Source organism: Anastrepha obliqua, chromosome 4 (assembly GCF_027943255.1).
Source record: "Anastrepha obliqua isolate idAnaObli1 chromosome 4, idAnaObli1_1.0, whole genome shotgun sequence".
NCBI classification, from domain to species: Eukaryota; Metazoa; Arthropoda; class Insecta; order Diptera; family Tephritidae; genus Anastrepha; species Anastrepha obliqua.
In genome coordinates this window covers 113,539,806-113,661,067 of record NC_072895.1, presented here as the reverse complement: position 1 = coordinate 113,661,067, position 121,262 = coordinate 113,539,806, and the positions used below count along the sequence as shown (strand labels likewise).

At 36.2% G+C, this 121,262-nt stretch overlaps 3 protein-coding genes across 7 annotated transcripts; 2 read left to right on the top strand and 1 right to left on the bottom strand.

Moving 5' to 3' along the window:
* Positions 1–715: 715 nt before the first annotated feature.
* On the bottom strand, positions 716–5,439 carry LOC129245663 (NADH dehydrogenase [ubiquinone] 1 alpha subcomplex subunit 6). The gene is made up of 3 exons (XM_054883979.1): positions 5,218–5,439; positions 4,894–5,009; positions 716–899 (listed from the first exon to the last, which is right to left on the bottom strand). Exons 1-3 carry the CDS (start codon positions 5,345–5,347, stop codon positions 771–773), a joined length of 375 nt encoding a protein of 124 aa, XP_054739954.1. The 5' UTR covers positions 5,348–5,439; the 3' UTR covers positions 716–770.
* Positions 5,440–13,319: 7,880 nt separating this feature from the next.
* LOC129245661 (general transcriptional corepressor trfA) lies at positions 13,320–86,524 on the top strand. Of its 4 annotated transcripts, XM_054883975.1 has the most exons (4): positions 31,146–31,478; positions 34,722–34,846; positions 46,589–46,695; positions 84,813–86,524. In XM_054883975.1, exon 4 carries the CDS (start codon positions 84,830–84,832, stop codon positions 86,498–86,500), a length of 1,671 nt encoding a protein of 556 aa, XP_054739950.1. In that variant the 5' UTR covers positions 31,146–31,478; positions 34,722–34,846; positions 46,589–46,695; positions 84,813–84,829; the 3' UTR covers positions 86,501–86,524. The 4 variants fall into 4 exon arrangements, with proteins under 4 accessions (XP_054739949.1, XP_054739950.1, XP_054739948.1 ...); XM_054883974.1 differs by lacking the exons at positions 31,146–31,478; positions 46,589–46,695 and adding an exon at positions 13,320–13,449; XM_054883973.1 differs by lacking the exon at positions 46,589–46,695.
* A 19,002-nt stretch (positions 86,525–105,526) lies between these two features.
* Positions 105,527–115,567, top strand: LOC129245660 (centrosomal protein of 131 kDa). 2 transcript variants are annotated; one of them, XR_008582422.1, is made up of 15 exons: positions 105,527–105,647; positions 105,714–106,028; positions 106,108–106,367; positions 106,604–108,153; positions 108,210–108,336; positions 108,448–108,585; positions 108,675–108,912; positions 108,975–109,157; positions 109,221–109,438; positions 109,498–109,723; positions 109,788–109,999; positions 110,052–110,223; positions 114,195–114,316; positions 114,377–114,984; positions 115,062–115,567. XR_008582422.1 is itself a non-coding variant. In XM_054883972.1 (14 exons), the coding sequence occupies exons 1-14, from the start codon at positions 105,621–105,623 to the stop codon at positions 114,507–114,509; spliced, it is 3,921 nt and encodes a 1,306-aa protein (XP_054739947.1). In that variant the 5' UTR covers positions 105,527–105,620; the 3' UTR covers positions 114,510–115,567. The 2 variants fall into 2 exon arrangements, 1 of the variants encoding a protein (XP_054739947.1); XM_054883972.1 differs by having other exon boundaries at positions 114,377–115,567.
* Positions 115,568–121,262: the final 5,695 nt, after the last annotated feature.

Here is a 121,262-nt window from a genome sequence, read left to right as displayed (position 1 = left end):
TCAGTAAGGTATACTGGTGATAAACAGAGTGCTAGTTATGTTCCTTGAAAGTATTAGCAAAAATTCAAATGTGGAATATTTTTTAACCCGTCGGATGAGTGCTTGGAGCTATCCGTAGCAAAGGAGATCTGAACGATCACAAGACTCCATAAGAATTTAAGCACAGACTGCGAAAGTACATCGTAGGTAGAATAGTTATTGTACAGTGACATGTATTAATATAGAATATTAAATATAATTTCTTCAATAACTTTTATATAGCTTAAAATACTGAGCTTTTGCAAAGTACTGGGAATATTGGAGGCGACACCAAGTAGATTACTCAGACGAGATTGATGCATATGAGGAAATGGCTATTGAGGAGATGAGTCCGGCTATTGAAATACTTGACACATCACATCCGTATAATTGTGTATTTCGCCACGAGGATGCCCTGTAATATATTTGGATGCATCCACGCACGGTACTACGGTATTTGCACGATTCTATGGTGACGGTACAATCTGTTGCAAAATATCGCTTCTAAAACGTGATGATCTTTAATTCAAAATGAAGGTTACTTCAAGATTTTTCATTTTTTTTCATTAAGTTTTCTATTGATTCATAAAAATAAATTAATTCCAAATATAACACAAACGTGATAAAATGTTTTAAGAGTTTTGTTTTCATTTGAAGCTATCACCATTTTCTTCGTACTTCTGCAACTCCATTAGCATTTGATAGCACAATGTACTCGAGATTTATTCTATACATTTATTTTTACAATTTTTCTAATTAACACCTTGCAAGAATTTGGATAAGAAGTCTGTTGGCTTAGGATCTTGGCTCTCCTTCCAATAACGCATTATGTGACCCTTCTGCTTCCATATTTCGACTGTCTCCTTCAGCTCCATTTGACCCTGTAAAAGTAGTTTTTAATAAATCAAAATTATTAGAATAATCATACTTTTTATATGTATTTTATAAACAACTACGTTAAACTATGTTGTTGGCAATAATGAGTATACGACGGCCGCCGTAGGTGCATGATTACCATTCGGAAGTGCGCAGTTTCGAATCTCCGTGCCCAAACATCAAATAAAAGAATAAGTTTTTTCTAATAGCGTTGACCCCTCGGCACGCAATGGCAAACCTTCGGGTCAATTTCTGCTATGAAAAATCCCATAAAAAACCATCTGCCGTTCGGAGTCGCCTTAAAACTGTAGATCCCTTCATTTGTGGGACAACATCAAGACGCACGCTATATATAGGAGAAGGAGCTCGTTCAAACACCCAAAAAAGGTTGTAAGCACCAATTATATATACAGGGTGCATACGGGGTTTGAGCACCTGCATTGATATGAATATAACTTCCCGAAACCATTTTTTTTCTTTTTGCTCTTTTTCAGATAGGACATGGAGGACTTCAATTTAACTCAAGAAATGAAGATATATGCAGTTATCGTCTTTAAATGTGCAAAACATATCGATTTAAAAATCTCCAATTTTTTTAAGTGCGTCGTTCATGCATTCAGAAGGTTCTCTGAGAGGTGGAAGTATAAGGCTGCCACCGTTCGATCTGCAGAATTTAATCGACAAGTGCGAGCGATCATTGTCAAGGACCCTTCAAAATCAGAGGGAGCTTAATGTTTCTGAGCGTCTTACCCGTTGAGTTGTCGCAGAAGACAGTTTATGTCGAAGCGCCTGAGAGCACCGAACTTATGGCCACCTAACTTCGCAGACCTCAATCCCCTGGATTACTACGTATGGGGTGTATTTGAACGTGAAACCAATAAGCGTCCTCATAACAAAATTTCTTCTCTGATGGCTGTAATTAATACCGTTATGGTTTATTGAATAAAGAGCATTTGATTAGCATGCAATCGTTTCCGGACTCGGTTCGAGAAGGTTATTACAGCTAATGGAAATTTTATTGAATGACTTTATAGATGTATAATAATTTAATGTCGTATACAAAATTACAGAAGTTTCATTAAATATTGTTCAAAATAATATCTAATTAGTTTTACTCTCAAACTATCAAGTTGCCCTCAAATCGTATGCAACCTGTATATATGTATTTTTACAAAAAAATAGTTCTTTATAAAAGTTCAGCTCGTTGGGGACAGAATTTAAACCTGTAGGGGTCCACCTTCCATGGTGGATTCATACAAGGTGGACTTAATACAGCAGCCGATTTTTTATTTTTTTTTTCGCGCCATCTGATGGTTTGAATCAGTGATGCGCTTTTTTGCTTCCCCTTCTGAATCGGCTGTTTTGAGTGACCTCAACAACTAAATAATCTTTTGTGTCTAAGTTATTTTCTTTCTGTGTTGACTTCACGGCCTACTGATAGCGCAATCGTGTATTCTGTTATTTTCGATTTTGAAGTTTTGACATACAAATCACTAAATTGCAAAAACAAAATACATGCAAATGCCGGTTTCGCTGTAGTGAATTCACCATATATGAATTTGCCTTGGCGCCTTCTCACCAAAAGCAGAGAATGTGAGCAACATGGCATTGCCAACGAAAAATAATTCATTTATATTTTGGTCTTAGGACTGTAATACTTTAGTTTATCGATAGGCCTTTTCCACGTCTTTGATCGACTAACTTAATAAAAAATTAATATGTGGAAGCACCAACAAAAGGCCTCTTCTATTCGCCACTTCTCTAATCGACTAACTTAACGAAAAATTTGCATGTGAAAGCAACAACAAAGTTTTCGTGCAAGATTCGCCGCAAACGAGTATTGTCATTACCTCATTAGACTGTTATAACTCACTGTCGTACAAACACATGCAATTTAAGGCAGCTCTATTGCCGCGTTACCAATATATGTTCATTTACACCAATTGCTTTATCTATTCGCCACTTGCTAACGCTGTGCAGAGAACGTTAATGACCACCATTGTGTACATACGCACATACAAATATGTACATGAGTATTCAAAAGAAATTTGTTTTAGCATTTGAGGCAGGAATTTGATCATTAGGTTATTTACATGAAATATAAGGCGATGCTCGTGAGGTAGGTCATGTTGCTTCAGTGCACACATATGCGTGCAACATATACCTATTTAATAAAGATGCAATTGAATTTAGTTGTCCCATATATGCAAATACGTTTCTTTGTTTCCTTTATTTATTTTAAAGTTTTATACTATCTAGAAAATGCATACATACAAATGTATGTATATTATTATTCCCTGTAATAAAATGTAAATTGAAAAAGATTTGGTTTGCCAAAGGAACAAATAAATGCATGTTCAAATGTAAATACATACATATGTCGATATACCAAAACACTTGTATGCTATGAATTAATTTCGACTCAAAAAATTAGTAAAAATTTTCATCAAATTTGTTTAGTTTTAAATTTACTAAAACGCACATACCAAAGTGTGAGAGGTCGTTTTATAATGTATTTTTTTAAATTAAATCAAAATATTAAAGTTACTTTGATTTGATTTGGCGCATATAATAAATTCAATCATTTTTTCTTCATCACCTTTGTTTGAAAATACAAATTGAATAAATTTTCGTTTACCAAGGGAACATAAAAATGCACAAGCAAATGCCTTGCAAAATGCCGTCGGCATTTGTCAATTTGATTTCATACAGAAACCAAAAACTGAGCAGAGCCAATGTACTTGTACATAATTCACTGTAATCAGGTCTGTTAAGAACTTCCCCGCCTTCGAGTTGAGCGAGGTGAAATAGTGTTCGCGGTTTCACTTCATTTTTGACAATTCACACTATTCGTAGCTCGTGAGAATTCTCTATATTTAACGTTCTCTGCGCTGTGCGAAAAAAGAAGAAGTCTGATGTTTAAAATAACATCGAAATTTTTACGAATTCAAAAAGTGTGGGGAAAATTACAGACTTAAAAATTCAACAAAGTAAAACTGTGGTAAGTATGTGAAATAAGAAGTATGGGATTCAAAAATGTGCATGCCACTAATGTTTCGCTTATTATGTCGGAATGGGTTGTCTAAAAGAGCATATTTTTGTTTAAAAGAATTTACCATTTGGTATTAACTAATTTTATAAAAAAAAGTTATGTTTAAATGCCATACATTGCTGGTATGAATGTGTGATGTATCGCTTAAAAAAGGGTAAAAGCAGAAATATAATCATTCATAGCCACCAAGGCGTTACTATTTTGTTTCCCTAGATCCCAGGAACCCATAGCGGCTATAGGTGGCTAGGGATTCCATTTTTTGGAAGCAGTGCATGCCCCATTCAAAGATCGGAGTGGGAGGTACCTTGGTCGTCGTCTCTTTCATCTAATGACAGACTCAGGAAACGGGGCGAGTCCTGAGAGAAAGGGGTGTTAGACGAGTGAGATTGAGGGAGCATGTGAATAGGCGGTTGGTGTCGTTTGGTGTGCGTGGTACCTTCACAATTCTGGACAAATAAGAGTTTAACCCACTACAATATCCGGAACATGGAAATGAACCCAATTCCTGGGTACTAGTTTAATTTGATATAATATACGGAAAATAATGGCTATATTAGTAGTAACTATTTTATAAAAGTTGACAATAAACCATTAAATTACTTGTCTGTTTTAACAACTAATTTTGTCAATTTGCGTTATCTGAATTTGCTGTATTTTGTCCGTCCAAATACGGACATTCCAGCATGCATTTGTGGGAACTTCTTTGATCTGATAAGAAAACGTACCCAAATTCCCCCACCATTCACCATAACTATGCTCAGATAGGTTAAACCGTAAAACAAGTAGGCGTAACTCTTAATAAATTAGAGCATTGCTGTAAACAATAAATGCTGTAACGTAGCAGAGCAGAACTTTATGAAAATGATCGTGAATAATATCAATGAATATTCTTAGCCTTGACTGAAGAAATTGCTTATGTCAACAAACAACGGCTCTTGGATGCTTACCTTTATGACCAGCATGTCAATTACACGCACATCCGTCACATTACGATGCTTTTCAAATTCTTCACGTAATTTAGTGCGGCACTGCTCCACCGTTTTGGGGATGTCGTAGTCCATTACTGCATATAAGAAAGTTTATGTTAGTTGTAAGAAAAGTGTCTACTGCGATGATGTATGCTTGTGTGGCAATCGTTGCGTTAGAGATCAACTGTGGTACAAGATCTGTATTTATGCTTCTTTATGCCTTTAGCAACAACTCTGTCGCTTCCAATTTACTTGCGGCGGTCGATGACATAACAAACATTGTGACAGCCTTCATGCACTTACCAATATACGGGATTTGCCGATACCAAGCTTTATAAAGATTCAACGCACGTTTACGCGCTTCTTCGCGATCCACTGACAAGATGGGACGCACCTGCTGCACAGCTTTCCTTACGGCTTCACGTCCGGCCATTGCTTCGATTTTGGCAAACAAGGAAAATTTCGTTCAACTATGCAAGAAACACAGCAAAAATTCAGATATATGAAGTTGACAGTGAATTTCGCAAACAGCTGATTTTCAGAGGGTGTCGATGGTGCTGCCAATTAAAAAAAAGTTAAATTAAGTTTAATTCACTGAATGTTACGATATTACTAATTTCATATATCGATAACATCTGTCGATTGAAATGGATAAATTTACCGAAAATAGGAGGAATAGTAATACGGTTAAAGGGTTATATACCTTGTGTTTTTCAAAAAAATCAAAATAAATTTTATTTCTTTATCGTAAAGTACAATCCCTTGAGAACATTTTCCAAAAATTTCATAGAGATCTGAGCAATAGATCGAAAGTTACAGCGTTTTAAATTGTCCTGAGCGTACGGCCTCATGCGGCGCTTGAAACTTTAAACGCGATTATCTCAAAAACGTGTTTTTCCAAAAATGCTTTTGCGGTGGACGCGATTGCAAAAAAAGTATTCAACCGATTTTTATAATTTTTTTTTTAAATTGTTCGTAATTGATGTCGCCTCTTAGTGAACGATCAACTTTTTATGTATAAATTTTTATTTTGCAGATATGAATTTTTTAATGCCAATTTTAGGACTGTAGAAGTGGAGTTTTTTAAAAACATGTTCCTATTTTCACAAAAATCAAAATATTTAATATATTGATCGTTCACTAAGAAGATATAACCCTATACTAATGAAATCTTTTCGATTTTTTGATTTCAGTTGACTTGGTGGACTTGAATCGCGTCCACCGCAAGCCTCTTCCAAAAAAAGGGTCTTGGGGGAAAACGCCATAACTCCGCCATTTTTAAATATTTTTACACAAACAAAGCCTTTTTTTTTCTTTAAACATTGTAATATCCAATAATAAAAACTTTTATACAATAAAATTATTGCTACATATCTTTAAAAAAAACCCAACTTTCGCTAATTTCACCGGACCACAAGGTATATAACCCCTTAAGCGTTAGAAGCCAGATAGGTGAAAAATACAATTGCTTTGTTTTTAAAATATTATATACAATAATATACATCTATATATATAAAAGAAAGTCATGTTAGTTACTGTTGGATCGAGTGACGATGTGCTTTGTTACACGTCAAATATAAAAAGGAAAGTACAATAGGTATTAATCTTGGAGATGAAAATTGGTTGTGTGAAAATCGATAAACGTTAGTGATGTTACAACACTCCTCCTCACAACTATATTTTTAATCCCAGATCGTCCCTTAGTTCTTGGTGTCGAGGTCCGTTTAATCCCTTTGTCAAGATATCCGCGGGCATTCTAGACATGTCTTGATATTTGACCACGATACTTCCATTTTGTATGTGTTCTCTCAAAAAATGTATTCGCAAATCGATGTGCTTGGTTTTGCTGCTTATTATAGTATTTTGGCATAGCTTTAGTGCCGCTTGGTTGTCGTTAAAAATGGTAATAACCTGTTGCTTACGTTCAGCTATGTTTTCAAGAAGAAGTTTAAGGTGCAGCGCCTAATGCCATTGACATCATGAAATAGTATCCGGTGTAAGATTTTCGGTCTATGGTACAAGCTGCCCAGTCAGCATCTGCATATCCGATCAACTCTTTGTTTACATTTTTATCAAAAGTTAAACCTATTTCCTTTGTGCCTTTAAGGTATCTTAAAATTCGTTTCGCAGATTTAAAATGCTCAGTGCCATAACAGTTATTAAATTGTGAAAGATAACTTACGGCAAACATTATGTCTGGTCTGGTTGCTACAGCCAAAAACATCAGGGATCCAATCAGGTTTTGGTTAGGCAAGCTTTCATCGCATTTTGCTAGTTTTTCCAGCTTTAGGTGCGGTTCTATTGGTGTAACACAACTCTTGCATTCTTCCATTTTAAATTTCGCAAGTAGTTTTTCAATGTATTTTTCTTGTTTCAATGTTATCGTACTATGTGTTTGGTTTATTTCAATGCCAACAAAATTTTGTACAGGCCCAATATCTTTCATTTCAAAAGTGGCCATCAGTTTTTTCTTGATTTGTTCAAAGGCTTGCTCGCAGGAGTACGCCAATAATATATCATCGACATATAGCCCGAGTAGTATCTTGGCTCCTCCTTTCCGCAGTACGTAAATGCAGGGGTCTGCTATTGAAGGATTGAAACCAAGTTTCTTTAATTCGGAGTCCAACCTTTTATACCATTGTCGTCCGGATTGTTTTAACCCGTATAATGCCTTTTTCAAGACACACACCTTTTCCTTTGAAGAATTGTTGATTTGTTTTAGCATTTCCTTTGCTTTGTAGTACACACTCAAGTCTTCATTTTCGCTCTCATCAACTAAAATTTCTGCGATATATTTTTCTAGGTATTCGGGTTTCTTCATTATTATTCGCTCATCTAAGTCTCCATTTAGGTATGCCGTAGTAACGTCTAATTGATGTAGCGTTAGGTTCTCTTGAGCAGCAATTGATGTCAATAGCCTAATAGAGCTCAGTTTTGCAACTGGAGCCCACGTTTCAACGTAGTCTACACCTGGTCTCTGTGAGAATCCCCGTGCGACAAGGCGGGTCTTTTTGGTATCCCCTTTTTCTTTGAGTATCATTTTGAAATCAACCACATTACTTTCTTTATCTTTATCTTTTATTTCCCATGTACAATTTTTTATGTGAGCTCTGAGTTCCGATTTGATGGCATTATGCCATTCTTTTTCTTCGGTTTGACACATAAACGTTGACTCATCAATGCCTCTTTCGCAATAATTTGATAGGTACTCATCAGATGTTTCTTCGTCATAGGCTGCATAGTCATCTAACCAATTTGGACGTTTTCGATCTCGGAGAGGTCTCTGAATTTTTCTGCCGGTATTCGATTCTTTCGTGCTTTGAGCATTTTCCTCACTTTCGGATTCTTCAACGTTTTCTAGCTCGTTTATGGTTCTAGTATTACTCTCGATTTCAGATTGTGTACCTTGGCAGGATATGGTTTTAGGGATATGGGAATTTTCAGAAATTATCTCTTCACGTTTTATCTCTTCTGTTTCTTTTGATGTGAACTCAATACCCACCATAGGTCTACTTTTAGACAGGTCTTCTTTTTGCAGTTCAACCTCATCTGTATTTGATTGATTTCTTATTTCTGTGTCATAAAAGAGATTATCATAGCTATTCGTTTTATTTGTGCTTATCTGATAATACATTTTATCAATTACTTTGACATCTCTACTAATTATGATAGAATTTTTTTTCGGTAAGTATATGCGAAAACCTTTTGCGTTTTGTGCATAACCGACAAAAATACCTTCTGTAGCCTTTGGTGTAAACTTACCCTTTCTAAGTTTGTCTAACACGAATGCCTTGCTACCAAAAACGTGTAAGTGATTTCCAGATGGCGTACGTCCTATCCATTTTTCGTGTGGTGTACAGCCATTAAGTGTCTTTGCGGGATTTCTGCTTAGTAGATAGTTAGCAGTATATACCGCTTCCGCCCATAACTTCTGGGGTATTTTTCCCTCTATCATCATGCATCGGGCTTTATCCAGCAACGATCGATTTTTTCTTTCGCTTTGCCCATTTTGCTGTGGTGTGTAGGGTGTACTTAGTCTTCTTTTTATTCCGTTTGCTTTTAGGTAGTGATCAAATTCGCGATTGCAATATTCTGTGCCATTGTCAGATTGCAAACTTTTTATTTTTCTGTTGTGAAAGTTTTCAACTTCATTTTTGTATTCCTTAAATCTTTGGAAAACTTCGTTCTTATGAGCCATGAAATATATGTAGCAGTATTTTGTAAAGTCATCCAAAAATGTTACGAAATATACGGCTCCGCCTAAAGATTCGGTTTGTATGGGGCCACACACGTCACTATGGATTGTTTCTAATGGCTGGCTAGACTTAACACCTTCTATGGAGGTAAATGGTAATCGAGTCATCTTACCTTTTATGCAGACTTCGCACTTAGATAAGGTCTCATTTCCTAGATCCATGCCTTTTATGAGGTTTTTTCTTGCCGCCAACTTTAGGTCGTTTTCATTTAGGTGTCCTAATTTTCGATGCCACATTTCAATTTTGTTTTCGGTGGTGTGGACAATTTTTGCTTTTTCGCTCGTTGTATAATAAAGACCATTTTCTTTTTCAGCGATTAATGTCATATTACCAGATTTATCTTTTATGAAAGCTTTTTCATTTGTGAAAATTACGCTATTTCCTTTTTCAGTGATTTTTGATACTGACAATAGGTTTGTTGATAGGTTGGGTACATACAGGGTGTTGAGTAAATTGTATTTCTCGTTGTTAATGTTGACTTGTACTTTCCCTTTTCCTTCGACATTTACTGTGTGACTATTTGATGCTAACTTTAATGATCCGTTTTCAGCGCACATTGTTTCGAAATAGCTTTTCTGAGTACACATGTGGGAGGTGCTTCCACTGTCTAAGCACCATATATTGGGAGAGGTAATATTCATACATGTGGGTGTGATGTTGTAGCTTTTTGCATTGTTTTTGCCTGTTTTCTTTTTACTCCAGCATGTATCTGTCGTATGACCTTTCTTTTTGCATGATTGACAGTAGATGTTCGCGTTTTTCTTTTTTGTGTAAAATGCTCCTTCGCCACTTTTTGTGCTATTTCTCGCGTCATTTTCTTCGATTATTTTAACTTTAAGTTCTTCGGGGCTAGGAAGTGTATCTCTGGATTCAATAGCTATTCTAAAATTTTCGAAACTTGGCGGAAGGCTATAGAGCATCATGATGCTTAGCAATTCCGTATTGATTTTTATATCCATGTCGGCCAGTTTGTCAACTATATCGAGGAAGTTATTAAGATGGTCTCTTGTATCATCTGCCGTAGATGCTTTTTGCAATATAAGTTGTTTTAGAAGAGTTGCCTTTCTTGCAGGGCCAGTGCTTTGATAGGTTGCTTTTAGTTTATCCCACACTTGCTTTGCTGTTGAACAGCCTTTTACTTGTTTAAGCTCGTGCGGTGAAATTAAGAGGAGAATTTCGGCTTTTGCCATCATGTCCTTTTTATTGAATTGAGCTTGTTGCTCAGCAGTCGCTGTGGATGCTAAAATCGTCCCACCGCTAACGTAATCCCATAATTCGGCTTTTATTAACACTGCTTGTGCCTGAAGACACCACGTGTCGTAATTGCTTTTTGTAAGTGCCTCAATACGATTCGTGGAAGTAGCCATTTTGAATGTTTAAGATGATTACTGAAAACCTTGCTCTTCTACCAATTGTTGGATCGAGTGACGATGTGCTTTGTTACACGTCAAATATAAAAAGGAAAGTACAATAGGTATTAATCTTGGAGATGAAAATTGGTTGTGTGAAAATCGATAAACGTTAGTGATGTTACAACAGTTACATTATTTATAACTCGAGAACGGCTGAACCGATTTAGCTGAAAATTGGTGGAGAGGTAGCTTAGCACCAGGAGACGGACATAGGATACTTTTTATCCCATTCGAACGCGTTTCCGTGAAGTCACTATAAAATGTGGTATAACAAAAACGCATCTGATATGGAATAACAACACGCAAATGCCAGCTAAACGTAATTTTGTCTATGGTTAAGTAGAAAATTTGATAATATAAATTTTGTCAGAAATATTGTATTCTCTTTGAATCATCATTATCAATGCCGTGCCCAAGACAATCGAATCTCTCCCGACAAAGCCGTAATGCAAGAAGGATACGAAACATTGCGAATGAAACGACTGAAGAAGCACAAGGAATTGCCCGTGAAGAGCGTCGCGTTAGTATGGCTCGACTTCGTGCTTCTCAATCACAAGAGCAAAGCGAGGCATCCCGTGAAATAGCTCGGTTGGCAATGCGAAATCGTCGAGCGAATAACAGAGATCAACAAGTAGATCATTTTTGTGCACAAGAAGAGAATTATCAAATGCTGATTTGAATCGAGCAGCGTTTCGATATGATTGCAACACTGATTACTGCTTGCATCCTAGCGTTTGCATTGGGCCAATGATTGTACTGCCTTAGTGGAAGAGTGAAACATGAGCCCACCAAAACTTTGCAACGGTATGCGTTTGGTGGTAAATAAATTGATGCACAATGTGATTTACGCGACGATACTCACAGGAAAATTCGAAGGTGAAGAAGTTCTCATTCCGAGGATCCCGAGGATCCCGATGATCCCAACCGATCTTCCGTTTGAGTTTAAAAGCCTTCAATTTCCGACCCGTCTTGCATTCGCCATGACCATTAACAAATTACAAGGCCAATCCTTGAAAGTTTGTGGTCTGAATCTAGAAAATGAATGTTTCTCACATGGTCAATTATATGTGGCATGTTCATGGGTCGGAGAACCATCTGCGTTGTTTGTTCTTGCACCTGATAATAAAACAAAAAATGTCGTGTATCACAAGGTGCTTAACTGAAGAGAGCAATCTATTAAAGCTTTATTGAAATACTTGATTAATAAAAAAAATAACTTAATAAAATCAAAAATCTGCTTTTTTATTGCCTCTAGGGCGGAACAAAGTTCGCCGGTCAGCTAGTATATTACAAAATATGTTTAAATTGCATATGACAGATCATAAAATCAAAAATAAATATCCTAAATATGTTTTTATAAATATAACCTGTTTTTTGTTTTTGTGGGTAGGGAGAAATTCCTTCAGATCACTAACGGCCAGTACTGCCGTTAAAAAACCACCTCATTATTACGGATATTCTTCATTTATTTTCTATTCACTGCGCATTATTGGTTGTTGCACTAATTGAATTGTATAGATATTAACAAGTAAAATTAATCTCGCTTTTTCATATATAAGTTTTCATCAAACCGCATACTTACACACATCTTGAATTGACCATCTAATGATATTAAAAGCGTTTCTCATATCTAAGAACTCTTCGGTTAGATTACTTAGTAGTTGCCTTACGACTTTATGCTGTATTGCCTAATCTTATGCTCATTGTGCCCTTAGCAATCCCTCATAGAGTTTTTCCAGGATGTCAAGATGGGAAGTAGTCAAATAGATATAAAGTGGGGTCGGCACTGACATAGCCAAATTAGCCTTTCCCATATTTACGGCCTTCAATGGCCTTATGTAAAAATAAAAATCTTCCACTTAGAGCTACACTAATTCACAGGATTTTATTAACTACCTGTACCACAAAATGGTCAATAGTGGAATTATACCTCTCCAAAAAATAATAAAATCTGCTTATGTAGTATTTGCGCATTAACTTCAAATGCTTCAAAAAGAGGTTGAAAATTATTGTTGACTTAGGCCTATTTCATAATATGCCCGAAATTATTTTCCATCTGAATGTATGGCTCCAAAAAATCTTTGTTCCCTCACACTTTCAAACTAAATACATTTTCTGCCGCTTCTTTCAATTTAAATTTCCTAAAATCATAGCTAAATCGATATTATTTTACAGTGTTGTTGCACTATTACATTTTTCCCTATATTAACGTTTAAATTATTGTTATCGATCTCTTACGATATCTCCTTGCATTCACAGGTAAATCGGAAGCGGAACTTCTGAATTTTACAATTGTCAGTTTTTGACTGTAAGTTTAACTGGCCCATAAAATCTAAACATTAAATATAATTCAAAAACAAAAAGTTGACGACCAAAGTGAAATCATTCGATATTCGATAATTAATTTTAAATGCAACGCTTAAAATTTCCTACCGACACTCAATACAAAGTAAAAGCTCAATGGTGAACGAGTGTGCAAAACGCCGCTTATACGCTTTCCTCCTCAGCTTGTTTTTATTATATTTTTTTTATACGCTTTTTCACAACAGCATTTTTTGTGGGTGCTTCATGCATTGTGCTGCCGTTGGAGCTTGGATTTTGCTCGGATGTGCGGTCGGCCGGTAGGGCGAGCTGGTTGACTGGCTGGTTTGTGGGGGGCTTTTTGCTTGCCCTGGCCTGGCTGATTGCCTGGCTGCCTGGCTGCTTGGCTTTGGCGAGTGCGCCCGGCCGGAGTTCAATTTGTAACGTTGAAGTAGTCGGTCTAAACGGTACGAACGCGGCTGCGCAAACGCAAATTACGAGTAAAATACCAAACATTCACGGATACAAACAAACATACCTACATAGCTGTAACGCAACGCAATCAGGTAGTTTTGCTTTCGCGATTGTAATCGCGTGTAGATTGTTTTTCTTTTTTGATTTTTTCTTCTTTTTTTATTTATTGTTATGGTGTTTTGTGCTCCGCGCCTAAAATAGTGAAATGTAATAAAATCAAACAAATGTAGAGTGACCAAATATAAGAAAGCTTCTGAGACGAAAAAAAAAATATAAAAAAAAAGAAAAAATTTAGCAAATACAATTATTTAAATACATACAAACATAAGTATGAACAAAATATTCAAATTCCACCGTTAATAAAATCAAAGCAAAATTTGCGGCTCGCCGCTAGTAACGCCAACGCTAGCGCCGGAGGTTTGTCGTCATATGTTCATGTAGACGCGTGCATCGTCGCTCTCGCCTCTATTTGTATACATACAGACCCACTATCACTTGGAAGTCGTTATAAAACTGAATTCATTATGCAAATGAAGTTCAGAGAATCGGAAAGTCGGTATCGAAATGTCAAATGGGGAATTTATTTGTAAAAATTGTTCGGTTTTTAATTAAAATACACCAGCAAAAACAAGTTACCACAACAACAAGAACAATACGCAGAAATTATAAAAAGAAAAATAAGTAAACCCGCGACAGCGACAGCAACAAAAGCCTAAAAAAATTCACCTTTTTATAATTTTGTCCGAAGAAAGTTCGATAATGCGTTTTTTGATGTACCGGATGACCGGAGGTGCTGAAGACTTCCACACATACACATGCATATATTAGAGCATATGCGAATGTATCGTGAGCAGGTAGACGTGAGGAGCAGCAGCGAAGAAGCTTGTTAAATTTTGTTATAACAGTTGATTTTCGTTCGTTTGGTGTATATTTGTAAAACATACATATACATATACATACATACATACATACATATGTGCTTATACATCCATCCACATACTAGACTTTGTAATGGCAGAATTTCGCTTTCATTGCGTATTTTATATATACATACATATGTATGTACATATCGCACACATTTTGCCTTTCTGTCAGACTGGGATACGGCTTAAGAAACTGATAACTCGAAATTTATTGTAAGCGTTTGAACAAGCGTATCCTTTTTTGAAATTTATGAAATTATTTTGAAATTTCAAGAATTATTATATTATTTATAATAATTACATTTTTGTTAATTATTTTTATTATTTAACATTCATCAGCTGAGTAAGAATATAGAGGATGATAGATCACAAGATTGCAACATTCGTGAAATTATGCTAACTATTTCTGGTTCAGACGTAATATAATAATTAGATAAAAAAGAAAGAAAACGGCGTAGTAAGATAAATTCGCACGTGAACAGCAATAAAAATGAAAAATAATACAATAAAATGAAAATTTTCTTTCTTTGTTCACTCCTCTCGGGAGCATAGGCCCTCGACAAGACTCAGTTTTGCGTTGGTTTTGTTAAAAAAAAATGAAAGTAAATATCCAATTATTGCGGCAGCAAATCAAAAAGCTGATACTCTCAACTTCACTGAGAGCGAGATATCAGTTCGCTGACGTCGCCACCTTCCATATTTTCCTCACCTATACCAGCGTCGGCCGTCGTAGCCGAATGGGTTGGTGCGTGACTACCATTCGGAATTCACAGAGAGAACGTTGGTTCGAATCTCGGTGAAACACCAAAATTAAGAAAAACATTTTTCTAACAGCCGTCGCCCCTCGGCAGGCAATGGCAAACCTCCGAGTGTATTTCTGCCATGAAAAAGCTCCTCATAAAAATATCTGCCGTTCGGAGTCGGCTTAAAACTGTAGGTCCTCCATTTGTGGAACAACATCAAGACGCACACCACAAATAGGAGGAGGAGCTCGGCCAAACACCCAAAAAGGGTGTATGCGCCAATTATATATATATACATATATATACCAGCGTCAATTATTTATTGAGAGTGGATAGCATCATTTTCATCGCAACATTTCGTCCAGTTAAACAGAACTGAAACGAAATTCGCATCAGAAACGAAAAAAATAGTCCTCAATGTTTTCAATTAACTCAAATTATCAAAGTTTTAAATATTATGTTTATAATATTCAAGGCATTTCAGCAAATGAGGCAACGTTTGTGAAGAAAACTTGTTTATTTTTTTCACTAAGCGGTGATTTTGTCACCAGCGGTTGCGGAAAAATAAAAAATAAATCTATTCAGGATGAACTTCGACAGACGTACTTCGCACTGTCGCTTTGGTTGTGTGCAAGTGCTTTGTCATATACTGCAATGCTTTTTAAGTTTTAGAGCGGAATTCGCTCAGCGATTTGATTCTGTTTATACTAAAGGGTTTTTCAATAAGGGCGGGTAGATGTTGAAATGGAATAAAATGGCGTTTGCTGTGTGACACGTAGCGCCGTCCTGCTGGAACCACATGTCGTCTAGGTCCATATGGTTCAGTATGGGCCATAAGAAATTGGAAGGGCCACCACGTCTACCGAAAAATGGGCGCAACGTTTGCGTTAATGAACACTCATTTTGATAATAAAGTTTTATCATTTGAACGTGCTGTTCAATCGTGTAACTTGCCATGATGATTTGGCATAAACAACTGAATAATAAACAAAAGATTTGACAGATGTCACCAAAGCAAAATGGCTGCCACAGGCCGCCAAAATCGACCCGCGCCAATTAAAAAACCCTTTATTAAAGATTGCAATGGTTTATTAAGTTCGTAAATTGTTTCATCTGGTTAAAAAAAACGGCTAAAGTACCATAACATCCGAGAGGGCACAGTAAGGTTGACTTCCATTAGCACAGGCTAGAATACGATCCTGCGAGCAGAACTATAAATGAGCTTTAGTGCGAAGATAAATGAGCTTTAGCTTTACTTTCAGACCCTCTTTTTACTCTTAGTAGCAAAAACCTTTTTTATCACCAAATGTGAATTTGCTTCGTTGGATTTGACAGGTACCTTACGTTGGACCAGAGCGTACTCACACTAGAGGAGAAGTTGCAGGTCTCTAATCATTTAGTCCGCTTGTGCTAATTTGCCACTCGCCGAATCTACAAATTGAATTCCGTTATCCGAAAATCCCCGGGATCGGATTGGTTTAGGTCGTCACGCTCGTTCGTTAAAACGGTTGGGTTCTGCTGGGAAATTAGAACGAAGGTCTTTAAACCTTTCAGCGGGTATGAAGCGAGCCGCAGCAGCAGTGATCATCTTGCGGAAAGCGCGTTCGCATATACGCACACAGGTGGGATGTGGTAGAGCGGCGAAGGTGTCCTCAGTGAATTCTGTGAAGCCGACCCAATTAGTTTTACTAAAGTTAATATAGGAGCGGTGACTTGTGGATAAAAAGTGGGCTGTTATCGAGACGATAGGTCGCCATGTTATACTACTTACCAGACAAGCGCTAGCAATTAGGCTAGGCGAGCTGCTGCAGTTACCAACTGTCCTGGTAGGGGCGTCATCGTTTACTCTGCCGAATGTCTAATCGTCTATCTGCTCTGCCAAAAGTTATCTCCTACGACAGCTTAGAGTTCCAAAGGCCGTGATGTGCATTAAAGTCACCAATAACCAATCGGTTTTCACCTCTGACAAGTCCACCAATCTCAGGGTGATAATCTGCCGGGCAGCAGGGGATAGGGGGAATATAAACATTGAATATTTCGAGCTTGATATCGCTAGATTGGACAGTTAGATCTTCACATTCTAAGGTGATATCCCAATGGTCGAGTGTGGGAATTATAAACACTAGGTCACGACCACCGTCCCGCTTGTGTTTCTTGCGGTGCACCTTGTAGCCATCGTTGGTAACAGGTGAGGAGGGCCGCCAGTGTAGTTGTTGTCGTTGGTCCTGATGAGTATGCCGCTGGTGTTGTTATTGTCTGAGGGTGGGAGATGGCACCGCTAAACGTGGCGATCACATATGTAGAGCTCTAGCGGTGCGCAGGCCAGAGCATCTCCGAAGATAGTACCTGCCACTATGAGAATAGCATCCCAAGTACCCTGGTCGGACCCACGGAACAGACAGTGTGGCACCAATGAGCTGTTGGTTGGCCTTCTCACGGGAATTGTAGCGGGATGGTGGTAGGGGTGCCGGTAGCATGAAAGAAGGGGGAGTGGTGGCACTCTGGTGAGGACCGAGCAGTCGTAGAGGTTTCTATTGTGGTACTTAACGGAAGCTCCGGCGCTTTGTGCGATGCAGAGATCGTAAAGGCTGGAGAGCAGCATGTGGCCACCAACCGTGTGGGCAATGGAGGGTCGATAGCGTGTAAAAGCCATAATTTTTTTTTGTTTTCCGGTGAGGTTGGGTTAAAAGGTCTTCGCACCGTCGTTACTACGTGTATGGTGATTCTACTAAAAATAAAACCATCTTCTTCTCTTGGATTTTTCCTCCTCCCCGGGACTGCTCGCGCATTGCTTCGAGGTAGACGGCGTACTAAGAAGGACACTTAGTTATTACTCACCCTGCGTCCAGGGTCGCCTGTTTTGAGAAACCTATGCTCAATGGTCTTCAGCATAAGTTTCTATTTCATGTTTGTGAGATAATAGTTAACCTCACCGTGCCTTCTTTCTACCCACATTTTTAGATCGGGTATTAGTCTCGCTGACCATCTACCGTACCATTTAGAGCTCCATCTTGCCTCGGGAGCCCCGAGATTTTTGCCTCCCATCTCCGTTTGCGTTCTTGTGCTAGAATATCTAAAGGGATGGTACCGCTGATAACCTATTATAGAATAAATGACGATGATGAATGCAGTCCTCAAATTTCTTAGCAACTTTATTGCGACTTCAATCTTCTTCATTTTTCCTTACTTGGCTTTTATTTAGTTCCGTTTCAGTTGCCATCTTCTTTATCATCTAACTGTGCATTGAGTTCGGGTTGAGGTCCAGCGACAATTGGCATTCAAATCAAATTAGTTCCAATCAAATTAGTGTACTCGTATACTAATTTTTCGATCAGCATTTAATTGTATATTTATGTACTCGTACTCATATGTGTATGTATGTATGTACTCATATGCGCTCCAATCAGAACTGCGATAGGAAGGTAGTACATTCATGCATACGGCCCCTGCCAATGTAATAGTTGGAAATGTAAATAGAAAATATAAGTAAAGAATATTTTTGGATTTTATTTTATATTTTTTATAGCAATTTTTACCTTTTATTTCATTTTATTGTAAAGGGTGGTTAAATTTCAAGTGCCGATGTTGAATGTGAACCACACCTAAACGTCAACGACACCGTTGGACTTCTTTCTTTGGGGTTATTTGAAAGAAAAGGTGTACGTCGATAAGCCAGCAACAATTCAAGAGCTAAAGGATGAGATAATTCGGCACATTAACGGCAAAGCACCTCAATTATGCCTCAGCGTCATCGAAAATTTGGAGTTTTTTTTCTCAAAATGCAAAAATGCGTTATTTTAAAATAGTTTCTTTGACACATTTAAGTTTCAAACTTTTTTTTTCGTGGGTGAGGTAGGGTTCAAAATGCCTTCGCACTTACAGCGTCCGTCTTCTACTGCGTCGTGTGGTGTGACCACTAAAACGATCTCTCCTCGCCTTCTGGGGGGAGACACCCTTCCCGGAACTGCTTTCTATATTACTTCGGGAAGGCCTAGAACGGCATCCATAAAGGACCAATTCTATTAACCCACGTTTGGGTCCACCATATTTGTAGCCAGCTTTCATGCTATAGGCTCGTCTTCTTGTGTCTCTATCTGTTCGGCTTCACTTTGTTGCACTGTGTTGAGGTCATTCTTTTTTTTGTAGTACGTTCTCGATGTATTTCTTTACCGCGCCTCAGTTGTCTCCACGTTCAGAGCATTTCTTTCCGCGAGCCATCTGTCACAACTAAAAAACGTGTGTTCAGCGTCATCGCTCGGTGCTTCGCAGTATATGCACTTGGAATCGGTTACCTTGCCCATACGGTATAGGTAACTCCGTATCCGTGGCCCGAGAGGAACTGAGTTAAGAAGTAGTTCACTTTACCGCAGTTCCTTTGGACCCATTTGTCAATTGATGGAATAAGTTTCGCCGTCCATTGGACACTCGGTTCAGAGTCCCATCGGCTATGCCACCGCAGCATGGTTTGGCGTCTCCGTTCTGGGAAGCTAGAGATGACGTGTTTCTTCTTGCAGCGCCTGAGACAGTGCGGTAGGCTGAGGCAACTCTGAGTGCCGCTGTTCATTGCACAGCCTCCAGTGCATTGCGCTTGGCTTTGCAGCTTAGCACAATTCCCCATACTTCGCTGCCGTACAGGAGAATTGAGCTTGTGGCCGCCATACTTAGCTTTCTTTTGCTCTGTGTTGGCCCACCGATGTTTGCCATTATGTTTTGCCGCATGCCGTATCTGGGCCCAGAAAGTAAGCCTGCAGTCAAGTTGAATACCTAAGTATTTTACTACTTTTTGGGTCACTAAGGACGTGTCGCCTATTTGCATGCTGACTTCGAGTGGCATGTGACCCCGTGCCCTAAGGATGACTTCGGTTTTATGTTTGGCGTGTTCCAGACCGTGGTCCTCAAGCCATATTTGCATCCCTATCATGACTTGGTTCAGCTTCCTTCTAGCGTCCTCAGTCTCCCGAGCTGGTATGACCACAATATCGTCCGCGTATCCCACTAAATATGTATTTGCTGGCATTTCTATGCTCAATATCTCATCCTAGCTCAGGTTCCAGAGATCAGGGCCGAGAATAGATCCTTGAGCTGCGTCAGTAAGTTTCATACATTGCTTACCACTACTTCCTTCCATCTTTCGGGTAGCGCATGAATTCCGCAACGGACGAACTCCTCGCTTTTTGAGGCGATCCATGAAACAACCAATTTTTGACTTCTCCATAAGAGTTGAAACGTCAATCAGCCAGAACAAGTGCCGTCGATCGAAATAAACGATATTCGCAAGGAGCGTAGGGCAGGTGAGGGAAGGCCTCAGTGTTGCTAAGAATGCCTTCACCTTTTTTGCGACATGACGCCGAAGTTGATCATTTTCGCATTTTATTCTTGATACTTTGGCTGCTTTTTACAGATGGTTCCAAGCTAGACGATAAGGTTGGCTATGGAGTATTTTCGAAGGGACTAGCACTGAAACTATCCGTTCCACTACCAGACTACTGCAGCGTCTATCAGGCAGAGGTTCTAGCTATAAAAGAACTGGCTACATATCTAAATACGCAACGACTATAAATATATTTTGGGACAGCCGGGTGGCCTTTAAATCAATGAATGCGACTATACTAAGATCGAAGGTTGTACAGGAATACCGGGCAGTCATAAACGATATTAGTGTCGTATTCAAGGTTAGCCTTATTTGGGTTACGGAGCGCAGAGATATTGAGGGAAATTATAAAGCTGATGAGCTGGGCCAGAAAAGGTACTGCTCTTCATCTTCTCAGTGATAGAAGTACTATTGGAATACCTTTGGCCATGAGCAAATAAATAATAAAAAACAGCATTATCCAAGAGGTCAATAGGTCACGGAGAGATGAAGACACATGCGTAACAGCTAGGTTACTATGGCCGCAAATACAATAAATAAGAAAAATATAAAGCAACTGCTTAGCCTTTCAAGGGAGGATATCTAGAAGGTCGTGGCTTGTATAACCGGTCATTGGCTATTTGGCAGACATTTCTTGAGACTAGGAGTTTTCTCCCATGAATATTGTAGAAGTTGTACAGATGAGGAAGAGGAAGAAACAGTTAACTCTTCCTTTGCAATTTTCCAGCCCTAGCTAAAATCAGAGCAGGTGTCTAGGTAAATACTATCTTAATTCTCTTACAGAGCTGTCTGGCTTCTGATTGGGATCAATTCTACGTTTCATAAGAGCCACAAAACGGTTCCACGAAGGAAAGTAATGGTGGTTCTCGTACAGCACAGTGATATCACAACGGACCTGTAAGGTCTAAGTGAGATGGTCGTGCAGACCGACTACCAGCATAACCTAACCTAACTTTGGCTGCTTTTTCTTCAGTGTTTTAATTGCGTTCGATACCTAGTGTTAGTTTTACCGGGTGTTAAAAGATCATACTGACGGGTGATCAGATTGGGGGTACATTTTCCAATAGGGATTTTTTGACAGATCACGCATCACTACTGTCAAACTAAATACATATTTTTATTCAGTGTTCATTAAAATTTCATCATGAAAAGACTTACGCCTCAACAACGTTTACAAAACGTAAGATTGTATTAAGAAAATCGTCGCTCTGTAAAAAGTGTTCATCGCGCGCTCAGGCCAACTTATAGTTACATAATCGTCCTACCGAACGCACTATTCGGCAAACCATCGGAAAAATTGGGAATAATTTTACATTATTGGATAACACTCGACCGATTAGACCACGTACAGCCCGAAGTGAAGAGAATATACTGGCTGTAAATGAGAGTTTTGTCGAAGACCCGAAATAATCGATTCGGCGCCGACCTAACAACTTGGACTACTTTATGGCACTACTTGGGCGATTTTGCACAAAGATCTTGGTCTGAAAGCATATAAAATAAAGCTAGTCTAAGATTTGAAGCTGGCCGACCTTCCAAAACGTCACGACTTCAGTCGTGGGGCTCTTGAACAACTCGGGATGCGAATTTTGTTCAGCGATGAGGTCCATTTTTAATTTAATGGCTACGTCAATAAGCAAAATTGCCGCACTTGGGCTGAAGAGCAACGCGAAGCCATTTAAGTACAGCCATTACATCCATTGAAAACAACTGTTTGATGCGGCCTTTGGGCTAGACGAATAAACGGCCCATCGGTTCCGAGGCTGGCGCCAATGGAACAAGTGAATGGCGAATACTAGCGCGCTATGATAAACGACTTTTTGATACCGGAAATTGAAGCACGTGATCTCCACTACATTTGGCTGATAAAAGACGGCGCTACTTGCCATACCGCCCGTGAAACAATTTTTGTGAGCAATTTATCGCTCATCTCGGATCAATGCATTGGCGACCAAGATCATGTGATATCACACTTTTGGACTTTTATTTGTGGGGGTATATGTATAAAGTCTAAAGGGCGGTTACCGTAGCCGAATAGGCTGGTGCGTGACTAACATTCGGTGAAGTACTAAAAATGAAGAACAAGTTTTTTTCTAATAGCGGTCGCCACTCGGCAGGCAATGGCAAACCTCCGAGCGTATTTCTGCCATGAAAAAGCTCCTCATAAAAAATACCTACTGTTCGGAGTCGGCTTAAAACTATAGGTCACTCCATTTGAGGAACAACAACAAGACGTACGCCACCAATAGGAAGAGGAGCTCGGCCAAACACCCAAAAAGGGTGTACGCGCCAATTATATATTATATATATATATAATATATTAGAGAGGGTCGATTTAAAAATCGCTCATTGCTCTATGAAAATCGTATTCTAGGGATCAAAATAAGAAACTTTGCCGAAGGAACCATACCTCTAAAACGAATTCTGGCCTTTACATGAAAAAATCAGCTAAATGGCTATGTTTTTTCTTTATTTTTTATTTATTTATTATAATAATATTTATTATTTATTTATAATAATATCTATTTTTTCTCTTAAAAAATTTATTTAGTCAGAGCATATGTAAATGAAAAAATTAATTTAAGTGAGTTATAGTAAAGAAACTAAAAAGTTCGACCCAAATTGGGGGACATCAGAATTCGTTTTAGAGGTACCTATGGTTCCTTCGGTAAAGTTTCTTATTTTGATCCCTAGAATATGATTTTCACAGAGCAATGGGCGATTTTTTTGCCTCCCCACAAATCGACCCGGCCTAATATAGTATATACATATGTAAAATCTAATGCTTTGTGGATAAACCAGCTTCGATTGAGGCATTGGAAGCCTGCCAACATTACTAAAGTTATTCACGAGATACCGGCCGAAGTCCTCTACCGAGTCATTCGAAATTAGTGTTTACGTATGGCCGAATTACGGTGGAGTTGCGGCCAATATTTGAAAAGGATTATCTTTGAAAAATATTTGTCGCGAATGGTTCTACACAAAAGTAATAAAGATTGCCCCTACAGTTTGAATTTTCGTTGTTTTATTTCAATTTAAAATACGATATCTCCAAATTGATCACCCTTTACATCTTAAGGCGTTAGAATGAAACGCTCCACCTCAGTGGAGCAAAGCAGCGCATACCGGGCATTTTATAGTAATTAAAGAACATGAACTAGAAAAGCCTACACGGTTTGCTTGCTTATTAATTTAAATATTTTTGATCACAACTCTACAGGTGACCTTTCACTTTCAACGTAGGTAAATCAGAAAAACAAAAATATATTTTGTGCTCTTTCACAAATACGAGTAAAGTCGAAGATTACGTAATTTTTTAGTTGATGCTTCTAAAACTGCAGTTTATTGTGATATTTACATTTTGTAACACCTTTCCTTTTCTTGTTATTACGAGTATTGCACTTGACTTGCTGTTTTCTGTAGTTCAAGTGTGTTTGCTTTGCATATTTTGCCTCCACCAGTTTTATCGGCATTTTGAAGTTCAAGTACTCGTTTATTTTTTATAGCTGAATTAAATGTGTTTTTTTTTGTAAAATTTTTATTGCTTTTTTTTAAGTCGAGCCGTCGTTTTTATTTGTGTTTTTTTATTTTATTTTTTATTAGCTTTTATCGCTTGTACTCGTACATCATAAAAGTGTCTGTATTTGTATGCATACTGATTTTTATTGCTAAGATTGACTTATGTATGCTATTTCGTAAATCACATTTGACAGGTTTCATTCACACTGCGGCAAGTGAACAGCGCAGCGAATAATGACTACTTTATTTTAAGCCAAATTATCGGGTTTAAATTGATGCCGTACGTACGAAACCTGATTTTATAAGCTTGTAGCATTTATTAACACTTTTTTAATTATTTGGGTCCTGTAATCAACATTTTTTTTTTAATTTTAAAAGTCTTATTGTATTATTTAATTAAAACGCAAATTGGAAGAACGCTGAAAATTTTCATTTACGTTCGGGTTTAATAACCGAAACTATTTTTTTTTGAATGCTAATTAATTAAGTAGGAAGTTATTTGTTTGCAAATAAACAGAGTATAAATTTCATTATAATTTGTTAAAACTTTTTTTTCATGTAAATAAGAAAAGAACTTAATTTGATTTAAATAATTCCAGTTTAAACAGCACTGACCTCAAGGCAGTTTCAGGCTGAGTTTCTTTTGCCATTATTTTACATGCGCTTTCGATAAAGAATGTATGTCTAAAAAATTACCTTCAATTAATTTCGTTTTATAAATGATTTATTTTTAAAATTTTTTAAATATGTTTTTTTACATTTTTTTGCTTTTGATAAAGCACGCCAATTGCCTTCAATTACGTTTAATTATTTTTTTTTATCAAATACATTTTTGTTTACTTTCACAATAATTTTTTTTCATTAACTAAAACATTTCTTAAAAATTACCTTCAACCAATTTATTTATTTTAAAAATTTTTTAAATATGTTATTTTACATTTTAATTTTGTTGCTTTTGATATAGTCCGGGAGCCAGTCGTCATTTTGAACTCATCATTTCATTCCGAATGATTTTAATAGGGAAGGTAGACGCCATCCAATGCATGACGAAACCAACCGTCAGCGGGTCCACTAGCGATGGGTACATGCGTGGGGTGCTGCGAAAAGTGTCAAAAAATTTTTTTAATAACTCATTTAATACCGGATGAATTTTTTTTTGTGTATTGTTGACATTTAGTAGAATAAAAAAAAAATAGTCAGCTACGCCGTAGAGGGTGGGAAATACGTCAGCTGAACAGGCGAACTTGTAAAATAAATTAAAAAGTAAAACTACTTTATGCCGATTGAAATGTTTTAACATAATTTTGGACACATATGAGAATATAATAATGATGGTCAGCTGCGTTTATAGCGGTGGGAAGACCGTCAGCCGAAGCAAGAATGCATGATTGCGTTCAGCTGACGTATTTTCCCCCCTCTACGGCGCAGCTGAATATTTTTTTTTTATTTTACTAAATGTCAACAATACATGAAAAAAATTTCAACCGGTATAAAATGAGTTGGTAGAAATTTATTTTTGACACGTTTCGTACCCACCCACAATCACACCCACCGCGGGTGCGCCAGCTGTCGTCCACTTTCGTTATTCATGAAAGCTAAATCACAAGTATAGTCAAGAATTTAACGGTATAAAAACGCAGTTCAAAATCGACCCCTGGCTCCCGGACTAATAAAGCATGCCAATTGCGTTTGATTAATTAAATAATTTTTTTTTATTTAATTAAATTTTTTTATTAAATTAATTTTTTTCTTTACTTTTACAATAATTTTTTTTCATTAGCTAAACCATTTCTTAAAAATTACTTTACTTTCCGTTTTCTTTTGTTTTTACATTTACATTGGACATTTTTCGAACTCCTTATAATTGCAGACATTGAATTGTTATTTATTTTGCGTTTTTTTTTAATACTGAAATAAAAGGATAGATTTTTTCTAAAATAACTGTTTTTCTACGCCATCCAGTAGAAATAATCATCTTTATATATTATTCTGGAGAAGTGCGCTATTTCTCTGTCCATTGCTGTATATACAAGGTGGCGCAAAATTAATCATCCAATTTTGTTTGTGAATAACTGTTTTTTTTTTTAATAAATGAACAAAAAATTATTTAGAATGATGGAAATCATTTCGCGCACCATTGCTTTAAGTGTCAAATATAATTGACGTACGATGTCATTTGCAAAAATTATGCCGAAAGGTAAAACGATTTAACCGCTGCTTAATTTATTACAAAAAATAGAGGTTGTCTGTAAAGTCGGTTTACTGAAGATAGTTTAACGTGACAACGTCATAAGAACATATTGATGGAATGGTTGCAATTTTCAAAACAAAATTTTAATTTTATTTGTTTGATAGATATTTTGTATGGATATAGAGGAGGAGGTAAATGGAATTGCAATGGAATAGGTCAAGTTACATTTACACAAACGTGAAAAATGACGAAACATTTATCAAATTCATGAAAGATATCTTCAATTTCGATTGTGCATCAGACGTTAATAAGTCAACAACACTAAGAGGCACCATCATCGATTTGCCTTTTTCAAGACACTTTACACTCGAAACACTCCCTTTCATTTCCTACTTTTTCTATCATCGTCCTACTCTCAACAGAGAAATGGTTCATTACCATGCACACAGGAAGAAGGCATATGCAAATACAAGTACAGTATAATTCCTCTTAACCGGCTTCGCATTAACCGGTCGACGGATTAACCGGCCTGTTTACAACAGCCGAGCGCAATACAATATTTTCCAAGAAATTCACCGGCGAGGCGATGCGGCTGGGATTCCCCCGATATTACGGGGAGATCCCGGTGAAGTAAACTATAAACGATGTTAGATATGATTTTGTCGTTTTGATCAATTTGGTTTGTTTTTGCTGTGGGTACGGACATAACATAGTTCTTTCCTTAACAATGAGTGCAAAGCGCAAACGAATTGTGGTTTCGATGGATACACGTTTAAAAGTGCTAAGGCGAATTGATAATGGCGAATCCGTAGCGAAAATATGTGCAGAATTTAATGTTGGAAAAAGCACTGTAAATGACTGGCGAAGAGATAGGCGTTCCATTGAGGAGTTTTGCTCGAAAATGGAATCTGATAGAAATCTGGGTAGCCGTTGTACGAGAAAAAAACCGATTTGCGAGGTCGTCGATGAAGCCTTGTGGATCTGGTTTCTTCAGGAACGTCGGTACACCGATTGGCTGCCCAATTTTCAAAGAAAAAGCTTTGGCTATCCACCAGAAGATTAATATTGGAGGTGACTTTGTGGCAAGTGATGGTTGGCTTAATCGATGGAAGAAGCGAACGGAATTCGTTTCGCACATGTAAGTGGAGAAAAAAATGTCTGCTGATACTTTTAGTGCGACAGAATTCAAGACTAAGTTTGGTGAAATGCTTAAAACAGAGGAATTATCTCCAGAACAAGTCTATAATATGGACGAGACCGGTCTTCTCCATTTTTGTATATATATTGTATGTATACAATATATTAACAAGTACACTTCGGATTAACCGGCCAAAACGGCAACCGGCCACGTTTGCAGTCCCGAGGTGAACGGTTAAGAGGAATTGTACTGTATGTGAATTTGTTTACAAATGCGCATATACATACATATACATATATGCTCACTCAAGTAGGAGAGAGCCAGATGTCGAACGTTGCCGAATGCGGGGCCGATTGTGCTCTTTGTCGTTCATTCCGCGCTTTCGCTTGCAATTCAAGCAAGGTAACGACGATTGAGCGAGATAACGACACATTTTTTCGTGCGTGCAGCCGGCTAAATCGAATTATAAGACGTTATCACGTCAAAAAAAGTTTGTTCAGTGTGCCATATAACCATTTCGCTTAGTGTACATATGTATATAAAAAAATTTTAAATGGTCAATACAAATGTACGAGTAAACATGAATTTTTATATTTATTTTTCACATATCACCACTAACACATACACAGAATTTCTAGAAAAAGAATTCAGGTGACAAGTGTCGCGAGAAATGCGCCTTGAAATCATCTATTAACTGTTCCTTTATTCTCCTTCGGTGGTTGACATTCTTCAGCGTACTCTGCTATGCAATATTCTACTGTTACTGAGTAGAACGGATTCGATTTATCGAATGCCAAGTGATGCTGATGAATTGCAAGAAAATTCGTCAACTCACTGTGAGCATCAACATTTTCTTTGCTCCCATAGTTAAGATGGCAGTTATGAATACATACACACACATATATATATATATATATATATGTACATAAATAATAATTCGTAAATATATCAGTGACAAGCGGTACCAGCCGGAGGGTGTTGAGTTGGGAGTTTGTTGTTATAAGAAAGATAAGAAGAACAAGAAATAGCCAACGGCTAAAAAAATAGTCAAATATCAGCATAACAAGCAAAAAAAGGACAAAAAAAGAAGCAACAGCAAAATATATGTACTTATATGAAGGGGAGTGAAGGGCATTGGGTATAAACTGGTGCGGCAAAAATATTAGCATCAAGGTGTAAATGAAGCAGGGAAGAAATAAATAAAATAATTAAAATTAGGAGATATGAGAAAAATGTTGGCAGTTAGCGGCGAAATTGCAAGAGAGTGTGGAAGAGAGTGAATAGTGCACGCATACCACTCTACACAGAATGCAACAAAATAACAATTACTTATATGTTTGTATATATGTATGGATGTACATATATGCATAAATAGTGATCAAGTGAAATTAGTACCCTTGAATGTAGGAAATTTCGTGAGCTCATCATAACTTCCTAAATATTGAGGTGGTTGCTCACACATAGAGTCGAGTGGGGTCCTTTGTAATTCTACTTGAATCTAAAATCCATACTATCCCCTAAGATAGTTTAAGGTTAAATCGGTGAAAAAAGGCATTTAAAATTTTTTTTTTGGCGAAAATACAGATAGTAATAGATAGTTGATTCAGTCCATTCCCATAAAATAATGCAATATAATTTTTAAAAATTTTCATTGAAATAAAAATAACAAAAATTTGCCTTAAATAAAGTATTGCTTTTGTCAAAGAAGATATTACGCCATGTATCCCTGGGAGATGTTTTTTTAATTTTGAAATTTGCACTTGAAAACCAAAAAAGCAATTTTTGCAAAAAAATCCACTAATTTATTATTGTAGGATTAATAGCTACTAAAAAATGGGAAAAAGTACTATGTGAAATTTCGATTGGTACGGCGCATACGTACTTCAAAAACAACAAGTTTTAGAAAATCGTTTTCAAGTTTTGCATCTAAAGAAACTCGGCCTGGAACAACAAATGCTCGAATACTCATAGATTCTTCAATTTTGCCTCGATCGACTTGAAATTCCGCCACAATATTCTCGAAATGTTACGCCTTCATTTAAAAAAATAAAATAAAAGCGTAAAAAAAATGTTTTAAGACCTTCTGAATTTCGTGCAAAGTTAGAAACTTTGATTTATATGGCATTTGTTAAAAGATTGACTATATATTATACATATATTTTTATTGAAAACTAGTTCAAATTAAATTTCAAATTAAATATCAAAATTTATAATCACAAAGTGTGCGTAGGTTTTTTTTATCGACGAGTGTATTTAAACTGATTTGGTTCAGGTGATTTGGTGGATATATAATGCAAACTGTTATAGAAAAATTTACCAACTAGTCATCTTTTGACATACTCTCTGAAACCAACTCCCCTAACACCCCTCTCTCTCTCTGGACCCAACCTGTCAAAACTGCACGTTTTCCAGGCCTACTCTCAGCTGAGTTAGACGATCCCGATCGGTGACTACAGAGCACTGCAACAACAACAAGAACAAATTTAATTTTTTAATGAAGTTTTTCGAAATACTTTTTCGCAGTTGGCAGGCTCTGAAGTGATCTTCCGTGCTATTTATTCCTGAGGTGCTTAGCTTTTGAGCTTATTAGAGCATCTGCACCTTTTGCTCGGCGGTTCGTTCATAGATAAGCAGCGTATCTTACTCCTTTCGTGTTCAAATATGTACTTAAGAGAGCGTTGAGGGAAACAAAGCTGACTTTTTCAGTAATAAAATCCGCTGTATATACATTTCTGAAATACTCATAGAAGTACAAAGTTCTGAGCGTTTTCGACTTCATGTCTTTGGCGAGCCATAATTGAGATGTATGACATTGGATGAGGTCACACTATACGGCGACTTAAAGATGATATTTCAACTCAAAAAACGTTCTTTAACCGTTTTGTATTTGGTTTAGCCAGTGTGCCAAGACAAAGGCACATTCTGGTAGATCTTTCTTAGAAAACTTTGATAAAATCTTGCAAATCGAGTCGAGCCGGACGAGCGTGTGGGCACCACTTGTAATTGCATTCATCAGTGCACAGTAGTGAAACCTTTATATACATATGTAATTTTTTTTTCATCGAAAATATGAAATTTTTTTTGTCTAGCACAACACATTGTGTGCCTGCATTTATTTGTGTGTCTGCTGCGTCTTGGCCATTTCTTAAGGTGGTAGAGTGAACCTATCGTATATAAATTAAACACATATGCATGTATGTATGTAGGTACGTATGCCTGTATTTGTATTTATATTTGGCATTATTGGTATCGTTATCGTTCAGCGCCGTATCGTTCCAGAGCCGTTACCTATGTTAGCCTGCCAACCAGTTGAAATTATAGTCGTTAACTTTGTTGGTGCTTTTCATGCTTATTGTTATTGCTACTTTTGTATTATGTACTTATTTTTGTTGTTGTGGTTTTCGTCTCTTTTATCATATTATTTACAACAGAGGCGCTTTTGTTGTTGCTGAGCGACACACTGTTGTTATCGCACACTGTTTATTGCTTTTGTTGTATTTGTCATACACATACATACATACATACAAATAAATATATTACCAATATTTGCTTCACACATACAATTAACCATTGGCAAAACCACTACCAACGCGTCGTCTGCTACAACAATACACAACCATACACACACACACACACATACATACACAAATACGCAAGAGCGACAATTCACCTTTTCCTTTGATAAGTTTCTGCCTCTTGCCTTGTGTGTGCGAAATTTTTCAATAGACGCGCTTGTGTTGTTTTTTTTTGTTTTTACAATTTCGTCTGTGTGTTAATTTCGATGTGTGCGAGTTACTTCAATTCATTCTGCATTTTGTTGCGCATTTGCCAGCTAACCGCGTTATAGCCTAACAATTTTTCGTCTAACAAAATTTCAGTTACCTCTCAGCTGTGCGCCGCGAAGCTCGTCTAAATTTTGTTAGCTGTGACGTTCAGTGAAAGAGCGTTAAAGTACATACAAACAAAAACAAAAATAAAAGCATTAAAAACAATAAAAAGCTTTACGGAAAAACACTAACTAATTTACAAATTTTCCACAAAAAGCATACAAATAAAAGTGCTTGTGAAAATTGTGTTGCCCGAAACAAAACAAAAAAAAACCAAAAGTGATTTTCTCACAAGTTCACATATTAATTTTATATATACGCAAATTGTTTTGTATTTACGACTACTTGAGTGCCATTGAGAGAAGTGCCAGACGCGTTTGTCGAGACAAGAGTCCACTTAAGAAAAAATGTTAGTGAAAATCAATTTATATTTAATTGATAAATGAAAATCATAATTTGCACGCCTGTCATGTGTCAGTCAATGAGCACAAATAGCTATAAAAAATTGATTATAAATAGTAATATTATTATATAAAAAAAATTGCCAGTACTCAAGTGGCCAAGCAAAATGAAAATATGAAAAAAATGTCTTGTAATAATTATATTTTTTTCCATCGCTTTCACATATGACAGCTTGTCAAATTAAACAAAGCACTAAGCAACCAAACGCCCACCCACGTTTAGGCTTCACAATCACCATAATTCATGTCCACCCCAATCAGCCACCCAGGCTGCTTGGGTGTGGATAGCAGACGGTGTTCATAAATTTGCTGTGTTTCAGTTTCGCGTCACTCATACGTCCTGTGGCACGCGAGCGCCGCCCAACTACTTATACTGTTGTCTATTTTCATTTCCTTTCATTACCTCTGTATTGTCATTATTTCTGTTTCGCACGCAATTGAGTTTTTGTTTTTTATGCCAAATTTTGATTTGGTTGCAATTTTCGCACTTCATTTGGTTTTTATGGACATTTTGACAATTTATTGTACACCTTTGCTTATTTGGTTGTTTTGTACTGCGTATAACCTGTTTTTGGTAGCCGTTATTGTTGTTATGGCAGCATAAAAATTTCCCATACATGCACGGGAAATGGTGCTGGAGTGACAAGTCCTTAGGCGAATATAAATCCGGGCCATTCCGGTAGCGTAGAACCGACTGCCGTGGGAATGCCATACTTCTATTATTTTTTCTTCCCTTCTATCTTCTAGAATTTGATTTTAGCGGTCAAAAGGCATAAAGGGATCCAATGATATTTCGGTAAATAGTTGGCAAAAGTGAAATTCGAATTATAGTGACTTTAAAGTGATATTTTATTTTTTATTCTTTTATTTGACAAGTTAAAGACGAATTATCTGGACTTTAAATTGATGCTTTTGTTTTCTATATATTTTTTTTATTTATTTTTTTTTATTCACTTATTTTTTTTTTATTTAACAAGTTAAATTCAAATTCCAGTGACTTAATATTCCTTTCATTTTTTTATTTATTTGTTTTTTTTTGTTGACAGAAATTAAATTCGAATTATACTGCCCTTAAATTCCTGTTACTTTTAAATTATATATTTATATATATTTTTTAAATTTTTTTCTTATTTTCACTTATTTTCCTCACTCTTCTTATTATTATAATTTTTTTTAAATAAAAACTACTCAGCGCGACAAACGGCTACAACTACTGGATCAGACAGTTTACAGTTAGTCGTTAAACGACTTCCATCGGGAGTCTTTTACAACCTTTTTAAACTCCCGGCGTCCAAATGCCGTCATCGGAGTCCTACCAGCATTCATAGCAGACGAAGAGCTTCAGTTGCCTTGTGAGAGCCGCGTAACTTTGGCTCAATTACGATCTGGATATTATAGTGGGTTAAACTCCTGCCTATCCGGAAACGACCCCGACATACTCAATATCTGTCCGGAATGCGAAGGTACTCCGCATCTCGATACTAACCACCTATTCATATACCAACTATGGGCGGTGGTTTTTAAGAAAACTGATTAACTTTAATTAAAATATATCTCATAATTTAAATCGAATTGAGCCTTAAGTACGATTTTTTGTAATATCTTGACCATAGCGCCATTTAGCGGGTCTCTTCGTTATCAAAGCATTTCTTTTTAAGTATTTAAGATATATCTCAAATATGAAACAAATCAGATCTTAATTAGATTTTTTTGTTGTAGTACGTCAACCACAGCGCCACCTATCGGCTGTACTTTTTAAAAAACGTTTATTTTTAGAGATATAAAATATATCCCAAATATAAATCAAATTGGGCTTTAAATACTATTTCCTGTAATATATGAACCACAGCGCCACCCAGTGGTCTAAAGAAAGTCGTAAGCTTACTAAGCTGTAGCTTACGTACTAAAAACCATTCACTAAAATCTAATCGTAATTGGTTGAACGTTTTAGTAGTCTATAAATTACACGCAAACAAACAAATCAACAAACTGGAAAACAAAAAAACTTTCAAGTTTTGAAGATTGAAATCAGCTTTTAGTTATGCACTTCCCGGTTTACCGGCCACGGATTTACTCTGATACACTTCAAAGGGTCGTACTTACAGAGTCATAGACTTATCAAAATGTTTACAATTTCTTTATTTTATTTCACATTAACTAATAACTATTTGTGGACTAATAAATTATTGAATAAATAATTACTGAGCAGCGCTAGCTACAAAGGCCTTCGACCCTATCAAAATACGCATTGTTGCTCTCTTCAATACAAGTTGGAAAAATTGAGAGTGAAGTGTGCGCTGAGTCAGGTGACCAATCAAAAGCGGAATTCTGTAAAAAAGTTTACTCACAGTGAGATATGCTTTAATTGTCTACTGTAAAGGAAGTGTTGCTTATTTTCAATGCTTTTTGAGGTCCACTTAAAAGCCCTTTTTTAAGGATTTGCGTGAAAAAATATAAACTACTAAATACATATTTATATAGGTGAAATGGTTGAAATGCCAGTCTGGCACTCGTCAAGTAGGAGTTTTAATACATTTTTAAAATTATTTTCTGCCTTACAATTTTTAGTTATGTAACAAAAAAAGCAGCACTCGGTATTGTTATAAAGATAATATTCCCTTAATTTAACTTTGAACTATTCTTTCCATATCTTTCTAATACTTATTTTCTGCCAGTAATTTGCGGTTCTGTTAATAATGCGCGTGTGTTGTTCACTTCATAATTTTCACTCATGTTTCCCATTAAATTCTTAATTTTTAGCTCACACGTTTTTCATTAATTTGGCGTTTACTAATTTCTTTTATAGCTGTTTTGAACATTTTTATTTTTTCTCATCTATTTCGTTTCACTAATTCCCTTCGCAGTCATCTAAACTTCCTTTTACAGTTAAATTCTTTGAGATATTCGCTTCTCCGTAATTTTATTTTATGTTTTTTTTTGTTGCTTGATGTGCTCATTTCTGTATTGCCGCTGTTGTTGCCTAGAGCTTTACTTGTGCTGATGATTTTGTTTCTTATGACTGATATGGTTTGTTTTTGTAGCTATTTGTGTTATGTTGTTAAGAGACAACAACAACAAAAAACACCGAAAGTAATATCCCGTTGACGTTCTCGTGTGATCGCTTTGTTTAGTTAAGAAATTCCTCTCTCAGAAAAAAGCAAACGTTTAATTGTCTAAAATTTCAATTACAGCGAAAACTTCGCGCGTGGAACGACTTACAACAAACGCAAGCAGCGAAAAAGAGGAAGAAGATAAGAGAGATTTGGAAACAAACGGATATAATTGGATAATATAGATTTCGTTTGTGTTAGAAGCGGTGAGTTTGAAAAATATTAATTAAAATTGGTACATATTGAATTATCTGTTATTTGTTATTGTTATTTGCTAATTGAAAATTGTAATAGTGGGTTCTAAGAAATATTTACACATCTGTGTAGGCATTTGTATGTTTAAATATTTTTGGCTAATTTTCGTATAATTATTTTATGAGCCTAAGGCCAGTTTACCATGTCCACACGTCAGGCACTATATAGACTGCAAAGAAGTGTATGTTTATGCTTTACGGGTGCCATGAGTACAATCTCCGGTGATCCATAAATATGGTTTCTGGCATGAAGACGGAACTTCGCAACACAGAGAAATCTTTAAGATGCTATCGAGCAGTTTACCGCTGGTTTTGGCACCTAAGGACGATCTTCTGCCCATAGTTTTATTTGGAAGGAAATTTGATGTCGAATTTCTATTACGTGGAGTAATGGAGTAATGCAGAGTGTATTCAAGGAAATTTGGCGGGTATTTTCTTTAGCGATGGGTCTGAGAATAGGTTCTGGAGCCGGATGTCAGTTAAACGATAGTAGTAAGTATCATTACGCTATGGGAGAGAATGGCAACTGTTTTCCAAATGAAAATGTTTACCATCCAGAGAGTAGCAGAATCGATAGTTGAGAGGAGATGGAGCGGGAAACAGATTGGTGTCTTTAGTGATAGTCAGGCTGCACTGAAGGCCCTGGAGAACGCAAAGCAAAATTCAAAGATCGTTCAAGAATGTAAGAAGAAGCTTAATTGTGTTGCAGGCGGAGGGGGGCACTGTGGTGTTCAAGGAATTGAAATTGCCGATGAACTGGCCAACAGCGGATCAACCGTTACCCCAAAGGGATCAGAGCCAATAATCGAAATCAATTCTACAGGAATCTTATATGTATGCAATTTACATAAAGATGGTCCGGTCTAGAACGCTACAGAGCTTTAAAGTGTTTTGTGACAAGCGCGAACAGAAAACTGTCGAGCTTTCTTCTAAAACTTGGTAGAAAAGACGTTCGGTTGATGGGCCGTATTATTACAGAACACAACCCATAGGGTCAGCATATGACCACCGTTAGAATCAGTGCGGATCCGATTTGCCGATCCTGCTAAGAGGTGTAGGATACCACTGAGTATTTCCTCTGTAAGTGTTTTGTATATTATTTGCTAGAGCAAGGCTGCGAATTTTGGGTTCCGATCTCATGAGAATGAGTAAAATTCGTTCTCTCAAACTGTAGGATAATTTTAGAATTGCCAAAGAATCTGGAAAATTGGAGCAGGTCTATCCCTGCCTCTATTTCTATTCTATCCTTCTGTTGATTCTCTTTGTCTTTCCCTGCCGTCCTTGACTATCTACCCTTTTACTTTCCAGAGCTTTGAATACAATGGGCTTTTTAGTCTGAGTGTTGTAGGTGTTACTATTCTCTCGATGCTCCGTGGTTCGCCTTTTTCAAATTTAAATTTTCACAACCCGCAAACCCCCATATAAGACCTTCCTCAAGGAAATATCTTGCGTCTCTTTTCCAATACACTTTTACACATTTTTTATAGAAAATAGGGAATAAGAAAATTTGATTTCAAAAGAAATAAATGCACACTTCATTTTCTACTACTACTCTCCGAAACATTTTTATAGAAAATAGTGAACAAAGAAATTTTGATTTGACAAGGAATAAATGCACGCTTCATTTTCTTCATTTCTAATAAAAACACGGTATATTATTTCGGTAAGGAACTTTAACAGTAATGAAAAGTTTCTCTTGATTATTTTCTCGAGAGGTGTGAACCAAGCTTAAGAGTCAATAGCTTCTGTTTTTCGTCTATAATTTACTTCCAAATAAAGTGGGAGCCATTTTAATTAGTGATTGTATAAATATTTAGTAAAATAATGCAAGCCTGATTGAAGCCACACCCTTAATTGTGATCTTAACTATCCAGCGATAAGGTCACTCATTTGAAAATGCTTCAACCCTATCCTTTAACCAGTTTGAACAGGTTCGAAGGCGTTTAATGGCCTATTGAAATTTCAACTTTGCATTTCATTTGCTTTGTGTTTTTTTTTGTTTTTGCTATTTTACAACAAACTCATTGCACAATTTCAACTCATTAGCGCCCAAACAATTGTTAAATAAATTTCAATAAGTAGAGCAAATAGGAAAGGAAAAAAATATTGAAAGGATAAAAAACCGTATGACCAAAAAAAAAAAACCAACGAATTGGCAACAACAACTCATTTACAGTCCCATTAATGCTGTTAAATGAGCTAACAATTGAAAACCAAATATAAATAATAATAAGTTGTGGTGTGGCACTTGAAATTTGCTTAGCTGATAATGCGAGACTCTTAGAAGAAGATATCTAAAGAGGAATACAATGTGCACAAAAGTGAATGGGACGAGGGTAAGTGATAGGTCATAGGGATGTATATACATTTTCCATCTTTAACATCACGGAATTTTCGGGATCTCGTTACTAAAATATCGGGATTCCGGGACTAGTCTTGGGGATTTAGATGTTCTCTATTTGGGATCCAAAGATCGCGAGATAGACATCTCTGGAAGGCACACAAATATGCGGTTTATGGATTTATGGGACTGGTGGATTAGTAACGTTAACCTTTTGGGCTAAAGCTGAGTGGAATTCAAATGCACTGAGCAGGTTCGTTAAGTGATTCGAAATCACACTGGTACAGGGCAGCAATTGCAAAAAGTTCATTTTCGTCTCCTTTTTTAACTACTGGCATCTTCTAATTTTTCTAAGAGTATACCATAATATTTTTCGGAACTATTGATACTTTTTACTTTATATTCGACCGAATTAGTCTTATGAATAACAAAAAAAAAACACTAAATTAATCATAATAATAATAAACAGTAGACATTATTTGTCAGCCATTTTTGATACCTTGACCATTTTAAGCGGTGCAGCACCTCTTTTGTGGCACCGTGTAAAGTCCTATTTCCCCTTACCCTCCTAGTGATGAACCAAAATTGCGTCTTAATAATCGAGTTCATATTAAATTTTTTGGCAAAATTCGACGCTCAATTCGATCTTCCCAATGAACGTCGAGCAAATGTCATTAATATCTGTTTGTATGCACTATTATTCCAAGGTACAGCATGATAAAATATGTCTGATCAGTGCCATTATAATCTTCCCTGGTAATCAAGATTTCGAGCCTGATAAGCTGCAGGCGTCAAAGGAATATTTTATTGAAAACGAAGCTCTTATTTAATTAAAATGATACAGGGTGATTCATTTTTTAATTATTTTTATTTAACCTTATCCATTGATATTTGGATTTCGGACGGGAAAAAACTACTGGTGTCAGAATAATATATCATCCTAAACGAAGTTTAAATTTGGACCACCCTGTATAGTTTATGAACTATTTTTTTTTTTGGCTTTGTCCACTGATACTTTTATTTCGAGATTTAAAAGCCGCTGGTGTCAAAATAATATTTTATTGAAAACGAAGCTTATATTTGGATCACCCTATATCATTTTTTAACTATTTCCTTTGACTTTATCCATTGATATTTGGATTTTGGACGGGAAGAAACTGTTGGTGTCAAAATAATGTATCATTCTAAATGAAGTATAACTTTGGACCACCCTGTATAATTTTTTACCTATTTTCTTTTAATTTTATTCACTGGTATTTGGATTTTGAGCCGGAAAAGCTGTTGGTGTAAGAATTATATATAATTCAAAATAAAATATCATTCTAAACAAAGTTTAAATTGGAACACCTTGTATAGTTCATGAACTATTTCCTTTTGGCTTTGTCCACTGGTACTTGTATTTCGAGCTTTGAAAGCCGCTGGTGTCAAAATAATATTTTATTAAAAACGAAGCTTATTTTGGATCACCCTGTATAATTTTTCAACTATTTTCTTTTGACTTTATCCAATGATATTTGGATTTTGGACGGGAAGAAACTGTTGGTGTCAAAATAATATATCACTCTAAGCGAAGTATAAATTTGGACCACCCTGTATAATTTTTTACCTATTTTCTTTTAATTTTATTCACTAATATTTGGATTTTGAGCCGGGAAAGCTGTTGGTGTAAAAATAATATATTACTCAATATAATATATATTATCATTTTAAACGAAGTTTAAATTGGAACACCCTCTATAGTTTATGAACTATTTTCTTTTGGTTTTGCCCACTGGTACTTGTATTTCGAGCCTTAAAAGATGTTGGGGTCAAAATATTGTAATATTTTATTGAAAATTAAGTTTAAATTGGGAACACCCTGTATAGCTTTTTTATTTTCTTTCTTTTTACCTTGTTTTTTGATAATTGGATTTCGAGTCGGAAAAACTGCTGGTGTCAAAAAAATGTACTACTCAAAATAAAGCTTATAATTGGACCACCCTATATAGATGTTTTTATTTTATTTATTTTCACCTTGTTGACTGGTGTTTGGATTTCGAACCGGAAAAGCTGCTGGTTTCAAAAAAATATACTACTCAAAATTAGAATTATGTTTGTACTACCCTGTATATTTTTTTTATTTTCTTTCTTTTTTACTTTGTTCACTGATACTTCTTCTTTTACCCTTAAAAAGCTGATGATGTCAAAATAATATATCACTCAAAATAATCTGTATAATTTTTTAACTATTTTCTATTTTTACGAAAAGTAAAAGTTCAATAAGCTGATATGAAAAAAAACCAAATGAAATGCATAAGAAATGCAATAAATTTTTTAATATAACTTTATATATATATATATATATAATTGGCGCGTACACCCTTTTTGGGTGTTTGGCCGAGCTCCTCCTCCTATTGGTGGCGTGCGTTTTGTTGTTGTTCCTCAAATGGAGTGGCCTACAGTTTTAAGCCGACTCCGAACGGTAGGTATTTTTTATTGCAGAAATACGCTCGGAGCCTTGCCATTGCCTGCCGAGTGGCGACCGCTATTAGAAAAAAACTTTTTCTTCATTTTTAGTATTTCACCGAGATTCAAACCTACGTTCTCCGAGTTTCGAATGTTAGTCACGCACCAACCCATTCGGCTACGGCGGCCGCCTTCTATTAATTTTTACTAATATAAGTTTTTTTTTATGTGACTGCGACATATTTACCACTCAAAACAATGCTTACTACATTCAGACCACCCTATATAGCATTTTTCGAGTGCTAAGCCTCGAATTACAAAATTAGTTCGGTTAAAGTGTTTAGATATGAATGAAAATTTTATTTTAAAAATTTCAGTCTTACTCGTAGTAAAAGTAAAAGTTCGATAATCAGATGCAAAAAAATAAAATTACATGCAAATTAAATGCAATAAATTGTTTAATATGATTTTACTTTTACTAATTTGTTTACTGCATATTTGCATTTTTTTACTCCAGCGATTGGTCGAAGGGAAATGCGTGTAAATACTTTCGATTTGATTTGATTTGATCTTCTTACACATTCAGCCGGTAAAGTTGCGGTTTTTAATTAATCACACGCACACGATCGCTCACACATTCGTGCCTACAACGGCAAGGTAGCGGTTAAACGTCGTTGAACTTCTTTCTTTCTTTCAACACCTTATACGCTGTTGTTGTTGTTGTTGTGCTTCAAGTGTGTGTGTTTGATCTCATAATCACTTTGCACTTAAACGATGAAAGGTCTGAAGGTGCTTCGTTGGTGTGTTAAATACAGATATACGTACATATATGATATATACATGTGTGTGTGTGTGTGTATGTGCGCACATTTTAATTAATATCCGCTTAATACCAATATCAATATTATATTATAATATCTACTATGCTTGCCTAGCGGCTCAAATTTCCATTTCCATTTCTATTTCTATTCCCCTTACCATTTGTAAGTTTGTGTTTTTCGCATCTTTGGCTGTCGCTGCGCTGTTGTTGCTGCTACCGGCGCGCTAACAGCTATTCAAGCTGAAACTGCGTTTCTATTACTACTATTTTATTGCTGGTTTTATTTGAATTTTTCGTCTATATCGGTTTATGATTTTCTCTCACACATTAACACACCACTTGGGAGTTTCTTCCTCTGCGCTGCGTACTTTGAACTGTGCTGCCACATTTACTTGTTGGCGCCAAGCAGTTTCAGCTCTGGTCTTGGTTCATTTTTATTATGCCACATGTGCCAGAGTGCATGAATAAAGGAAGAAAAATCGAAATATGAAAAATAATGATAAATGTACGAATTGAGATTTGAATGAAAAAAATTACCACTCACTCCGTGTCTATAGCGTTGATAGGCCATAACGAGTGTTGTGCCATTTTTTATTACTATTTCATAATTTTCTAAGCCGTTGCAGCCTATGTGGTGTTGTGTTTTACTATTCGTAGATATCATTGGTTTCAACAGAGAAATATACTTTGCTTAGTAATTGATTTCAGAAGTTCTTTGGCCAAATAAATGTATTGTATACATACCTACGCATATTATATTTTTAATATACAGGGTGAACGATATGAAGTGTTACCAACTTCATACTGTTTCTATCTGTAAAACAGCTCATCACATCAACGTCAAAATTTTTCTAATGACCGTTGAATATATTATTTATAAGCCATCAAAAGCATTTGCGTCTTAGTTTTGTTGAATTTTTTTTCTGTGATGGAATTCAAACGTAATAGTGTGATGGCGTTATATTTGGCTGGAAAACCACAACCAGCCATTGCTCGTGAGCTCAGTCACCTCAAAGTGAATAAAATGTTTGTATATCGCACTATAAAACGTTACAACGATACTGGTAGCATTGCAAAACGCTATGGAGGTGGACCAAAAAAGCCGCAACAACGCCAAAAATGGTTCGGAAATTGAAGGAACGAAGGACTTGAACGAAATCCACGTCGAAGTGGAAGAAAAATGGCCAAAGAACTGAAAATATCGCAAGACAGCATTCGATGCATATTGAAAAATGAGCTTAAGGTCAAGGCTTACAATTTCCAAAAAGCACACGATCTTTCACCCCAGCAAAAACAAGTTCGGTGCGAAAGAGCAAAGGAGTTGTTGCGCTTGCACGAACGTGGCGAATCTCCTAACATTGTGTTTTCTGAAGAAAAAAATTTCCCAATTGAGCAGCTCTTAAAGACTCAAAACGATCACGTTTACTTGACCGAACGCTCATACGAGAATTTGAGCCTACGTATGGGCACTCTAAGCAATTTCCACCGCAAGTAATGGTTTGGGCCGCAGTGACCGCTAATGGACGCTCTCCAATCGTTTTTATCGAGCCTGGTGTCAAAGTGAATGCGACTTATTATCGGGAAAAGCTGCTTAGAAGCTGCTTTAGAGCCGTGGACACGCAAACATTTCGATCGTAGACCATGGACGTTCCAACAGGACTCGGCACCGTCTCATAAAGTTCGTGTGTACCAAGAATGGTCCACACTTCATATCGTTCACACAACGGCTTTCAAATTTGACAGACGCAAATCCGATGGACTATCCCATCTGGTCTATTTTGAAAAGCAAGGTGAGGACTAAAAAATATGCCAGTATGGATGCGCTGAAAAAGCGATTATACGAGAATGGGCCAAAATACCTCAAGATCATATTCGTGCAGCATGCAACTCAATTTTTGACCGTTTCAAGGCTATAGTCAAGGCAAAAGGTGGTAATGTCGACCTAAGTGAAAATTGTAATCATTTTTGACCAATTTTGTCTTTGAAATCAATAAAAACTAATTTCACACAAAAAGTTATGGTGTTTTGAATAGGTAACACTTCATATCGTTCACCCTGTATAAAGGATCTTTCAAAAGTGACGCCTAGATGTGAGTAGTGAATAATTCCTAGACGCTAACTTTTCTTATCCATCTTTGCCATTTGTCAAAACAACTGGTGTACAATTTTACACTTATTGAAGCTTATTTTTAAAATGGTCGATTTTTAAGAGCAACGTAGCGTGACTTTTTTGGTGAAAATAATCGTCCGAATAAGTCGACCATGCAAAGATTGGTGAACAGATTTCCAGAAACTGGGTCTGTCGTGGATAAAAAAGAGTCTAGAATGTTGCTGCTGTAGCGCAAAGTGTTTCTGAACAACATTCATGAATCGACTGTTTGGCGAATTCCACCTTTAGACGTTCCAATGGTGGATATTTAAATGGTGAAATTTTTCACATATAATTTTTAAAAGCCGTATTTTGAATAGAAATAGTGAAGCCTGAAAGAATCTAAATTCTTAGCAGTTTTTTTGCTTTAAACAACATCTAAGCGCGCCTTTTGAAATACCCTTTATTATGTTGTAAGTTATTGCATTATATTTTCTTGTTTGTTTCTGTTGCATTGCTTATCAATACAAGAAAAAACTTCAATAGTTTTTCCCAGTGAAACAGTTTTTATTAGAGATGGTAGTCCTGAAATTACGCGATCCCAGTTGTTGTTGTTGTTGAAGTGGTTGAGTATTTCTACTGAAATAATCTTAATTAGCGTCAGGCTAATGCCCTACCCTGCCAGAAATCAAATGGATTAACGAAACCAACGCAAGGCAAGTCTTGTCGAGACCCTATACTCCCGAGAGGAGTGAACAAGGAAAAAAATCTTAATTACCGACTAGCGCCGTTTTACTACCACTGTTATCGTGTGATGACTTTTTGTTTTATTTTTTTTAAGTCCGATCTATTTCGTGAGATCCAAATATAATAGTCATTTCTTTCTCTCTGTGTCTGAGATTTCATTAATTTGGAAAGGAAAGGCTTACCGCAAGTGCGAAGTCTTGTTCTGGCTAAATCTGGAAAAGACTTTCTTTCACCCCGTCCGTTTGATAGCTTCGCAGATGGGATTGAATGGAAGGTTAAGTCTGGCTGCATGAGCCTCTACCTTCCAGTGACCTGTAAAGGTTGCAGTGATACGTTTGTCACGGAATTTCGTAATTTCGGGATTTAAATATTTTTTAAGTTTGCAAAAATGTGGTATTAGTTGATTTGAGTACATGGATAATTTATCAATTTTTGCAGCTTAAAGTGTAGGAAAAATGTGGAATAAAATCTTAATGAAACAAAAAACTGACTCTGACTCGGGCTTCAGGGGTTTACCTTTTTGTCATGAAAAAAAAAAAATAGCTGGATATAATTCCAGGTCTTTTCACTATAGTATACCCGCATGACGTCACTACTTCTCAATGGGGCTAATTATGAGAACCTGTGTGGGATATGCATGTAGATCATTGGCTGTTTTTGCAGTGAACGCCCATACGCAGATATGAAGTAACTCAAAGACTCCATTAAAAAATGCTTAAGAAATGCTCAAGAAAAATTGTTTGCATCAAAAAAACTTCTTCTTAGGCAGTACGCAGTTCTTGAGAGCTTTGCTATGCTTATTTTGTATTATATTTTTAAAAAGAGCACAAAACCGCCCAGGTTGTGAACAAAAATATGTCTGTGCTGCGTTATTTCTTAAAGGAAATGTGACAACGTTGTAATCTTCTACTATGAAACTGCCAAATATCAAATATGAATATTTCTTGCAAGAAAAATAGTAAAACTTTCTTTTTCTTCTGCATTTTCTTCAGAGGTTCTACTAGCATTGAGTCATCATCATAGGCTTCAGTAAAACGCCTCCATATGGTTCTGTTTTTTGCAAGAAGTTTGATTTCTTTGCAAGTTTTTCCCGACGCTTCAACTTCCTTCTGGACCGTTTTCCTGCAAGATATTTTTGTACGGCCAACCTTGCGAACACCTTGTGGATTCCAATCTAGTGCTTGACGACGACTGAATTTTGCACCTCTCGTATAGATCGTCGTTACTTATGATGTGGAGCACCCAGATCTTCAATATTGATTACTTAAACTGAAAGTAATTCCAGGAAAAGTGACAAAATTGTAATCTTCTACGGGACTGCCAAAATGAAATGTCAAAATCAAAAATTTCTTCAAAGAAAAATAGCAACATTTCTTTTTCTTCAGCATTTTCTTGAGAGGTTGCAGTAGTCTTGATTACTTAAACTGAAATTAATACGAGCGTAGCTGTTTGAGTGAACTAATGCTGCAATAAACCTCGATTTCATAGTGATGAGTTAAGCGGCAAATGAAAATAATAGTAGGTAAGTAGGTAGGTGAAATGGTTGAAGTGCCAGCCTGACAGTCCTCAAGTAGCACTAAAGCGCCGTTTTGATACCATTATTAGACCTCCAACGGGCACATATCTACAGCCAGCCAGAGCTGTTGATATAATGGATAAGATTGGTGGGATTTAGGTTGGCGCACTGCCCCAGGTTGTTGAAGAAGGGAGCAGCCAGTGACCTTAATCGTCTAGCCGCCAAGCCCGGACATTTACAGAGAAAGTGCTCAACAGTCTCCTTCTCTGAAAGGTCACACACAGCTTCTGAAATGGGGGTTAAATTGTAACCCTAGCTTTTTCGCGTGTGCGCCGATCGTCCAGTGACCGGTAAACACAGCTACGAGTTTGGAAATTTAATGGCGAAGAGTCCAAAGGAGATTCTGAGCCCCTCGTATATACTACTGGGGTCAAAGGGTTTTCGAAATATCACATGAAGAAATGGAGTTTATAAGGGGGTCAGTGAATTAAAAAATTATGAGTACAAAAATGAAACCTCTCGAGTGGACGTATTTTGCAAAGTGAATGACGATCACACGAGAGCGCTGTTTTATGCCTTCAGGCATAAGGCTTTTGCTTACAGAACTCAAGCTTTTGTGGATTAAATAACATTGTGTAGAATGTAGTGCTAATCTCTATTTACAGTGTTGCCATTGCTACAAAAGTAATACATACTTAATGCTAAATTATACGTATGCTACAAACTCAATTTTTTCTGCGCTTTCTTGAGAAATAATTTGTGCAGTTTCCCTTTAACAACTGTCAGGGGGATGCCGTTGACCGGGTAGGAGGTCTCTGAGGCCAACTAAGTCGGCACTTTCCTGGCAAGGTCATCAGCAATTTCATTTCCCTCTATGTTCGTATGCCCGGGAATCCAGATCTGAGAAATAATACCTGCACACCCAAGAGATTTGATCTCCTCCTTACATTCTTACAGGAGGAGCCTTGATTGCCGCCCGAATATCGAAGAAAATGTTAATATCTCCCCGCTTCCGCGTTCCCTAAGCATTTTGCAAGCCTGCAGGATCGCAAAAACTTCTGCTTGAAAAACACTAGCAGTATTCGGCAGTAAAATGGCTGATTTAGAGAAATCCCTTGCTCCGACTCCCGATTCCATCTTGGAACCGTCAGTGAAGACAGAGGTGCAAGTTTCGGTGCAAATATCAATAGTAAACAGCTGAGTTTTCTTATAATAATTGCCAGTTTTGGTTTCGAATTCGACGCAGTCGGCAAAAAACGTAAATAAAGCAAAATAATTAAAACAAAAAAGCGAAGACACTTTCCGGTAAAAGAGGCAACCAATTAGGAATCGTAATTACTTTTTTTTTTAATTTCTGAGTATTTTGCTATTATAAATTTGTTTAAAATGTCTTATCGCATTTTTATTGAAGAAAACATTAGAAAAGTTTATCAGTGCCATCTTTGATCTCAAACATTGATTTCCTCAATTTATAAATTATCGTCATATACATACATATGTACCCGTATATTTGCTAGGAAATGACACAAGGAGGTGCATACATACATACATACAAGAGTACGTATTCCTTAGAAAAGTTGCGCAGCTTTGATGGTTTATTATATTATTAGTGCCATAAAAATATTTATACTTTTATTCCATGTGTGCATGTGTGTGTATGTGTGTATGTGTGTACACATTCTGGTAAATAATGAAAAGACTTGTTAAAAAGTCAAATTTTATTTCTTAAATTTTAGTTGAAAACTGTGATTTAACGGCCCCAGACGTCTAATAACAATTTAAACTGATTATTTGCAATTATTTGTGAATTTTATTCTTGTGGAATCGCTAAAGCTTTTAGCAGGTATGTTTTATTTATTTTTGTAATTAATTTTTTTTTTTCAAATAGTTTTGCTAGTTTTTCCATATTTAATTTTCATTTTTTTTTTATATTTAATTATCAAATGCAGGTATCACAATGCGCCTTAGGGCCACCGAGTGTCTTAGACAGGCAACCTGGCTAACCTAACCTAAGTTAATTAGCTAAAGTTAATGAAAAATTAGCTGTTTAAGTGCTGATTTTGGAATTTTTTAGCTGCAGTGGCGAGCATAACTTAGCTGTTTTTATTATAATTAGTTGCCATCGTGCCGGCATTGGGCGCATAGTGCCGAAAGCATAATTTAGTGCATGATAAGGTTTTTTTTTAATATTTTTAAAGTGTTTCGAGTTAGAATTTTTCTGTGTTTTGGTTTTTGTTTTTTAAATTTTACTCACTTTTAGCAAAAACCATGAGAATCAAATTTTCAAATGTTGTGGTTGGTTGGTTAGAGTGGTGATTCATCCAGAATCCAACTAGCGCTTCTGCACCATTTTGTTGCCACATCCTCGTTACGAAATTGTTTAACAGTCATTTACGGCAAGACTATATGCAGTCTGTGCGGTTTAGGAACCTTATTAGGTTGTTGACGTCTAAACTAGGACATGATCTGATTGCATCGACGGTTATTGCACAGGCTGATCTTTGTATTCTGCCGAGTAATTTGGAATTGTACTCTCTCTCTAGAGATTTCCACCAAACTACCGAACCATACGATAAAATAGGTCGTATAACCGCCGTATACAGCCATAATGTATGTTTAGGTTGAAGACCCCATCTTCTTCCAAGCATACGTTTGCAGGCATATAAAGCAATTTCTGCTTTCCTTACCCGTTCTACGACGTTTAACTTCCAGCTAAGTTTGGAGTCCAGAATTACCCTAAGTTCTTTGCACTGGGTGATAGTGAAAGAGTTTGTCCGTTCATATTTGGTAGGGTAAAAGTTGGTACCTTGTATCTGGTGGTAAAAAGCATAAGTTCTGTTTTACGCGAGTTTAAACTTAGGCCAAATCCACAGCCCTGACACCATTAGCACCACCCCCTCCATTAAGTTTTATTAAGATTTTGCTGATCACACATAGTCAAAGAAGTGGAGATAAAACTGCCCCCTGTGGAGTGCCCCCGTGGACCTTCTTGGTTATGTTGATATTACCCATAGTAGCTTTGATGATCCTGGTTTCTAGCATAGAGATGACCCAATTACTGATGCAATTGTCCACCTCTAGGTCTGTCAACACCCGTTGGATGGCATCTGTACTAACATTGTTAAAGGCGCCTTCTATATCCAAGAATGCCGCCATGGTATAATGTTTGCTCTCTAGAGATCCCTCTTTTGTTCGGATTACCTCGTGAAGCGCTGTCTCCGTAGATTTGCCTGTAAGGTACGCATGTTGTGCAGTTGATATACCAGAGCCCTCTAAAGCGCTTCTGAGGTGTATATCCAAAAGTCTTTCAAAAGTTTTTAACAGGAAAGACGAAAGACTTATTAGCCTGAAGTCCTTCGCTGATTCATGTCCCCTCCTACCAACTTTTGGTATGAAGACGACCTTGACTAGTTTCCAACTATCTGGAATATGGCCAAGGTTTAAACACGCTTTAAAAAATTTCCCCTAGCCATGGTAGGACACAGTCCAAGGCTTCCTGTAACATCTTGGGAATGATCACACCTGGCCCGGAGATTTTAAGGGTGAGAAAGATTTGATTGCCCACGCAACTTTCGCCTTGGTAATAATTTCATTTGCAAGATGCTGTGGATTATATTGGCTCCGCCTAATATTTCCCCTCCCACTTTCGAAAGCATTGCATCCCGGAAAATGCGTGTTTACCAGAAGCTCTAGCGATTCTTCTGCCGTAGCAGTCCAAGTTCCATCAGGTTTCTTAACCCAGGAAGCCATTGAGTGGTCTTTGGAAAGAACACGGTTGAGCCTAGCAGAATCCCTGGTGGATTCGATTGACGAACAACGTTCCCTCCAGCTCTCTTTTTTGGCGGCCCTGATTATCTTCTTGTACTGTCTCCGACTTTCGCTGTACAATTCCCAATTTCCCGTCGAGTAGCTGAGGTTAAACGTTGATCTAGATTTTTCCCTTAGTTTTAAGAGCTCACTGCTCCACCAAGGAGGGTGAGTTTTTTTACTAAATTTTTGTGGGGCGGGACGATTTGTAGGTCCTACTAAATGCCTTTTCCAGTGTTATGACCCTACTCTCAAGGTTTTCCGGGAGAGTGATTTGAGGGATAGGAATCTCTCCTATCCTCTTGTTTACTGCATTTTTGAACCTCTTCCAGTTGGTTCTTAAAGGATTTCGATACGGTAAGGGTGGATCTACCTTAAGATCCAAATCGTAGAGGATCCAACTATGATCCGAAAAGGACGATTTATTGGATACCCTCAAATGTTGTACAAAGCTTAGAAAAATTTCCAAAAAATTGCATATAAATTCATTAGGTGCGCAACTAAGTTTAATAGATGTCGCCAGCGGTGTGTGCTAGTCGATTCTAATACAACCTAAACGTCATAAATCAAGCTTAGACATATGGCAAACAAACTGCTTCGACACATTAGTGATTTTGTTTTGGAGCATCGTTGATGTTGGAGAGCATCGTACGAGCCGCAGAACTTAATCGCTCAGGCACAATTTTTTATAAGAGCGTACAATTGCTGGCGTATGCCGATGATATTGACATCGTCGGCCTTAATAACCGCGCTGTTAGTTCTTCCTTCTCCAAACTGGATAAAGAGGCAAAGCGAATGGGTCTGGTGGTGAACGAGGACAAAACGAAGTACCTCCTGTCTTCAAACAAACAGTCGGCGCACTCGCGTATCGGCACCCACGTCACTGTAGACAGTTATAATTTCGAGGTTGTAAAAGACTTCGTCTATTTAGGAACCAGCATTAACACCGATAACAATGTCAGCCTTGAAATCCAACGTATATTAGAATCTCTCTTGCCAACAAGTGCTACTTTGGACTAAGTAGGCAACTGAGCAGTAAAGTCCTCTCTCGACGGGCAAAACTAACACTCTACAAGACTCTCATCATGCCCGTCCTAACGTATGGCGCAGAAGCTTGGACGATGACAACATCCGATGAAGCGACGCTTGGAGTGTTCGAGAGAAAGATTTTGCGTAAGATTTTAGGACCTTTGCACGTTGGCAACAGCGAATATCGCAGACGATGGAACGATGAGCTGTATGAGCTTTACGACGACATAGACATAGCGCAGCGAATAAAGATCCAGCGGCTACGTTGGCTGGGTCATGTCGTCCGAATGGATACAAACGCTCCGGCTTTGAAAGTATTCGATGCGGTACCAGCTGGTGGTAGCAGAAGAAGAGGTCGGCCTCCTATGCGTTGGAAAGATCAGGTGGAGAAGGACTTGGCTTCACTTGGTGTGTCCAACTGGCGCCGGTTAGCACGAGAAAGAAACGACTGGCGCGCTTTGTTAAACTCGGCCAAAATCGCTTAAGCGGTTATCGCGCCAATTAAGAAGAAGAAGAATCGTCGGGAAATGTTGATTTTTCTCTGGTGGCTGAAGCGCATCCGGAGCTACAAAAACTTTATGGAGATGCTGCTTTAAGTGAAACAACGTGCCGAGATTGGTTTTGTCGCTCCGAACACGGGGATTTTAATGTTGACGACCGTCCACGTGAAGGAAGGCCAAAAACCTTCGAAGACGCTGAATTGGGGGCATTGCTCGATGGGCAATGAGGATCCGTGTCGAACGCAAGAAGAGCTTGCTCCAGTACTAGGAGTTACGGGTGATGAAAAATGGATTAATTATAGCAATTCAAAGAAAAGAAAGTCATGGGGACTGCCCGGTCATGCTTCTACGTCGTCCCCTCAACCGATTATTTACGCTGCGAAGGTTATGCTATGCATTTGGTGGGACCAAGTTGGTGTTATTTATTATGAACTATTAAAACCAAGCGAAACCATCACTGGGGATCGGTATCGACTTCAACTGATGCGATTGAGTCGACCACTGCGCGAGAAGCGGCCGCTATACGCGGAGTGGCATGAAAAAGTAATTCTACAGCATGCCAAGGCTCGGCCTCGCGTTGCCAAACCCATTAACACCTACCTGAAATTTCTGGAGTGGGAAATCCTACCCCACCCGCCATATTCTCCAGATATTCCGCCATCCGCTTATCACCTGTTCCGATCGATGGCACATGGCCTAGCTGACCAGCAGTTCAATTCATATGAATACATAAAAAAATGGCTTGATCCGTGGATAGCCTCAAACGGTGAACAGTTTTACCGCGACGGTATACGAGATCTACCAGAAAGATGGGGAAAAGTAGTAGCCAGCTATGGGCAACACTTTCAATGATTCACTTGTAGCCAGTTTTTCAGAATAAATTTGTATTTTCATCAAAAAAACAGCGAGAACTTAGTTGCGCACCTATAAATTTTGAATTTGAATTTTTAGAAAAAAATTCTATTATGCAGTTTTTTAGTCCATTTTGGTTTTGGCATAAAAGAGTGCAAATTCTAGTTAGCGGCTAAAGAATCGCACTAATTTTATTTTTTGTGTTTTTTTTGCAAGTTATAAAATTTGGTGCTGATTCTTTTTAAATTTTTCCAAACGAGCTTGCACATTTGCTTTAAAAATAAATCCAATTGTATATGGAATAAAATACGCAACGTTGTTAGAAAATTTTTTAAAAAATTGGACCGATTTTTCAGCCGCTTAAAACTTGTACCAGTTTGATTAGAATTATACGCGCCATGCTGCTGCGTATCAGAAATTTTTCTAAAAACTCAAATTAAAAAGTTCAAAATTTATTTCTTTATTTAACTCAGCAATCTTAGTGATTAGATTTAAAAAGTAGAATAACCAAAATTTAAGATCTAAAATAAAATATATATTGTAGTTTATTTGACAATTAATGAGACACAATAAGTGACTTAAGCAGAGGCCTTGGCTTCCCAAAATCAAGTTCAAGATTTCTAGAAAGCCGAGTAAGTTCTTAAAGTCCTGTTGTAAGAGGGACGAAATTAAGGTAATTAACTCCATTTCAGCATGCCTATCAAAGTGGAAAATCCTGCGAGTCGGCACTGCAAAACCTTGTTGTTAGGGTAGAGCAGGCCATCGACAGGCGGAAGTACGCTATGAACATCTTTTTAGACATAGAGGGAGCGTTTGATAATGCCAGTTTTGACAGTATGTGCAGAGGAAGATTGCTGGTGTTATCCGGGGTTAATAGAGGTTGGCCCCAAGGTGGTGTGCCGCCTCCATTGCTCTGGTGCATGGTGATCGATCCTCTGCTCACCACCTTAAATGACTCGGGAGTCTACGCCCAAGCATATGCGGACGACGTTGCCTGTTTGTTAACGGGCCCTTCGCTTATGAACATCTGCAAGAAAGTGCAGAAAACTCTGGATATGATTGACACTTGGTGCTGTACAAATAGGCTATCCGCAAATCCCACCAAGACTGGCATTGTCTTTTTCACCAGAAGGAGGAAGCTTGATGGACTCGTTCTGCCTAAGCTAATTAAAAGAAGTCACAACCCAGCTATCCAAGAAAATTAAATATCTTGGAGTAATCCTCAATAGTAAACTGCTCTGGAAATCATACGTTGAAACAAAGACATCCAAAGCACTGACAGCTTTCTGGCAGTGCAACGGTGTTTTTGAAAAAACGTGGGGTCTTTCTCCTAACAAGGTCCTATGGATCTACACGGCTATGATAAGACCTATTATCACCTATGCATCAGTGGTCTGAATGAGTAGACTCCCGCTCGTGGGAGTCAGGAGGACCTTATCGAGACTACAACGCGCTGTGGCCATCTGTAGCGTCGGAGCTTTTCCGACTGCTTGATGTTTTCTACCACCACTTGATGTTTTCATCCAAACACAATGGGAATTGGTACGGCCCCTGTCCGGCATTGGACCACAGAGTAGGCATGGACTTCGATCTAACGATCCCCGCCATCCCCCTTGACACCTTGGCTCCTTGGCATCACAAGATCTACTCAGATTTATTCGGAGACTGAGTAGATTTAAGAAAAAAAGGTAATTAGATCTGAAAACTTCAACATTAGATGGATTATATGAGTAGATCTGAACAGTGAATTAAAAATTTGGATGAAAATATTCAGAATTTTTCTAAATTTCGCATAAAATTTGAAACATTATTTTATATGATTTTGGTTAGAGGCGGAACAGTATTAAAAAAGAAATAACAAAAAATTCTAGCTCCCGAAACATTGTAAATATTAAAAAATCATGATATGCTCAGTTACGCTCGCCACTGTACAAAAACATTTATTTTTCCTTTTTTGTGTCTAAATTTTATTTGTTTTATGAAAATGAGCGTCTAACTTCTCCCTCTGGCTCCCGTATGTGTTCTTGAATTGCTACTAAATTTTCTATCACTGGAGTTCTAGCGCAAATGCTGTGTTAGTTATGCTGCAATTGGTGACTAGTTTTATCAATTGCAGCTTGGCTTTGAGGATGGTTTAGATTTTGACTTCCGTAATTTGGATTTATGCGTTTGTAATAAGTTCGCTCTCAAGCCTCCTTGATGAGGGGTCGGCAGGTATGTAGGATAGATAGAGGTATACTGGAGTGAGGTTCGGCGCATTAGACCGGGCTAGTTTACGCTCTCAGGACCCAACCTGTCGAAACAGGTTAGATGGGCTAGGTGATGATGATGGGTAATTACATCGCACTGGCAGGGTTTGATGAGCTGCTACAACAACAACAACAACAATAGAGGTATACTGTTATATTCTTGGGATTGGTAGTGACTTTTAATCAGAAAAACTTTCCGTCTTCTTCCCTCTCCCTCTCCCTCCCCCTCTCCCTCCCCCTCTCCCTCTCCCTCTCCCTCTCCCTCTCCCTCTCCCTCTCCCTCTCCCTCTCCCTCTCCCTCTCCCTCTCCCTCTCCCTCTCCCTCTCCCTCTCCCTCCCACTCTAAATCAAAGCTTTGCTTATCTGATGTCCACCTGGAATCTTTCAGTTTAATATGACAACAATAAAAGTAGTTATTTAACAGTTACATTTTTTAAAATTCATATGAATATTTACAGTGGAAATTTAATGTCTGTAAATCACTGAATGCGCCAATTAAGAGTTCAATTAAGAGGTCAATTAAGAGGCCATTGCAGCAGTGGAAAAAATTAGCATATTTTGATAACTTTTTCCGGCCGTGTAATGAAATTAATTAAAACTGAAAAAGGTTCATCATATGTATGTATGTCATAAACTGTATAAATTATTATTTTTTTATCAAAGAAATACGAAAGGAAATGGCGGCTGTACAAATTTTGTTCCGCAAGCTGCGCGAATTGCGCCTGCAATACCATATTTAAATTAGGGTGAACGAAACAAACTTTTTCGATTATAAAAGTGCGTACATATGGATGAGATATAGGATATATTGAGCAAATATGGAAAATAATGAAAATGTTAAGTGCGTAGGTTCGTTTTAAAATATCGATTTTTACAAACAATTTTTTTTATATAATCTATTTTCACAATAATAGTAACGCAATATTTTTGTATTTTTTTTTTATAAGAGCGTACAATTGCTGGCGTATGCCGATGATATTGACATCATCGGCCTTAACAACCGCGCTGTTAGTTCTGCCTTCTCCAAACTGGATAAAGAGGCAAAGTGAATGGGTCTGGTGGTGAACGAGGACAAAACGAAGTACCTCCTGTCTTCAAACAAACAGTCGAGGCACTCGCGTATCGGCACCCACGTCACTGTAGACAGTTATAATTTCGACGTTGTAAAAGACTTCGTCTATTTAGGAACCAGCATTAACACCGATAACAATGTCAGCCTTGAAATCCAACGCAGAATCTCTCTTGCCAACAAGTGCTACTTTGGACTAAGTAGGCAACTGAGCAGTAAAGTCCTCTCTCGACGGGCAAAACTAACACTCTACAAGACTCTCATCATGCCCGTCCTAACGTATGGCGCAGAAGCTTGGACGATGACAACATCCGATGAAGCGACGCTTGGAGTGTTCGAGAGAAACATTTTGCGTAAGATTTTAGGACCTTTGCACGTTGGCAACAGCGAATATCGCAGACGATGGAACGATGAGCTGTATGAGCCATACGACGACATAGACATAGCGCAGCGAATAAAGATCCAGCGGCTACGTTGGCTGGGTCATGTCGTCCGAATGGATACAAACGCTCCGGCTTTGAAAGTATTCGATGCGGTACCAGCTGGTGGTAGCAGAGGAAGAGGTCGGCCTCCTATGCGTTGGAAAGATCAGGTGGAGAAGGACTTGGCTTCACTTGGTGTGTCCAATTGGCGCCGGTTAGCACGAGAAAGAAACGACTGGCGCGCTTTGTTAATCTCGGCTAAAATCGCGTAAGCGGTTATCGCGCCAATTAAGAAGCAGAAGAAGTAACGCAATATATTTAAAAATTTTGATTATTTTTTTTATATTTAATTTAAATTTAAGTTTAATTTAAATTTTTTACTTTTTTTCTAAAAATTCAGATTATGCTACAAATAAAACCGTATAGCTAAAAATAGACTTGGTAAGAAATGAATAGTTAGATCTTTTAGAAAAATTCTAGGTATGCAGCTTTGTATTTTTAATATGGAGAAAATGCACAACACTGCTAGAAAAAAAATGTCAAAAATTAATGTGAGTTTTGAAGTGGGAACAGTTTTAAAGAGGGAACAATTTTAAAGTGGGACCAGTTTTAAATTGGGGATAGTTTTAAAATGGAAACAGTTTTAAATTGGGGACAGTTATAAAGTGGGAACAGTTTGAAAGTGGGAACAGTTTTAAAGTGGGGGACGGTTTTAAAGTGGGGACGGTTTTAAATCGGGAACAGTTTTAGATTGGGAACAGCTTTATAGTGGAAACAATTGTAAAATGGGGACAGTATGCAGCTTCGTATTTTTTTATATGGAGAAAATGCACAACACTACCAGAAAATAAATTGTTAAACATTAATGTGATCAATGAAAATCGAAGAATCAAAGGTGAATTTACGAAAATGTTTTAAAGTGGGAATAGTTTTAAAGAGGGACCAGTTTTAAAGTGGTACCAGTTTTAAATTGGGGATAGTTTTAAAATGGAAACAGTTTTAAAATGGGAACAGTTTTAAAGTGGGAACAGTTTTAGATTGGGAACAGCTTCAAAGTGAAAACAATTTTAAAATGGGGAAAGTATGCAGATCCTTTTTTTTAATATGGAGAAAATGCACAACACCGCCAGAAAATAAATTGTCAAAAACTAATGTGATCAATGAATCAATGGTAAACTTACGAAAAAAGTACAACTGAGCTATACAATTTTTTCCCCACTGCGGTTGTTGTTTTCTTCAGCATACTGTACTAAAAAGGGTACACATTCTTATGCACCGTTATTTTAAATACATTTTCGAATGCCTTAAATTTGCTCTGCGTTGATATGTACGTATGTGTGTGTGTATTTTCACACATTTTTATATGAATTTCTGTTGAAATTGTTTACGATTTATTTGTTTTGAGATCTGAAAGATGTTTACATGTAAATGTAGTGGCTGAAAAGGTAAACAGTTGTGCTTAAAAATAAACCGAGAAGTTAAACAAAATATTAAAAGAAGGTTAATAAACTGCAAAAGTTATGAAAGCGCCGGCAAACGCTTGTCTGCAGTAAATCCATATTTATTTCGTTAATTTTGCTATTCACACAAAAATTGATTGTTTAAATAAGTGTTTTGTTTTGTTTTTATTTTTTTAATTTTTATATTATTTTTTTATTTTTTATTTTATTGTTTCTAAGAAAGTGAATAAAATATCCGCTTACCGGTTTTGTAAATAAATGACAATTTAAGAACTGGGTTGCGAAAACATCTCAACTGAATAGAAATTATTTTAAGAAACGAAAGTATTTTTTGATAAAAGTAGACAGTATTAAAAAAAGAAAACTTATTCCCCACCTATTTATATAAAAACGAATTTAAATAATTTACTCCCATTCGGTTTCGCTAAGCAAAGTGATTTTCATTTTTTTCGCCTTGACGTGACTTGACATGCATTAACTTAGCTAAAAAACGAGCTTTTAATTGTCCTACACTAAGGCATGATAAATGGCATGAAAAATAGCTAAAAATAATTATTATAAAAATAAAGTATTGCAAGACAAAAGCCACACTTAAAGGTACAGTTACTTAAGCGCATTTGTTTTAACTGACTTTCTCACTGACTTTCACACCCACAAATCGCGTTCATAAATAGTTGAATTGAATTTCACTTTATAGACCCAGCAGTGGTGTGGAAGAATGGCAAAACGCAAGCAAATTATGGCCATTAAAAAAGGTATGTAATATCGGTCATAACTGTGGGTTGGTGCGTACATATGGAGGGAATATGCGCGTATAGAAAGATAGTGCACATTTTTTATTTATTTTTTTTTTCCTTGCATTGTAAATACCGAGGATCTTCAGTTGATAGTTTACGTGCTGCTCAAGAAGAATTTCTGAAGTGCTGGCACAAGCTTGGCGCGTGTTTGCGTTAATGCCATATTTCCTCAATATTTGCTTTTATACTACATACACTTACCACACATATATGCGTGTGTGCGTGTTTGTAGCATTAGTTTATGATACTCATATTGTATTTGAATAACTTTTATTTCTTAACGTGGTTCTAAATTTCACTTGCAAGCAAATTCGCTTATCAATGGCAGTTGGCGCGGTATGAAAATAACCTTTGACGTCGGTATGTAAGTTGAAGTGCAATCATTGGTAATATAATTTTTGGATTTTTTTTTAATTACAAAAAAAAAATTTGTTTTTACAATAAATATTTTCACCTTTTTTCTGCTTCGCTTTAAATTCCCAAGTTGTTGCGATTTTCACTCATTATCATAAACATTTTTCTGCAGACAGACTTATTACGCGCTGAAGTGAGGTATGTACGTATAAGTAATAATAGTTTCACATACATATGTATGTGTGTATGTCTGAAAAGTTGTATATAACTGTGCATAGTGTCTACTTATTTCTAGTTGGTTTGGAAAGAGCACAAAACCAGCGTCATTGCCGTTCTCAGGAGATATGCACATACATATGCATACATACATACATACATATGTATATGTATCGCTCTGTGAATGTAAATATGTGCAAAGCAGTTAAATAGATAATTGCTGACGTGCGGCAACATACCAATCAAGCGAACGACTTTAGACTCTTTCATAACTGGAGCGGAGTGATCGAAAGGGGTTGAAGAGGTATTCGGAAGTTATATTATTGCGCATGCATGTATGTGTCGGTGTGTGTGTGTTGCTGTGGTGTGGCTTAACCTTGAAAATTTTGAATTGTTGCTAATGATTTGAATTTGTTTGCTATTTTTTTTGTTATTTTTGTATTTCTTAGGTTTAGTTATTGTAGCAATGTTGTTATTTCTTTATATTTATTTCGTGCAATTTCATTTAAATTTTCCCTTTTTCGCTTTTTTTTCTATACCCTTTTATTTTATTACATTTCAATCGACTTACCTTTACTTGAAAAATATTTAGTTATTTTATATAATTTCGAATATTAAGGCCATAGCATTAACAGGGAAGTTGTTATGATAATTATGATAGACAGTTTGTAAGAATTTTGTGTAGGAATAGGTTTTCATTAGTACTGATATAACATATACATAAGTACTTATAGTTTAAGTAACAGTTTTTAAATAACATTAATACAATGCAACATAAATAAGTTTGAGCATATATTTTCAGCTGAGAACAGTTTCTGATGAACCCTTTTTAAGGATATTTAACACAAATCAACCTCCTATAATACACAACTTCAGTAAAATTAAAATTGCGCAAAATTGAGAACAGTTTCTGCTGGCCTAAGAACAATTTATGTTAGACTGAGAACAATAGATTTTAGGTCGCTTTGTAGTATTTAAATTTAATTATGAATAATTTGTAGTAGGGGTCATTTTTGAAGTGGGAACAGTTTTAAAGTTGAGACAGTTTGAAAGTGCGAAAAATGGGAACAGTTTTAGAGTGGGGACAGTTTTAAAATGGAACAGTTTTAAAATGGGAACAGTTTTAAAGTGGAAACAGTTTTAAAGTGGGAATAGTTTTAAAATGGAAACAGTTTTAATGTGGGTACAGTTTTAAAATGAGAACAGGTTTAAAGTGGGAAAAGTTTTAAAGTGGGGACAGTTTTAAAGTGGGGACAGTTTTAAAGTGGGAACAATTTTAAAGTGGGAACAATTTTAAAGTGGGAAAAATTTTAAAGTGGAAGCTGTTTTAAAATGGAAACAGTTTTCGAGTGGGAATAGTTTCTTGTGAGTAAATCTAAATTCTAAATATTAACGTTTTGCAAAAAAGAAAAAAAATATGTTTTATGTGAAAATTTTTATTTTGTTAACATTTGTTTAATACCTAAAATGCATTTACATACATACATATGTATTTGAGCTCGACGATTCTACACCAGGCAACAATTCATGTGGGAAATTATTCGGATTATTGAGCTGTGCTACTCGCACTGCAGAGTTGGTAGATACACATCAAGTTATATATTTGGCCTTTACACCCTTTATGGGGTGTTTGGCTGAGCTCCTACTTCGAACTTTGTATACAGTTTTGTAAAAATTCGGCAAATTTTCATCGAAATTTCGAAACTCATAGAAAAATTTCAGGCATACAGTTTTATAGATCATTGAATTTTGATACAGTAAAGTAGAATGCAAAAATAGTGCAATTGAGCAAGTTTCAAGTGGTTGAAAAATTGCGTTGATTTTTGACAATTTTTCCTGCCGGCGTGGTGAGATGTTTTCTTCCATGAAAAGAATTGTGGAGTAGGCGTTAAATAGAGAAAACGCACAAAATAGCGAACGAAAAAAATTCTCAGAAATCGGTGTGAGTTTTAATCCACTGGAAACTGTATCAAAATCTAATAAACAATAAAATTGCATACTTGAAATTGTTTCAGTAATTCTGTATAAAAATTGATAGAGTAGCTGAGAAGTTAATCCAGTGATGACCCCACCTTATTACACTCCATGCAACTGCTGTAGCAGGTACTGGAAGTTATGTTGAGTTCCTCCGCATGCACTTGCAAATTGTGTGGTGCAGTTAAGAACCCAATTTTGACTTTGTTAGACCCAGTAGTGCTATTGCCTGTCCCTGATCCACTTGCGGCCGGAAGAACTACAGGGTAGGCCATTTAAAGCGGGCCCATCGGGCAACCCTATAACTTTTGACAGGAACGTCAGATCGACTAATGACATAGCGCGTTGGAAGCGTCAGTCCAAGACAATTTTTACCATGGAGCAGTACACTCCAAAAGAACGCGCTGAAATAATTCAGCTTTACATCCAAAATAACTTCTCAATTGTGAAAACTCAACGTGCGTTTAAAAAAAAAATAAAGTTAAAAGTGCGCCATCCAAAAGCACTTTACAGCGTTTATACGCAAAATTTATTAACCACGGTAGTCTCAGCAATACCAGCCACGCATCCAGACAACGTACACGACGTTCTGCTGAAAATATCGAGGCTGTACGAGCCAGTGTTGAGGAGCCTCTGTCACCATCAATGGAGAGAGTTATCGTGCCATGATACGCGATTTTGTTATGCCAATCATCGAAGAAAATGACATGGAAGGCTACTGGTTCCAACAGGACGGGGCTACATGCCACACTTCACGCGCTACAATCGATTTTTTGAAGCCATTGTTCCCTGGAAGGTTGATTTCGAAAAATGGTGATTTTCCGTGGCCACCGAGATCACCAGATTTGACGCCACCGGACTTTTATTTGTGGGGTTATCTGAAATCCAAGGTATACATCAACAAGCCAAGGACTCTAACTCAACTTAAAAACAATATCCGACGCGAAATCGCCGCCATACCGGCCGAAATATTGGCCAAAACGATGGAAAACGCCGAAAAAAGGACACATTTGGCCATCAAGGCCAGAGGCAAACATTTGAAGGATATCATTTTCAAAAACTAGCTGGAACAAATCTCCTTGAATCAAAATAAATGATTTTTCATATCAACACAAAAAAAAATGTTTTTTTCAATGTTTTTTTTCAGAAACAAATGGGCCCGCTTTAAATGGCCTACCCTGTATGTAACGCTGCAGGTGAATATTGTTGTACCTTTTTTTGTTTTTGACTACAAATTTTGTATTGTTCAAGTTGGGGGCATGAGGTGGTTGCAAGTGAAGAAGTGAGGAATTATTTAAAAGTTATGCGTAAGTCTGAGTTGTTTATTTGCTCTTTGGGTCTCAGTTGAGCTGTTAGTTTGTATTAAAAATTAATTTTTTACGGTATAATTTACATTATTAGTATACATTATTAGTATAAACACATTTCTGAAATTCAGTTATTTTAGTTGTGCCTTTATATAAAATTAATTTTCGATGATTTCCCTTTTATTTATTTTACTTGAAATTTATTCCTACTCACTTTTTTTCTTGACTGGTACTTTACTTCTCCAATTATACCAAAAGTATTTGGCGCAAAAAACAAAAACAAACGTAATCGTGCAAGGATAAATACTGATTTGCGCTTTTTCGAATGACAAACCCCGAAAAAAATCACACAATAGGCAGTTAAATCACATTCGTACAAACACCTCGCAGTGGCGCGTAGTTAGCACAGTAGCTACAGGGCGTATGATAAACTTCCATTGCATGGAAAGCCATTTGTTTGCCGCTGAGCGCATACAAGAGCATGCACATACATGGTTATTTGAAAGCCGCACGTACAATAAAACGCATTTAATGAGCTATTTAATCAATTCCCAATGATACCGTAACACGCTGAGTATTAAATAGGCTCCATAAAATTATCTACTGACTTAAATTCATAAAAATCTACCAAAGAATAGCATTTTTTTTACTTGTGTCGAATTGAGCAATCACCATACATACATATGTATATACATTTGTGTTTGACTAACTTGAAAATTGAACAAAGTAGCAAAGTTACAAAAAAAAACAGCAACTTAAAGTAAACAAATGATAAGTCAATAAATTTTTAAGTATTTGCTAGCTGCCGCAAAATACTGCAATAATAATGTGCTAAATGTTGCGGGGTGTGGGTGGAACTGGAGGTGCGCCAAATCGACAGACTTGACTCAACACAATTGCGAGTTTATTGTTCTCCCGTGGTTGCATTGTTTTTATTTTCATTACCAGAGCCAAACCCACAGCAGGCTGTCTGCCTAGCTGCCTGGTTGCCTGGCTGTCAGTTGGCCTACCTGTCTGGCAGCGTGCCTGCCCACCTATTCCATGCTACGCTACTCTACTTGCCTCTCATGAATTACATACACTTATTTGCCGCTTTTATGCGCCTCTCAAGGAACCAGCTCTACATACAAACCCTACCTACACTCACACACCAGCCGTTACATATTTGTGCCAACTCACAGCTTAGGTACAGTTGCTTAGAGTCAGCGCGGCATAAGTACTGTAAGTAGTTAGTTCACATTAAATATGTCAGTAAGGCAGTGAGTTAGTATGTCGTTGACGCTGTTCGCGAGTGAGTCATTTGATTCTGAACGGAATGTGCGCGAAACATAAATAAATAAAAATAAAAATTTCAAATTAAAAAATAGAGCAAAAATTGAAAATTTGATATATTGGAAAACAAAAATAAGCTGATAAAAAATATTTTCTTCGCAAACGTGAAAGGCAGTGAGTAATAAAAAAATAAGTGGATAACAGAAAAAAAGACGCAAAAAATTAGTAAACAAAAAAATTTGGTGTAATGAATAACGGCACTCCATGGGGGTTATTTAAGTTACGCAAAAACAAACAAGGGAAATGTCAGCTTTTGAAAATAGGCAGGCGAACTTAAAATGGGTACAAGGCTGTTCACAAACATACAAAGTTGCTGTTATTTTTTTGTGTAGCCAATGAGTTGATGAAGTTAAAAGTACTTTTTAAGGCAAGAATTACATATCTTAATTAAAGAAAAGCGAACAAAAAACTAACCGCAATAAATCAGTTTACAATAAAATATCTACAAAGTGAGCTCATTGCAGTTTTATTTTTCAGTAAGGCGAGACGACCTTTACGAATTATTTCTAGTTCCCAAACTCTAATTATCAACGAAAGTAACTTATTTTGTTTTTTCAAGAAATTCAAAAAAGTTTGCAGTATAGAGTACTAGCTTTAACCCGCGGCCCCACTCGCGTAGGAGTAGTTTTGGGGGATTTAGGATATGTATATAAAAGAACTACAAGCAATCTTTTCATAGAAAATAATTTTTTATTATTAACCATAATATTACAATACCCGGCATCCGTTGCTATGCCTCGTTGAACAACCAATCAGAAAAATATCAAGCAAAATTATTTTTATTAATTTTCTATCTCAAACCGTTTTTGAACTTTGCATTTGGGTCATAGTTGAACAGCTTTTGCGGATTATGAAGTCTAGAGGGTGCTATAAATAGTGGGAATAGGAAAAACTAAGATTTTTTAGATTACATTTAAGCAAATGTTCGATTATTCGAATGAGAGTGGTGTCGCGGCCTGGGGGCTGTGGGAAGGGAGTTCCATCATAAAAACATGCCTTTAACCTTCATTGGGTAAAAATATGAATGTATAAAATTTTTTACGTCATTTCGTGTTGTCGTTTCTTAGTGATGCGCGGACAAGATACAGACATTCACCTTTATAGTATAGATTTTAAATTTTATAAAATCTATAACTATAAATCTATAAAATCTATAAAAAAAATATAAAAGAAAAACTTACAATATAAGAGACCGAGCTGCTGAGGTACATCGTCTCTATAAAATTATTTGATATGAACATTTGAGTATCAAATGGTAGAAGAAAATTTAAAAATGTCTGGAGGAATATCGCAGAGAAAACTATAACCCACCCCTGGTTGTAATGCTAAATGATGATAATGAAATGATAACATTTTACGTTTTTTACATACTTCAAAGAGGATAATTGCAAGAAAAATACTTTAAAAATTTTTCTTTATATTTTTGTTTTATTTGATATCCAAATGACACTCAAGAGCCTTTATAGATTTTTAATAATTTTTCGAGTCACAGGTTCCATGTGAAGTTTGAAGTTCTGTTAAAACAATACTGATGTGCTGTTGAGAAAAATGAAAAACGCAGATTCAACATAATTGAAAATGGTAATTGTAAGGAGCTCAATTAATTATTATTTTGCAAACTCAATCTTTTGTTTTCTTTTTCAGAAAAACTACGAAAGAATAATTATTTTTCTTTATTTTTTTTTATATATTTTTTTTTATTTCCTTATTTTTTCACTTGTTACCGAAATTTGGTTTTGCATTTCCTTCATATTTTTTGAGTATTTGAATTTCATAATTTTACATTAGTTTTTCGAGCATTGGCGCCCAACTGTCTTAAAAAGTTTTAAACTCCTCTAGGAACAAATGCTCACGTACTTCTGAGAAAAGTGGAAAACACAGCTTTCCCACAATTCATAATCGTCATAGCATCACCATTCGGGGTGAACCGTTGCCACTCGCCTTCGCGTCGCTCGACTTTCAGCTTTGCTTTTGACATATGCCAATAGTTCTTACGTCGCCTTCTATGTCAACTCTCCAGCTTTTTCTCGGCCGGCCTCTTCTTATGTCGTCTTGTAGATTTGTTTCGAAGATCCTTTTTACAGTTCTGCCATTGCTCATTTGCAGTGTGTGACCGTATCATCGTGCTCTTTTTGCTTTAACGTTTCTGATAACATTTGCACCTTAACTCAGCATTATAACGATTGCGGTAGGAGGTTATTGTAAGGAATTTACTGTTTGTTAGTTCAAAAAAATTTTAATTTTTTTATATTTTATATATTAATTTTAATTTGTTTGTCAAATTACCTTCATATTTTGTTCGTTTGTTACCCAAATTGTCAACGGCCATACCACACTGAGAACATCGGTTCTCGTCGGGTCAACGAAATTAAGCAGCGTCGTGCGCGGTTAGTACTTGGATGGGGGACGCTTGGAAACATCGCATGTTGCTTACATTATACATCTGATGGGTCATGCTGCTATTGTTGCTGCTTCGTCATATTTGTATTACTTGCTATTTAATAATAATATTTATTAACCAAATTTGATTTTGAGCTTATTTCATATTTTTTATATATTTATAATAATTTTTCGAATATTCACTTCAAACTGAACTTTGATAGATTTACCACAGGAAATGAAAAAGTAAAACAAAAAAAATAATAAATTAAAAAAATTACAAATTTTTAAATATATAAAGGGTGGTTCAGTTGAAGGGCCGGTGTTGATTTTGAATAAAATACAATTTTTTTTAGGAAATTATTGTCATTTCTCTTTATTATGACAATATTGGTATGGCTCAATTACGTATGGAACAAAATATCGGCCAAATGGCCGCCGCGGCCTTGGCGGCACACCACCATCCGATGGTCCAAGTTTTCGATGACGCTGAGGCATAATTGAGGTTCTATGCCGTTAATGTGCCGAATTATCTCATCCTTTAGCTCTTGAATTGTTGCTGGCTTCTCGACGTACACCTTTTCTTTCAAATAACCTCAAAGAAAGAAGTCCAACGATGTCAAATCACATGATCTTGGCGGCCAATTGACATCGCCGAGACGTGAGATTATTCGACCATCAAATTTTTCGCGCAAAAGAGCCATTGTTTCGTTAGCTGTGTGACAAGTGGCACCGTCCTGTTGAAACCACATATCGTCCACATCCATATCTTCCAATTCGGGTCATAAAAAGTTCGTTATCATGTCACGATAGCGAACACTATTCACAGTAACTGTCTGACCGACCTCATTTTGGAAAAATACGGCTCAATGATACCGCCGGTCCATAAACCGCACCAAACAGTCACTCCTTGTGGGTGAATGGGTTTTTCGGCAATCACTCTTGGATTATCATTCGCCCAAATGCGACAATTCTGCTTTTGACAAATCCACTGAGGTGAAAATGTGCCTCATGATTTTCTTCGATATGCATTTTGATTTGAACGCCCGTTTTCATAATACCTTACCACCTTTTTTTTTAATTTTCTTTATACACTTTTTTTAATTTTCTTCATACATTTTTTTTAATTTTTTCATATTCTTTTTTAATTTTCTTAATTTTTTTGTAATTTTTTTCATATTTTGTTTTTAATTTCCTTCATATTCCTCCCTCATTTGATACCCATAATACACCTACAACTCTAAAGTCCTCTTTAAAAAAAATTCTGACGTACTGCTGAGCAGTGAAAAATGTAGATTTACTGCAATTGCGTTCTAGGCTCGTACATCTATCGATATACTCATTTGTGATAGAACAAAAATTCAAATTTGTCGTAAGCATTAACTGTCAGTTGCGCTCTAAAGTCGCATGTAAACTATTGACGGATGAATTAACCTCAAAAAATAAAAAGATTTTGAAATATTTTTGTTTCAATGAGAAATTGCGACCACTTCTGGCACGGAAAATAAGTCACTAAGACAAAACTTAAAATGCTTAAAAATTAAATTATTGAGGAAGTTACTTTTCATATGACTCATTCTATTATTGGAATTTGATGGAGTGAGAATTTTTTTCTAATTAATTCTTTTCTATTTTAATTTTTCGCATATTATATAATTTTTTTCATATCAACTAATAATTTATTTTCACATTCATCAACATTCTCACAGATAATGAGTATCTTTACGTTTAAACTTAGCAATTTTATTATATTCATTAAAATCATTAATCAAACGTCTGAAGTGTCTGACTCACCACAATAGATACGCCAACCAAGTTATTCCCCACTCGAAGGCGGTGGAAGGTGAGCGACAGTCAGTAACTCATTAAAAAAAAAAGAAGAAAAATAACGAAGTTGTTCATCTAAACTTTTTGACGTTAATACTTTTTTATCTGTTTTTATTTATATTTATAGTTGTGTTTTTTAGGTTTCTAATTTTTAAATAAACATTCACGAGCACTTTACTTATAAGTAGTATTCTTTTACGCTTGCCCGTGAGAATATGATTTTAATTTTGTTTTCCATTTTTGTGTCACGAGTTTAATTTTCCACTTTTTACGCAAATTTATGTACTCACTTAAATTTTACACTTGTAAGTAAGTTTCTATTCAAGCGTGAATTCGCTTTCCTCCATATTCTGCTTCTGTTTCTGTGCGCTAATCACTTGAGCACTTAATTAAAGAATTTGCGCTTCGTCGAGTTTTGTGAATTTGTTAATTTTTTATTAAATTTAAAATTTTTTATCAGATGGGGAATTTTATGTTTTTAGTGTGTAAGTGTATGTGTGGGTAAACAATTTTGTATGGCTCACTTGCTGCTAGACAGCCAAAGTAAACATTTCAGTGTTAATACATATTTACATACTTACATACATACACTTATGTACCAGCGATGTAAATTTGTTCAACTTTTACGAACCCGATACTTTCGGGATCTGGTTAATATGAATCCCGAAAATCTGTCGACAAGTAATTCTAGGATTTTAAGTACTTAAAAAATAACGGGATACCGGTATCTCGGGATCGACATGCCTAGTATACACAATTGTATGCAGCTGTGCTATTGGCAAATTTTTATTGATAACTTAATACCCGTACATAAAGTAAATAAATACTTGTAAATGAATTGGTTTACCATGAACTGAAAATATCGCAGCTTAGCGAAAAATTATCAAATCAAGATATGAATTCAAGTATCTATGCGTATTTGACATTCTTATTTGTTTATTTGTTTATTACACTTGTTTTTGTTGTTGTTGTAGCTGCTCTCGCACGAAATGAAATACTCAAAAAAGGTGAACGAGATTTTATGTAATTGATTGATGGGAATTCGTGATTGGGCGATTTGAAATTTTCGTTGAGTTGGCTTGGCTTATGAAACAAGCGTTGCAAAGTGATAAGAATTTTTAAAAATTAGTAAAGAGAAAAAATATGTACCAAAAACTGATTTGATTTATTCAAAGGAGTTCTCTTTTTGCATATGAACTGCTCTAAGGGGACACCTATAATAGGCTGTAAAATTTACCGCTGATTGCAGTCTATCTCTATATCCTCTCAGAAGAGAGGATACTTTCTCCGTATGTTTGTAAGGCACACTGCATATCAGAGAGCGCTCAGAGATGAACTCTTACGGTTTGTTAGCACATAGAGAGAGAACTAACGTAGACATTTGTATAGGTTAGTGGAACGATAACGGAAGATGCAGCTAACTATCATTATTTGCGAGGAAATATGTAGATCTTATAGATCCAACATCCCTCAATCGAAGGTGCTGCACAAAACTTTCTGGCAAGATGAAGTATCTGGTTTTAAAGAAAGTATACTCTGTAACCGTCTAACCTATGGCGAATCTGACTGCAGGTGCGACTTTCCCTTGCATTAGAATACAGATACTCAATTCATTTTAGAATGTTAAGTTGTGTATTAGTGGATTAAAATATATACTAACTTGAAAGAATTCTATGTGAAATTAAAAATGTATAATTAGCAGCCAAAAAATGTTTAATTTTAACCTCATCATTATGGAAATAACCGCTTTTAATCGCTAAGCCCGTTCATAAGTGATCAGTAAATACAATCACATTACAATTTGTGGCGTAAATTACGTTAAGTATTTTGTAATTTTTCAAGTTTACGTATTTAAGTGGCCATCCCACTCGAAATGTAAACAAATTCGAAGTGAATGGAAAAAATTTAGAACGGCTTTTGAATAAAGTTAAAAGCAGTAAACAATGTGTCACATAAAATTAAAAAAAGTTTTACGCAATGAGGTCAGTAAATCTAATAAATAGTACTTGAGGCAAAAAGAATGAAAAGTATTTAGTATAAAAAACAAAAAAAAAAAAATACTATCGTAAACTTGAACAACAAAAAAATAAAAAATAGAAAGATAGCAAAAAAATGACCAAACTTGAACAACTAAAACAAACAAAAAAAAAATCACAGTAAACAACGAAACTTAATGATAAAAAATTACTGCATACTTAGTAAGAATACAAAAAAAAAAAAAAATATGCAAACAAAAGCGTAAAAAATACAAAAACAAAAAAATTACTTTCAACTAAAAAAACAAAAAAATGAAAGTGAAAAACAAATTATGAGCATCGAATTAAAAGCTAAGTACGTAAATTGATAGCAATTAACAGACAAAGAGCAACCAATTACATCATCGATGTGTGTACAAGTGTTGACATGGCGCTCATGTGCTTCGATGGAGCTTAGTATGAGTTTGATTTTCATGATAACTGTTGAGCCGAAGAGAGAGGGTGCCAGTTGTATAAGTGGAGACCAAAAGAGGGAACTCTTAGGCGATGACTGTATAAGTAATTAGTGTGTGTTTATTTATTGAGCACTCAGACCCCAAACAGTATTCACCTGAGCTAGATACCTCTTTGATCAACTGATTCACTATCTGAGAGGTTGATTAAAGCCAAAGGTAATAATACAGATTACTTTCTCCGCATATTTGTAAGTCACACTTAATATCGGGCAGCGCTCAGAGATGAACCCATACGGTTTGTTAGCGCACAGCAAGTCAGCTATGTATATATGTATTTGTTTAATAAATTTGATGAGAAGTAACGTAGAAATTTAGTTTTAATGGGAAGCTGAAAAGATGACTAAAATGGGGAGGCGGCACGAGCTTTGAATTAATTTCTTATAAATTTGATGAGAATTGCTAAAATTTGTGCTAGGCCCATGAAAAAATATGCAAATATCGGAACTAAAATTAACGTAACATAACTTATCACAACAAAAAATACTATAACATAACATAGCACAACATTTTGTCATGCTATGCTTAACGTAACGAAAAACAAAAATTACAAATTACAAACGAAATTACAAAAAAGAATTAACTGAAATATAAAAAGAAGATAAAAAACAATATAAGAATGAAAAAGGGAAATTAAAATTAAATTATGTTGTGTTATGCTATGCCATGTTATATTATATTATTTTGTGTTATGTTATGTTACGCTATTCTATATAAAATAAATTTTATTATGTCATGCCATGCTATGTCATGTTACGTTATATTATTTTGAGTTACGATATGCTATGCTATTCTATATAAAATAAATTTTATTATGTCATGCTATGCTATGCCATGTTACTTTATATTATTTTGTGTTATGTTATGTTACGCTATTCTATATAAAATACATTTTATTATGTCATGCCATGCTATGCCATGTTATTTTATATTATTTTGAGTTATGTTATGTTACGCTATTCTATATAAAATAAATTTTATTATGTCATGCTATGCTATGCCATGTTATGATATATTATTTTGTGTTACGATTCTACGTTTATTACGTTATTCTATGTAAAATAAAATTTACTATGCTATGCCCTGCTATGTTATGTTATATTATATTATTTTGCGCTATGAAATGTTACGGTATACTACATAAAGCAAATTTTATTATGTTATAAGATATGCTCTGTAGGTAGGTAAAATAGCAAGAGTGCCTGCCCCAGGCACACTTCAAGTAGCACTTACGTGCCGTTTTGATACCATAATGTGGACCACTACCTGTGCAAAGGAAAATTATTGGGAAGAGAAAACCTTCTACAGCCATCCAGTGCTGTTGATGTAGGAAGAGGAATCTCAAGCGCCTAGCCGCCAGAGCCGGACATTTGCAGAGAAAATGTGTGAAAACAGTCTCATTCTCTGTAAGATCCCCACAGCTTCTGCAATAGGGGTTGTACGGAATTCCAAGCTTCTCCACATGAGTTCCGATCACCCAGTGACCAGTGAACACCGCAATGAGTTTGGAAATTGAATGGCGGGGGATTCCCATCACCTTAAGCGTTCTGTTTCTATCGTATTGGGGCCATAGTGTTTTTGAAATAGCACACGACGAGACAGACCTCCATCTGCCTTGCGCTTTTCTTAGAAAGAAATTGTGTAGTTTCCCTTTAACAACGGACAAAGGGACACGGATGTCTGAGAGGGGGACAGTTGAAACCGCTTCTGTCGACCCCTTCCTGGCAAACTCGTCGGCAATTTCATTTCCCTCTATATTCCTGTGCCCACGAACCCAGATAAGGGAGATGTTTCCTGCTCGATCGAGGTGTTTGAGTTCCTCCTTGCAGGAGTTCACCAGAAGAGAGCTGCAATACGGCGACGACAGTGCCTTGATCACAGCTTGGCTATCGGAAAAAATATTTATGTCTCCCTTTCAACAGCGATCTTGAAGCATTTTGCATGCCTGCAGTATCGCGAAGACCTTTGCTTGAAAAACGCTGCTCGTTTTCGGCAGTTTAAAGGAGACCGAAATGCTGGCTGATTCAGAGAAAAACCCCCCTCCCACCCCAGATTCTATTTTGGATCCGTCAGTGAAAACAGTCTTGCCTGCTCGGAAAGATAGCCTTAGCACAACCCTCAAAACACAGTTTGCGGATGGAGAGATCAGTGCTTCAAGATGCTCTATGTCCTACAGAAAATTGTCTGCAGAGGCCAGTCTCCTTCAACCTGATATGCACTGTTATGTTACATAAAATAAATTCTTTTAAAATAAATAATATAATATTATAAAATAAAATAAATTTCAAAAAAAAAAAATACAAATAAATCAGTTAAAATCAATAAATATTAAATAAATTTGAAAACCTACAGAAAAACTTACCTGCATTAAAAATGCATTGTCACATTTCATGTGCAACCAGAAAAACGTCACAAAACTTCTTCGTAAAAAACAAGTTATCGCTCTCTGCATTGCTAAACAAAGCTCACCACCCAAAAAAGCAACCATAGCATAACTGCGAGAGCCACTCAAACTAGTTCTGAGCCGCATTGATGCGGAAGTTTAGAACGCAAACGAGCGCATTGAGCGTGGATGGAGGTGGGCTTGGCTGTGTGAAGTGGTGTATGCCAGTGTAAGCGTAATTAGAGTAACGGGTTGTAGTAGTAAAACAAAAGCAAAACTAAAAAAAAATCTGCAGAAAGACCAGAACAACACAAGAATGAAAACAAAGTAGAAGGCACTGCACGCGACAATCACATAATTGGGCATAATAAAGCCATGTAAGAGTATAATGACGAAGGTGACAAAGCAAAATAAACAAAAGAAAACCAAACAAATACAGAACAATTATGCATATGAAAAAAGAAATTAAAAAAAAAAAAAACAGGAAACTCGTATTACAACAACTCAAATAAAGCGACCACCGCTACGTGGGAGTTATGCAAAAGTAAATATTACTGAAGAAATACAGCAGAGTCGCATTTCAATGCCATAAATAATTTTTGACATTTAAACCTGTTACCTCGTACATATGAACATAACTGCATAATATTTGCTACTGCTTGAATTGCCATGCATCTTGTCGCTGCAAGCTCATGCAATTTTTCCCCAATACATGTGAATGTACGCCGGCGCACGCGTCACCGCCGGCATGCAAAACTCAGCTCAGCTGACAACCATAGCACACAGTAAAGTATAATCACTGATAAGTTGTTTAGCAACAAGTCGCAAGTGGCTTAGGCAAATGAAGCAACAAACTGTCAAATTGCCCGCACACTCATCCAGTCAGCGATTAAACGAGTGAATGGCTGTATAAATGACCAGTGGCTATTACCAACAAATGGACGCTCCACTCACTTGTGCGCTCAAGTTAAGTTCCATGTTAGATGATCAAATGATATCTTAATGCACAAAAAACGGCGAGAAATTTTTTTATCGTCGAAGAAGTGAACGTATACCCTATGGATACATATGAACTTACACATGTGGGAAAGAAAAAATTAATTTAAGGAAATCGGTTTAGTTTTGCATCTAAAAAGCCTACTGACAAGGAACGCCTTGAACTACTTGCTACCCGACCCTCTATTTAGATTCTACACTACGTCTCTCACCTTTTAGTTGGGACTCCACTTTTTGTAACAATTAAAAGTGCGTCCGTCTTCACGAAGATAGCGAAACGAGTAATGTGAAGGTTTCTGATAGGTTTGAAACGAGGGTTAACTCTGCGCAGTAAATAACATTCCAGCTTTGGTGCAGAGGTACAAAGCTTCAAATGAAATCGCCTCTTACTGAGCACGACTCTCATATAAGATTAGAGAAGTTCAATTTGAGTAAAGATATCTCGGTAAATAGTACTCTAGCTCGGGCATGTAGGACTTATTTTTACTGAGAACATTCTCTTATAAAATAAGAAACGTGTGGCCACAATGCGCTGGTATAACGAATTGGCAGAAGTGCAGCGGAAGGAGTTTCCACCTTTATTGTTATTATTTCCTATGGTTCCAGAGAGGAACAAAGGGTCACCTTACGTTATCTAATATACTGGCTAATATACTAATATGATTCCTATTATAAGGCGGTCACACTGTATTGTTTAATATTATTATATATCAGAGTGAAACCCGAGCAACTAAGTCCATTTCTGTGCTCGTTTTGAGCGTCAAAAATTATAGTGGTAGATTCCTCATCGTCTGGTATAAGTCATCATCATCATCATTCATAGCACTACAGCTCGTATTGAACCTTCGCTTCTTCTACAATTATTTTCCACGCATCTCGGCTATACTACATAGCTATACTACGAAATGTTTCTTAGATCGCCCTCAATGTTGTTGAACCGTCGCTTCCGCCGACGCCCTCTTCGCTTTTCATCAAGCAGGCGCACACTCTTTCATCTGGCACTCCGCAACAAAATTGCGCTGCGATTTGCCAAACCGCACGACGTTTTCACCTTGTAAGAATTGAACTAACTCGGTATTATATCCGATGCTCCGATGCTATAGAGAGCATTTTCTTCTCGTACTGGACCCAGCATTCTTCTTCTTCTAATGATCGTCCCTAGAGGCAGGCAGGGCTTTTGAATTGAATCTTAGCCCGACGAGAGCAGGGTAGCTGGAATGATTTCAGCTCATCCTTCAGCCAGCTTCTGCAGAATGGACTTGAGACAATCCCAAGTGTCAATACATGGATACCTAACGGACAATGCTCGGTAGGAACAGTCACGAAATTTGAGAGTTGCGGTTTTGTTAGCTTCAGAAGTTCAAGGATCTGGTCTGCAGGATCTCGCGACTTTGCACTTTTGCGCGCTAGCACAGTGCTCGCTAAGTTGACGAGACGCGCATCTTTCCATTAGCAGGTCACAGGTTCTCAAGGGAACGCTAATGCTCTCATTTCGCGGTGAAACCCACTCGGGGGGTTCCCTGTCGAGTCAGCTTATCAACCCAACAGTTTCGTTAAGCCACTGCGACCGGGAACCGAAATGAGCCTAATATCGAAGTATTCGGATGCAGTCCAGAGAGAAATCAGCGCGCTATGGTTTCTGCGCTTTTTCAGAAATCAGAAACCCGGCGCTACGGCTTTTAGTGCTTTTTTCAACTGGAAAATCTTGTTGGTAACTACAGGCACAGAAAGCCAAAGCAACGCCGTAGGCTTCCGAAAATTCATTGGAAGAATATAAAAATGCATAATACGCTCCTCAATGTGTAAGGTATAAAGTAGATTTAGCCGATTAAGTCACGCCACCTGTTGCCACTTGCAAGACCGCTTCGCGCAATTAAATGCCAACATGCGGTGGAAATGCAAAAAATGTCTACAAGCATAGTGTTGCCACACCTGTTGCATTGCTTTGGCAGCTGACAACATTTCCAATACAAACAAACATTTACAAGCATGCACTGAAGTGTGTGCACATACAAATACATATAAGTATGAATGTATGTATGTATGTAATTATGTAGGTGTGCAAGCAATTTAACGCGAAGGCAATTTTTCTCTGCTCAAAGGCCGGTTGCTACAACAAGTATAGGCGATTTAATGCATTTATATTCACATATATATGTATGTATGTGTGTATGTATGCTAGCATGAAAGCATGTACAAGTATTTAGGTAGATTTGTGCGATTGCTTTTACCACATCTCACATCTAACTTCATGCCAACCATTCACCATTTTACTCACACTCGGTGCGTGAAAAGGTCGTTTTCAGCGCTTTTGCCTGTATTTATTTAGGTATTTTATGACTGCGATTTCCAGCAACGATTTCAGTATTGTACTATTTCCAACAACACAATCGAATCAGTTGTGAATGCCGCCACTTCACTTGCCGCAAGCACACTTACAATTATATGATGCCCTTCTAACTACGCAGCTTTGTTGTTGCTAACGCGTTAAAGATGTCTATTTGTTTGTTGCGTGTTTTTATGAAGCCATGATTGTTGTTGTTGTTGTGGCTCGAAAGCGTTAATGAATTGAATTTTGAAATATTGCCAAGTTAAATTGGCAGCCATGCTGACTCACTAACGGACTCACAAACTGTCTCAGACTGACTGACGCACTGTCTGTCTGCCCCTTTACACTCACACGCACAAACTACACCTACATATATACTTGTATGTATGTATGTATATATGTGCCAAGTTGAGCGGTCACTCATTGGGATTGGGTTGCAAGAAAAGGGGGTGTTGTTGTTAATGAGTTGCACTGTTTTCACTTTTGCGCAGCTTTAATTGTAGTAATTTCTGTAGTAATGGCATTTGTTGTTGTTGCTGCTGTTGTTGCTTTTTATTGCGGCAATTTATATGCATATCAGCTGTTGCATACATGCAAGTATTTCACATACATACACACACATTCTCAATATGTATGTAAATAGTAAAATTTCAAAATAATGCCAGGCGCTGAGTGATTGCAAGGAGATCTGGCGGTGTGTAATTGGGATTTACGTAGATGAGTTGCCACATTAAGTCAAATTTTGCAACTACATTTGGTGTATTTACGTGATAATGACAAGTTTTAGATATTTATTGATCGTTTCTCGACTTAAGCAGAATACAGGGTGGGTTATTTAGCGTTTGGCAGTTAATTTAATTCAGCTATAAGTAGAAGAGGCAAGCAAATGTTTAAATGAATTTTTATTATCGAAAATATAGCGTAAAATATCATTGAAATGACGTCCATGCAGTGGCGCAACCAGGTTTTTTTTTCGAAGGGCGCGGGGAGTTTATTTTTACCTGTGCAATCCTCAAAGAAGAAAACACGAACCAAAACACATTTTTTACTGAAAGCAAATTAAATTCAAATCTCCATGGCACAAATTTTATTTTTACTCGCATGAAAAAAATTGTTATTTGATTTCAACTTGTCGCTTGGTTTCCAATTGTATGCAAAATTATCTAATTTTTTTTTCATCGTGGGAGTTTGAATGTCAGAGACATCGTCAAAGGTGCTGTCACATCTATTATAAAGGGTGGTTAAGTTTCAAGGGCCGGTGTTGATTTTGAATAAAATACCTTTTTGTTTTGTAATTATTGCCATTTCTCTTTATTATGATAATATTGGTATGGCTCAATTACGTATGAAACAAAATATCGGTCAAGTGACCGCCGCGGTCTCGGCGGCACACCTCTATCCGATGGTCCAAATTTTCGATGACGCTGAGGCATAATTGAACTTCTATGCCGTTATTGAGCCGAATTATCTCATCCTCTAGCTCTTGAATTGTTGCTGGCTTATCGATGTACACCTTTTATTTCAAATAATCCCAAATAAAGAAGTCCGACAGTGTCGTTGACGTTTAGGTGTGGTTCACATTCAATATCGGCCCTTCAAATTTAACCACCCTTTATTAAAATGCCGCATTAAACCGTTCTTGTGGGATTATTCCTTTTTAATAGACTTTTTCTCACTTGTTTTACGTCAAATATTTCCCTTCTAATTTTGTGTTAAATGATTTTCAGAGCCGCCAAAGACATTGCTTTCACCAAGAATTTAATTATGTTCTATGAAAACTGATTGTTAAAAATCATTTATCTTGCTGGTAGTTGTAAATTAAAACCATCTTAGCTCGGCAACTGATAATTTTTGATTTACTTGATTAAGACCGCATAAGAAAATATTAAGATAGATGTTGTTGTATTTGTTTTATTTATCAATGTTTATGGCTATCATTCTTTACAGTTACTTTAAGGCACCTTTCTGGTCTAGAGGCGTGAAAATTGAAGGCGTTGAAAATTGGAAAAAGATTCAATCGCTATCAATTGAAAATCGTTTTTATTCATTAGATCGATTTTTTTTATAAAAAAAAACAAATACATATATTTGTTTTTTAATGACAATAATAAAAAAATTGCTTCCCCTGACGTAACACATGCCACTGGCGTAACTGATTGGGCTGCTCAGGTACGTCTGAAAACAAAAACTTCGGTCGATTATTCATCAAGAGATATGTCGCTATGGTGGGTAGCAGATTTAGAAAAGAAACATTTTTTCTAGATATTTTATCTGTTTATTGGAAAAACAAAAAAAAAAAAGGATTTTTTCCACGTTCTCGCTCTTAAAAAAGAATAGAAAAATTTATTATAAAATTCTGATTGTTAATTCTGCTACCCGCGAGAGCCACAAGTCTACTCAATAACATATTAAAAATTCAAATCAATCGGCTTAGTACTTTTTAAGAAATTACCAACGCCAACTCGGAAAAAATAGTTTCGAGAAAAACACGGTTGACGCGTTAATACCTGGGCGTCGTACTGCACACCGGTCTCGTTTTAAAGGACTGTAACGTCTAAACCACAACGAATTTCAATATAAGAATTCGCAAGTATATTTTTCAAATTATGAACTATCACGACTTGAAAAAAAATCGATTTTTTCGAAATTCTAGACCAGAAAGGTGCCTTAAAAATGCGATTTGGAATAGTGGCATAATGTGTTTTAAGGGAGTTTAACGAAAATCGTGGATCGAGCTGCTTTAATTGCATGACTTAATGAAATTTTATTTTCAAATCGTTTTCCATTCGATTATCCTTTTTCTTTAATTCTCGCAAATTGTTATGGGAAAAGTTGCTAAAATAGTTACTAAATTATATATTCGGTAATGTTCAATGTTCTATGAATTGAAATTTTTATACTTTCTTCGATTTTTGTATCACCAACTATTTTATACAAAAAATTAAATTGTATATAAGTTTTTTAAAATCTTAAGTTTTGGAGTGAAATTTTTTAGGCGTCGATGGACGAGCAAGAATGGAGAGTAAAATTTCAAGGCCATGCAACGTTTTGGGTATTTTCGTTCCACGAGAGAGAGAAAATGATATAACGTAGAGGAAAAGGAGAGAGGAGATACACTTAGCCTATGTTTACTCCTGAGTTTTTCTTTGTGGTTGCTAATTTCTAGTAAGAAACAACACTGCCCACTTTTTAGCGCTTGTTTGTTGGTGCAAACTTATAGGACATATTTTTTTGATGCCTACTTTCTGGCGTTATATCTCCTTTTCCTGGCTAGTGCTCGTGCGTACTATAAAGTGCTATCCATTCCGGCGTCGGATTTATTGGTATTGCCTTGCTGTCATTTGTGCCGTTGCTGCGGTCCTGGAATCGCTGCGTTTGTACGGGTGATAAATGCTCGGAGTAGTGCGCGTTGTTGCCACGGTTTGTGTGCGGCGTTTTCCTACACCGGTCAACCCTTCTCCGTTTTTTTGTAAATTTTGTCTATTTGTATTCCCTGCAATGAATTTATTTAGATATATATTCTTTCTCTCTCTCTCTCATTCTCTCTCGGGTTTGTCCCTCTTTCTTTGCCTGCCTACAAAGGTTCACTTCTGTTATGTGTACTACTCTACATGTACATTTTTTTTTAATTTTAAGTCGTCAGTATAAAAATAAGATATTTGAACCTCATGCCTGCATGGCTGCGTTTTCACGAGTTTAGACACCAGGAGTTTAGGAAAACCAGCACCAGCTATCGGAAAAATCGATCCTGAGTTGGCCACTTTTATTAAACCAATTAGTTATATACATTTTTTTTCAATATCAACCGAAAATTTTCATATTTTGGAAAAAAAAATTTTATTAAAAAACTTTTATCAAAAAAGTTTGTTTTGAAAACCAGTTACTTATATATTTTTTTCAATATAAATCGAAAATTTTCATATTTTGGAAATAAAAAGAAACTGTTATTAAAAAAGTTTTATTAAAAAAGTTGTTTTTGGAAACCAATTAGCTATATAATTTTTTCAATCTAAATCGAAAATTTTCATATTTTGGAAATAAAAAAAAAACTTTTATTAAAAAACTTTTATAAAAAAAAAACCAATTACTTATACCTATATTTTTTTCAATATAAATCTAAAATTTTCATATTTTGGAAATAATCTTTTTATTTCCTTTAATTTGGAAATAATCTTTTTATTAACTTTAATTAAAAGAGTAAAATTAAAAAAGTTTTTTTTGAAAACCAATTAGTTATATATTTTTTTCAATATAAATCGAAAATTTTCATATTTTGGAAATATAAAAAAAATTTTATTAAAAAAGCTTTTTTGAAAACCAATTATTTATATACTTTTTTCAAATATAAATCGAAATTTTTCATATTTTGGAAATAAAAAAAAAGCTTTTATTAAAAAACTTTTATCAAAAAAGTTTGTATTGAAAACCAATTACTTATATATAGTTTTCAATATAAATCAAAAAATTTCAAAAAAAAAAAACTTTTACTAAAAAAAAAATTAAAAAAGTTTTTTTGAAAACCGTATTTTTTATTAAAACTTTTTTTTTTAATTAAATTTTTGTTTAATAAACATATCACTTGTTTTAATCGGTTGGCGGACTCTCTAAAATTAGAAATTTTTATAATCTACTTTTGTTTCTTTCATCCAAAACCATTACGTGAGGTAAACAATAACTATTTTGTACAAAATTTTTATCAAAAATATTGAGTTAATTTTATTTTTTTAATTTCTTATTAATTACCTTTTGTCCTCAAATGTGCATAATCAAAAAATTTAACTCGAAAAAAAATTTTTTTTGTGCACTTAGTTTGGCTTCGTAATTAAAGAATTGACGGCGTCCTTCGAAGTTTTTTTTTTTTTCGTCAGCACTTAGACACAATCAAGTTCATTGTACTGCACACGGATTCCCTTTTTAATTTTCTTTAAATTTACTCGACCTCCGAAGAAATCTGAGTAGATCTTGGGGTGCCAAGGAGTCAAGGTGGCACGCATTAGTGCCAAAGACCTCAAGTCTGGTTCTAGCGAAGGCGGGGCAGACGCACAGAAAGTGGTACGCCGTCTCACGAAAAATACTTGTAAGTTTATTGGGGCCAAACCGCACCTTCCAGGCGTCCGTTTCAATTGATTATTAGATTTGCGATTTTCGTTTCTTCCAGTTGAAGCAAAAGACTGCCTATTTTGGAAATGTCTAACCATAAACTAAATTTCCGCTACCTCACATATTTTACTTTAGGTGTGAAAGCCAAAGAAGAAATTAGTCTACAGGTCAAATTTCAAAAGCAGGGACCACCAGCCGCTTAGTCTTTATTTGATTTACAGTAGATTCTGTTTTTATGCGGTATATATGTACATTCCGCAAGAAACAGCATAAAAAAAACAGCATAAAAAAGCTACCAGTTTTATAGTAAAACTATAATACGTTTCAAAAGTGCTAAGAACCGCATAAATCTGAAATAATGTAATAAAATCGCATAAAAAAAGGGTACTAGTCCCATATTATAACTATAGATACGTTCCATAGACCGTATGAATCTGAAATAATTAAATAAAATCGCATAAACAAAAATTTTATTTTTGAAAATTATATCTTTATTTAAGATAAGAAAACGTCAGAATCGAAAAATAAATTTACATCGTCAGAAATAGAATCAGACGATACCCGCATGTTGCGCATTCGTTTAGGATTTGGCGTAAAACCACTTCCGTCACTTGAGGAAATGTACACATCTGATCTGGATGGTGATGCAGGCGGTTCCATACTTGTAGGGTTAGCATTTTTGATATAATGAGTGAGTGTGTGTGATGAGTTTTTGCTTAGTGGGTTTAGAATCTTGTTTATATGCACAATTCCCGATAGGTCAACATGCATTTTTTAATTTAAAAAAAAACCGCACTATTTCAAAACCGCATAAAAAAACCGCATGAAAACAGAATCTACTGTATTATAATTAGGTATAATAATACAATGATTATATGCAATAGCGAATGCCAGCTACCGGGTTATCTTAAATTTTTTGTACATACTCTGATGCCTGTGCTGAAGATAAATCTTGTTGGTCGCAAATAACTTTCTACAAGTAATTATGAAAATATAATTGACGTTGAAATTTCTCCCTATATAAGATTTGTAAATATTTTTAGTATATATTTTTGTTATCTAAGCTCACAGAACAAGCAAGAAAGCACTCTCTTACATTTTTATGTTGGCAGTGGCGATCGATCGAAAAGCGTACTGTTGGTATATCAAATACAATATACTCGCGACTGCAGTTGCGATCAACTTTTATAACAAATTGAATTTTTTCTTTTACATAAATAACCACTTCGTTATTATTATTATATTTATATTTTTAGCATTTTGAAGAATTACCTTAACTTATACTGAGGGCAAAATATGTACCAAATTTCTTCGCAACCAATTTTGTTTTCCTTTCATTTTTCACTTACCGTTAAAATCTTCAAAAATCATCAGCAGTGAAACAAATTTTAATACCTGCATAAATTAGGTATAAAAATAAAAAAATAACTGTTGGCAAAAGTTTTTAATTGGCCTTAAATGGCTAAAATCGCCACCTCGAATATGCTAAAAAAAGCGCATACAAACTAAAACCTTCGACCGCACAGTTTTGATTGATATGGATTAGACTTATCAAAGGCCGTCTACAATAAATACCTACAAACATATCTATGTGCATGAAGTCCTCACTTTAAAAAGTGTTAACAATAAATTTGAACCTACTTGAGTTGATTTAACTATGCATTTACGTGTGTACGCACCTCAATGCCAGCTGAAGGGTATTTGTTGACATACAAATTGCTTAACTGCGCGTAGAAACGCAACAAGGTTAAAGATAAGAATCACTGCAGTAGTCAAGAAAGTTGGCAATCATCGGTTAATAAAAAATGAAAATATAAAAAAAAAAATACAAAAGTATGCTAATACACCGTTTTTGTGGACTCTTATATTCTTGATAAGTTTTTGTTTCTTTTTGTTGTTTGGCCACATGATGACTCTGTTTATTTTATCCACGATAATTTTTGATAAGTTCTTAGTTAAATCTCAGGGCTTCATAAAATGTCAGGTTGATTGGTAAGTGAGCAAATAAGCTTAGGAATTCGCTATGATGATACGAGTAAAATAAGAAGCTAACCGTTATAATAACAAAATAAAGTGGTGGTAGTTTTATTTTAAATAAATGACATCACTGATAACAGATTTTGAAGCTCAAAAAGGTTTAAAAATAACGATAATTCTATTGGGACATACATACAATAATATCGCAAGAGTATCATAATAGAAAAATAAAAAAAATTGATAAGAGTGCAGATATAACCGCCACCTCGTCTTTAATGTTGTGTCAAAATTTCATTAGATGAATATGTTTCTTTACTGTTACTTAGGGATGCATAGATGGTAGAAGTGACAGTCGGTCTTTAAATCAACTCACTTGGACTGTTGCCGATCAGTTAGTGTGTAGTAAATTGAAACAATTTAAGCCATTTTTCTCGTTTTTTATATTTTATGGATTATAACGTTCTTGCGGTAATTCAGTGATATTTTTTATGTGTATTGTGTTTTGATGGAAAATTGGCAACTTGCACTTAAAAGAAATAAAGCGATAAAGAGATAAAGAGAGAGAGAGAAAGAGAGAGAGAGAGAGAAAGAGAGAGAGAAAGAGAGAGAGAGAGAGAGAGAGAGAGACACACACTTCATATAATAATGAATTAGAAGCTCTGAAACTGTATAAAAATGTGCCATTCTAATATATAATATTTTGAGAATCAATTATTATTTTAGAATTTTAAGGACTTGCTTGAAAATTGGCAACATTGTATGTAAATGAGGGAGAAAAAAGAGATCGAAGTTTCATAATTAAATGAAATATTATAATATTAGAATAAATTTTATTAATATATTAATTAATACTAAGAAATTATTCCATTTAGTTAAAGCTCTGTTTGTCTAACAATCAATCAGTTATCAATGGCTTGCCCCAATTTCAATGCAGAATAAGGAGATTAATTCTATCGCGTTCGTTTGTTATTAGTACCATTTTTGTTTTTATTGGTTGCTTGGTTCTTGACAATAACACAAACTCAAATTAATGTTCCTTACAATAATTTCCAACGGCTTGAAGCTTTAAATATGGGTTTCTCCTGATATAAATAATGAATACTTCTATCACTAAAACATCTGCTGATTTAATTTGTTTTTCAATTTTTTATATGCTGATATTTCATGCCGTATACTACTTTAATCAGTCACCTCAGTTCTTTTTTTTTAGTAATTTCTTACGGTACAGAGGAATGGGATAACGGGCTTATTGTTAGAGAAAATGATAGAAACATCTGTACAGATGGCTCAAAACTAGACAACAGAGTAGGTAGAGCGGTTTACTCCGATAAACTCGGACTTAGCCAATCATTTCGCCTATCTGATAATTACAACGTAGTTCAGGCGGAAGTCACTGCCATAAAAGAGGGACTTACGGTAATAAAAACGAGAGTATTATCCACAAATGAAGTCTTCATATGCTCGGTCAGTTAAGCAGCAATAAAAGCGCTAGAATTTATCATCATATTGTAGAATGTTTTAAACTTCTAAATGACGTATCTAAATATTACAAAGTACACCTTATTAGGGTGCCTGGCCACAGGAATATAGCAGGCAACTGCAAGGAAGATGAACTTGCTCGAACCGGTACAACACTTGATTTCCAACTGGATAAGACGCTGATACCTATGCCTATAACCACTTGTAAACTATTAATAGATAGGGAAACCATCAAAAAGGCAAATACAAGCTGGCAAAACCTCACAACATGCGAACTAAGCAGAGACATGGCCGAACTGGAACAGCGGTCGATCGAAGATCTTGCTAAGATTCAACAGAGAATCTATAAGAAAAATGATAGGTGTATTAACTGGTCATTGTCTAATATGCAGCTAGAAGATTAGGACTACCGTACTTCGATTTCTGAAGAAGCTGTCTTAATACAGAAGAAGGGGAAACAGTCACACGCCTAGCTATAAGGAAGCTCCGCACTCTTGATACGGCATTTTAAACTGATGTAGCAGACATAGCAGGTGTCTAACACTAACGAACCTTTGCTCCTTTATTAAAGCTATCGGATGGTTTGAAAAGGAACCCATAGCGTAAGAATAAGCTCCAGCGGTATCACAATGGACTAACGAAAGGTCTAAGTGTGTCGTTGCAACAGCCACCTTACCTACCTACCAACCTACGGTACATTAGCTTAACATAGCATGTAAAAATCTTTTAATTCTGAGATTTTTATTAAAACAAACAAAAAAGAAATTATTGCATGAAAATTGGCAACGTTGTACATATCCAACGTATTCAACGGTATATATCCATCTTATGCAGTTCACTATAGACACTTCGCTACTTCTCTGCTCGCTATCTCTGGGCTCTGCTCACTTAACAAAAAAATTCCATGTGAAACAACAGCAAAGCTACCAAGCTAGCGAGTATGGCTATACCTTCCAAGCAAATGTAATTTTTGGCAGCCCTTTCCGACGTTACCGACGTATGTTAATTTAAACCAGTTGCTTCATATATTCGCCGCTTGCTAAATCTTGGCGAATCGAAGAGGTCTTATAATGAAATTTGCTCAACTTAACAAATTTATAAAATGCTTTCATAAAGTTATTGGAAGGCTCTTTGAGTTACCTACTTATATATATAGTTCAAATGCCTACCATGAACTTACTCGCACATTCTCTAAAACGTCTTTGTGTTGTTGACTGGCTCTTGGTCTGAAGCATATCGTATGTGTACCATACGCAAATGAAATACAAAATATTATTGTAATAAAAAAAAGTAGAAATTTGGCAATGTTGTATTCTCCACAGGAGTTTGATTTGGCTGACAACAATATTTGGTTTAGGTGACATTTTAATGTCAACATGTATAAGATTAGACTAGATTTGGGTGCCGTTGTGCCTGTAGAAAGTCACGTGATTGAGGCATAAAAAGAGAAAAGCTGTATATGTAGGCCATCCTGTTCGAGCTCAGTTTGGACAGAAGAATACGAATTCATATAGTGCAAATACATCTGTCTCTGTGGAATGGAAGGCAATGAAATATTATTCACTTATACACCCACTAAAAGTAATTACAAAAACATTTAAACTAATTTGCCTCCTTTTCGCTTGTATTTTCAGATCACGACTAAACCAAAATGTCCGACACCTTGAGCCGAGTCAAGCTACAACTACGTCCAGTCAACGGCAGTATCCTCAATGGAAGTGGCAATGGCAATGGCAGCGATGATAAATCCCCCTCTTCTCCAGCCACTAAACTGTTAATTAATCACGGTAAACCAAACTACACGATTCAGCGCTCTCCGAAGTCTCAACAAAATGGCGACGCCAATCCGTTGAACAACGAATTACAGAATAACAACCGCAACAATTACTATCCATACAAAAGTGCTGGCGTGAAGGGTACGACCGGTATTCTCACAAATGGCAATGGCAGCAAACCGATTGTTTCTACAAATAACAACAATAACACCAGCAAACAAAATGGTGACAATCTGGTCATACAGAGCACCAAATTCAATGGTGCCTTCAAACCCGCCAATGTACAGCAAGTGGAAAACAAGGATGAAGTAGACAATCAAGTTGTGTTGAGGCATGTACCAAAGCCGGAGTCTGTATCAGCACCACAGAATGACAATGAAGAGAATGTGCCGGAGTTTATATTGCGACAACGTCGTATTCAAGAGCGTTTGGCTAAGGAGAATATCTTGGACTTTGAAAATCGCCGCAGCGGCTACTTTACGCACGTTGTCATCTCGCCAACATCACCGAACCGCACTTCTTTGGTGGAGACCATGTCCAGTCCACCGATTGTGCCATCCTTGGAAATTCCACCACCAGCTAAGGAAGCCAAAGAAGCATCCATAGCTGAGGAAAACAGTGTTGAAGTGAGTGCGGAGCAAGCGCATGAGGAGACTCCAGCGGCTACAACTAATGGGCATGTTGAGGAGGAAGAAGTGGCCAAAGCAATTGAAGAAGTAAACAGAGCTGTTGCTGGTGAGGTGGATGATGACAAGCCAAATATGGTAGAGGATGAAAAGGCTGTTGAGTGTGAAGAGAAATTAGTGGAGACCGTAAAAGTCGAAGCGCAAGAAGTGGAAGAACAAAAGGTTGTAGAACACAAAGCTGAGGAGCCAAAGGTTGCTGAAGAGGAGCACAAAGCTGAGACTGCCAAGGTCGAGGAATCTAAAGTAGAGGAAATACAGGCACCTGTTGTTTCGGTAGTGGTTACAAGCGCTCCTTTAGTTGAAGCAGAATTGGCACAGGATAATCAGTTGGTCACCGCAGATGCAGCAGAGCCTGTGCAGAAGCCGGAGGCGCCGAACTCGCAAGCCGAAGTGGCGGTAACCACTGCGGATCATATCGAAACAGCTGTAGAGCCACCAAAGCCACTCGAGCGCAAGCAGTCTACTGCCGATGAGAAACCCAAAGAAAACGGGCACGCTGCCGTCGAAGAGACGCCTAAAACTAATGGACATGCCGATGAAGATGTAACCATTTCACACACAAATGGTGTGGCCAATGGCCTTTCCAATGGCATACCCACACCCAGTCTGCCTACGCCCGATCCCAGCGGCGCTTTGGGCGTCAACTACGAACCAAAGACAGTAGTTTCTTTCTCTAAGGATTTGGGTGAACCCAACAAATATCCCGATACTGTGAAGATAGTGAAGACGGCAGAGGACGTCGATGAGAAGAAAGTTCCAGCCTCGGCGAGTGATGAACTGAAAGAGTTGGCGAAATTGAAATTCGACATCAAAGCCGATGACAACGATGTGCAAGTGACGCCAGTGTTGCGGACAGAGTAAAGTGGCACGAGCAGGATGTTAAAGTGGGGGTTTTCGTATGTGAAAAAGTGAAGAGTTGGCAATTTGGGTATGACAAAGATAGTCGACTAAACGTGGGCTGAAAGAGATCATATTATTTGGGGGTTACATTGTTTGCCTATGCCGATGTAGTGAAATGGGGAAAGACGCTTCCAAAATGGGAACAGAAGGTGCATTAACGATGTCGACAGACTCGGATAAGTGGAGAAGTGGAGAGTTTGATGGTATTAGCAAATTTGTTTTTTTTTCCAAGCGTGGGAATAGTGCATTATAGCCATAAGTGACGACAGTCTATTGGAGCGCACTGTTCGTTATTAAATATTGTAATTATTATTTGTATGAATACAAATTTTAATGTTATAAATAATATAATTTTGTTTTATATATTTTAAGTGAAAAAGTTGCCAAATTCATTTTATTATTGTAAAATAAATAACGATAAAACTTGATGAGTTGTTTTAAGCAAACAGCGCAGGAACGGCCGAAAATGGAACGCATTTGTATGGTATTTGTCAAGAAGTTATTGAATTGAAAGATTTACTAGTGATTGATTAAGTAAACAGCAGCTGAGGTCAAAAGTGCTAGTTGAATTAAAACGAAACTGCATTAAAAAAGAAACGTATGAAAACGGAACGCAATGGACAGAGATACACAAAAATTTGCAGAAACTGAATGAATCATTATTTGGTGGCAAAATAAACTCTTAATTGTGATGAGGAACGAGTTGAAATAGAACAGGAATGCTTAGAAATGAAACACAAAAGATCCTACATTTAGTTAAGACAATTTTACAACGAATAGAAATTACTTTTATGAACCGCATGGAAATGACTCGGAATTAAAATAGTTGAGCCAAAAAAATGCTTCTTATTTAAAGAGAAAGATCTCAGAAGTTGAGTTTGTTTAAAAACGATAGACTTGCAGAAAAAACGATTTAGAACGAAACAGAAATTAAATATATGCCTTGGAATTTTGAAAGACTTTTTAAAAAAATTATCTAAAACGTATCAGTACACTGAAAGTGAAACAATTGTAATTAAAAATTTACTTTGTTGATATTAAGTTCATTAAAAGGTTTCATTATATGCCGCAAATTTAGATTGTCATGGGCGAAACTAAAAGTTATGGAACTGAAACATTTTGGAATGGAACAGTTTTATAAAGGGCTAAATCAAGGCACTAATATTTGTGAAATGAAAAACTGGGACTGAAAAATGTCTGAAAGAGAGATTGACATTTGAAAATCAAAAATGAGCATCACAAAAACCCCTAGCCAGCTGACAGTGAGAAAATTAAAATTTAGATCATCTTGAAGTGCCAGCTCCAGCTAAGTTTTGAGTTTGCAGAAATTTAATCAAAATCAATGAAACTGAATGAAAATGAAGCCGAAATTTATTTGAAAAAAAGATTTAAGCCAATTATCAATTTAGCAAACAGTGATTGGAAATGGAACACAAGTGACGGAAATGCAAAAAAATTCTATTTTCAAAATTAAAAACTGCTTTCGTGACATAACTTACTGCCTTATATGGACTTGAAAAGCGTATCTCAATGTACTAACTTGGTTTAATGTGAAGAATAGTCGTAAAAGGTCAAAGGAATGCCTGATAATGAAACAGTGAAATGAAAGTTATTTATGAAATATTTGATGCAAATGTAATTGCATTGATTGCATATTTAATCTACTGAAAAAGAGAAGTAAAAAAATAAGCCAGCGGAATGACTGGAAATGAAACAGTTGTAAAGCAAAACGTTTATAAGGAATTAGTGCATAATGAATACCCCGCCTGTGATTTCTCTTCAAATAACACAAGGCCGATTCGAACAAACGAAAATGAAGCAAATGTCAGTGGAACGACTGGAAACGAAACAGCGATAACTAAAGAAGTGTATCAAAAATGCAGGCACATTAATAAACTGGCTTTAAATATTAAAATTAAAAAAACAAAAATTAATATCGATTCGAGGCATTGAAAATGAAACAGGGCTCAGGGGAATGGCTGGGAATGACACAGTGATAGCTAAAGGAGTGTAAGCGCATTGAATAAACTGGCTTTAAAATAAAAAGTAAATTCATTTCTAACTGTTACAACGCAAGAAAAGGAAATAAAGCCCAACAAAATTACTGGAAATGCAACAATGAAAGCTAAAGAAGGCCATGAAAATTGCGGACATATTGAAAATTGGCTGTGAGCTTTTGAAAAATAAACCACTACCGGTAGGAAGGCATTAAAATGAAATAATGCCCATTGAAACGACTGGAAATGAAACTATGATAGCTAAAGAAGTCCATGAAAAAGGCAGGAACATTGAATAAATTGGCTTTGAAGTAGAAAAGGGTAACTGAATATTGATTCGAACCAATGCAAATGAAACAGGGCTCAGGGGAATGGCTGGGAATGAAACAGTGATAACTAAAGAATACATTGAAAAAATTTGCTTTGAGTACTTGGAAAAAAATAGAAAATGAATCAAAATTAGACAACTAGCGGCATGACTTCAATTGGCAATACTAGTCGATTATTTAAAGAAAACTGCAAATTGAGCTTAATGTTCTAACAATCGGAATGTTTCTTACGCAAACTTGCTGTATACATATATTTGCAGCAATAATTTTTGTACCAATTTCATTACGTTCCTTCGCTGTTATTTAATTATTAAGTACTTTTGGTTGCTTTACGATATCTAATTATTTGACTTGTTTGCGAAGAGTTTTCGGAAACCAAAAAAAAAAAACAAAATTTATTGGGTAATTTCAGATTAAGCAAAAACATAAAAGCCGAAAAGTAAATAAATTTTGTATTTCTAATAAAAGTGTATTGTATTTTTAATAAATTTTAAAAAAATATTTACTTTATTTTTTTAGCAAATTTAAAATTTGGGCTTATTAAAATGTTTAATTTAAATAAAAATTTTTGCAAAAATTAAAGTTAATTTTTTTTATTTCAAATTAAATAAAAACATAAAAATGTTGGAAAAATTAAAATTGCAACAAAAAGTTTTTTACTTTTTTTAATCATAATAATTTTTATTGTTATCAAAGTCAATAGTTTTAAATTGATGACGGCACTTCACGAACACTTTCGGGCAAATATTTGAAAAATTATGTTTTAGCTTTATCATTTTGGCGATTTATTTTTAATGTAAATTATTACTTATACTACTTAAGCGCAAACAAAAGGCTTTACACTCACTAACGCACATCTTTAGAAATGTGAAGGTAGTGTTATCTACTACCTTTGAATTTCAGCTGTTATGTAATTCTTTATAAAGATATTGAATGACAAAAAAATATGTAAAAATTTAGTGAATAGTTATTCGCAAAGTATTCAACTTCTTCATATCCACACAATCTTACTTTACTCTCTACATATGTATTATTGTATTATATTTAACTGTAAAAGCTATATTGTATGTAATAAAGTAAACGATTTTGCGAAAGACAGACAAAAATGCAAAGTTTTTTTTTTTTTGTGTAAATTTACTTTCAACTGCTGAACCACAAGGAAAAGGAATGCAATTTGTATAAGAAACAAATATATTTTGCTTAAGAAAAAATACCCATCACGCATTGTCGCATGTCAGTGGCATTTCCAGTTCATTGATAATAAAATCATAAGAGCACAAATTAAAAAAAAAATTGCTTCCAAATTAAATTAGCCTGTGCCAAAAAGATAAAGAAATTCATGCAGGCAAAAAGTCATATATGTATGCATGTATGCATATTAATACACACGTACTTATGTATGTTTGTATATGACTGTTATGTAAAGACGCAGAAAAATGTTAGAAAGGGAAATTTGAAATTTATGCGCTTTTATACGAAAAAAATTCCAAACAAAAGCGAGTTTTAAATGTGGCCAATAAAATGCGGAAAATGAAATTAAAATTATAACGGTGCAGCTGAATTGAATAGTAACTCTTATATTTATCTGCTGATGTGTCTGTGCCAAATTTTTTTAATTGGTTTGTGATTGCATTAAGGAATAACACCAATCCAACGGCTGATGAAAAGCCCAACTTCGGTGGTTTATAAAGGCTGGTTAAATTTCAAGGGCCGATATTGCATGTGAACCACACCTAAACGTCAAGTTTTTTTATGCATTTCATTTGACGTTTTTCAATTTCAGACAAACTCAATTTGAACCATAGAAAGATACACAATCGAGCAACGCGTTAAATTTATTCAGGCTTATTATGAAAACTGGCGTTTAAATCAAAATGCATATCGAAGAAAATCATCTTCAGTGATGAGGCACATTTTCGCCTCAGTGGATTCGTCAATAAGCAGAATTGCCGTATTTGGGCGAATGATAATCCAAGAGTGATTGCCGAAAAACCAATGCACCCACAAAGAGTGACTGTTTTGTGCGGTTTATGGGCCGGCGCCAACATGGGGCCGTATTTTTTCCCAAATGAGGTCGGTCAGGCAGTTACCGTAAATAGTGTTCGCTATCGTGAGATGATAACGAACTTTTTATGGCCCGAATTGGAAGATATGGATGTGGACGATATGTGGTTTCAACAGGAAGGTGCCACTTGTCACACAGCTAGCGAAACAATGGCTCTTTTGCGCGAAAAATTTGATGGCCGAATAGTCTCACGACGCGGCGATGTCAATTGGCCGCCAAGATCATGTGATTTGACACCGTTGGACTTCTTTCTTTGGGGTTATTTGAAAGAAAAGGTGTACGTCGATAAGCCAGCAACAATTCAAGAGCTAACAGATGAGATAATTTGGCACATTAACGGCATAGAACCTCAATTATGCCTCAGCGTCTACGGAAATTGGGACCATCGGATGGAGGTGTGCCGCCAAGGCCACGGCGGCCATTTGGCCGATATTTTGTTCCATACGTAATTGAGCCATACCAATATTATCATAATAAAGAGAAATGACAATAATTTCCTAAAAAACTTGTATTTTATTCAAAATCAACACCGGCTCTTGAAACTTAACCACCCTTTATTTAAGAGTGCAGAAAAAAGACTAGCATTTGCTTATAGAGAATTTGATTATGGCATCGTGATGGCAAAATATTCAGCGAGGTTTGTCATTTCATAATGCTTCGCTACTCGCTTGCCGAACGTGTGGAAATGATTAAGAAATATTATCGAAATTCCGGCTCAGTTTTGAATATTTAATGTGAATTTCGTTGTGATGATGAAGAGAATTTTAGAAGGTGTTGGCGAACATCAGACCGGTTAACCAGCTCTCAGCGCATAGCAGCGACTCTCACTTGATTTGCTGACGTAATAGGAGATTTGATAGCGATTTATTTAGGATAAAACTGAGAATGTGATTGGAAGAAAAATATGTGAAATGAGCAGGTCGAATTTTGCTGCTGAGTCACCTTTGACGTGGCTGCCAATTTTACCCTCACAATTTTGCTTCGCATACATTTTGCGTGTGCCATCCGAATTCATTCTTCACTCTTTGTATAAGAGTTTCTGGCCAAAAAGGGCATTACATCGTTGAGGGATCCAACCCAAATCTCCAATACCGCCGCGTGTGTGAGCTTTTCTCATTTCCCAGTACTTCAATACAATTGATCTGGCAACGTGCAGGAAGTTAAAGAGCTGTAACAAAGATTTGGAATGGGCTTACTTCACAGCATTACCTTGAGAGCTTCTGATCGTTGGAGAAACACTGGTATCGTTTGTAGAGTTGGAAGGATAAAGGTCGTAAATAAAATTTCGCACATAACTTAACCTTCTGTGCTTTTTGGTAATAAACTCCTGCAACTTAATTGCCACACCTCGTATGTTAAATTTAATTGTGCACCAGTATTTGTTTAGAAGTGCTTGAAAAAGTAATCGCAGAAGACGAATCATTCTTCATCATGGCATTGCAAACTCTGATACATCGTCTTAATGAAGTCGGAGTGCAAAAGCGTCTCGAAAATTGGTTTAAATACTCGTACATGCAAAAGTGTAACGGACTTCTTGGACAACATTTTGCAAAGCAATAAAACTATTTTCGTTAATAAATATTTATGTTCACTTAATCTGGCTCAAAAAATAAGTATCGTCGGTTTGGTTCCCGCTGCTTTGCTCCTCTTGTGAGATACAGTACCGTCCAAGGTTGATAGATTACCGGGTTTGGACGTCAGGAGCTAAATTGTGAGCGTAACTTCAGCTGCAGCGTCATAGGGGTTTCAACAGCAGAACTGTGTCCGCTCATTTTACGCATAACCTATGAACAAAAAGTACCGGGAATGTTTAGTTTAAACGCACCGCGCACATGGGAACCGGGTCATTTTTTTTTCTTATGTTGTCGGGCCAGGCAGCCAATAGGGAATATTATTTACCCGTTTCGAAGTGTTTGAGAGATGTAGGCAAAGAGTAGAGAGTGCATCGTAGAGAGTACGTCGTAAACGGCCGGAAATGTGGGCAAACAATTCTTGGATTTTACGTGATGATAACGTGCCATCGCACCGATCCCAAATTGTGCTGGATTATTTGATCAAACACCAAGTAAATATCATCGTGCAAGCACCGTATTCACCTGATATGGCCCCGGGCGACTTCTTCTCGTTTCCCAAGTTGAAGTTACCACTTCATGGAAGGCATGCAACAAGGAGAATGCGACGAAGGAGCTGAAGGCCATTACTTCGTCGGCCTACCAGGGGTGCATGGAGGCCTGGGTTAAACGTTGGCACAGGCGTGTTGCTTCAGACGGGTCATATTTTGAAGGCGATAAAATAAATTTTTCTGAAGGTTAGCTCTGTTTTGTTTTATTTAAACATTCTCGGTACTTTCTGATCATAGGGTATTCCTACTTTCTTCTTTCATATTCGCGACACCTCTGCGTTCTGTACATCGTGATTACCGTCCACTGTTTGAAGCATTGCTCTGGAAGTAGTTACTTAATTTTGACTCTTGATAAACAATTAAAGGGTGATTTTTGACGTGATAACGTCTTATAATTCGATTTAACAGGCTGCACGCACGAAAAAATGTGTCGTTACCTTGCTCATTAGTGTTACCTTGTTCATTGCCGTTACCTTGCTCATATGTCGTTACCTTGCTCATTGCCGTTACCTTGAATGAACTGCAAGCGAAAGCGCGGAACGAACGACAAAGCAAACAAAGCAAACGAACGGCAACGTTCGACATCTTGCTCTCTCCTACTTAAGTGAGCGTATATGTGTATGTATATGAGCATATGTACATATATAAATTCACTTATTTGTATTTGCATATGCCTTCTTATTGATTATTATTAATTTGATTTACTTGAAGAATTTAAAATAAAACCAAGTTTGTTAATAATACCTGTTGTTTTAATGTTATTATTATTTTTTGACGTGATAACGTCTTATAATTCTATGTAGCCAGCTGCACGAACCAAAAAATGCGTCGTTATCTTGCTCATGCATCGTTACTTTGCTTGAACAGCATGTTATGTTATGTTATGCTATGCTATGTTATGTTATGTTATGTTATGTTATGTTATGTTATGTTATGTTATGTTATGTTATGTTATGTTATGTTATGTTATGTTATGTTATGTTATGTTATGTTATGTTATGTTATGTTATGTTATGTTATGTTATGTTATGTTATGTTATGTTATGTTATGTTATGTTATATTATGTTATGTTATGTTATGTTATGTTATGTTATGTTATGTTATGTTATGTTATGTTATGTTATGTTATGTTATGTTATGTTATGTTATGTTATGTTATGTTATGTTATGTTATGTTATGTTATGTTATGTTATGTTATGTTATGTTATGTTATGTTATGTTATGTTATGTTATGTTATGTTATGTTATGTTATGTTATGTTATGTTATGTTATGTTATGTTATGTTATGTTATGTTATGTTATGTTATGTTATGTTATGTTATGTTATGTTATGTTATGTTATGTTATGTTATGTTATGTTATGTTATGTTATGTTATGTTATGTTATGTTATGTTATGTTATGTTATGTTATGTTATGTTATGTTATGTTATGTTATGTTATGTTATGTTATGTTATGTTATGTTATGTTATGTTATGTTATGTTATGTTATGTTATGTTATGTTATGTTATGTTATGTTATGTTATGTTATGTTATGTTATGTTATGTTATGTTATGTTATGTTATGTTATGTTATGTTATGTTATGTTATGTTATGTTATGTTATGTTATGTTATGTTATGTTATGTTATGTTATGTTATGTTATGTTATGTTATGTTATGTTATGTTATGTTATGTTATGTTATGTTATGTTATGTTATGTTATGTTATGTTATGTTATGTTATGTTATGTTATGTTATGTTATGTTATGTTATGTTATGTTATGTTATGTTATGTTATGTTATGTTATGTTATGTTATGTTATGTTATGTTATGTTATGTTATGTTATGTTATGTTATGTTATGTTATGTTATGTTATGTTATGTTATGTTATGTTATGTTATGTTATGTTATGTTATGTTATGTTATGTTAAAGTATATTATGTTATGTTAATGTTAACTCATTCTCTATATCCATACAAAATATCTATCAAACAAATAAAATAAAAATTATCTTTTGAAAAAATCAACCATTCAATTAGTATTTTCTTATGACGTTATCACGTTAAACTATCGTCAGTAAACCGACTTTACAGACAACCTCTTTTTTCAATAGCTATAGGAAAGTTTTTCAAAAAAACACACGTAAAATTCAGAAAACTGCATGCAATTTTTATATAAATCGATGGTACGGTCCATATAATTTCATGTTTAAAGATTATTTCATGCAAATGTTGACCGCGACAGCGCTTCAAAGGGTCCATCCGCTTAGTTCAATTTTGGCATACTCTTTCCAATGTTTCGGCCGGTATCTCACATATACATAAATGCTTTGATGTTGTCTTCCAATGCGTTAATTGAAGCAGGCTTGTCTGAATAGGCAGGAGTTTTAACAAAGCCTCACAAAAAATAATCTAAAGGCGTTATATCGCACGATCTGGGTGGCCAATTGACAGGTCCCGAACGTAAAATAAAATGTTCACCGAACTCGCCTCTCAACAAGTCAAGCCCTTGCATTTTGGGCAAAAAAAAGTTGGATATCATTTCACGGTAGTGCTCACCATTCACAGTTACGTTATGATTCGCAGCGTCTTTGAAGAAGTACGGCACAATGATACCTCCAACCACTTGCAATTCTTCTGGCTGATTTTCACTCCAAAATCGACAATCCTGCTTATTTACGTACCCATTGATCCAAAAATGAGCTTCGTCGCTGAACACAATTTTTCGACTTTAAACTTTCTAAATGCAGAACACGCATTTTTATAATGAAATTCAATGACTTTCAAGCGGTTTTTGTTTGAAAGACGATTCATGGTTAAATTATAGACCAAACTGAAGATGTTTGACAGTGAAACAAAACACAAAACGTGCGTCAGCAGTTTAAACCAACTTTTTAAAAAGATAAGAGCTAAAAAATCACCCTTTAGTAGGCTCAGTGCACAGTTGAAAGAATAAAGAAATTTGGGCATATTGCGGTACCTCTAGTAGACTATCAGTGAATTTGAGGAAATCAGTTGTTAGCTTGAGGTAATGCTGGATTTTTGCTTAATTTTGTTTTCAAACAACTTGCTTCTTTCTATTCTCTGCTATTTATTATCTTCCTTGTTTAGATTAATCTAATCTAACTTTTAATTTTTATTTAACATCACCGGCTTTTTCGTCCCTTTCTTCTTAGTTCCTCATACACCTGGTCGAAAAGTACTTCAAGGCAAAGTTACGCTAATTTTTTGACTTCTTTCGATATTGATTCTGTCAGTCCTATTGGGCCTACAGTTGGTTAATATTCCATTTATCATTTATGTAATACTATTTTCAGCTGGGATTTAAGGTTTACGTTTTCCATACACCAATACGGTAGTGGGCAGTCCCTTTCGGAGAAGATAGCACATGCAGGCCAATCAAATGAAAAAAATTAAATAAACCTAAAAGTATGAAAGAACCAAATTTTTGTAAAAAAGTGATTAAAAACAATTTTATAACAGTATGTGGGTGCATGTGTGTATTTACAATATGTGAAAAATCACGTGGGAAGTCATAAAACGGCATCCAATTTGAAAAGCTTGTGTGTAACTTTCATATTAAGGTGCGTTTCATAATCATAAGACATCTCGCTTTTACTTTGCGGAGTAGCGTTTATTTGACGTCATTTTAACAGTTATATACTTAACCCTTAACTGGTATCGTGGGGGCCGCGCAGCCCCCACGCGTTTTATTTTTTTTGAATTATGATTATTATAAATTTTATTTTATTGAAGTATATGAATAAAAACTTATTAATTTCATAAAACAAGCTTGTTATTTGGCCTATCAAAATAATTCTTGAAAAAAATTGTAGACATTTGTATCCTAGAATCTAATTTTAATAGTTCACTAGTTTCGTTAGTCAAATTTACGATACCAGTTAAGGGTTAAGACTTCCATAAATTGTTTCTGGTGCGGAAGTTCACTCTATTTTGTAGAGCCGCTATCTTTCTCCAAGAAGCTGCACTTTTGCGAGTCTTTTCGGCGTTTCATAATGTAAAGACACTAGTCGAAAATAAGCATCTGAAGAGATAGAAGGTGTTGATTGTTGTTTTGGATTACTTTAATTATAGTTTTATGCAAATTAACCTAAAATGCCGAGGGGTTCAATGGAAAGTGGAACAATTTTGGCCTACAAGGATTCAGGCTTGTCAATCAAATTAATTGCAAAAAAAAGAAGCAGGCAGAAGTCGTTGTGTTGCCCGGAATTTTTTACGGAGTCCTGAGAATTACAACACTTTGAAGCCCTTTGGAAGAAAATGATCACTATCAAGTCGAGAACAGGGAGCAATCATGAGAAAAGAACTCGACTAAGTCTTGCGCCAACTTGGCCGCTGTTGTTCATAATAAGGTTTCTAAAACAACAGTTTGGCGCACAAAACAGAGGTGCAATCATTTAAAATTATCAAAAATAAGAAAAGGACCCCCATGTTTTGCTACGGCACAAGCTGGCGCGTCTTCAGTTTGCAGAAAAGTACCTAGACACCAACTGGGACACAGTAAGATATTTGGAATATTTTTAATGCTGCTCAATTTCATATAATTTTTTAAAAAGGTGTTATTTTCGGATGAAAAAAATGGAATCTTGATCAAGCCGATGGTTTTTTAAATTATTGGAGAAATTTGCAAATAAGAGGTGGCTTATTTTCCAAGCGCAACTTCGGTGGAGGTTCTATTATGGTTTGGGGTGTACGAGTATTTATGGTACATCGAAAGCAATTCTTAATATATAGTTTACGTCATCGCGAATGCATAGTGGGGACTACAAAAATGTTTTGGAAAATAGTCTCCTTCCTTTTATCCAGGATAATCGGGAAGTGCCCTTCCTTTTTCAGCAAGACAACACCCGAATCCACGTAAGTAGGGAAACAAGGCAGGATTTGACCGATTGTTCCATAGAAACTATGGACTGGTCGGCGTGTTCTCCGGATCTAAACCCGATAGAATAGAAAACATTTGGGGTATATTAGTCAGAAGAGTTTACGCCAACAATCGCTAATTTGACAACACCAACGAGGCAGAATTGGCTACTCTAGATGTAAATTTACTTAAAAAATTAGTAGAATCGATGAAAAAAAAACGTTATTTTGTGTCGCTAAAGCAAATGGTGCTTCCATAGAATACTAAAATGTTCTAAATGATAGAAAAAAGTCGAAAAAGTATACTTTTGTTGAACGATCACTTTAATTAAACAGTGTCTTATCATTTTGAAACGCCTGGAAATACGTTTTTGCTAAAAATTTTCTTTATGTATTAAAAAAAGTTCTAAATTCTGTAATGAAACAGATAAATTTTGCTACTTTAATCGATGTGTAACATTTTTATTTTACTTTGAAATCTATAAATTAAAGTACCTTGAAAGATTAGGGGTGTCTTATGATTATGAAACGCCCCTTACACATAAAAAATCATATATGTATTTCAGTGTAATTTACATTGGTATTGGTTATAAAGGGTGGTTAAATTTCAAGGGCCGATGTTGAATGTGAACCACACCTAAACGTCAACGACACCGTTGGACTTCTTACTTTGGGGTTATTTAAGAGAAAGGGTGTACGTCGATAAGCCAGCAACAATTCAAGAGCTAAAGGATGAGATAATTCGGCACATTAACGGGCATAGAACCTCAATTGTGCCTTAGCGTCATCGAAAATTTGGACCATCGGATGGTGGTGTGCCGCCGAGACCGCGGCGGCCACTTGGCCGATATTTTGTTCCATACGCAATTGAGCCATACCAATATTATCATAATAAAGAGAAATGACAAAAATTAAAAAAAAAAATTGTATTTTATTCAAAATCAACACCGGCCCTTGAAACTTAACCACCCTTTATAAAATGCCACACATTATAAATTCGTTTATATGCCTAATCGGCCGTCGAAGCACGCGCTCGCTCAAAATGACAATCCATCAAACGAAGCAGGTGATTTTCGCGGAACGTTTTCAATTGCACAAACAACCAGTTGGCGGAAGGGTGCATGACATTCATTTTTTTGTGTTTTTTTCTTGTCTGGGTATTTCCTAAGCCTTTGCCGATTGATGAGTATTTTGGTTGATTTTTTGTTATCCAAAATTTGCATTTCGTTTTGATATCTTTCAAGTGTGGGTGTGTACAAAAACATGTGAGCGACGGTAATTAACAAATGCGGAAAAAATTAGAATTAATGAAGTGCTTGTCGCGCTGTTCAGCAGATAAGAGCGTAATGTGACGAGGGGACGTTGTTGTTTGGCTTTTTGGAAAAATATAAGGAAACCATGTACATTTGTATCATATTTATGCATGATTCAATTTTATATTTATTTAAAAAAAATGTTTGCTTAAATATATATTACAAATACCAGCTAATAACTGGCGCGCTTTGTGGCGACTCATGATTAAAATTATATTTTTGTCTGTAATTTCCGATAGCAAAGAATAAAGACGTCGAGCAGGTGACTGTTACCCCAGTGCATACTTAAATTAAGCACTTCCTCAATCTGTTTAATGATGAAAAGAGTGAAAATCACAGACAAAACGAAGATTCAGCTCCCTCCAATTATCGACCACTGAATTGAGATGCCATTACCCAGCAATCCAGAAATACGACTAAAAATAGTGCGTCTACAGAACAACAAAGCTGCAGCAGCCGGCGGGCCGCTAGCTCAGCCATTCAAGTACTGCGACGCGGAGCTGGTGAGTAGCATTCATCAGCTCCTGAGCAAAAAGTGCTTGGGTGAAAGAGAGATTGTCGATTGGAATTTAAGTATATTCTGCCCTTTGAAAAAAAATAATGATCAAGAAAAAGTGCTTTTAGATCGTTTGTCTATGATTAGTCTTTACGACATTACGCATTATAGGTTTCTATCGAACGTCGGCCGGAGACGATTTTCCAAAACATTTTTATTGTCTCCACTATTCATTCGCGATGACGTAAACTGTATATCAAGAGTTGCTTTCGATGTAAATACCCCTCAAACCTTAACAGAACCTCCACCGAAGTTCTTCTTCTTAATTGGCGCGATAACCGCTTACGCGATTTTGGTCGAGTTTAACAAAGCTTCTTTTCGTGCTAACCGGCGCCAGTTGGACACACCAAGTGAAGTCAAGTCCTTCTCCACCTGATCTTTCTAACGCAAAGGAGGTCTTCCTCTTCCTCTACGTCCACCAGCTGGTACCGCATCGAATACTTTCAAAGTCGGAGCGTTTGTATCCATTCGGACGACATGACCCAGCCAACGTAGCTGCTGGATCTTTATTCGCTGCGCTATGTCTATGTCGTCGTAAAGCTCATACAGCTCATCGTTCCATCGTCTGCGATATTCGCTGTTGCCAACGTGCAAATGTCCTAAAATCTTACGCAAAATCTTTCTCTCGAACACTCCAAGCGTCGCTTCATCGGATGTTGTCATCGTCCAAGCTTCTGCGCCATACGTTAGGACGGGCATGATGAGAGTCTTGTAGAGTGTTAGTTTTGTTTGGCGAGAGAGGACTTTCCTACTCAGTTTCCCACTTAGTCCAAAGTAGCACTTGTTGGCAAGAGAAATTCTACGTTGGATTTCCAGGCTGCTATTGCTATCGGTGTTAATGCTGGTTCCGGCGTATGCTACGGTCAGATATTTTCAGTTCTTTCGCCATTTGATTGGCACTTCGTCGGGGATTTCGCCCAGGTCGCTTTCACGTGACGTTGCAGTCTTTTCATGACTACCTCCATGACGTTTAACATTTCCGCCCACTGGAGGAGTAGGCGTTGTAGTACGCCAATTTTCGCCATATTTCATAGTTCTTCATTCCTAAGTGAGACTAAAGCATTGCAGTAAGTTTCAGCGAAATCGCAGCACGTTTACTATTTTTGGCCATAGCTTAGAGGGCGACGTTACACTGTGTCGAGCGCCCTGCAAAAACGTCTTCATCGCAGAAAAGCTGTGCAGGCGCCTTTTTCGTTCATATTAGTTGGAAAAAAGATAATAAATTTATAAAAATTGTGGCATGCACAACACTTCTTCAGAATTTTTATTTATGATATTTGATTGCTCCGCTGAAAAAAAATTCCAAAGTGTGGTTTTTCTGCCGCTGCAATGGACAAACCCCTTAAGTAGCTCACTCAAATGTTTGCTAATTCCGTAATTCCTTAGAATTCGCTGATTAGGTTTTGACATTTTTATGTGTCAATTATCAGCCTAAATTTCTTTCTGTTGCTTGCAGGAAAAATAATTTTAGCAGTTAAACATTTTATTTGTGACTAATTAAAAAAAAATATATATATTTTTGTTTCTAATTTTGGCTGTACCATAATTCCAAAGCATTTGAAAAGTCACGTTATCATTTAACGGCTAATCAGCCATACTCAATTTGCACCACTTAAGAAATACAATAAATACAATGGAATGCTGATGCTTATATACGCACATACACACATACACACGCGGCTACATACGATTGTATTTTATAAAAAAACTTATTCGGCGTTGACCTTATCAGCGAATTTCAATTGTTCGAGGTTAGATAATATTTCTTTAGATGCTTACGTATGCATATGTATGTCCGCGTATGTATGTGTAAATGAAGTGTTTTCATATTTAAGTTTATAGCTGTCATTAGACTTTAAAGCAAACCCATACATTCGCGTATACTAAATTGTAAGACTTTACCGATTCATTGGTTTGTGGCTGCTTATTGCAGTTTTGCCATTTCTGCAATTTTTGCCATTTTCTAGTTAATATTTTGTGCTTTTGGTCATTTTGTTTACCATTTGATTGATCACTTGGCGCATTTTAAAATTTTATTTGCATTAGTGAAGGTGATTTTTTTTTTCATAATACACAAGTCTCGGTATTTTTTTCTAATTAAGATAACAGTAGTTTGCTAATGTAATATAACCGTTTTTTAATCCAGACTACCGGAAATTTTTTTCGCTATTGCACCTGTGTATTTAATACATACCCATACACATAATGTATGTATGGTATGTAATTTGATTAGTTCGTGCTAGGGCTGTTGAAATTTCGCGCTTTGCTTCGCACGAGAAGGCAACCTTTCAGCGATACGTAGGGCAGCACTGCCTAATATTAGGGGGGAACGCCACTATGGGGGTAAAAAAATAGTCGATTTGTGGGAATTTTTTTTTGTAAGTAGGAATGATTATTCGAGTATCGGATAAAAGGCAATTTATTATGTATGTAAATATTAAGGAAGGAGCCTGCTTTAGAGGCTTAAAAAATTCGATTTTTTCGTGGATGTTTTTTGGAAGGAAAGCAATATTCGATTGAATCGAAACTTTCAGGTTTTATTGTTATATATATCAACAGTGTTCTCAAATTTTTTCATTAAAATATATGTCATATTATGCCTGGTACAAGCATTTTGCCGAGGCGCCTCCAGTGTGCATGTGTTGGGCGGCGGAAAAGATGCAGGTCGCAATTTTCATTTGAAACCAAAAACCCAAAAATTTTTTTATTTTAGTGTAGTATAGCTTCTAGTTACACCAAGAAAATTAAACAAAAAGTGAGGAGTTCAACAATTTTTCGCTAATTAAAAAAAAAAATCATTTTTTTGGAAAAACAAATTCATTTTAGATTGTTTAAAAAGTGGATTCATCATAACTTTCTTAAGGTTTTTTAGGTTCAACTAGAAGAGAATTTAATTCCGAATACAATCAATGTTATCTCATTTCGATAGGACGTCTAACTTTTTCCCTATCTTTCCCGCCAATTAGGAAAAATCGTAAAAATAAAAAAACCCAGAAATCGCACTTCAAGTGATCCGGCCGCTCGTATACCTGTTCGACGCTTGCTCACAATTTCTTCTGTAACTCCGAAAATATTTTGAATTTGCTTCTGAAATTTTGAGGACACATTCTTGGATAGTTTGGGAAGACATTTATGCAAAACAAAGAAACGATTTTTTGAAGCCTCTAAAGCAGGCTCCCTCTCCCCTTAAACTATGTTGATGTAAATTTTTATTAAAAAATATTGAAAATTGGCAATCTGGTGGCAGCGAAAGAGCAATGAGTAATCATCTGAAATCAAAAAACCAAAAATTTTATATTATTAATCTACACAATAGTGGCTATCGTTGTACGTAGCCGTTTTTTTTTTGTTTTTTAACAAAATGGTGGTGATTTGAATTTCGATGTGTGTTTTTCACCATTTTTTTATTTTCAATAGCCCCAAAAAATAGTTAAATATTTTCAAAATTTTGAAAATTGGCTACGTACAACGATAGCCAATGCGATAAAAAAAAAAATTTGAAAAAAGAAAATTATATTCGGTTCATTAGTCTTCGAGAAATCGTTGCCACCGTATCAAAAAAAAAGTCGTTTCGAGAAAAACGCGTTTGAAATAAAGCATCGTATCGTAAGCGTAATTTTATAAAAAATGCAAAAAACAAAAAATATATAGGGTGGTTAAGTTTTGAGGGCCGGTGTTGATTTTAAATAAAATACAATTTTTTTAGGAAATTATTACCATTTCTCTTTATTATGATAATATTGATATAGCTGAATTACGTATGGAACAAAATATCGGCCAAATGGCCGCCGTGGCCTTGGCGGCACACCTCCATCCGATGGTCCAAATTTTCGATGACACTGAGGCATAATTGAGGTTCTATGCCGTTAATGTGCCGAATTATCTCATCCTTTAACTCTTGAATTGTTGCTGGCTTATCGACGTACACCTTTTTTTCAAATAACCTCAAAGAAAGAAGTCCAACGGTGTCAAATCACATGATCTTGGCGGCCAATTGACATCGTCGCGCCGTGAGATTATTCGGTCATCAAATTTTTCGCGCAAAAGAGTCATTGTTTCGTTAACTGTGTGACAAGTGGCACCGTCCTGTTGAAACCACATATCGTCCACATTCATATCTTCCAATTCGGGCCATAAAAAGTTCGTTATCATCTCACGATAGCGAACACTATTCACAGTAACTGCCTGACCGGCCTCATTTTGGAAAAAATACGGTCCAATGATGCCGCCGGCCCATAAACCGCACCAAACAGTCACTCTTTGTGGGTTCATTGGTTTTTCGGCAATCACTCTTGGATTATCATTCGCCCAAATGCGGCAATTCTGCTTATTGACGAATCCACTGAGGTGAAAATGTGCCTCATCACTGAAGATGATTTTCTTCACAAAGTGCTCGATATGCATTTTGATTTGAACGCCCGTTTTCATAATAAGCCTGAAAAACTTTAACGCGTTGCTCGATTATGTATGTGTCTTTCCATGGTTCAAATTGAGTTAGTCTGAAATTGAAAAATGTCAAATAAAATGCATAAACAAGCTTGACGTTTAGGTGTGGCTCACATTCAACATCGGCCCTTAAAATTTAACCACCCTTTATAAGATTTTTAAGCAGAATATTTAGAAAATTTTGAGGTATGCAGTTTTATGGGGAATTAAATTTCAGCGCAGTAAATAATAAAAATAAGTTTGAAGTGGCTCAAAAATGCCTTTGATTTTTTGACAATTTGCTTTTTGCTGAGGTACAGGGTGTCCGGTGGCAGGGCTTTAAATTAAAAGTGAGCTAAAGGTATGAGCACAAAGAGGACCACTTCGTTATTAGTGCGGGTTATTTGGTCACGATGTCGAGGTGGTCGGGTGAGCAATATGAGTTCGCAATCAGCTCCTGGCCGGATGCCCTGGAACTTCCAAAAACTATTATGTATGAAATATTGATGAAGTTTCTTAGACTACTTAGACTAATTCCGAACTGGCAGTGCTTCTACTTCTTCCTCTCTCAAAAGCTAACTAGCATGGAGTTCAGAATTGCAGTGAAAGTGTGGTGTCAGAAATGGACTAGCAAGATCTTTATATTAATATCACCGGAATGGACTAAAAACAAAACGTTCTTAGGAAGTTAGGGATTTCCTCTAAATATTTAGTAAATATCCTTTCTAGAAGGCAGCACACAATACGCAACTCTTTCTTAAGTCCACTTAGCTTGCTATTATATGTAATCACAGATATTCCGCGCGTAATACACAGTTCCACAAAAACTCAACGGACAACTACGCGACCCACGTTAATGGGGTAGGTTTGCATGAAAACAAGGCAATTGGAAGATGTGCGTGTGTGTGTGTGTGTGAAAAAGCGCCGTAGAGAAGGGTGGTTGTTGGTAGAAGAATCCTATTTACCATATTCGCGCTGACCAACTGCGGCCAACACGTGCGCAGAGTCGAAACCTACAAACATACATACCCATTTACATATGCGAAACAAAAACAAAATCAAGTACTAACAAAGGAAAATATGCCGGTTTGTTTGGGCAGGGGTTGATAGGGCTAGTCAACAAGGGAGACTCAGGCGAGTTACTAACCAACTAGTGATATGGCCAAAACAAAGCGTAGCACACCTGCTGGTGGCACGCTCAGACGCGTTTTAGTAGTCAAACGTAGGAGATGTTGTTTGTCAGCGCCAGTCAAAGGCTGACATTTAAGAAAAAAAAAATGGATGAAAATTTTCATTTTACTATCAAAAATTGTACGTTTAAAAAGTGTTTAAAAAAGTGCATTCATTTCAATAAGAGAAAATAGAGAAAAACGAACTAGTTTTGCATGCACTTGGTCTGTGTAGTATGGATTTATGCCTGCGAGGGTCGCAGGTAAGTATTAATATTTTTCAAAGGAAAAAATCGCCAAGTTAAATTTGATTTCTTTTACGCTCGTAGATAAATTTAGTTGAGCGACAGAAACCGCGACCCAAATATAACTCACAAACAAATTTGTACCATCCAAGTGCCAATAATAACAACCACAACGGCAGTACCGCACGTGCACGTCCGCGTTCGGCCCAATTCTTCGCGAAACGCAGTCGCTCCTCACCGTTTCTAAATCGTCCACAATCGGCTGAGCCTAGCCAGTTTGGTGCTGGTGCTAGCGCTAGAGCTGGCGGTGTTGGTGGTGTTGGGCGCAATTCAACCAGCAATTTTGGTCAGTATTGTGGCCGCGGTGGCGAGTACTTGGCCCACAAGTTTGACAAGAATGTAAGTTGGCTGCTCGATTACGTCATCTTTACAAAACAAAAAAACAAAAAAAAAAACACCTGCTTTGTGTTCATTTTAGAAGCGCTACCATTCGATCTCTTCTTCAAGTTTGCTGAAACTATTGATTGACGAGCCGATTAAGCGTTCCTGGTTGTGTCGTGGTAGTGTCTCCTCACCGGAAACACAATCCGAGCAGAACAGCGCCAGAAAGACCTCGCCATCGTATTACGACTGCAGCAAGCGAACGCGCACCGAGTCTGCGGGTGGCAGCAGCGTGGAGAGTGAGGCATTGAGAAAACAACAACAAGCGAGTGGGGAGAATAGTAGATTTAGTATGAGGTGAGTTTTTGCAGAATAAGCTTTGAAGCTTTGGTGATGCTGTGGAACCTTAAGTCTAAAGTCTTAGAACTAAGGCAGTTATAACGTCCACAAGGCGTGATGCGCAGTGTTAGTTAAACGATCGCTGATTTTGGAGCGAGTATATAAAGTCTAATTTAACCTCGCATAAATTAAAACTCTTTCGCCCTAGTTTAACTTATTTTGTTCCTCGATTAACTCGATATCCTTCCAAACAGTGCCTCAACTTCACGCCTGTCCAGTGCCACTTCCGCCTCCAGCTTTTCATGCGCAAAATCAGCTGGTTCCACTGCCTCGACTACATCATTGCGCGCCTCCGACTATTGGCAGCCAAACACTGCATCCATACATACGCAAATACAGCAAAAGCAGACCAAACCTGATCTTCCGGGACGCGTGTCCTTTTGCAAACCCAACACCAGCACATCGTATGAGCCGGATCTCAGTCTCAGCGACTGTGAAAATGACAAACAAAAGCCTTGCGAACTTACCACGGCTCCCGCCCGGCGCCAAGTTGAGGCAGCTATTTCTGCACCAGGGCCCGTGACACTGCCAACTTCAGCCAGTTTCAGCAACAAACCAGAGTTTCCAGCGCCAACAATCGCCTCTAGTGAGCTGCCAACCTCGGCAGGCGCAAAAAAGTCAGTGCATTTCGGCGCGCCCGCCAATGGTGACGGCATATTGGCTGAAACTTATGAATATCCAAAGTGTCCATCGGAGAATTGCTCGTGCAGCACGCGCAGTTCGTCGACAGCGAGCAGTACACTAGACGGTGGCGCGGAGACTAAGTGCGCTTGTGACATGCCCACTTGCAAATTTAGTGCTGAGGGCATATTGAGGAGATCGAGTCTAACGGATGTGGAAGATAAACTGGATTTCACTTCAAGTGATGGTGCTCAGAAGCGAAGTGCGCCCATGGAGGAACTTAAAGTGATACGTGATTATAAAAGTGTGGTCGGTGATCAGTTGGAGAACTCAGTCGTTAAGCAAATACTTGAAGACGACAAAGCTAAGTTTGGCAACTTTGATAACTCGAATAATACACTAGAGTTGCCAACTTACTTGGATAAGTACGTTTCGCCAACTAAATCCAATGTTTATTCCGATAAACCGAATAATTTATCCGAAACAAAACCGTTAACGAATTTCAAAAGTACCACAAAGAAGAATTTAGTAAGCAGCACTTCCAACGAGCTCAACAAGATGGATAACAACTTGGAGAACAATTTGAAGATACAGAGTTCCTATGCTGGCACAAGTGAAACGGTTATCAATAACTACCTAAAAGTAGCGGCGACCACACCACTCATGTCCAAGAAAAAGGAGAACAATCGCCCGAACTCGGGTGAGAAACAATTGCCAGTTAACGGTAAGAAACCAGCAACTCCAACCACAAACAATCAGCCGGCGAAGAACAAATTGAATGGCAACGTCAAGTTAAAAAAAGCTACGAGTTTCGGAAGTTTGCGTGAGGACTCCAATCTGACAGCGTTCAATCTCGACAAGGTGGATAGCTGGATGTCTATGCATGGCGAGAGTATGCACGAGCGTAAACCGTTAGAAAAACACAAGTCGCTGGATGCGGATTTCGAGAAGCTAACAACTGATGGGTTAGAAGTCGTCGGCCAAGATGCAGACGTATTGGGGGAGCATGACGGCGAAGAACACGCAGATAGTACGTCACAAGTATCTACGAAATCAGATGGGGAATCCACATACGACGAAATCGTATCGGTGATTAAAGAGATAGATGAGGACAAAAAGAAAGGTGAGCTTGTGTAGAGCAATTTTGTACAACGGAAGTAGTCTATGTGTTAATTTTAGATAATTACGCGGAAAGAGCTGCAAATGAATTGGAGCTCAAACTAAATGCGCAGCCGGATACTGTAGCTTTACCCTCGACGCGTAGCGAGCTGACTGCCGATTCGTCTAAGTCACCGGATAAATATAAGTAAGTTTGCGCTTACAAGACTTCAAATTTCGAGTTCAAATTCTCTGATGGTGGCTCGAGTTTTGATGCGAAGCAACTCTTTATACTAATATGCCTCGTCTTATTATTTAGAGACATTCTGACTTACTTAGATAATGTGGAAGACAGCTGTGATCGCACTCTGCTCGAGACGCGTCGCTCTATACCGGAATCTAATCGCTCTGAGATCGAATTCGTTGTAGAACCCGATATAGCCGAGGATGTGCCTAAGTAAATACTTCCGCGATTCAGCTAAAAGTTTCTATTACTAGTCTATTACTATATTTCCTCTTTGCTTTTCTCGCTATCACTCTCATCAGGCTAGCCGATTTACTTATGCTGCCTAATCATCAGCTCGCACGTCGTGTAATTGCGCTCAGCTTGCGTGCCAACGAGCTGGCCAACGCCGTTTACCTCTCCAAAGAGCACGTGATGAAAGTGCGCACTGAGAAGCAGAAGAGCATACGTACCGAGAAGGCGAATGCGGCGAATCGTATGCGTGAACAGAAGAAGCATTACGAGGCGATTGTGAAGAGGCATCAAGGCTTCATAGAGCAAGTGAGTTCGTGGTGAGTTGATTGAATTTTTTTGGAATGACTGTCTTCTGCCATCCTTCACAGCTGCTGAAAGATAAAGGCTCGCTTTGTGAGAAAGTTGCTGCGCTCACACGTCGCTTGGAAAGTCAAAATCAGGCATGGGAACACAAGTTGGAAGCGGAGGTGGAGCGAGTTAAAGAAATTACGTTGGCAGGCGAGAAGATCAGACGTGAGCGCTGGGTGCGCGAAAACACCAAGAAAATTAAAGTATTTTGAATGATTGATTCAGCAAAGTATATTTTTGTGATCCCTTGAACACTTCTCACGCAGGAACTGACAGTCAAAGGTCTTGAAATGGAAATCAATAAAATGACATGCAATCATCAACGTGTAATAACCGAACTAAAGCAGGCGCATCAACTACAGCTGTTGGATTCGCTCGAGGAGGCGCGAGTCAAACATGAGCAGATTGAAAGCTCCATACGTGAGTCGTGCGCACAAGATCGTGAGGCGATTATAGAAAAGGAACGTTTAGCTATACGCGAGAGGTAAAATCTTTAAATCCCATAAGTCATTTAGAGTCGTTAACTACCTTCCCTTTTATCAGATTCGAGCGCCAATTGGAGGAGGAGCGCAAATGTTTCGATGAGCAGCGTCAAACACTTGTAGAAGAATTCAACGTCGAGCGCGCACGCCTTCAAAATGAGTTGAAAGCAAAGGATGCCGATTTTCAGGTACGTCGGCAAGAGCTGCAGCGCGAGAAGGAAATGGAGCTGGAGCAAACGGTTGTCGAATTGCAGGAGAAAATGTTCAAGCAAGACGAAAAGTATCAGGTTGGCAGTCGTGTCTATTGTGGAATAGTAATAATTTTTGCTAATACATCATTGTTTCTTTCAGAATCGCATCAATACAATCGAAAAGCAATACGAAGCCGACTTTGAGCTGTGGAAACGGGACTATGCGAATGAGTGCAAGATGGCGCAAGCGGAAAAAGAGAATGCAATCAGGCAACATTATCGCGCCGAGCGCGATCGACAAATAGATGCCATCGTCAGTCGTATGGATGCGGAGGCACTAAAGAATGCCGACGAACATGAGACGAAATTGAAGTGAGTGCGAATCGTAAGGTGTTAAGCTTGGTAGCTAATATCCTTTTTACAGTCGTTTGAAGGAGAAGTACGAAAAGGACTTGGAGGTGGTTGAAAATGCTGAGCATTTGCTGCGTGAGAAGTTCACAGAGACACGGAGCTCTTTAGCGGAAGCGGATGCACAAGTGCGGAACTCAGAAGCGGAGATAAAGCAGTTGAAAATGGAGTTGGAGCACAGCAAAAAGGTGAGTTGTGGGGGAGAAACTGAAGAAGAGATTTAGGTAAAAAATAGAATAATGCACGTGGGAAGGAAATTTCCATTAGCTGCAAGAACCTCCACGTTCCGGTTCCTTATTTATATTGACCATAACGGTATTAATTCAGGCCTTCAGAGAAGAAATGGTGTTATAAGGATGTTTACTGGTTTCATGCTCAACTGAATTAAGGTCTGGGGAGTAAGACGACCATAAGTTCATGGAAGTTTTCAGCCATCCGCTTTGTGTCGCCATCGCTTTCAGTGAAGGGGCAGAGTCTTGCTGAAAGATGTATTGGCTATCACTGCGGTAACTAATCATCCCGGCTTTCACTACTGTCTCTAGAACCTCGATATATGCAGCAAAATTCACTCGAAAACCTTGAGTAGAGAAGTGTGGTGGTATGAAATGTCCTTTGCAGCTCGCAACACTCAAAACTGTAACAGTGGCTGGAAACTTCGTGAGCATGACAACAGGAACCTTTATAGAATTGGAACATAGCCATCTCTCATTTCTGCGGTTGGTATTTTAGTCTTGGTTAACATTTCGTTAGAGAAAACTATAAAGTCTCAGGCGCTTCAAGGCGTTTAAGTTTATTTAGAAGAAGTTTCGACTAGATAACTCGGTGTGCTCGTGATTGCTCCGACATAAACTGTCTTCTACAAATAACGAGGAATTTACAATGGATATCTTTATGGACAACTGGACGGATAAGACCCTCAGAAACATTATGCTTCATCGCAAGGGCCCCCTTTGATTTTGAAGGGTTCTTGGCAATGAACGTTCGCACTTGTTGAATCAATCCTGCAGATCGGACAGTGTCAGAAGGTTCCTCGTGTTTTTGCGCCTGACGCTTCCAATTTACGGCAAAGCTTAGCGACGAGAACTGCATATCTCTTCATTTCTTGAGTTAAGTTGTAGCCTTCCAAAGCTCGGTCCCAGCCTGTTCTTCCACTCCCTTCTGTAGGTATCAAAGCCACAGTGAGCAAACGGGTTACTCTAACCCACAAGCGAGCTTGGCAGGCTGAGAGAAGCTGCAGATGGACAAAACTGATGTTAACTGTCATGTCCGACCGACTGCCACTAAGCAGAGGGGACTGTAGGAGGCTGGTTGGACAGATGACGGGTCACTTTCTACGGGCAAAGCACATGGAAAATATGGGCATCTCAGACAGTGCACTCTGCCCAGCATGTGGAGAGGAGGATGAGACGGCGGACCACTTCTTGTACGTCTGCCCCGCCTTCGCTCGAATCAGGCTTGAGGTCTTTGTCATTGATATGTTAAGAAGCGACCATAAATAAATATACAGACATATGGATATGTACGAGTATGCAACCCAGAAACTACTCCCTCAAATTCAAACAAACTCCATACACGCATTCATTTATTTCATATGGTCCCATCAAAAGCAAAGCGTTGATATACAGATGCACATACATATCAACAGTTTTCAAACAATGTATAAAATTCCAAAACGCATTCATTCAAAGCATCCGTCTCTTTTATAGCTAAGCCACAATAGATGATTAATTGGAAAATGACATTCCGGCGTGGTTGCGCATATTGGACATTGCCACCGCTTCACTTATGTTTATGTACAAGGAGTTTGGTAATACATAGAAGAGACAGATGTTTTGCATAAAGATAGTTTGGAATTCACTTAATCAGAAAGCCAGGTGACTAGCATATAGCACTAAGAACACGCGCTGGGTAATAAGTTGTTCCTGTTCTGCAGTTGCTAGAAAACTTCAATGAAATACACTTGGAAATTGTAGAACCTGTCCAGATAAGACTAGTAGGTAGACAGCACAAAAAATTTATATTTTTTGATTGAACAGAAAGGTGATCAAGTAATGCTGCAAGTACATTCTGAGTAGCAAATTTTTTTAGAACAAACTTATGGTTCAACACGTCACAATTCCTTTTATATTCTAATGTGTCAAAGCTATAAAATTTTGGTCATAGAAGCCTTTATATTGCGTGGAAAAGTATTATAAGTCGATTTCTGATATAAACATTATTGTCAATATTTTGCAGTAGAATTTCAAGAGTATTATTTTTGTGGAAATTTTTAACCCTATCACTTCGCTTTTTACGGGTCAATTTGACCACTTTAGTAAGAAAAGTTGAAAGAGTCGCTTTTATTAGGATATTAGAGGACTAAAATATTCTACGAAAATATGATATTTGTCAGAAAATTTTAGTGGAGGTGACTAGATTAGCCAATACTAGACTGCTATATTAGACTAGGTAGTCAATAGAAGCGAATACATGGAGATAATTAAACGGAACAACCAATTTCATAAATTTTTTTTATAAGTTTCTTTTTCGCTACATTTTTTCATGACTTCTTTATTATAATCTTTTATACATTTTTTTTTTTCATTTTTAAAACAATTTTTTTTTTCAGAATTTTTTCATAAATATTTTTTATACATTTTTTTCTTGAATTTTTTTCATAAATTTGTATACATTTTTTTCATGCATTTTTTACAATTTTTGTTTTTGATAAAGTTTTTCCATGCATTTTTTCATAATTTTATTTTTCGATACATTTTTTCATACATTTTTTTATACACTTTTTTCATGCATTTTTTATAATTTTTCTTTTTCATAAAGTTTTTCCATGCATTTTTTCATAATTTTATTTTTCGATACATTTTTTCATACATTTTTTTATACATTTTTTTCATGCATTTTTTATAATTTTTGTTTTTGATAAAGTTTTTCCATGCATTTTTTTTTTCATGAATTTTTCATTAATATTTTTTATATTTTTTTTTAATAATTTTTTTTTTAATTTTTAAAATAAAGTTTTTTCAGAATTTTTCGTTAATACATTTTTGTCATGAATTTTTTTATACAATTTTTTATAAATTTTTTCATAAAGATTTTTCAAATTTTGTTTTTTGAATATTTTCATAAATTGTGTTCATGAATTTTTTAATAAATTTATTTTATACATTTTTTTCATGCTTTTTTTATAATTTTTTTGATACATTTTTTAAATGCATAAAGATTTTTATGTTTTTTTTAAGTATTTGTAAACATATTTTTTGATAAATTTTTCATGAATTTTTTCATAAATACGTTTTATAATTTTTTCAATAAAGTTGTTTTTGTACAATTTTTTATAAATTTTTTCATAAAGATTTTTCAAATTTTTTTCAAAATTTTCGTCATGAGTTTTTTCGTAAATACGAGTATTGTTTATACATTTTTTATGAATATTTGCATAGATTTTTGTCATGAATTTTTTTATACAATTTTTTATAAATTTTTTCATAAAGATTTTTCAAAGTTTGTTTTTTGTAAATTTTCGTCACGAATGCTTTCGTAAATATGAGTATTTTTTATACATTTTTCCATGAATTTTTTTATAAATTTTTTTCATACATTTTTTTATAAATTTTTTTATAAATTTTTTTCATACATTTTTTTGTAAATTTTTTTCATGAGTTTTTTCATAAATACTCTCTTGCCATCAAACACTTCCCATGATTCACAGTAGTACCTTCCGGAAGCCAATGGCATTGAAAGCGCAAATATTTTGTTTATCAACGCCAGTAAAGTTTAATCATATATGTACATATATATTCTTTCATGACTTTTTCGAAAATTTATTGTTTGATAAATTTTTTCATGCAGTTTTCCATAAATATTTTTTTATGAATTTTTTCCAAAATATTTTTTATAAATTGTTTTATTAAATTTTTCATAAATATTTTTAATAAATTTAAAAAAAATGTTATACAATTTTTTTTTTGATATTTTTGTTAAACATTTTTTGTTAATTTTTTGATGTTTTTTTTATAAATTTTTTGTTAATTTTTTTTGATGTTTTTTTATAAATTTGGTTTTATAAATTTTTTTTCATGAATTTTTCTATAAATATTTTTTATACATTTTTCATAATTTTTTTTCATTTGATTGCCAAACCTTTTTCGCCTTTATTCTCCAGATGTGCAACGATTTTCTGGCCGAACGCGATCAACTTCGTGATAATTTACGCAATGAAGTGCAGAGCGAGGTGTCGGCTATCAAATCAGAGCGTGACAATGAGATACAAAAGATACATAAAAGGTAAGAAATTGAAGAAAAATGCATTAAAAAGAATTTTGTTTATACTTTTTCCCTCCAAAGGGTGCAGCAAGCGATTGAGAAAAAGGATGCCACCATTGACTTGCTGCAGAAAGAAAATGGTAGTCTGCGTGAGCGTTGCCTCAAGCTGGAGGCGGTTATAAGGCAGCAAAGAAAGGATTATTGTGTGAAGTAGAATAGAGATTTATTAAGATGAGCAATTCACATTAACTAGAAAGAATGTGAGACGGAAAAAATATTAATTAGTGGTAAAAAATACGAATATTTGAAGAGGCAGTGAACTATTCCAATAAAGAGGAAAGCCGTAAAAAATGTTAAAACTGAAAGTCAGACAGGTTTGAGTTCTCAATATCAATGCAAGAAGTCATCATTTACCTTATGTTGCTTCAATCAACTTTCTATACAATATAAAAGCATACTGATATACGAGGGTGGGCTGAAAAGTTTCCGGTTTGATAACGGAAAACATTTTTTTGGACTTTTTCAGATTTTATTTTCAATCGAGCGTAATACATTTTTTATGACGGTGTTCGATTACAGTAATATTATTTTGTAGGGTGTGATGTAACAAGTTGCTCAAAATACGTAAATGCGGTATTGCTGATTTCCTCGTTGTCTATAATTTTTTCGATTCATTTGCCATTTTCGAGGTTATGAAGCAAATTTTCGTCACCTTGTACTAAAACTGGTTGTGCGAGCTACTCGAACTTCAATTATTTGATTTTAGCCATCGCAATGAACGACGCATCGGATTTTCAATGCAATTTTGGATTGAGTGTTAGAAAGTACGACACCCTACTGTCACGGGGGTTTTCTAAGTACAAATGTTGTTATAAAATATATCCGATATTCAGTTAATATCACAGTATCACTCACCTTAATTTTTTTTAGATTTTTTCGATCATTTATAATTTTTGCAAATGCCGTCAGACAGCTCCAATATACAAACAGACAAGCAATGGAACGCATAAAGGTGAAAGTAAAGATTTCCATCTTTCAAAATTCTTTATTTAATTTAGTAAAAAAGTTTTTTTAAAAACAGAATTAGATGATTAATTTTGCGCCTCCTTGTATTTAATAGCTGCATAGGATGGAGAAGACTATTTCAGTGTGAAATCCATTACTACTTTTACTTGAAGTAGTGTGAGGTCTTAAAAATTGAAGTGTTGCCTAACACACGTTTCTTGGATTTTCAATTATTCACATAAGCAATCAGTGTCTCTCCTTAATAACGCATCACAATTGGCCTGAAAATTGCTACGCAAGCTAGTCAGAGATAGTCTTTTAGTATGGCAGTAAAAAATTAAAGCTGGTGGCGTCACTTCTGCATAAGACCGGAAACTTTTTACCCCACCCTCGTATGTGAAAGTTGGCCAATAATGTTGTTCTAATAATATAATGCACACATAATAAGATTCCAACAAAAATTCGGATGCAAATAATTAATTTTCAAATGAAAGTAAAATACGGCTAAATATCCGATCCCTAATTTTTCAGAGCTATTGAAACTTTTGGCATCTTTTAAACCGATGGACCATAACTTTTCTTTATTGCCATATTTTAATTCTTCTGACTGAGTTAAAATAATATTAAGTTTCTTGGAGGTTCTTAATAATTTTCTAAAACTTCACTTTTTAATTCACTTAACTTATTTCTTCTTTTATAAGTTAGTATGAATAATCTCGCATTCTCTTAGTTTTGACCAACTTTTTCTTAAATGTATAAATATGTATGCATTTGTATGTATGAAAAAATTATTATTTTTGTAAAACGAAATATTTTCACAATAAAAACGCGAATAATTGAAATTCGCGAAAAATAAAAATTTCTCAAAAAAAAAAACAAGAAAAACAAAACAAGCCCAAGATTTGCTCTTCGATTATCTATTTTATATTATTTACAAACATTTAGAAATATTTCACATAGTTTTAATTTCATTTCCTAAAGTTTTTTCAACGTAGTAAATCTACTTTTTCAAGGCGAATCAATTAAAGGTGGTGTTGGTAAATCAGCTGATTTGTTTTGTGGCTGTCAGCACAGAAGGAAACAAGGCGAATTCATTTCTACTTTGCCAGTACTTTGCCGTGACAATCAAATGTACAAAATATTGTTGTTGGTCTAGTACCACCACCCCTAATGAATGCGCCTTGATTTATTTAGATGAATGTAAGCAGGAATGAAAGAAAATATTCCAAAACTAAAGCTACATTTAAAGGAATGCAACGTGTAACATGTTGGTGGATCGCAAGACCAAACTCTTCTCTTCGCCTTCAAGTGGTAATACTGTTAACCGGATGCGGAAAAACTGGATACCTCCATTGAAGCACTAGTTTCAAAGAAAGGGGCTGGTCATTAGGTTGACGCCCTAATATAAGTTTAAAAAATAATTGTCACGAACTCTACACAGCCTCGGATAGGAAACAACAATCAACGATATTGACCCTCGCAATGTTTATTATAAAAGTAGTGGCGATGACTGGGTACCGACTGAATTACTAAAATATGGTGGAATAGAGTTGGCAAAATATCTGCAAAACCTAATAATAAAAATATGGGAAACCAACATCTTACCTACAGAATGGTTAAAAAACATTATTGTTCCAATAAAAAATGCGATGAAGCAAACTATCTAAATTACAGAGGCATATCGCTACGGAACTCAGGGTACAAGGTCTCCACAAATATACGATATTTAAGGCTGAGCCAACGCTGAAGAAATACTAGATGATTACCAAGCAGGCTTTAGAGCCAACTGGTTATCGATCGACCAGGGCTTCATAGTAATGCAAGCCTTTGAAAAACTATGTGAATACGACATTGCTATTCACTGTCTATCTATCGATTTTCAGCAGGCATTTGATAGCATAGGCATACCAACAAAGCTTATTGAACTTGTTATTACACTGCGTTACAAAAACGAACTTTTTTTTGTGTCCTATGAACCAAATATACTTTTTCGGAAAGGGGAGAAAAAATAAAAATCACGTCTATCGGCGATTTTCATGTACACGTGAGAATTTTTTTTTATGTATAAAATATAGAGCTCGTAGTCCGCCTGTGTGAAAAACTTTGGATCAATTTTTAACCCTTTTTCCGTGATCCAATCGCGCTTAATTTCTGCAGGCAGGCTCGTGGAAAGGTTTTTATTATGTAAAATTAAAAAAAAAATTTTATCAATTCTCAGATTTTCTTGAATTTTTTTTTCTCAAAAAAAAATTTTTTTCTAAATTTTCGGCATAACTTGAAGGGACTCCAATTTTTTAAACAACTTATTAACCTTTAATTTATTGTTTCATACAACGCACTCTGTGTCGTTTGTGTGTTTGTTACAGTTTCGGAAGTTCCGATCATCTGACAGTTGCGCTACTAGGAGACGTATACTTTGACAATTGTTTTAAGTTCTGTTGCGCGAAAACGTCTTTCTGTATATTTCATCTTACGAAAAATGCAGTGCCCGACTCGAAATAACTTTTGTTACGTTTGTGGCTTATTCGCACCAAGTAAAATTTTTTAAAATATTACGAAAACAGTAGCTCGTGATCGACGTAGCAGTATTCCATATGACGAATTTTTTAAATTGCACGAAGATCGGGGAAAAAACCTGGCTTATTGTTGTATATTTCAGAGGAGTGGCGACTTTTCATCGATGCATCGGTCAACAGCCTTAAAGTAGTGCTGCTTCATATCGGTAATAAACATCCAGCTGTCCCGATCGCTTATGCCACCAACCTCAAAGAAACATACGAAGGCATGGAATTAATATTCACTTGATAAACTACCAAGAGCATAATTGGAAAATATGCTGCGATCTAAAAGTGGTCGGATTACTCATGGGTGTTAAGCGTGGATTTCCAACCCACCAGTGCTTTTTGTGTACATGGGAAGGTCGCAAAAGAGATCAGCATTCCACTGAATTTAAGTGGAAGCCGCGAACATGCTACAAAGTAGGCGTAGAAAGTATAAAAAATCTACCATTAGTGCAGCTATCTCAAATCATTTTGCCATCACTACACATTAAGCTCGGTGTGGTATCAAGTTTTGTTAAAAAAACTGGATCGTGAGGGCGAAGCGATTGCAAGTTTGCGCAATATTTTTCCGAAACTGAGCGGCGCAAAGATTCATGCAGGTATTTTTTTTACGAAGACTTTTAGTAACTTTATTTTTTTAATGATGTGTATAATTTATGGTGTTTTCAGTGGTCTGCAGATAAAAAAAATTGTTGCAAATTATGAATGTTCATCAAAATTGAATGCTATCGAACAACGTGCATGGAAAGGCACAGTTGCCGTTATTGAGCAGTTTCTTGGCAACAAACGAGCTGACAATTATAAAAATATTGTTGCAGAAATGATTTCGGCATATGGCGAAATGGGCATATTAATGTCGCTAAAGATCCATTTCCTTCACAATCATTTAGATTGTTTCCCTGGTGATTTAGGAGCTTGTAGCGATGAACATGGCGAAAGGTTCCATCAGGACATTGCGGCTATTGAAAAGCCCTTTAAAGGACAAGACATTACGCATTTGCGTGGCGAATACTGTTGGTCTATTTGTCGCGATACTGACACAAATGCTTACAAACGCAAAAATAAAAGGGCTAAGTTTCTTTAAAAGCATTAAAATTTTTAATGTAAGAATTTTTAATTTTAATATAATAAAATTAATAAAAAAATTCGGGGTTTTATATCTCTATTGTAATGCGGAGTGAAATACCTTTCATTTGATACGCACATCGGCATATCTCATGCAATTTTTTTTTAATTTCGAACAGGTGGCAACCCTGTGAAACATTGTCAGTGGCAACACCTAGGTGAAAAGTCTAGAAATATGATACACTATCTGTGTGCCCAATTTCATTCAAATCCGTTAAGGGGGTCTTCTACCGTCACGGTTTGAAAAAATCGATTTTTTTTTTTTTAGATTTTTTAAAAGCTACTAATGTTAAGAGTATGCTATAAAGAGGGTTTTATGAAAAACATGTTCCTTCATGAGCATTTCGGGGAGAATACATGCATGCTGCAATCATGTGTTATACCAAATTTTATCTTTAAACGCCTTTTCCCGAAAGTTGACTTTTTTCAACTTTCTGGTCACACATCTACTATAAATATTTGTCGAATTCATTCCATCTTTTTTCCAGTTATTCAGTGAACATCTCGCTATGTTTTCCCAGACCACTTTTTTCAATTTTTGATTAGTTTAATTTTGCGGGCCTCTAAAGTGTAAAAAAAAGAGGAAATTTTCAAACTTTTTTTTTAAAATCACGCATTTTTTACAAATTTCAAAATATCGCCACTGGGAAAACATAGCCAACGCTACACTTTATGATAAAAAAAAAATTTTTTTTGATTTCAGATAAGTAAAATGGTCGATCGTGTGCCACAAAGTCGCCTAGGACATTTTTACAAGGGCAACCTCGAGGACGGTTCAAGGACACAGGACCAAAGAATTCGATTTGAAAAATATATTTTTAAATAGTGCAAACTTGTGCAAATTAAATAAAAAAAATCTGATTTCATTATCTCAAGTGGTTGCTTTGTAATTAATTCCCAAAAATAGGCCCGAGATTAAGGCGCGACGGTAGAAGACCCCCTTAAGCTAATCCTGAGATCGTGTGGCTATACAGATATGCATACAAGAATAGCTCGTTTAAAGTTATAAAATACAAAAAAAAAAAAAAAAAATTGTGACGTGTACATGAAAATCGCCGACACACGTGTATTTTTATTTTTTACCCCCTTTCCGAAAAAGTAATTATATTTGGTTCATAGGACAGAATGTGTGTAACGCGGTGTTATGACCCTTACAAATACGACAGCAAAAGTTATAGTTCAAGTAGAATGTACGGAACCGTTCTCTATCGCCTCAGGAGTTAAACAAGGAGATGTCCTCTCAACGCTGATATTTAACCTGGTGCTACATGCAATACTAAACGAAATATTATAAACCCGAATGGAAGCATCTAAATACAACAAAGCATTCCAAATGTGTGCCTACGCAAAAAGCTGCAAACTGCGCTCAAAAAGCTCTTTCCTCCTCTACATAGCTGGACTACTGATAATCAATGCTGAAAAAACTAAATATATGGTCCGATCAGGATCAAACATTGCAACCATTGATCTGGAGTGTGGGACATACACATTCCAATGTGTAAATGAGTTCACCTACTTGGGCATTACATTATCATCGAACCAAGTCATGTCGGTAGCAATCAATGACAGACAGACTGACGGGCAGCCAACAAAGCATGTAATGCTAATGTAAAGTTGCTCAGATCGAAAATATTATCGCGTGAGCAAAAATTAAGAATGTATAAAGCACTGATGCGACTTGTGCTTACATATGGCTGTGAACTATGGACGCTGAAAGCTAACGAGATAAAACAGTTAAGGGGGGAGCCTGGTTTATGAGGTCTAAAAATTGCATCTCAAAGTTTTTTCTATCTTTTAATGAACATTTAAAAAGTATAAAAAATTTTTGTACTGGTTAAAATAAGTTGAAAAAAATGTTTAACATAGAAATTAGTAGAGCGCTGCAACGGTGGAGTTTCCAACTGGCGTACAAGATACAGCTCGTAATTATTATTTAAAGCAAAAAATTCAAATGGATTTCTAATTATCATGATTTTTTATTTTAGATGAAGTGAGAAAACTGAGAGAAATTCCAAAATTTCAACTTTTTGGAGGTTTTAAAGAAAAAAATGCCTTTCTATAAAAAAAAAAATTCACTTCAACTTGGTATAAAATTTTTTTTAATCTATTTTGTTAGTTCAAATAGAAGAGAATTTAATACTGAAGGGAACAAGCTATGATTCATTTCAAAAGGTTCATTAGTTTTTTTTTCATTCGTGTACGCCAATTCAAAGAAATCATAAAAATGAAAAGTCGAGAAAAGAAGATAAAGTTTGTACTATAGCTGTCCGGTCACA

Excerpts from the sequence above, each read along its gene's own strand:
- LOC129245663 (XM_054883979.1), bottom strand. The coding sequence starts at position 5,347 with ATGGCCGGACGTGAAGCCGTAAGGAAAGCTGTGCAGCAGGTGCGTCCC. Across the intron at positions 5,010-5,217 it reads TCGGCAAATCCCGTATATTG|TAATGGACTACGACATCCCC; the intron begins GTAAGTGCATGA and ends TCTTATATGCAG. Across the intron at positions 900-4,893 it reads TTGACATGCTGGTCATAAAG|GGTCAAATGGAGCTGAAGGA; the intron begins GTAAGCATCCAA and ends CTACTTTTACAG.
- LOC129245661 (XM_054883974.1), top strand. The coding sequence starts at position 84,830 with ATGTCCGACACCTTGAGCCGAGTCAAGCTACAACTACGTCCAGTCAAC.
- LOC129245660 (XM_054883972.1), top strand. The coding sequence starts at position 105,621 with ATGGATTTATGCCTGCGAGGGTCGCAG. Across the intron at positions 106,029-106,107 it reads CCCACAAGTTTGACAAGAAT|AAGCGCTACCATTCGATCTC; the intron begins GTAAGTTGGCTG and ends TGTTCATTTTAG. Across the intron at positions 109,724-109,787 it reads AGCAAGACGAAAAGTATCAG|AATCGCATCAATACAATCGA; the intron begins GTTGGCAGTCGT and ends TGTTTCTTTCAG.